Source organism: Lemur catta, chromosome 2, assembly GCF_020740605.2.
Source record: "Lemur catta isolate mLemCat1 chromosome 2, mLemCat1.pri, whole genome shotgun sequence".
Classification (NCBI taxonomy): domain Eukaryota; kingdom Metazoa; phylum Chordata; class Mammalia; order Primates; family Lemuridae; genus Lemur; species Lemur catta.
The window spans coordinates 15565664-15709842 of NC_059129.1; the positions used below are offsets into that span (position 1 = coordinate 15565664).

The window sequence follows — 144179 nt, forward strand, 5'->3', positions numbered from 1 at the left end:
TGACTGCGATCATTGCTATGAGGAAAGTAGTGATGAGATTCATGGTAACTAAGGGCTGTCTTCCATCCAGTCGTCGGCCACAGCCTCTCTGAGGAAATGGCCTTTGAGGGCTCATGACGTGAGATCCACACAATGACGTCCTGAAGAAAGCACATCCCAGGTAGCAGAAACACCGAGAAGAAAGCCAGGTTTCGGGGAAAGGCTTAGTATCTTCGAGGAGCAAAATGGCCAGCATAGAACTGAACAAGAAAAAACAGGGCCTTGGCCAAGGTACAAAATGTGGGTCTATGCTAAGAAAAATAGAAAATTTGGAAGTTTGCTGTTGTTGTTTAATAGGGTAGTGTCATTTCTGGCTGATCCATGGACCAAACCAAGGGTGAGAAGAGTGGGCTGAGGGACTCCACTCGGTGTCCCTTGAGGAATACTCAGCTGAGCTATATAACCCCTGAGTGCAACTGAGCACACACCCCCTGGGGTTCAGAATTTGAGCTCCTCTGCCTGACCAGGGCAATATCTATCCAGAAGTGACCCTCCTTCTACTCCAGCAGTGGTAGGTTGACAAGCCAGTACTCAGAAGACCCAGAATGACAAGGCTCTGAGTTCAGAAGAGAGAGTGGGGAAGAGGCATTAAAAAAAAAAAAAAAAAAAAGATGGCAGCCATTATAGTTTCCATGAATTAAAAGAAGAAAAGGAAACTAAAGAAAATAAGCTTCCCATTCAAGAAGTTAGAAAAGAAAGCGAAAGTACAATATGAAAAACCCTGTGCTAGCTGACTGGAAAATCTTGATGGAATTGTTGCTTTTCTGAAAAACAGTTACTAAAATCCCTTCGAGGTATAATATAATCTTAAATAAAGTAGCATAGGGATTAAGACTACAGGCCCTACCCTCAGATGGAGGTAGGTTCAAATCCACTCTCCACCACTTACTAGCTATGTGAACTTGGGCAACAGTTGATTTTTTCACTTCTAAAATAGGGATTAAAAGCAGTCCTTCATGGACAATGTATATGACCTGAACTTATGTACCCCCATGATGAGCTGAAATAAAAAAAAAAAAAAAAGCAGTCCTTACCTAGAAATAAATGTAACTAAAAGTGTGCAGAACATATTGAAACAAGATCAGATAAATGAAATTAAAGAATGATTACTTAGTGTCAATTCTTCCTAAATAAATGTATGAGTTTGGTGCAATTCTAATAAAATCCCCATATAATTAATTATATTTTTGTTATATTTGATTTCCTTTGATGGGAAGGGGAAGAATTTGACAAAGTGATTCTAAAACTCAACTAGAAGAATGAATGGGCAAAACAGCCAAGAACAATTTGAAAATGAAGAATAATTAGGGAACACTCTGAATATAGGTTATTAAAATGGACTATAACATCTCAAAGATTAAAATAGCATAGAACATAAATATTGTAACAGATCAATATGATAAATATTGTAACATAAATCCATATGATTTATGGATCTATGGGACTATGTTACAATAATGTCAACAGAGTCAGTGGAATCGAATAGATAGATCCAAGACAGTCTTTCATGTATCTGACTTTATTAGATAATAACAGTGGCCATACAAGTCTATGGAGAAAGACATAATATTTAATAAATGACACTGGGACAATTGATTAATATTTGGGGAGAATAAATAAAGCAAAATTAAATCCTCATCTCACACTGTACATATACCAGTGTAAATTCCAGATTGATTAAAGAGTATAAAGTAATAGAAAAGTTAATGAAAACTAATAAACAATCTAGACAAAGTTTTGGCATCTTGATTGCATCTCACATAGGCATCTAACATCTATCTAACTGTATCTGTGCTAAAAATTATAGAAGGCTGCCACCCATATATTTGAAACTTTAACATATTTATACTCAATATGGCATGGATGGGATGAGACAACATTCAAAAATGCATCTTTGGTGGGTGTTGGGGATCAATAAAAAAGAAATGAATGTTTACTTAATCCAATTGAGGAGAGGAACAGAGAAAAAAAGGCACCATAAGACAAAAGTCAAAATTAAAGTTAAGGAGAAGAAATCAAAAATATAAGAGAATATTATGCATAATTTCATGCTGGTACATTAAAAAGTTTTGATGAAATAGATTATTTTATTAAAAAATACATGTGGCCAAAAAATTGATTCCAAAAGAATAATTTAAAAATCTGAGTAAGGTGCAAAACCATTCAAAAATTATTCAAAGAATAGCAGTGGGCTCAGGTGGTTTCATGGATGAGATCATAAGTTTATCATCAGTTTATTTGGATAAACTGATGGGTGTTGCTGGGATCTATACTTCCACATCTCATTCATGAGCCATCCAGTGGTCCCATGGGAGCCAGGCAAATGACTTAGGAGTGTCACAGGCAGAATATCATAGGGAGGCCTTGGGACTTTGGTAAACTGAGGCAGACATGCTTCATCAAAGGGGACGGATGCTACTCTCCTCCAGCCAACTGCTGGCAGGAATGTGAGCCCACATTCAACTCGATTCTGTGCAAATTGTAAAACCAGGTGGGCAAAGCAAAACATCAGCTGACTGGAAAGAACCTGTGAGCTACCAGTTTGCAAATTCTCCTGGAGATGCTAAACATGCAGAAGGGTTTAGGAAAGGCAACCTCTATAACATTACCTGGAATCACTTTTGAAACTGTTTCTCAGAACAGACGATTACCCTAATCAGTCCTTCCAGGTGGGACATTTTGCTGAATAACTTAGAGTCAGCACTGAAGCAACCCAACTGGGTAACATTATATAAAGATTTTATCTTTTGCCTCCGTTGGAGCACCTCTCAGGTTATGGTAAAGGCCGCCCTATTTTGAACAAACAATTCATTCATTCACTTACTCAGCAAATATTTATTGAGCACCTACTATGCGTCATGTGCTATTACAAGTATGGGACTAGAGCAATGAATAAAATAGAAAAATTCTCCGCCCTTATGGAACTTTATGTTCTAGAGATTGTAAAAACGAATAATGGGCAGAACCCAGGGTCTTCTGGTCATTTTCAATTTCGAGAAAGTTACTTTTGTAATTAGGAATCACTTGCAGGCATTCAAAAGCCCAGTGTGGAAACAATCCAATGTCTGGGTCTTGCTTCAGAATAATACAGAGGGGAGAGCCAGTTAATAGGGCATAGAGATGAAACAAGATTGGCTACGAGTCAATAATGGTTGCAGCCATCGATGGGTACAAGGCCATTCATTCATTTTACTTTTCTGCCCACTTTTATACATGTTTGAAAGTTTTTCATAATGAAAAGATTTTTAAAGTCCAATTCAGTTGAAATCAAAGCTACAACGTCCCATTCAATTCATAGCCTTTTCCCTTGTCCGTTCCCAGCCTAACCATGTATGCGGGCCTTCAACAATGTGACGGGGAGGAGACTGGGGTGTCCTCTCCTTCCCCTTCTTCTCTGGTTCTGGGCTCTTCTGGGGCTGAGGTGGGGGTGGGGTGCCTGGGGGTGGTAGAGGCTGAAAGGTGAGAGTCTTGCTTAAATGGTGTCATCAGTGCTCCTATGTAGTCTGCTGCTGTCTGCATGGCTGGCATCCAAAAGCTGTTCTCTCATAGGCATAATCCCACGAGGAGAGCTCAGTTACTGTTTTCAGTACCCACGTGGTATTATATTAAGTGCGTCTTTGCCACACCAAAGCCTGGGAGTAGACGCTACCTCCCGGTGCCCTCTCTCCTAGCCCTGTAATGTTAGCACTGTTCTCCGGGTGGGACCCAGCCACCAGTCTCTAGGTTCAGGTGTTCACGTGTGCCCCAAATGCCAGACAACACTCCACCAGTTTCCCCCCACTCCTCCCACACGGTGCTCTACTCGACCCACTGCTTTGTTCTAGGTGCCAACCTAGAGTCTCCACAGCTCAGCAAGCACCGACCAGGGAGTGAGATGTCAGTCTCCCCCTTTGCAGGTCCCAAATCCCTCCAACAAGCTGACTCGGCTTCTTCTCACTTGGTTTGGTGGAGAAAAGCCACCCCCTCCTCCTCCACGGGGATGGGATAAGAAACTCTAAAGCACCTTCCTGGCGGGCGCGGTGGCTCACACCTGTAATCCTAGCACTCTGGGAGGCCGAGGCGGGTGGATCGCTCGAGGTCAGGAGTTCAAGACCAGCCTGAGCAAGAGTGAGACCCAATCTCTACTAAAAATAGAAAGAAATGATCTGGACAGCTAAAAATATATAGAAAAAATTAACCAGGCATGGTGGCGCATGACTGTAGTCCCAGCTACTCGGGAGGCTGAGGCAGGAGGATTGCTTGAGCCCAGGAGTTTGAGTTTGCCGTGAGCGAGGCTGATGCTACGGCACTCTAGCCCAGGCAACAGAGTGAGACTATGTCTCAAAAAAAAAAAAAAAAAAAAAAAGCACCTTCCTCCCCAAGACATTCCCATCTCATTGAACTCCAGTCTTGGGTCTGCGTAGTCTAGATGAGTGTCATCAAAATGACAAGGACAAGACCTGTTTGGTCATCTCTTCCTAAGCTCTGGGGAGTCGTTTGGCAGCTCTTTGGCTCTGGGTGTGGGAATATTTCATGCTTATTGTTTTCAACTTTGAGGCTTTGGCCAACATTCCAAGCTGACAGGAAAAGCCCCAAACTACATCCTATTTAACTGATTTTAGGAAGGTTTCCAAAGTGGTTTTAAGCCTCTTAGTTGTCTATTGTGTTTATCTCATCTCTCAATAAAGACACCTTTTGAATCTCTAACTGCCTCTTGGGTCATTTTGTTTTCCTAGCGCATAAGTCTCAAGGAAACTGATTAACAACGTAATAGTCAGCTGTTTGTTATTCCGAAGGTGGCGGATTAAAGCAAATCTCATTACGAGCCAGCTTCTTTGGCATCATAGTTTTATTTATAGCTGCAGCTGACATTTATTGAGCACTTAATACGTGCCAGGCACTGTGTTAAGCACTTATGTGTATTGTCATATGTAATCCTCATTATACGATACGGAGGTCCTACTGATCAAAGATATTACTATCCTTATTTTATCTATGAGGAATGACACCAAAAGATTAAATTTTTCAAGGTCACACAATAAGTGATGTAATTAGGACTTGAACCCAAGTTTCTGTAGCTCCAAACCCCATTCTCTCTACCGATACTGTCTGCCATGTGCCACATACAGTGATTGGTACTTCCATAGATTCAAGCTTTTCTCCCCAAACCTGTTCTGGAGTAGAGATGAACAAAGTTTCTTTCTCCTGGTTAAGTATGTCCAGGACACCATTTGGGGGCTGGTTTCCTGGGTCTGGTTTCCATAATCAGGTCTTGGAGAAAGGCCCATTCCATGCCCCACATCCATACCTCAACCTGGGGTATGAGAAGAAGAACAGATGTTCCAGGGAAGCGTGGAGCCAAAGGTATCTGCTATTTTCTTGCCATCTTCTGGGTCTCTGCTACAATTTCTTTTCTTTTCTTTTCTTTTTTTTTTTTTTTTTTGAGACAGAGTCTCACTCTGTTGCCTGGGCTAGAGTGAGTGCCATGGCATCAGCCTTGCTCATGGCAACCTCAAACTCCTGGGCTCAAGCGATCCTCCTGCCTCAGCCTCCCGAATAGCTGGGACTACAGGCATGCGCCACCATGTCTAGCTAATTTTTTCTATATATATTTTTAGTTGTCCAGATAATTTCTTTCTATTTTTAGTAGAGACAGGGTCTCGCTCTTGCTCAGGCTGGTCTTGAACTCCTGAGCTCAAACGATCCACCCGCCTCGGCCTCCCAGAGTGCTAGGATTACAGGCGTGAGCCACCGTGCCCGGCCACAGGTTATGGTCTGACAACCACTGGGGCGGGGAGTCAAATAAGGATGTGGGCTCAAGTAAAGTCTAGTCTTAGCCTTATCCACAGAGAACTTGGGAGCACAAACTGCATCTCAGAGCTGTCCCTGCCTCTGGCAAGAGGGCAGCCTTTTGCACTCTTGTATCTGCCACTCACTGACTGCAGGCTGCCTGTCGGGGAGAGGGGCTTATGTTTCCTTGGGCACTGCCGCTCCCATCAGCTGAGAGCAATTCTCCCAAGAAGGGGCAGCTGTGGGTCGGGGAAGCCAGAGTTGGAGGCGTGTAAATGCACCAACCTAGTAAAGAGAGTCTGGGGTGTGGGGTACCAACAACATCTGCTACAGTTGCTCTGATTTGTCCCATTATCTCTGTCCTCTCCATTAGACTGAGAGTTTCAGGTGATCAAGAAGGATGTCTTTTCTTGCTTGTTATTGATGTGCCAGTGCCTGTCACAGGTGCGAAACTTGGTAATTATTTTTGCAATTAATTGATTAAACAAATGCTAATTAAGTGCCTGCTCTATTCCGGGCACTATTCTTAGGTCTGGCAATTTAGATGTGAACGAGACAGAGCACCTGTCCTCATGGAATTATTTGGCTCTAGGTGGGGAGATGACAAGAAACACAAAAACATATGCACACATATACATAGTATAATATCAGATTTTGATAAATGCTATGAAGAAAAACAAAGCAGAGTGAGAGGTTAGAGAGAAGTGTGGGGTGCTGTTTTAGATACAGCAGTTAAATAAGGATTCTCTAAGAAGGTGACATTTGAGCCGAGATATGAACAAAGTAAGGTACTGAACCAGGAGAGTATCTGGTGGCAGCAATTTGGGTGTAAATTCAAAATTATGTCAAAATTTTTTATAAAAAGTATATCTCAGGGAAGAGCATTCTAGGCACAGGGAATCAATGGATGAATCACAGGAAACACCTGGCATTTCTGTATTGATAAAGCAGGAAGTGGCTGGAAGAGATGGACAGGTGGCATGAGGCTTACTGTTTTCATTTATTTGTTAATTAACTTCAAACAATTATCAAAACATACATGCACAGGATTTTTAAAAATCAGATAGGATAGGAGGGGCTGTAATGAAAAGCAGCCGTCCTGCTCCACCCTGGCCATTCTCATGGCTCTTTTTGTCTTAGTTTAGTGCACTTCACCCCAACCTCTCATCTTCTCTTCTCCAAATATAGTTGTAGAACATTTTTAGTTCTTCTATTGATACTTTTGTAATTTTCAATAGCATACTAGATACTCAGGATCTCCTTCCATCAGCTGTCTTTGTAGTAGGATGTTGCATCCTGCTATTCCTCCCCTCCTTCCACCATCCAACTTCCATCACTGTTCTAGACAGTAGAAACATAACTTGCAAGTAGTGGGTGCAAAAGAGAGCGTAGGGGGTTTCAGATACTGAAAGATGGCTAGTAAGACTGAAGTTTAAATAATGAAGTGCGAATGTTTTAAGCATATTTATTTTTCAGTGCTTTTTCTATAGGGTGCATCTAAAAGTGAAAAACTAATAACTAGACCATGTGGAAACATCAAGAGAGAATTTCAAGATAACAGGGACGACACTATTCAATCCACATCTGCCTGATTTTCAACATCTCCTTAACTTATATCCATGTGGGTGCCTTTACCTTGGAAAAAGGTTTCTTTTTAACTTATGCTCAATTTTCTCCCCTTGGAAGAACGGCACAGACAAAAGGCCAGGCCGATATGGCACCACTGGCATACAACCTAGTTCTTCTTCTAGCAGGGAGCCCTGTTGTCTTCTCATTCATGATCACGTTGTACTGCTGATCCCACAGGCATCACCAGAGTGGTGCCCAAAGTGGATGACATGGACTTATCATAGCAGAGTCTTTGGAGGTATCGTGAAAATTCTCCCTTCTCTAAGAACTGTCCTCCCTTCCTCAACTCACAGGGGCTGGTCATGATAGCAACGTGTGTACTACCTGGTCCTGTCTCCTCGTTTATAGCCGATTAGGCCAGGAAGTGACACAGGACACAAGCTAGGCTCACGAGATTGCCTTTCCTGGAAATTTTGAATCAGGACTTAGACTGTCCAGTTTAGTCTGGGGGGGGGTTCTTTAATAGAGATGACATAAAAATTCAAAATCCAGCTTCCATCTCGAGGATCAAGGAACAGAGAAAGCCAAATAATTTTTTCAACTAAAAAAATATGAAAAGAGGCAGAGATGGAAAAGGGAGTGACTAGTGAGGTCCTGATGGCTTCTACTCCAGCTCCTGGCCTAGGCCTGATTGTATCTTTGCCATATGGTTCCTTGAAACAGCATTATGTCTTGATATTAAATCCCCTCTTTTCTTAAGCTAGCTCCAGTGAGTTCGCGGTTTTCAGCCAAAATGTACTCACTAGGAAAATATCCCCTACTATATAATCTGCTCCTTAGGAGATGGGAACCATATCTTTGTATTCTCCAAAGTGCTGAGCAGAATGCCTTGCACATAGTAGGCACTCAAGAAGTGTTTGCTGAATTGAATCAGCTGTCAGTACTCCTTCTGAAATGACACAACCACTTACAGGAAGCACTGACCCCTCCAGAGGTGAAGGTAATGCTGATGTACAAAAGGGTAAACGGGACAAAGCACAAATAGATACACTGTGCCAGCTCCTCCACTAAGCTGACAGCCCAATGGAAGAAAAAGTCTTAGTAAGAGAATCAGACATCAGTTGCAAGATGTCTGAATGCTTCCAAGTCTGCCGCCAGATAAGTAGGATCAGAGACGGTTATCAGCAAACACAGAGGAAGAGCCTGGCTCCATCGCTGTAAGGAGAGAGAGTGCTTTCAATCTCTCGGGTCCCTGACGGATCTGTTGAAAGAGCCCTCTAGTGGTGAAAATGAGCAATTATTAATATGTCTAGCCTTAGAAGCCGATTCTACGCACCCATGTACACACACCTACACGTTCAAGTGAATGAAAGGCAAGGATGAGCTCACCCCCTAGTAAGTGAGGAGGCATTATCAGGAACTAACTGACGGCCTCCCTACCTTCACACTCCTACTGCAGTCAGGTGTTCTGACTTGCTCCACGTGCAGGTTCGGGACTTCTCACACTGTGATCAGTTCGGCTCTGGACAGAAATTACAAAGAATAATCCTGCGTCATCAAGCCAAAGGCTCAATATAAAACTCCATTCTTTTAATGTGTGTCCGCTTCTCTCCTTCAGAAAGATTGTCCATCTCCTGATTCATGATTGTTACCTTTATCTACCTGAGTTCCTGACCCTTGTCCTCACTATACTACCTGGATACCTGATCCCTTCTGCTGGGCCTCCTGGGCTCTATACTCTGTCTGTCTGGGCTTGTATTACAGAGCCAAGGAGGGTTGCTATTGTTTTACTGTGGGTAGGTGAATGGAGTGACTGGGACATACTCTGCCTCAGCCCAAAGCCCACTGACCTTCCATCAACACAGTCCTTCTTTGAGAGAAGACCTTTCTCACCCCTACTGGAGTAAAAGAAGAATCAAACAGATCCTGAATTGACTGTCCTAATTATTATTATTTCATATTATTTGAATTTCTGAGAATGAGGAAGGAAATTTTCACTAATTTAATAACCGCTCCCAGGAAAGATCAACTTCACCTCCATGTCACAGATACACATCTGTGTATTCAAACCTGTACTCCACCTACACACATGCATGCACACCCACACATGCACACCTATGCATTTGCAGTAAACACATTCGCATGACCCATAACACTGTATGCACATACAAACATATATTTGCATACCTGCTTTACTTCTACAACAAATTCACAGGCATTCAGAATTCATAACTAAATTGACCATATCACAGGTAAACATTCAAACACAACTACACCGTAACTATATATTCAGGCCTACACATGCATATGCAAGTATATCTAACAACAAGAACAAAGTCTTCAAATAACCTCAACACCAAAATAAAAGTAGCAAAGTCACCAAGAAGTTGTGAGCTGCATTTGAGAACTCTTCAATACATTGCTACTAGTCGGTCATTAGAATAGAAACTCTCAGACAGCCAGAGATGGCAGCAGGGGAGTATGTGTATCTGTGGCTCCCTCCCATCATATTTCTGTTCAGCTAAATAGCATTCAAACGTGACAGTTGTTTGTGGACATACCTCAGGGACTGCAGAAACAACCCAAGCAGCCTCAATTCCAAACACTCAACCTCTGGGTATCAGTCCCATTATGCTACAAGAAAAAAAATAATAAAGGCAATTTTGTGGGCTGTCCTTAGTCAACTCAGTGTGTACCCACGTATATGCTAAAATACATAGAAACAAAAAGCTGGTTAAATGTTGGTCTTTTGCAACACTGGCCATTTCCAAGGAAGAGAGGTTTCAGGTGTGCAATGTCATTTGCACTTTCGACTAACAAGGAAAGCAGACCTAACTTCCTCTGCCTTCTGGTCTGACTTAGACAAGAATGTTAACAAATGAACATCCTAGGGATCTTCGAAAATAATCTGATATTTTCAGTGACTCTTCCACCTTGAATCCATCGCCCATTCAAATGTAGAGGTGTTAAAATATAGAAGAGAGGTATTCAGAGGCTAAAATCTCACACTTCTTCGCCCAGAGTCCCTGATATATGCATGGCACAGTCTATATACATTTAGCTCCTCCCGTCTTTTAGGAATACATGATCATATGTATATGAACAGTTCCGGGTCTGATCTGAGCAGGTTGTCTCCGGTGTAAACCAGAGCTCCAGAGAAAGGAGGGTAGACATATTGGTTTGTTTTCTGGGGAGCCAAATTGAGACAGACTATGCACAGATGTGCCTGTGACACCACTTTTTGCCCGCCTAAGTGAGCCATAGAGCCGTCGCCGGAGCCGCTGGTGCCTTTAAGAAGACTCGGTCTCTCGGGTCTTCTCTCTCCCCAGTGGGCTCCAGCGGCGCCAGCAGCAAAAGGCAAACTTGCCCGGCTCGTGGAAGGAAGGGGACATTGAAGAATGCCGCGCGGGGTGGGTGCAGAGAGCGCGCCGGGGCGCGCCGCGGGCTTCTTGCCCCTGTCCCCTTTCCTTAACCCTTCCCGGAGCGGAGCAGCAGGGTCGTGCTGCAGCGCCAGGGAGCCGAAACTTTGCGAGGACAGTGGGCTTGCACGGGCAGAGCCGCGCAGGCTGGCTGACGTGGGAAGGGACGGGGATAGGGTGGGGTGGAGGAGAGACCCTTGAGCACCCCGGGTCTCTATCTAGCCCGGCTGCTAGGAAGGCGGGGGTGCAGCCGCAGGAGGGAGCTGTCCCTTCAGCACCAGGGACCTTAAGGCAGGGGCGGTAGGACGGCCGCGGCGGGGCGACAGCCGGGGAGCTGTCCCTCCGGCACCGCGGACCTGTGCCCCCCAGCGAAACCGCCCGGCCCCCGCCCGCAGGACTGTCTTTTCTCCAGTCTGCGCGGGGGTGTCGGGAGCAGGCGGAGCGCTTTCCCGGGAGGCTGGGGAAGCAGCGAGCACTCTTCCCGGCGACTCGCCTCCCAGCAGTGCTATTTTTTGCTATCCGCCCTCACCCCCAGCACACGCGCTCGCACACACACGCACACACACGCACGCACGCACACACACTCACACGCACACACAGACCTCTCCGGATTTCTTTGCCTTGAGTCTCCCGGGGCTGTGAGGAGCCAGGCGCATCTCAAACCGAGCCGGCGGCTCCAGGCTCCGGAGCCATGCCCTGCGCGGACTCTCGTCCTCACCAAGCTCCTGAGGAATGAAAGGAACCCAGGGACCCTCCGAAGGCAGCAGTGATGTGGACCAACCTCCTGGAGCCTGCACCCTTCCGAGGGCCATAGGCGACCCGGGGAACTGGAGAGAGCTCCAGACAGGAAATCCCAGCTTTCCCAAAGTCCCCGTGGATGCTGACAAAAGGAGACCTGAATTTTTGGAAGAGCTTGTCCTAGGTTACCCAGCTGCAGAGTGATTTTCCCCTCTGGCACTGAATCGCCCCCTCCAACCCCCAGCCGTCCAGAGTACCATGAAGAATTATGAGGATGTGTGACAGAGGTATCCAGATGTTGATCACCACTGTGGGAGCCTTCGCAGCTTTTAGTTTAATGACCATTGCAGTGGGCACGGACTACTGGTTATATTCCAGAGGTGTGTGCAGGACTAAATCTACAAGTGATAATGAAACCAGCAGGAAGAATGAAGAAGTAATGACCCATTCGGGGCTGTGGAGGACCTGCTGCCTAGAAGGTATTTGCAAATTCCTCTCAATGGCTCCGAATAATCCAGTTTCTGATATTCTGGTGGGTGTTTGGGGAGATGGAGGCGGTGATGAGGAAAGAAGAATAGTTCAAATTTTTGCTGAGAATGTGCAGGTGTCCTGACTCTGTTCCCAGCAAGACTGACACTGTGTGGGATAAAGGGGTTGGGTCGCGGTGATTGTTTTTTGTATAAGCTTCATGAGATGAGATTTTGTGCCACTCTAGGCAGCGTCTGCAGTTGAGAAAAGTCTTCAGATCCAAAATCCTTAGGCATGTTGTGAACTGCTTGGATCTTTGGCTTGAGATAGGGTCTTTAACTCTGCTTAAATTGCATTCTGGGGGGTTGAGGAGAGGAAGGAAAGGAAGAAGGGTAGACAGGAGGAAGGGAGTGAGGGAGAAAGAAACCCTGCTCTGGCCTGGCACATTCTGAGCTATTTTCTTATTTCTCAACACAGTCTTACCAGTTTCTTCTGAGTTTGCTCTAACTAGATATTGTCATGAACTTCCATTGCCAACCAGTACTAGGGTAACATATGTAAACCCCCATTCCCACCTGCACCTCCATGCACACAGTTTAAGAAAACTTCCTTATTAATACATGCCTCACTATTTTGGATCAAAACAAACCTGAAGTCTTGGTATTTGGTATCCACCTGTCTTCATTCCTGAATCATTCCCAAACCCAACAAATATATTTTCATGACATTTACATAAGATCGATTCTCCAAGAATTGTGGCTCATCACTTCTAATTCTAAAAATTAGAGCATTAGTTCTAAATTATAGTGAATAAGACAGAACATTTTAGAATACCAAGACTTTGGGTAGCCTATCTCATTATTAAACTTGCTTTCACCTCACCAGAAGTCACTCTCAGCATTATTGGGCAATTCTTGGGTGTCATTGGAAGTAAACAGAAAGACAAAGAGGAAAATCAAAGCTCTTTGTAGCCTATATGCCTGAGGGAAGTCATCGGATTAGAGGGGCAGTAGAGAGTTTTCTTAGGCTTCTGAGGAATCTGTGAAGCTTGTCACAGGGACAGGCAAGGAAATCTGGGTTTCCTATATGCTCCCCTCCCCTGTTTGCCATTGGTTCTCCACACCTGCATTCCCACTGGCTGGCATTTGTCAGGGCTTCTTGAGAACTTGCATTTATGTAAATCACTTAGGAAATCATGCTATGACATCACTTGCTAGTGTAATATTGCATCATCCCCTGGCCTTCTTCCCATGTCCTGACACTGTGAACAACTGCTCTCCTGACTGTGGCGCTACGACAATTGATTTTGTTTCTAACACAAATTTGCAACTGGTGGGAAGCCCAGGTGGGAAAGGGGTACTTTAAATGCAACAAGGATCATATGAAGTCAGAAGACCTGGGTAATGCTGCAAACTATCTGTGTGACCTTGGCTAAGACATTTACCCTCTCCAACTCTCAGTTTATTAATTTGGGAAATGATTGTTTTGGATTAGGCTGTCTTGAATTAGCACTATCCAAAGCATATACCGTATCCAGTGAATGGACAGAAATTCTAGAATAATTCTTTCCTAAACATTGGGAAAAGTCTAATATTTGTAATCATTTGTGATTGAGCGTGGTGAAGTCATTTACCTTAGGGAAATTTCATATTTCCCTTTCCTATATTGACAATAAGGAACTGAATTATCTTTTGTAAATATGATTTGGTGGATGTTGCAATACCTACATAGTTCTAGAGATGGCATAAAAAATCTGAGGCTCCTCCAAGCCAAAAATGGCACATATGTGTACTGTGCTTTAGTCATTTCCAATTCTTCAGCCTCTGGAAACTAAACCTGGGAATGCACAATTAAACACCAAGTTTGGCTTTTCCCATTATGATCTATGAAAAAATAAATCTATCAGAGCAGAAATAGGATCTAAAATTCCTGAACCCTCGCTCAGAATTTCTCAACTGATGGTTTCTCTTTTCTCCAATATTATCTCCTACACCTACAGTTTGTACCAGGAGTTGAAACCCCACCCAGGCATTCTGTAGGCTTAGTGGGAGAAGAGAGAAATTGAATTGAGAAGGAATTGGATGAATTGAAGATGTGTCCTTGGGCAGGTGAATGTAGTCTCCATACAATCTGGCCTGGCTAATTTTTCTTACTTTTTTTTGGGGGGGGGGTATTAAATTACATAAGATGCACAAACTGTAATGAATCATGATAAGTTTTTTTGCTATGTGTACACCCATATAAACAAGACCTAGATGGGCCTGGCTAGAATTTGAAGCCAAGGTTTTTCTTAACCTACTGAGTATATCAAGTGTTCAAGGAATTTGTAGGAGCCTCTGATTTCTGCATGGAAAGACACATGCAGTTGGTAGCATCTATCTTAGACATTTCCATCCTTGCTCAGAATGGAGACGTACAACCACCTCCCATTCAGTACCTCGTATATGTTCCAGAGCCTCAACATCTTCATTTTCTAGTCCGTTACATGTCAAAGTATAATGGGGGGGTCTTGTAGCTCAATTTTCTTAGAGATCAAATTAGAACAGTCAGTTCTTCCATACTGTTTTAAAAAGCCCTGAGACAATGTAGCTATTTTGTGAGAAGGTTCAGGAGAGACATGACAGCTGTCTGCAAATATCTGAAGGGCTGTCATATGGAAGAGAGATTTGAAATGTTCTGTGTGGCCTTAAGAAGGTAGAAGCAGGAGCTAGAGGGAAACAGGTATTACCTTAATGTAAATAACTGTCCAATGTGGAATGGGAAGCTTTAGGAAGTGATGGGTCCTCCAACACCAAAGATATTCAAGTATAAGAAAACTACATCAATTGTTTTCAAATTTGGCTAGTCATCAGAATCACAGGAAGAACTTAAAAAAAAAAAAAGATTATGGGGTTCCACAACTAGATCCCCTGCTTCCATAGGTCTGAAATCTGCATTTTCTAAAAGTGCCCCAAGCAATTCTGATGTTAAAGCCAACATGTACTGAGTATTTACACTGGGCCTAGGGATGACTATATATTTTAAGGAGGATCATGTGACTCAAGTAAGAGAACGATGTTTCCAGTTTTCAGAATGTCATTTATATTTAGAATTTACTATATGCTTGCATCATTCCAAGAATTTTGAAAGATTAATTCTTTCACCTTCAAAGGAACTCAGTGATGTAGGTGCTATTATTACTCTCATTTTACAGATGAGGAAACTGAGGCCTGGAGAGTTTATATGATTTGCCCAAGGTCACACACCTAAGCAGGCAATACTTAACCTAAGTCATATTGCTTCTCAGAGCATTTGCTAGAGAACATTAATTCATGTTTTGGTGGATAGTTTGCTACTGGTGCAAACATTAGCTTTGAGAATGCCCAGAAACATGGGGTTTTTCCATTCCAAGGTCCCAGATCTCCGAACACTCAGCGTGCCTGTGTAGCATCGGCAGGGGCGCAGGAGCCACCAGCCAGGCTCAAACTCAGAGGCAGCAAAGGACACGCTTTGAATGAAGAAACAATCAACCTATGTAGAGACACCCACAATAAGAAACCAAAAGAAATGCCTGGCTCATTGTCTGGAAAATATGCAAGGCATTCACAAAGTAGTGGCCCAACCTGTTGTATGTTTTCAATGGTAGTGTGTGAATTTGAATGAGAACGTGTTCAATATGTGACTCTCTCTCATTAAGAAAACCTCTTAAAGCAACGTATTTAGATAGTGGAAAGACCGCTGGCCTAGTAGTGAGGAATCCTGGGTGCTAATCACATTCCTGTCACTAACAGCTATGTGAATTGTGCATGATATTTTTCTCCTTTGAACCTCAGTTTACCCAATTCTAAAATGAAAACTTCAGATAAGATTAAGGAGTGACAAATCCAAATGTCCATGTGGACTAGGAAGGTGATGCAAAGTGTGAAACAAGCATTTTACAGTCCTCTTAACTCAATTCTATGGAGGGGGGTGTGTGATAATACATTTGAGAAGATATATGGTAACCGAAACTTGGTTGCAGTGTGGAGGCAATAGGGAGTGGTGTGGACTATGGCAAACTGGAGAGCACAAGTCCCATCTAAAGGACAACTACTACTTGGCTGGAGTTGATTTTTACCCTGGGGAAATGTGGCCCAGTACTCCAAGTATAGGAAGTCAAATGTAAAGTCTCCTGATTTTTAAAATGTGGGAAACAAATTCAACTTTTTTAAGAACATGATACTACCCAAGCCAAATTTACCTTGTAGCTGAATTTGGCCCATGGGCTGCCAGTTTTGAGCCCTAGAAATTATCTAAATGGCCCTTTTAATCCACACTTCTGATATTTTTAAATTTGAATCCTGAATTACTCTTTATTAGTCAATAATTATGTTTTCAATTCGTTAAAAAAATTGCCTACTAAGAAAAGAACACCCACTTAGGATTTTAGGGCAGAGAACTTAAAATTATGGAAAAGAGGTTCAACAAACTGCTATTTCTGCTACAGATGGGCCTGGATGACACCAAACATCTGGCTGAAAAAGTGAAGAAAAATTAGCCAGTCATTAGAAGTTCCCCCATATTTTCAAATCTCCAGATGGTTGACTTTTTCAGCCAGATGGGGTTCCAGCTTTATTTATGTGTTCACAAGCCTTCAGGGAAGCTGCAAAGATGTGGTTGAGGATGGAGGTGAGAGGAAGACACAGCATTTACTGAGCATTTTCTATGTGCCAAGCCCTGTGCTATGTGCTTTCACGTATGTTAACTCATACTTTTCACATCTCCTATCTCCCCCAGTAGAATATAAACACTGTAAGGACAGGGATTCTTGTCTGTTGGGGCACTGCTACATCCCTAAAACTCAGAAACAGTACCAAGTCGTCACTTTTTGTGCCTCTAGTCCTAGATTTAATGCTGCACCCTCCCTTAGATGTGAGTTCAGAATGAGCTGGAGCTCTCTCACTCTCTTCCCTACTCCTGATCTTCTCCCTGTTCCTTTTCCTGTATTCTTCCTCCTTGCCCCTAAAGTCCAAGAGACAGATGGAAGAGAGAAGTGGGCTGGAGTCTTAAGGCAGCATGGGAGTGAGCGACCGTGACTGTGGGTTGAGTCAGTATTAGACAGGTGGTAGAGGTCGGAAGTATGCTCATGACTAACATTCAGCCAGAACGTGTCCACATAGCCATACTGGTTGTTCAAATGTTAAAATATGCCCCTATCTGTTGATAAACAACACCTGGCCCAAGTCCCTCATCAACTCCCCACTGCACGTACACTAGCCTTTCCTGGGACCTCTCAAACTACCCTGAGATCCATCAAGTAAAGTGGAAAGAGCTGGCCCAGCAGGTGCTATGAAGACCCTGCTCCAGCCCTATGTAAAACCCTCCATTCTGATTGGCTGGTCTCATGCCCTACGAGTTGTTAAGTATTTTGAATATTACTCCTAGTTGTATCATCACTGGTGGAAAGGACCTACTGTCTTCTTCCTACCTCAAACCCAACCTTCTGCCTTCTGATTCCAGGATTCCTCCCATCCTAGAGAGCAAATTTCTTACAAATACTTTCGTTTGTTTCATCCTTTGAAATTTTATCTTCCAGATTAGAGTAAAGGCGAATGGCCTTCATTCCAAGGTTGGGTGACCAGTGTGGGTTATTCGTGTGGGTGACTAGTGTGTATCAAGAAAAAATAAAATAAGAAATTAGGTAAAAATATGACTGTGATCTTTTAATGTTCTTACAGAGTACAGTGCAACAAGCATACCTCAGGGGTCATCTGGTTCTCCAGGGGAACATAACTTTGATGGACTCAGCTTTTATTACAGAATCAGGCCTACTTACTGTACAGTTAGATATTTACTTGCAGAAAACGGGGATGATGCACATAAATTTTTTGTTCAGTAGAGATACACAAGATTTCTGTTCATTAAAGGAGATGAACCCAAATATTATAGATTTATTCCCCCTCCCCAGAATATTAATCAGTTTTATACTAACTTAGTGATCTCATTTGAAATTTTTTCACCCCAAAACAATATAACATTCTCTTTTGAATGAATTTTGTCATTCTGCTTGTTTCCTCATTGTTGAGTTGAATAAAAGCTGACATGAGCTCACTATGTATTTTAGGAGATTTGTGTTTTTAATAATTTGAAAATCATACTTTGACATATGGAAGTGCCCCCAATGAAAACAATGTTTCTGAGGTTAAAGAGAAGTCTAGAAAACCCAAACGTTGTTTTTTCGTTTCCCTTGTCCCCATGGCTCTTCCAGAACACACTTTTTCAATGTAGAAACAAATGGGCCTTTAATTATTTATGAGGGACCACAGAGAATATGGTACAGGGACTTGGGGGTCAGAAGACCTGGGATCTTATCTGGATCTTGCCATTTACTGACTGTGAGATCTTTAAAGTTGCTTAAACTGGAGCACTAGTTTCCTTATCTGCCAAATGAGGAAACCAAAGGAGCAAGTCCTTTCAAACTGTTTCTGTTTTAGTTCTTGTGGTTCCTTGATATGTCTAAATAATATGTTGACTGTTAGTCCTTGATTTATTCATTTTAGACAATATCCATTCACTAAGACAAACGATGAGTTAGCTTTTGTATACCAGTACTCACCTTCCTCCTAATATTTTTAGTTCCCCGATGAGCTGTCTGTGGCTCCAAAAAGAATCATTCATAAAGACTGAGGGTGTTTGCAGTAAAAGAAAGACTGGCAACTCATTCCTGGATTGGACACTTGCTTAGGCAGCGTGACTGCTCATGTGCTCGTGTGCCTACCTCAGCAAGGGCGTTGGAGGGGACAGCAGAGCTGGGAGAAGGCATGGCAGCGGGGTAGCCTGTTTGCAGTGGTGAGGACCTGTGAGTGGACTGGATCCGGTGGTGGGCAGCTGAGCTTGAACCATTGTGTCTGTATCCCACCTGAGAGAGTAGTCCTGTAGCCAAGAAGACCTTAGCTGGGGCTGTATGATGTTTGTGAAGATGTTGCCTTATACAGCACTGCCTGGCTTAGGGGTCAAGTAGGGGGCTCAAAATCAAACCATGCTCTGTTCACCAAACCATGCCCTTGGTCCAGAACTGAGTCTATCCAAAGGGATGGGGTCTTCAATAAATATTTCTGGGTACTGCATGCGCCAACTGCAGTCCGAGCAGCATGGAGCTATCAGTTGCCAATGGAGGGAACCAGGTGGGCTGGAAAAGACTAGATCAGTGTCAGATATTGTACATCAGGAAAGGAAATTGCAGTGGGAAGGTACCACAGCACCCTCCAATAACCAGTGCAGGTGCTGCCACGAGAGAGTCACCATGTAGATCCCTGCTCCACAGAGGGCCCTGGGCATTGGCGTTAGCCAGAGAAGCAGTAGCAGCAAGCCAGAAAGGTTTGCAGCCTTGCCCAGCTACGTGAAGTGACATGTTGACCTTTTCTTTCTTTCTGCCCCCTGCCACAACACACTGAAGGTGCTAGAATTTAAAGGAGGAAGGAGCAGAGATCGAGCTTTGAATTCAACATGCAATTTGAAATTTTAGACAGGGCAATTTGAAGTTTTAACAACTAAAAGTGCCTGGGAAGTTATGAAATCTGCCTAAAATATCATTAAGAAATTAAGGGATTTGATATAACACAGTTGAAAGCCAAAATAAAACTGTGGCATGTTTATGGCCCACTAAGTTGAGACTCATCAATAAATATAAATAACACCATCATGCTTTGTCTCAACAATTCTAAAAGTTGAGAACTCCGTGGTGTATATGCACTGTGATGCATGGCTATATCTCAAAGGTTGGCAAACTATGGCCAGGCCAAATTCAGCTCATTGCTTGTTTCTATACAGCCTACGGCTAAAAATGTTTTGTACGTTTTTAAATGGTTGGAAATTAAATAATACCCAATAATATTTCATGACATATAAAAATGATGTAAAATCCAAATCTCAGCATCCATAATTCTAAATATTGTCAGAGAAAAATTTATGGAAACTTGTTTTCTCTCTTGTCATTTGTGTATCTATATAGTATCATCAATTTTTGCTGTTTAGCCTGCAAAGCCTAAAATATTTACTATCTGGCCCATTCCAGAAAAAGCAGTTTGCCAACCCCTGCTATATCTCACTGTAGAGACACGTAGGAATCTATAATAATGTTTTATTTCTAGAAGGACTCTTTGTTTTCCCAAGAGTATTGAATTGCTTTTCTTTTTTCTTGCACCATTTGCCTTTATCCTAGAATCTTCACATGGTCGGGTATTCTTTCTTTCCGGAGAACTCTCACCTAATTCTTTGCCCAGTGGCCCTTGCCCTCTTCCTGAGACACAGAGAAGTTGAGGTTTTGTGAGATCCTCCCCTCTCTCCCCTTTCCTGGTCTCCAGGAAAAGGTAGCCCCTGACCAGGTACACAGGAAACAGTATCTGTTGGAGCTGGCAAAAGAAGCAAGTTTTGGGAGCCAGTGTTTCCACTGGCAATAAAAAGAAAGGAACACTATAGAAAAATGTGACAGTAAACTGAATAAGACACGGTGCCTGGGTGGATGACAGTGAAGAAATTAAGGTCCACAACAGGCAGCTGGTGTTGGCTGTCTAGATAGGGGTACTCTTCCAGATAGTTCCATGGATGGGGTTCAGTATGTTCATGAAACTTCATGAAAAAAAATATGTCAATGGGCACTTTTATAGAAAGAGTCTTATACACAAAAATGTTACAAATCATGAATACGGAGCTTAGAACAGAGGTGAAATCTACGATGACACTTGGGATCATCCTAACATAGATGGTAATCAAAGGCAGGAAAGTACACAAGAGGTGCCAGAGGAAACCCAATGGATACAAAGAGGGAAGATGATAAGCATGAGGGGCACTAACCATTATGGACAAAGAACAGAGGAGCCAGTGAAAACTGAGAAAAAGCAGAGATGAAAGAGAAGGAGAATTTGGAATTTAACTAAAATTTTGTCTATTGAGGCTTGCTTCCAAATGATGCAGGTGAATAGCAATGTCTACTACTAGAAGCTCTCCAGCCTAAGAGAGCGCTCTGCAAGGCACGAGACTTACCTGTGGGTTTGTATGAGGGGCCCACTTCTGGGGTAAGTCCACCCTTCTTGCTGGGATTGGTCAGCAGGTGAGATGCTGTTATGAATCCTGGGGGGCTGCTTCCAAGGAGGCTGTAGAAGGAGAAGATGGGCTATGAGAACTCCAGAAAGAGGTGCCAAGGAATTAGTAAAAATAATTAATAGCTAAACCTTAATGTGCCAAGCTATGATTATATGGCAGATTGAGCATTCATTTCTGGGCCAGTCCCTGAGCGTGCACTTATTTATTTAGCAGACACATGTTAGATGCCAGGCACTATTCTAAGGAAGCACTTTACAAATATTATTTAATCTTCCTGACTTCTTCAGGAGATAGATACTGCCATTACCCCCATTTTACCAAGAGAGGCACATGGTTAGTAAAGCAAAGCTGGGATTTAAACCAGACTTTCTGCTGTCTCTCATTAACCATATGCCAGGCACTTGAATAAATGCTTAGCATAAACAGGCTCAACTGAGTTTCAGAATAGCCCTTTCTGCTGCTAGTTGTCCTGTTCCACCAGCAAAGAGACTGAAGCTCAGAGACGTGAAGTAGCTTGCACAAGGTCATGCTGCTACGTGGTGGCAGAGCTGGGATATAAACCACAGCCTCACCCCACCCGCCACACTGCTCTGCCTTAATTTAAGGGCCCAGGCCTGGTGGGTAGGTCTCTGCCAACCTGCCCATTCCTATGTCAAGGAGAGCTTGGTGTCAGTTGCTAGCACTGAACCACTCGACAACTGGAAATATTGTGAAAAATAATTCACCCAACCTTTGCCAATTTTGATTCCAAATCCAGAAGGCAAGGTCAAGACCAAAAAAAATGGTAAAGCCAATAAGATTTAGACATCGTAACACTAGGCTGTGAAGAAACATCACCTCTGGAGATCAAATGTAAATTTTTCTTAAAAAAAAAAAAAGGTAACACTAATCATTTGGAAGTGAGAAGAACAAGGAGTCTAACTTGACACAGGTGAGCAAACTATTTGAGAGTCTCACATCTTCTACATTGGAGTTGGGGTGTTTGCAAACTTGAGGATGTCATCAAGTTCATGGCTGTTCCACTTCTTGAGGAGTAAACTTGGGCACGTTATTTATTTGACTGCTTTGTGCTTTAAACTCTGCATCAGGCAGGAGTCAAAGATTCCACCCACCTCTACCTCCTGGTTTCTGACTTGAACTCTGCTACATAGGTGGTCTATAGCTGGATTCTCACGCAGCACTTAGAGGGCCCAAACCGTCTTTGAAGGGCATCAGACATACAATAGACAAATGCACCCCCAGGCCTGGTTCTTACTGACCTTGGGCTTAACCTGACTGGACTTTCTCATTCCAAAAATGGGCAGCTGGTATGAGACTGGGTCAGGCAAGGCCTGCTACCATCTATCCACATTTCAACTTGCATGTTGTAAGAACTGTTATCAAATATCTTGCTGCCATCCAAAAACTCTATCCACCACATTTCCCTGAACCACTAGCCTAGAGCCAAAGCCTGATGTGTAGTAAATGCTCAATAGATAGACATCTTTTTTTTTTTTTTTTTTTGAGACAAGAGTCTCACTCTGTTGCCTGGGCTAGAGTGCTGTGGCGTCAGCCTAGCTCACAGCAACCTCAAACTCTTGGGCTCAAGGGATCCTCCTGCCTCAGCCTCCCAAGCAGCTGGGACTACAGGCATGCCCAGCTAATTTTTTCTATATATATTTTTAGTTGGCCAGATAATTTCTTTCTGTTTTTAGTAGAGATGGGGTCTCGCTCTTGCTCAGCTGGTCTCGAACTCCTGACCTCAAGCAATCCTCCCGTCTCGGCCTCCCAGAGTGCTAGGATTACAGGCATGAGCCACCACACCCGGCCTAGATAGACATTAAATCTGTTGCTGGGGAGGATTGGAGGGGCAAAAACCTACCCAACAGGTACAATGAACACTATTTGGGTGAGGGGCCCACCTATAGCCATAACTCAAGCATTAAAAAAGCGATCCAGGTAACCAGAACCATTTGTACCCGCTTAATGATTTGAAATAAAAAATATCTGTTGCTGGAAGGAAGGTAATTCAATTACCGTGAGCTTCTCCTAGTGAACCACCCATACTAATCCCTAACAATTGCTGTTCTGCTCGTAAGTGCTTACAGACCACCCTTTTAATAATATATCCTATAAAACCAGCCACAGTTGTTTGTAATTCAGCAGCCTGTAGTTTGAAGGAGGCTGGTTTTCCAGGCTTGAAAACCTCATTGTTAATTTGTCCATTCATTTTTTTTTCCATTCTGTCTTTGAAGATTATCAAGAATAGATCAACAGTCTCATCTTAAAATTCCCTCAATAGCCTGGGTGCAAACTCAGGGAAAGAAAATACATGCTGTGTGGACATACTATGCACAAATGCAGCAGACACTGCTTCTATTCCTTGTGCCTAAGAGTCCATGTATATTTGGCTACCTGCACATTTAGGAAATAGCATTTCTACCACTCTGTATTCTGTAGCATATGCAGCTCAGCATCGTGCATAGCTGCCCTGAAATACAATAATACCTCCACGTTAAATTAAAGTGATCCCCAAAATCATGCATAACTGTTGAGATGTCTTCCATCACCTCATCCATTACAAAATTCTGCTGTCACCTGTGGAAATTGGTTTTGGCATAGAGCAGTTAATATAGATGCATATTTACAGCAAATCATTTTGACTCTTTTGCAAATTACAGGACAGCAGAACCAATTAGCTGTTTATCAGCTTTAAAAATGCCTTAAAATGTGTATTACCGAGTAAGTCGTGATTTTTCAAAATATTACTTTTCACCAACGACGAATCTGGCATGCAATCAAAACGCTCTAGGTGTTTAGAGAAAAATAAAAAGATCAAATCAAGAGGTAATGATGTTAATCTGCGTCAAAGTTCTGCTGCGCAGCATAATAATCGCTCTTTTCTGCTTTTTCACTCTGTGGTGAGTGATGGCTTAGCTCCCGCGCTGTTGGGGTTGGGTCCCAGGAGATAACAAGGTCGGAACCAAGGAAATCAGGTCTGGGCCATCCTAAAGATGACTTTCCAGTTATAGTCCCTGGGGTTCAGCTGCAGTGACAGCTCCGTGGCTTCAGAAATAGAGACTCCTGGCCCCGCACCGTGGACTTCTTCCTAACTACCCTAAAGCAGAAAAGGCGTGTCGGGGCCGGGTGGGGGATGAAATTGTACACGGCGTGGTCAAGGTGGGCTTCCCTGAGAAGGTGACATTTAATTCAGAATGTGAAGGAGGTGAGGAACCAAGCCAAGTGGCCGTCTGGGGGAAGGGCATTCCAGGCAGAAGGAACAGCAAATGCAAAGGCCTGGAGGTGGGAGTGTGCTGGGGACGTTCAAGGCAGAACATCCTTCCTCCTGTGGCTGAAGAGAGGGAGCGAGGAGGAGAGAAGCAGCTCAGGTGAGGGTACTGCAGGCCAAGTTACACAGGGCCTTGAAGGGAGTTGTAAGGACCTTGAACTGATGTTGAGTGGACTGGAAGCCTGTGGAGGATTCTGAGCCCAGGAATGACATGTTCTTGAGTTTGCCACGTTTGAGTCTTCTCAACTTCGTTATTTGGGGCACTTTGTCCTGTGACCTCCCTTGCTTCCCTCGGGCAAGAACTTTAGCTCTAGACTTTAAAGCTTTTGTGTCACCCCACCCTCACCCTTCTCTGTGACTGGGGGTGGTAGAGTAGCATTTCAGCAGCGCTTCCTTCCTTCTCCCTCTGAGGACAAGCCCGTGGTCCCTTATTAGTTTCAGTGTTTGATTTCTCATTGCGGGGAAATGGGGTTTAAAAAAACGACATTGATTTAGAAGTTTCTAGTGCCTAGTGAGTCTTGCAAAGCTCTTGGAATCACTGTCCCTGCTAGGCAGCCCCTTCCTAATTCACAGATTCTTGCCCTTTTCCAGCTGAAGCCAGCATTTCCTTCCGTGCATGTCCGCCTTCTCAGACTGGAGATCCAATAAGAGATGTGAAGTGAGTGGTTTGCCTTTGAGGGGACGTCCCGCCTGCGTTCCTTTCTCTGTAGGGACTTACTGAACAGCTACTATGTGCTGGACACTGTGCTAGGTCCTGAGGATTCAGCAGAGAGTAAGATAGATGAGGTTCCTGTCTTTGGTAAGCTCACAATTGTGCAGGGAAGATGCTGACAAAGTCTACTCAAGTGAGCAGGGCGTGGGATGCCTGTAGCATAGAATACGAGGTCCTGGATTAATCACTGACGGGGGCTTGTCACAAAAATGTTGTCTTAAGGCTTGTGAGTCCACAAGGTGCCTGGCCCACAATAGGCACTCGAAACAAATTTGTCAAATGCACAAAAAAGCTTGTGTAGAGTACACAGAGGAGGACTGACTTCTCCTTGTGCTGGGACGGGAGTAGAAATGAATTCAGAGTCCTTGGTTTCTTATCCTCAAGCAAAGAGGAAAGAGAACAGGGATATAGCCCACCCACAGAAATCTATGAAGATACATTGAACGATTACACATTTTTCTTTTCCTTTTTTTTCATTTTTAAATTTTCTTTTGGAAAAAAATCCTGTCCTCCTTATCACAAATATTGTAAAAATAAATAGATAAAAATAAATCCTGGACATTTGATTGTTATCATGTTCTTTTGAGTGGCATATTTTTCCGATTGTATTTTTTTATTTATATTTATTTATCTATTTGTCTATTTATTTATTTATTTTTTTGAGACAGGTTCTCACTCTGTTGCCCAGGCTAGAGTACAGTGACATCATATAGCTCACTGCAACCTCAAACTCCTGGGCTCAATCAAATCCTCCTGCCTTAGCTTCCTGAGTTGCTGGGACTACAGGCACATGCCACCACACCAGGCTAGTTTTTCTATTTTTTGTAGAGATAGGGTCTCACTCTTGCTCAGGCTGGTCTTGAACTCATGACCTCAAGCGATCCTCCCACTTTGGCCTCCCAACATGCTAGGATTACAGGCGTGAGCCACCTTGCCCTACCTATTGTATTTTCTTAATTGAAATACCTTTTATAATGTAAAAGTAATGCAAAAACACGTTCTCAATATAAACTTTTAAAACAAAGTAGCTAAGACAAAGCTTCCACTGTGCCCTCACCATGATCTCATCCCTTTTCCTTCAAATGACTGTTACTTCCAGTGTGGCAAATGTCTAATAAATATTATATATCATTTCCCTATTTTTCTGCTCCACCAAGTCAAAGAGATTAGGGAGGGTATATTTTCCTCTTCCAGTTCAAATTCATAATTTACTTTAAAGCTTTTAAAAAATTATCTTACAATTTATTAAGACATTTAATCATGTGCACTATTTTAAAAAGCAGATCATATAGAAAGGCTTTTAATGACAACCATCCATGTCAGGGCTACTTTTCCCTCCCTACCTCAAGTCCTGTTCCCCAGAGCAAGCTTTTTTAACCATTTCTGATTCAGTTCTTCTGGTGATAATATCTACATCTGTAAATGATATGTTCGCCCCTCTATTTGTTGATTTATAATCTATCGACTTCCTGCCATGATAGGTGAGGATTTAGCTAACTCATTCCTCCCTCTGTATTGATTAGCTTTCTAATTTTTAAAAATAACATACATCTTCATTTCTTTTTCCATCCACCTTGGGCAAAATGTCTTAGCTTCCCACTTTATAGAATAAGGATGTCCACATTCCCCACTTCCTCCTACCCATGCCTGTCAGTTGTATTTTTTTGCCTTTTCATCATCAAAATTGATTCCATTTACATTTTATTCTGTGACTATACCAGTGTATTCCATGCTGAGGGTATATAGGTGGATTCTGAAGTTTGAAAGCCAATGAACCTTATTATGATTATGTAGATAAGGTTCAACACGAAGCTGAGTCATTTTCTGGGATTATATTTTTCTCTTTTGTGGTTTCAATGTCACAATCTCTGAGTCATTTAAAGAAAAATGTCCAAATGGAGTCTTCTAACACAACCGGTTGCTCAAAGTCATGTCATGTATTTGTTTGTGTCACAGGTGAGCTTTTTTGGTACAGTTTTCATTTACCCTGGAGTTTCTGATTGACTCAAAGCATTTTTTTTTTTTTGAACAGGTCATTTCAGAGCAAAATTAGGCATCTTTAAAACACAAGCCCTGTGTGGGAGAACAGACCTTTCTGGAAAAAATCACTCCTTTCCCTTTTTGCTGCTTCCTTAGTATAATGTCGTAGTTAAGAGCTCAATCTCTACATTCAGATTTCTTGGGCTCAAGTCTCAGCTCAACCACATGTGGCTGTGTGACTTTGGGCACATGACTTTTCCTCTCTGTGTCTCAGTTTCTTCATCTGTAAAATGCGGGTTATCATTGTACCTACTCATAGGGTTACTATGGTTACTTAGCATTCATACAACACTGAGAACACAAAAGTACTAATTGGCACACAAAAGTACTAATTGGTGTCGGTTATTACCATTTTCCTGGGATATACAGATTGGACAGAATCTACTCAACTGCATTTTTCCACCAACAGCAGGGAATCATCTGGGCCATGGTCACCACTGCTCTGTTAACCCCCAAGAATCTTCACATATCAGGGAAGACCGAAGCAAAACCAATGATACAGCTGATGGAGACGCGACCAGGGAACAAGATTTGCAGTCTTTGGTGACGAGTCTTGAACCTGATTCTTTTCATATTGTTTGATGAAAAGTGGTCAAAACCTGAGGGAATCTATGCTCTAGACTATCCCCCAGATGAGCCACAGTGGGTAACCCTTAGCACTTAATAAATAACAACTTCAAGTGCATATTAAGTGCTTACATGCATCATTTCACTTAGTCCTCTCAAAAGCCCTATGGAGTATTGTACCCGTTTTACTGATAAGCCAATGGAACCCAGAGAACGGTCCCAAATTCTCAAATTCGAACTCAGGGCTTTTAAATCTGAAAACCTTGATCCTGATGTTATAGCCCAGAGTTCTCAAAGTGTGGTCTGTTAACCTCTAGGCTTGGAGGGGGAGGGGTCCCCAAGATCCGTTAAGGGGACTGGCAAGGTCAAAACTATTTCAGAGCTATAATAGGATATGATTTGCCTTTTTCACTGTGATGACATTTTGCATTGATGATGCAAACACAATGGTAGGTACAACTGTTGGAGCCCAGCTGTGAAGCAAAGCAGCGGCACAGTAGTCATCATATTCATCACCACCACTCACTCACGGGCAAAGAAAATGCTAGTTTCACTTGAAAACATCTGTGATGGAGCAGTAAAAAAGCATTAATTTTATTAAGTCTCAAACCTTGAGAACTAGCTTTTAATATTCGGTGTAACAAAATGGGAAGTGCTCATTAAGCACTGCAGCTGCAAACCAGAGCGCACCGGTGGTCTCAAGCAAAGGCACTTGTGCCACCGAGTTGCTAGCTGAACTAGCTGCTTTTATCCATGAAACACCCTATTTACTTGAAAGAATGACTGACAGGTAAATTATGGTTATTCAGGGTTAGGTATTTGGCAGATATTTTCTCAAAAATGAGCTAATAGAGCCTGTCACTTCAAAGAAAGCAACTGACAGTATTTGTTGCCAAGGATAACATTCAAGGTTTCAAGTGAAAATTAAGATTTTTGGAAAACTTGTGTCTGGCCCCGTGAGCCAATGTGATTTGTTTTTATATCGTGTAATGAAATGTGCCAAAATTTAGAAGACCCACGTAACTCAGTGAACCAATATTTTCCAAATGACCAACGCAGGATGTTACAAAATTAGGCCTGGGTCAAAGTGCAGGATTAGAACGATGGATTTTAACGTAGTAGAGCATAAAAAGTTAATTAATATGGCTTCAGATTCCACACTGCACGTAAGCTTTAAGAGACTACCACTTGTTGAGTTTTGGTGTAGTATCAAAGAACATCCACAATTATCTGCAAAGACTATTCGAGTACTCCTCTCATGTCCAAGCACAAATTTGTGTGAGGCTAGATTTTCTTCATACACTTCAACTTTAATAACATTTGGCAGCAGATCAAATCCAGAAGGAGATATGAGAATCTGTCTTCTACTAAGCCAGACATTAAAGAGATTTTCAAAAATGTAAAAACAAATGCCATTCTTCTCACTATTTTTTTTTTTTTTTTTTTGTTCTGGAAAAGTGTAGTTATTTTTCATTTTGCTTATGTTACCATGCAATTGGGTCTATTATTTTCAGATGAATTCTAAAATAAATATTTTGAACTTTTTTGAGTTTTAACTTCTGATACAGGAAACATCAAATAGATAAACCTATATGCACAAAAGTTCAATAATTTGTGCAAGTGCAAAGGAATTCTGAAGCCCAAAAATTCGAGAGCCTCTGCTACAGCTATATTTTAATTCTGTTGACTACCTTCAGATAGTTGAGGAGAGAAATTAAAAGAGCTATTTTCATATTCCTGTTAGAAGATTTCCTTCTAGTTCTGCCTTCTCATCTTCAGTGGGGGATGAAACACGATCCCTGGGCGGGTTCTGGTATCTCTGTGTTTGAGTTCTCTTTAGTTGCAGCTAAGCCAAGCCATTGTTCCACCATCCCTGGAATGTAAGAGGCAACATGAGATTTCAGCAGGGCCTGAAAGTGGTGTCTTTGATTAAAACGCAACCCTGCTGGTATAAAGTTTGACAGGGCCTGGAGGGTTCATAGCATCTTGTGCCTTTGTTCACAAATACCGACAAAGCTCAGCTACCACTCCACAAAGGGTCGGGATCCGTGGTGATGTTCCTCACACGGGAGATGAAGCAGAATGCAGGAAAACCGAGCTGCGCGTCCTCAGGTTTTTGGTGGATGGGGGTTTAAATTTATCAACCGTCCACCTTCTAACCTCTAATTAAAGAGACCATGTGCGATGGTAGAAAATTTCACGAACAGAAGGAACTACCGGGCAGTCACTGAAAAAACGTTTCTCTTGGCCTGTCCCAGTGCTGGGCTCTGCGAAACACAGAAATAGGCAGTTGGAGGGAGAGTGGAGTATGTTGCTGTGAATGTTTTTGTTTGTTTGTTGTTTGCCCAGCCTCAAGTCCATTCCCCTTTTTTCTGGTAATAATGTTCTGATTTTCTTTCGGGGTTACTCTGTCACCCTACACTCAGTGCATGTGGTTTGGGTGGAACTGTCTCCCGCCTGGCTCTCAGGAGGAGCATGTGACCTAGAAAGGACCTTGAAGATTATCGTAAGGCGTCTGGAGTTTATACTAAGGCAGTGGTTCTCAACAGGGACATTTGGCAATGTCTGGAGACATTTTTGATTGAGAGATGGGGAGAATACTACTGGATCTAGTAGGTGAGACAAGGGATGCGGCTAAATATCCCGCAATGCACAGGACAGCCCCCCGCAACAAAGAAATATCCAGTCCTGAACGTCAAGGGTGCCGAGAGAAAGGTCATGGGAAGCCATTGAAAGGTGTTGAGCAGAGGAGCAGTATGATGTGAACTGATGTTTTAAAGTATAGTCAGGTGCCACATAAAAACAGATTTTTGAGAGGTATGGGGGGAGCAGGAGATAAGCCAGTGGGCTATTGCAATAACCGGAGTGAGAGAAGATTCCAGAAGTGCGGAAGGAAGGAGGCATGATTTGGAAATACACATTTAGAAATCATTAGTGGTAAAAGGCCAAGCCTTGAGTGTGAATAAGAACCTCCAATAAGGCTGTGAAACATAAGAGAATGGGATCAAAGACAGAGCCTTTGGGAGCATCTATGTATAACAAGTAAAATAATGATGACACCTAATGTCTGAGAGTTTAGTGCCAGCTACTATGCTAAGTAATTTACATGATCACATTTGACCCTTTTAACAATCCTTACTATAGAAAACTTAGGCACAGAGAGGTTAAGTAACTGGTCCAAGGTCACACACGCAGCAATTATCTGAAACAAAATTTAAAGTCAAATGCTTTAACTCCATGGCCTTCCCCCTTATCTACCAAGCTGCTTCCCTGGACTGAGAAGTATCTTCCAAAAGAAAAATTACAACTCTCAAGAGCTGAAAGATGCACAAGAGTTAGAGAGATGACTGGAGGGGGTGGTGTTCCAGGAAGAGGGAACAGCACGAACAAAGTTCTAGAGGCTGGAGGGAGTGTAGTGTAAGAGAGAAACCAACACTTCCAGCAACGGCTAGGGCAGGTGTAAACTCCTGGGTGGGGTGGGGATAGAGACTGGAGAAGTAGATGGGGCCGGGTCATGTGGATCCTTGGGAGGCACCTTAAGTTAGGCTTTATCCTGAGGGCAACAGAAATCCTTTGGAAACTTCAAAATGAGAGATTTAAAATCTGACATGATCAGCTTTTCATCTTTAAGGCTCATCCTGGCTGCAGTGTGGAGAGTAGACTAGAACGGAAGAGGAATATTTGAAGACTGGTTGAGGCCTTAACACAATAATCTACACATCAAGGAGGGGGCAGCAGTAATGGTCACATTGGTCACCACTTTGGGAGACACTTGGAAGCTGGAATCCATAAAATGTCCTGCTTGTTGTATGTAAAGGGTGAGGGAGAATGAGCTCAGGGGACTCCCAGGTTTCTACCTTTTAACCCTTTGATGGACAGTGACGCCATTTAGTGATGAAAAGTTTAGTGCTGGGGGAACAGTGAGTTTGGTTTTGAACGTGCTGAGTTTGCAGCTTCCTTTCTAACCACCCAAGAACTCACGACGGATGTTGTGTCTAATTGCTCCACATGTATGTAGCTATACTTTTTGATCAGGGAACAGTAGTCAAACAGGTACATTGCAACCACTGCTAATTCTAATAGAGGCAACTGGTGAAAAGCCGTGAGGTGAGGTGCTGTGTGACAGATGAACTGATGTTAAAAGTCTAAATGCAGCCTCAGGAGGTCACCGCCAGTCTAATTAGGTGTGGGTAGAGTTTACTGGGTCGTGGAAAGCAAGTTGGCCACGACGATCATTTCAGCCCTGTCCTTCCATTTCTGACCTATCATCTGGTTTTGAGTGAACATTAAAGAATCCTTTCAGAAACGGTGACCTTTTAGAATTTGAAATGACGGTTTCTGGCTAATTTCCATTCCAGCCCTGGGGCTGCTGCTTGAAGCTCTTGGCTAGTCTCAAGTCCCCTGCTCTCAACCACAATGTGGAAAAGGGCAGTGTTGTTTTCATCCTTAAAATGTCCGTCATTCGGATGAAGGATCATCATTCATAATTGTGTGACCACACACTGTTTGAGGATGAAAAATGTACTTAAGGTGCTGAGCTTATGTTAATAACAAGACCAGATCCAATTTGTTCAGGAGAATTTGGGAACATTTTGTTTAGGGTCATACTGGAACAATAATACTGTTGTATCACCTACAATTCATTCAAGTTGCAAGTGACAGGAAACTCAACTTAAGGATGGTGGGGATGGGGGAGAGACTGAGAGGACGAGAGTGCAAGCCCTATTGGCTCCCATACCTGGATAGTAGGGGTAAGGCTTGATACAAAGATGAAATTCACAAGTTCACTGTTTCTCTCATCATTGTGTCCTCTGCTCTCTCTCTCTGTTGATTATATTTCAGAGTAAAGGATGGGAGACTCAGGGATTCAGGATGGCTAACAGCAGCTCTCAGGGCTTTATCCCTCTATGCTTGAGTCCAGCATACAAGCATGAAATTCTTCCCCAGTAAGCAAAGGTTTCATTGCATTTCATTAGCTTTGACTAGGTCACATGTCCATTATTGAACCAATCACTGCACTCGAGGGGTCCCATGGAGCTGATTGGCTTAGGCTCAAGTCATGTGCTCCAGCTTTAGAGGAGGGGTCCAGATCCCCAGAGATGATTATAATGACAAACAACAACCATCATTGATCAGTGACTCTGTGTCAGGCATGGTTCTAAGCTGTATGCTTGCTTTCTTTCATTTGCTCCTCGTGACAATCCCTTGAGGTAGGTATTATTGTTTCACCCTTTTAGTGATGAGGAAAACCAAAACCAACAACTTTATAAATGAGACAGGATCTGGGAGCATGCTTCCCCATTGTCCAATGAGGAAATTGAGGTTCAGGTTGAGTGATTTGCTCTAAGCCAAATATCAAGTAAATAGTGAAACAGAGACTAGAATCCTATGCCCGCCCTCTCTGACCCCGCAGTAATGCAGCCTAAGAGGTCAGTAAATATTTAGAAAGCCACATGGGTCCGGAGACGCCTACTGGGCTTATTGCAGGCTAATCCTGAGCACTTAACCTCTTGGGCTGCGTTCTTGTTACTTTCCTTCTGTGCTTGTTACAGGCAGACATGAGATTCTCAAGAACTTGGTCACAAAGTTGCCCTCAGAAATTTACACCGTAAATTAAGCTATTTATGAAATAATTCATCCAAATTGAATTTTTCTTGTATTAAATTCACACACACGTATGTATGACTGTGTGTATGTCTATTTATTTATAGACATATAACCAGATCTATTTCTGAACTTTCTATTCTTTTTTTTTTTTTTTTTTTAAGACAGAGTCTTACTCTGTTGCCCAGGCTAGAGTGCTGTGGCGTCAGCCTAGCTCACAGCAACTTCAAACTCCTCAGTTCAAGCAATCCTCCTCCCTCAGCCTCCTGAGTAGCTGGGACTACAGGCATGTGCCACCATGCCCGGCTCATTTTTCTATTAATATTTTTAGTTGTCCATATAATTTCTTTCTATTTTTTTTTTTTTTTAGTAGAGATGGGGTCTTGCTCTTGCTCAGGCTGATCTCGAACTCCTGACCTTGAGTGATCCACCTGACTCGGCCTCCCAGAGTGCTAGGATTATAGGCGTGAGCCACCGCGCCCGGCCTGAACTTTCTATTCTTTTCTTTTAATCTATATATTTCCATTTCTGAGATCCTACCATACTGTCATTTGAATTAATATAGCTTCACAAGACTTTTAATACTAGAAAGGCATATTCTCCTATACTATTCTTCATCAACCTCTTACTTCTTGTAATTTGGTTTTCCCAGCAAATTTTCTGACCATTCTGTCCCTTTGCCAGGGTATTAACAAATATTTAATTAATAAACTTATTGGGACACAGTCAACATCTTTAGAACATTCAGACTTTACATTTAAAAACACATCTCCCATTTGGTGACACTTTCTTTTATGTCTTTTAAAGACATTTTAACATTTTCCTCATTCGAGCTTATGCATTTATTTGGTACATTATTTCTAGGTAGTATTTATATTTTTGATTACTCATGTTAAGGGGTCCAGGATGTTTTCTGAGTGGTTAGTATTACTAGTAAGTGAGGAAGCTATTGTTGATCTGAATTATCTATCTGTAGGCTGCTTGAACTTTCTAACTGGTGCCCATTGCATTTTAATTAATTTCATTTGGTTTTCCAGATAAACAATCCTATTATCTACAAATAATAGGTGGAACATTTTTGCTCCCATTCTTTTTCCTTTGACTGAAGCTTAGAGAACAGTGTTAAATAATGGTAGTGGTTGAAGATCACCTTGCCTTTGTCCTAACTATAATGGATGCCTTGTGAACAGTGTTTCTCCAAGTGTGGTTACCGGTCTGGGTATACGTCTCAGAATTTATGTAAGCCTGGTGATCTGCATTTTTACAAACACCTAAGGTGATTTCTGCCTCCCCTAAAGTGAATAACTCCTCCAGGTTTTCACCAAAAAGCATGGCATTTGCTATTGGTTTAGGTAGGTTTTCTTTGTCATGCTATCAAGGTTTCTGTCAATGTCCACTTAACTAAAAATTGTAATTAAGTATGGAGGTTTACATTTTTCGATATCTATTGAGATTACAAGTATTTTTCCTCTTTGGCTTATTAATAGAATAAAGTTATATTAATGGCTTTCATTTTAGCAAACTACCTTTCATTCTTATAATAATTCCTCTGGGGGCATATCTTATTTTTGATTGTATTATGCTGAAATAAGTTTGCTAGTATATAATTTAGTATTTTTCTATGTATTTGTCAATGAAATTTGCCTGTATTTTGTCTTTTGTGTGTTACTTTTGTTAGGTTTTAAAATCAGAGCTGTAGTAACTTGATCAAATGATTTTCTTTTCTTTCTTTTTTTTTTTTTTTGAGACAGAGTCTCACTTTGTTGCCCGGGCTAGAGTGAGTGCCATGGCATCAGCCTAGCTCACAGCAACCTCAGACTCCTGGGCTTAAGCCATCCTACTGCCTCAGCCTCCCGAGTAGCTGGGACTACAGGCATGAGCCACCATGCCCGGCTACTTTTTTTGTATATATATTTTTAGTTGGCCAGATAATTTCTTTCTATTTTTAGTAGAGACGGGGTCTCACTCTTGCTCAGGCTGGTCTCGAACTCCTGACCTCGAGCGATCCACCCGCCTCGGCCTCCCAGAGCTAGGATTACAGGCGTGAGCCACCGCGCCCGGCGATTAAATGATTTTCTATGCTCTGGAGCAGATTAAGTAGCATGGAAATTTTCATATAAAACCCTCTGGGTCTCGGACCTTTTTGAAAGTAGTTCTTTGACAACTTCTCTCATGTCTATATTTTTCTGGAGTCATTTTTGTTTCCTAGAAAATCATTCACTTCATAGAAATGTATCAATGTTTTAGTCTAGGGTTGAATGGTGTGATTGCTTATAGTTTATTTTCTTCCAAGTCTGCCTTTTTTCTTCTCTATTTTCTCATTTTGTCTCCAACTGCATTTATAATTGGTGTCATTTCTTCCAAGATTATGTCATTAAGTTGTCTTTCAGTCTTCAACTTTTAGGCTTTGAGTTTTCATCTCTTTCTTGGTTTTTTAATGTATTTTTTAAGAAGCTGGGAAGAGCAGTTTGAAGGCAGCCAACCAAATGCCATTTTGAGCAGTAAGTTTTTGCTCTTGGGAATTTTTTAACCTAGATTTAAAATTTTATCTTGTTGAAGTTGGCATGTTTTAATGTGAAGAGGTCCTTGTGGGATCCTAACTGCCATCCAGCAAAGTCACTCGACCTCTCAGATAAGTGTCATCTGCCAACGTGATTAACTAGCTTGCCATTTCGGTTCTCACCAAGTCATTGATAAAATCATTGAACAGGAAAAGTTCAAGGACATAGCAGTGCGGTAAAAAAATAACTGAGGATCTGTTAGCTTTGTATTACAAACACAGGAATTATAATAAGTTCTGTTTTGTGGGCTTCCCATCCAAAAAAAAAAAAGAAGAAGAATTAGTTGAGCTTCATCACCATCAGAAGATACAGCTGAGTATGAACTCACTTCAGGTTCCCTGAGCTCACTGAAAAGCCACATCCCCTAACACTGGCTGAACAAATGTTCACTCGTAAGTTTCATGCTCAACAGGACTTACTCTGGGTACAGCATCACACTGGTCTTAGACATACGAAGCTGAAAAGATGTGGTCCCTGCCCCCAGGGACTTAGAGTATGAGGAAAATCCTTTCTTTGTTATGCAGTCTCCTATATCCCAAGGTTACCTCACGTCATTTTTGAAAAAATTTACAAACACAGATTGTTTAAGGTTCTCCTTCATTGAGTATAAGAGTAACATGTTACTGCAACCAGTGAAAGTATTCAAAAAATAGAAAAAGAAAGTAGTAATATCTCCTGCTGTAACTCCATCCTGCTCCACCCCCACCTCACTCCAAAGTAACCACCGTTAACAGCTAGATCTGATTCTCCCAAACCCCTCTCTGCCCTCAAAACACACGTACATGCACAGGAGCAGGGGCATTGTATGCATTTTAGAATTAAATTATACTGCAGACATTCACCTGCCATTTGCTTTTCTCCCTTAATACATCGTGGATATCCTTCCAGGTCCATAGACACTGCAGATCTAACTTAATCGCTTTAATAGCTACATAACATTCCATAGAATGGGCATTCATCTTGTTTCCCATTTTTATTGTTGTCATTGTCATTCTTGTCACATGTTGAATGACAACAACCTGTGTCCTTATGTACTGAGGCTTTCATTTTTTGCCTAGATTACCAAATGTGAGATTGCCGGATCAGTAGTCATGATCTTAATTGGCATTGACAGATTATTATCCTTAAAGGGTTATAGCAAAGGGTGTGGTTATCAGGCACATGTCTTAATTATTAAAATATAGGACCCCCCACACACAGACACAAACATTCAAAGACTTTTGCTTTGAAAGGAGAACCCCTAGAATGGGTTGGGGGCACAAACAGCCTGGAGTTTCAGTTGTCCTTAGCATCCTCTGCTGCCACCACCATGCCAGCTCCCAGTGGGTACTGCTCTAGGAACAATAAAAAAACAACAGAGCCTTGTATCAAGTGCTGGCCAAGGTAATACACTAGTGCCTTAGGTGCATGTCTCTCATTCTACTCGCACTGCTACCTAAGAGACAGATACTATTACCATCCTCATTTTACAGAAGTGGAGACTGAGGCCTAGAGAGTTTAAGTCACACACCTAGTAGGTGGTATAGTGGGATTTGATTTCATTTCTGCCTGCCTCCAAGACCTGTGCTCTTAACCACTGTGTGGGATTTCTTCTAAGGATGCCATCACTGAGACCGTTTCATTAGAGCCCCAAGTGATGAGAACTCTGACGCTCACCTTGAACAACGGCAGGGGCCAAGCGTTGCCTCCAGCTGTGCAAGGTCCTTGCAGTGAGCCTGACCTCCAGGTAGGCCCTTCCCGATCCAGAGAGAACCAAGTGACTTCATGGGTTGCCTAGGACACCATGGTTGCATGTTTGCTTCTCCCTGCAGAAAATTCAGAAGTCAGCTTTCTTCTCTCTCCTCCCCCCCCCCTTTCTATTTCTTTCTCAAAACAGAACTGAAGCAATTAAGAGAAACTGGGAACCCTTGGTTTGACCTTTCCTCATTCTCTCATGATGGCCAACAGACACCCATGATTCAAAGTATAGACTCTGGAGTCAGAATGACCTGGGCTGGAAACCAACTAGTTAACCTTGAGCAATTTTCTGAGACTCTCCAAGCCTCATGATCTCTGTGACGGTACAACCGTCCTATTCAGTTGCTTATCTTACCTACCAGAGGATCGTCTCCTTGGTGACAAGCCAATGTCTATACCTCTTGGCTTTGGGGTCCTGAGGGAACTTTCATAACACTGGGAAAATGTTGATTCTCCACAATTAAATCCAATAGTGTTTTAAAGTAGGGTTGAGGGCTGATAAGGGGAGAAAGAAAATGAATTCACATTTATGGAAGACCTACTATATGTTAGGCACTGCCCTGGAACTTAACAAACATTAACTCAACTCTGAGAAGTAGGTATAATTATTCCCATGGTATAGAGGAGAAACATGAAACTTAACAGAGTCAGGGTAACTTTGCTAGGGTTGAGAGCTAGAAATGATGGTGGTGGTGATGAATGATGATGATGATAGCTTATTGTTTACTGTCAATAAACAAGTAGGCACTATGCTAAAAGCTTTGTTTGCACTATCTCATTTAATCTTCACAACAACCCAACAAGTAAGTCCTATTACTGTCCCCTAATAGATGAGAAAACTGAGGTCCCCAGTGGTTAAGTGACTTGTTGAGGGCACTCAAACAGTAAGTGTTAGAGCTGAGATTGAAACCCGGGTCTTTCTGATTCCTTGGAAGCATCTCTTCCTCTTGCTTTGGAAGGCCTTGGTGCCAGTTATTCAAATTGAAACCTTCAGCTTCCTAGACTATTTCTAAATGTGGTGTCATGCAGCTCTACAGAAGGCCATGCCTTTGAAAAAGAAGCCAGATTCCAAACCTACTGTCTTTCTCCCTTCATCTTCTCTGCTCTGTGGGCAATGCTTTCATGGCAAGACTCTGCATCCTGTCTCATGGCCACACATACTGTCTGTGCTTGGCACAGCCTGCTGTCTCCATGGAACATCTGTGGCTCACTACTAGTGTGAGTGATTCTATTTTCCACACATCTCCAGCTCGTTAGAAAGCAAGGCTCCTATTTGTTGGTGGATGTTTGCAATCTGAAGCTGAAACACTGCAAAATGATGATTGAGCTGATTCACAGTGAGAGAGAGTCTGTGACACATAAACACACACACACACACACACACACACACACACACACACACACACGCCCCAGACACTTAATTAGTGAGAATTGATCTCTGGCCTGATCCAAAGAGTACAGTGACTTTTTCCACTGAGGGGCCATCTGGCTTCTGATGACTGCTGCCCAGCTGGGAGCTTTGCACGCAGTGATGGTGGTCGTTCCTGGCCAGGGTTGCAGCCCCAATGTCCCCTGGACTATCCAACTGAAGTGTCATTGTCCTAAGGAAACATTCTGTCAACAAAGGTGACAAGAAAGCTGAAGTAAACACATCCCCATAACCAATCCCGAGCTCTGCAGAAAGGAAAGATCTTCCCCCCTCCTCTTCTGCAAATTCACCTTAGAACTTCCTCAACGTTCCTCTCAGATTTTCCACTTCTGGTCGTTGGCCAAAGGCAATCTTTAAAAATACTCATTTGGCAAGAATCTGCACAAAAAAAAAAAAAAAAATCCCTTCAGATTGTTATGTGATGGTGGGGAAAAGACACATTTTTTTAACTCTAAAAAAAGCACCTTAGCATTTTGTAGGCTTTTATAATTCTGAAACAGCTGAAATGCTAAAACTTTCAAGTTGGCAGGATTGAAACTGAAATCTGCAAAGCAGGTTCAATTTGACAGGAGTAGGAGCCTTGCATTTCAGAGGGTTTTGATGAGCTTGTGGGCCTGAGCCATCAACACCATGGACAGCTACCCACTCACAGGGAGCCCGTCATGGCTGGGTCTCCTGCCTCCCTTCTGGCTACCTGCAGTGCTCCCTGTGAGAGACACTCTGAGGTTAGTCTGTGCAGCATACCCCAGTTCTCTCCTAGCTGCTAGCAGCACAGCACAGTGTGTGTGGCAAGGGATTCAGGCTGTGCATCCAGACCACCTGGGTTTGCAGACTGCCTGATTCCACTACCTGTAAACTATAGGACCTTATTTACTTAATGCTTTGATGTCTCAGTTTCCTCATCTTTGAAATGGGATAATCCCTACCTGATGGGGTTGTTGTGAAGACCAGGTGAGCTAATTCTTATAAAATGCCTTAGAATAATATCAAGAATATAAGAAACATTCGGTAATATTGCCTGTTATTTACTAGCAGAGAAAGCTCGATTTTGAAGGAAGATTTGGGGCAGTGGCTAAGAAAGGCCGGAAGTGAGTCCTGGGGTATCAGAGAGGCTTGGGCCCTAGTAGGACAGGTGTAAGGTTAGCACAAAGACCACCGTAGAGATAGGAGACCTACTATGTGTTAGACACTGTATTGGAATAAAGAAGTCAACATGTGAAATTAACATTTTGAATCATCAAGCATTTCATAGATTTGTGGGAACCTATGAAAGGATTGAAGAAGGTTTCTAGTTATACAAAATAAGACAAGATAGGTTAATTTTTAAATGGGACTGAAAAAGAAAATATGGCAAAAGAATAGAGCCAAGCATCCAAAATGCATATCATAGTGAACTTCCTTTCTGCTAAGCGTGGTTCACAAGGTTGGCTGTAAACCAAGGTTCTTTGCAGCCCATTGACCGAAGCCTGGTCAAGTTCATGTCTGCAGTGCTCAGGATGCAGAGAAAACTGACTGCTGGGCAAACTTGCAGTCGGCAGGCTCCAAGGCTGTCCCTGGACAAGTCATTTAATGTCTCAGGGTTTGAGTGTCTTCCTCTGTAAGGAGGATAATAATGGTAGTCATGGGTTATTTTGAGAGTAAAGTGAAATAATATATGTAAAGTATTTATCACAGCCCCAGCCACTCGGCAAGTACTCAATAAATAGTAACTAAAATAAATAAACTTTAGAAATGATAGAGACACACAACTTTCTTTGCTACCAAGATGAGATGGGAATGCCTCCCTTCCTAACAGGATGGTGGTCACATAATAAAATACGTTGCCTTCAGTGGGGACAGGGGGAGAAATCCCCCAAAGCAGTGGTGCACAGTGTTTAGGAGCATGACAGAGCATGGGTTGGGTCTTAGGTCTGCCACGTACTAGCAATGTAACCTTGGGCATGTCACTTCACTTTCCTGGGATTTGGTTCTTTATTTATAAATGGGCAAAATAATAGAACCTCCCTCACAGGCTGGTTAAGGAAGTCAAATGAAGTTATAATTGGGAAAGCATTTAGCACAGTTTTGGCATGCAGTTAACAGTCAGCGGCCATGGGATTGTTTGTTGTTTGTTGTTGTTGATGACAACACCGCGATGCATCCCCGCTGGTCTGGCTTGACCCAGATGCTCAGAACACGTGAAAGAGTGGGCAGCCTGCACGTCCTACAACCCTCACCAGAGATCGCCCCTCTCAACCACCCTCTGGCAACTGCTGTATGACAATGCACTTTAGACTGTGCGCTCCAGCAGAGTATAGCTCAAGTATAGCTATTTTATCTCATCAGTTGAGCACAAACCATACAGACTTAAATAATCGAGTGACGGTGGAAACAGTATTCTTTAGGGGAGGAAGGCAAGGGGCCTGACAAGGACCTGGGCCTGGATGAAAGTCCACTTTGGGATCCTCAGAAAAAGAGTGTTGGCAAAAGGCAGGTATTATGGGTTCAGTTATTATGATGGATCGGTTAGGAGAATGGAATAGGGAGTCAGACTGTTCTGGGTTCAAGATCTGCTTCCACTGCTTACTGGCTGTGTGACGTAGGATGAGTTACTTAACCCCTCTGTGCCTCAACTTCCTCATCTGCTAAAAAAAAGGTGGGGGGAGAGAAACAATAATAGTGCCAACCTCAGATGGCCGTGATAAGGATCGAGTGAATTGATACACGAGAGAGGCACTCAACAGGGGGACATGGTAGAGCTGCCCCAAGTGTTAGCTGATAATGTCAAAGAGTGAACCCGGAAGGCGAGAGACTGAAGACAGTATGGGGATGAAGGAAGGGTTAAAAAGGGTAGGTTTTGGAGGAAGGAAGAAGGGAGTGAGTTGTTTTAAGATGAGCCAGTGTGGGGAGAGAGACTGGGGTACATGGGGGGTTATTGACGAGGGAAGGAAGTTGGGGTAACAGATGAGACCGGCTTCTGGGCACAGGTGGAGCAGATAGCCGGGCATGTGGGGGAGGAAGGCATTCAGGATGAGCAAGGTGGCAGCTAAGTTTAGCACTGGAAGGAGGGATTTGAATATGCATGTACCATCCCGCTGTGCCAAACAGCTCGATTTTTTCAATCATTCCTGGGCTGGGGGGGTGGGGGGAGTCATGAATGGAGAAACAGAGTCAACAGGAATCCCTGTGTTGAGTGCAGTCTGCGCCTGTTCCTTCTGCGTTCAGGCCACCGGCTTCCCCAGGCCCTTGTTAGGCTGCCCCAGAGGGGCCTTCCTTCCCTTTGTTAAGTGAAACTAGTAAGTGTTTAGGAAGGTTGACTCAGCATTCATTCCTTTTTGACATAAACACAGTCTGGTCTTCAGTCATAGCTTGTGGACAACCAGCAATGGATAAGGTTCCAGGTGTCACCCCTGGAGCTCAAATTCCTTCCAGCCCCGACTTTCACTTCTCTCCTCTTCCTCCTGCTTTCGCGGCCCTCCCCTCTCCCCAGCCTCTCTCTCCTCTCCCCTTCTTCCTTTCTACTCCTCTTCTCCGGTTCCCTCTTTATCTCTCTCCCACAAATCTATATTCAGTTTCTGTCTTCCAAAAAGAAAAAGTGAGTAGGAGGACAAATTGTTTAAAAGCAATGCAGTTATTTTAACAAAATGCTTTTTCCTTTGAGTCAGTCCTGAGAAATTTGGGTAAAATCTGAGCCAGAATGAACCAAAAAGTAATCCTGAAAAATTGAGATAGATTAGGAGAAAAGGCTGAACCTCCCCCAGATGTAAGAGGGAACAGAAAAGAACAGAAGGGACGTGAAGACCAGGGTGTTGGGAAGGAGCCCAACGGCAGGCGTTTGATGAGGCCTGGGACCCAGCAGGGAGAGAGCAAGACATATTTCTTCAGTCATTCGGATGTCAAGTCCATTCCGTGCCAAGCACCTGGCTCTTGGAAACATCTGGATGATGGCTTGTGTAGACGTCATTCAGATCTTGGCCACTGCGGACGTGGGTCCCCTCCTAAGCCAAGTAGTCCTTGTTCCTTGGATTTTAAGGTCCTGGAGCTGTCAAGAAATTATTTGAATCTCTGTTGGAAAAGCCAAGATCTTAGCTCTAGTCTCAGCTCTGCCACTAACTTTATTCTGTGCCCTGAGATAAATCATGCCCTTCGGGCAGCTTGGTTTTCTTCTTTACAGAATGAGAGGACAGGACTAGATGACCTCAAGGGTCCCCCAACTCTGATGTTCATTCTCTGGTTCTCTAAAGAGAATCTTATCACTCTACTTGACAGCCAGTTAAGAGGGTGGACTTTGGAGCCTTACTGCCTGCATCTGAGTCTTGCCTCTATACCTGGCAGCTGTGAATCTTTGAACAAGTTCCCTTGAACTCTCAGGGCCCTGGGTTTCCTTATCCATGAAACGGTTAACATTAGTGTCGATCACTCTACTTTTTCCCCTACCATTCAAGAAAGTATATCTGAATGCAACGGAATGAGAATAGAGCCTGTTCTCATTTATACAAATAAAAAGTACATCATGGCAGGGAATAGTGGCTCACGTTTGTAATCCTAGCACTTTGAGAAGCCAAGGCAGGAGTTCAAGGCCAGCCTGGGCAACATAACAAGACCCCTATCTCTACAAAAAATTAGCTGGGCTTGGTGGCACACACCTGTAGTCCCAGCTACTCAGGAGGCTGAGGCAGGAGGATCACCTGAGCCCAGGAGTTTGAGGTTGCAGTGAGCTATGATGCACTCTAGCTCTGGTGACAGAGCAAGACCTTGTCTCAAAAAAAAAAAAAAAAAAGTACATTACTGGTACACTCCAAAACCTCCACTATTATTAGTAATGATATTCTTGCAATACTCTCTACAACTGACAGTGAAATAGTATGAAACTGAGATTTGGTTGTTCATCTGATCTGGTTCCATTTCAGTTTCAGCTTGAGAAAGCTGAGAACCAGAGAGGTAAAACTATCTGCCCAGCATCAGTCAGCAGATGTTGTTGAGTGCCTGCAGAAAGAGCCAAGAGAGAGCTAGAAAGGGGAAGTCCTCTCTCACCCCAACATCCCGCATCTGATTTTGGGATCCATACTGAAAACACCATGGGGGAAAAACAAAAACAAACAAAAGAACCTTGAATCTTTCCCTTTGCAATCCCCTTGCATCCTCTTCCTCTAGCTTCTTTCTTGGCTTCAGGAATGTGTTTTCATAGGAAATTGCTCTTCCCTTATCTCCCTTCTGAGAAAATTTGCTGCATCTGAAAAGACGTATTCTCCCCACAAACCTGGTGTTGTGCACCTGATCGTAGGTGCAGGAGCAGGAAGGAAAATCTATGCAGGAGTAAAATTGCTTCCTTTTGCTTATCTGCAAGCCCTTAGAGAAGGCACTGGAAGAAAGTCCCAGAAAGTCTCCCCTCCAGGCAGCGAGGGCAGCATCCCCTTGGCTTGGGAGGGAGAAATCCCCTGAATCGGCCGACGGGAAGGGACACAACACCCTCTCTGCTGGCAGCAGAACCTCCTGTGCCAAAGCCTTGGGGTTCCCAGCCGCTGTTCATTAATGCTGCCCACGGGCCATGGGAGAAATCTGTCTGCTCTGATGGGCAGAAGGTCCGGGTTCCAGGGCACTGGAGGAGATAATTATCTTTATAGCCAGGAGACACTTGGCAAGGAGGTCAAGTGACTTACACATTCCAAAAAGTCTAGGTGGATGACGATGATAAAACCATATTGTCTTTAACTCCCGGCGAAACAAACAAACAAAAGATATTTTAGAGAGAACATATCGTAGAAAGAGCCGTGATGGATGCGAGGGGAATGAGACCTGGAATCTCACCAGTCACAGGAGTCTTGTGATGGTTTATCTGGCAAAATTAGGAAAATGATTGCTGCCCCGCGTGTTTCATAGGGCCATTATGAGAATTAAATGAGATACTAGTTGTAAAAGGACCTTGAGAACCATCTTGCACTTGATTCGTTCGTGCAATCTAATGGTAGATAGCAAACGTTCGCTGGGTGCCAGGCACTGGGGATAAGGTGGCGTTAGGTAGGCATGGTAACTGCCCTCACGTGTATGCGGGGGAGGCCGGCTGTGCTATTGCAGTCTGCACCGAGGCATGGCTTCTCGGGAGCGCCCCCCCCCCACCCGTGGCCACGTCCTAGACTTCCACCTGCCCGTGTAGCAGGCAGCCAATCTCTCTTACCTTGGGTCTCCTCCTAAGTCCCCAGGTGCTCTGAGGTCTACGTGGTCAGTCCAGATTTCTCCAGACTTGCAGCCTGAACTGGAGCCCAGATGTGCTCCATGGAGGCCACGATATGTCACAACTGCCACCAAGATGCTAACTTCAGAATGGGCTTTCACTCTGCCAGATCCCCTGGTGCTTCTGTGATGGGGAAACCCCAAACAGATCGTCACCTCGCTACTCCTGGCGCTGATGGCAGCTAGATCTCAGTCTCTACAGACAGTACGATTGCTACCTAGGCTGCCATTATTCTTTAAAATGTGAGTAATAAAAACAACTGACATTTATTGAATGATTTCACTATTTACGGACTAGGTATTATTCTGAGCATGTTTCATATATTAACTCATTTAATCTTTAAAACATCTCTGAGAGGTATTATCTCCATTTTACAGATGAAAAAACTGAGGCTTGGAGAGGTTAAGTAGAGGCAGGATTGGAACCAGAGCCATCATCTGTAACTAATCATGCTCTACTGCCTCTAAGGAGGAGGACAATTTTGCATGAGGTGCATCAGAACAAAATAAGACATATGGATCTTTAGATTCAAGTCCAAGTCTGTTCCCAGGATGGCAAGGTCAGAAGCCCCTGGGTGTCCACCACCTCGCAGTTGTCATTCCCTCTCAAGGACCTTCCTCCTGGCCCTGCCTCCTTCCACCCTCAGGGTGATGTTCACCTAAGGATCTGCACTGCCCTTCCACACCACTAGCCAAGCAAATGTCCTCTGGGTTCCACGACTTTACATCTCCATCTCTTTCTGTAAATTTGTCCTCTGAACTTGCAGCTCTTCCAGACCTGCATATCAACTGTCTCTCCTGCAGAAAACAAAATTAAACCTCTTCCTCGCCAGACACCCAGCTGTGCACAAAAAATTAATCAATTACAGTTGAGATAAGAGCTGCAAAGAAGCAGCTCATGGGGCTGTGGCGACACTACTGTTATCTCTGAAGACACTCCTGAACCATTCTCCGGAGAGGAAGGTCTGGGCTTGCTGGGATGAATGCTTATCCTGTGGATAGTTCAAGATATACAGGCTCCCCTGTAATGCTTTTTTTTTTTTTTTTTTTTACCCCTTGTCTCTTCTCTTCTTTTAAGGTATTAAAGAATTAACTCTCTTCATTCCTTGGTGCACATGACAACTATTACTGTGTCTGAATAATTAAACTACTTTCTCATATAAAACAAGGATTCTTAAAATACTATCAAAGAGAGGAGACAGGGGCTGCTTGGTGCCTATTGAGTCACAAAAGTTCCAAGGAGGTGATGTCCTGGACCAGAAAGTGCTTCATCGTCCATTCAATCTGCCAGTTACTAAGGGTCTGCAAATGACACCGTGCACCCAGGGGTGATGGTCCTCAGTCCTGGCCACACGGGAGATTACCTGGGGAGTGCTTAAAAATACTAACGCCTGCTCCTTCCTCTGGTCCTACTTAAAATCCTGGGCAACAGCTTGCTTTAAAGCTGCTCAGGGGATTCTGATGGACAACTGGGGTAAGAACCGGTGTGCTACAGCGAACACGGCTTCCAAAAAACAAAACCAAACTCCTCTCCACTTAGAACTACAAATACGAGAGGGCTTAGAGCAAGCTGAACAGCCCATCCAGTCACTCACTCCCTTAACAAGTGTTTATTGAGAACCTACTATCTGCAAGTGTCCTCCAGACTTGACAGCCTGAGCAAAGAGAAACTTCTTTTAGGCTAGCGCTTAGGCAGCTTAGCTCTCACATCCTGCAAGCCTCTGAGAGTCACTGTAGAAAGGAAGCGTAGAGTTATGGGCAGAGGGGCTGTGGGGAGATCTCTGCAAGGTGCTAGAATCTCTCCACCCCATGTGAGAGATTCTCCACTTTGTTCTCTCCTTCCCAGACGTAGTCAGCAAGAAAACCCTTGCACTGAAAAGAGTCTCCTTGCATTTGTCTAGTGGCCTCAAGAAAGGGGAAAGACTGGCTCCTACCCCAAAGCTGCCACCACAGCTGAGAGGGGGTCCACAGCTTGGGCCCGTGCTGCATCATCTTCTTTTCTTTTAAAAAAAGATCTATATCTATGTCTATATTTGCTTTTCTTTTTTGCTATAGAAGCAATGCATTATTCACTATAGAAAAATTAGAAAATAAAAATTGGTTTGAAAGGAACAAGCAAAAATTATCTTCATATTCTCTCACCCCAAAGATAATCCCCATCAAGGATCTATATCTACATTTTCTACTCTATGTAGCTAACCCTCATTTTTAACCAAAATGGAATTATACTTATACTGTTCATTTTTTTGTAATGTACTTTTTCATTTACTAAACCATTATGATCATCCTTCCGACATCAATAAATATTTTACTGCATCATTTAATGACTAGATAATATTTCATTGTAGGATATGCCATAATTTATTTAGTTAATCTTCGGTTTTTGGCTTTTATTTATTTATTTTTTTTTTGAGAGACAGAGTCTCGCTCTGTTGCCCAGGCTGGAGTGCAGTGGTACGATCATAGCTCACTGCAGCCTCTAATTCCTGGGCTCAAGTGATCCTCCCACTTCAGCCTCTTGAGTAACTGAGACTACAGGCACACATCAGGAGGCCTGCCTAATTTTTCTTATTTTTTTATAGAAATGGGGTCTCACAATGTTGCCCAGGCTGGTTTCAAACTCCTGGCCTCAAGTGATCCTCCCAGTTTAGCCTCTCAATGTGCTGAGCCACTGGGCCTGGCCAGTTATTGGTTACTTAGTTTGCTTCTAATTAAAAACAATAGACACACACACACACACATATACATCATTGTAAAAAAATCCTTGCACACATTCATAATAATTTCCTTATGATGGCATTTCTAAAACTGAAATTTCTGAATCAAAAGATTAGCATATTTTTAAATAAGCTTTTCATTTTAGAATAGTTTTAGATTTACAGAAAAGCTGCAAAGCTAGCATAGAGAGTTCCTGTCCACATCCAATTCGCCCTGTTGTTCAGATCTTAAATTAACATGATACATTTGTTCCAACTAATGGACCAACATTGACACATTATTATTAACTAAATTGCATACTTTATTTTGATTTCCTTAGTTTTTACCTAACTCCCGTTTTCTGTTCTAGGATCTCATATTTAGTCATCGTGTCTCCTTATGTTCCTCTAGACTGTGACACTTTCTCCAACTTTCTTTGTTTTGGATGACCTGGACAGTTTTGAGACGTACCAGCTGGGTATTCTGTAGAATGTCCCTCAGTTTGTCTGTGGCTAATAATGTTCCCTTCATGATTACATGAGGAGTTATAGGTCTGGGGGGAAGAAGACCACAGAAGTAAAATGTCCTCGTCACCTCATCTCAAGGGTGCATGCTATCAACATGACGTACCACTAACGATGTTAACCTTGATCACCTGGCTGAAGTGGTGCCCACCAGGTTTCTCCACTGTGGACTTGCTCTTTTTTTTTTTTTTTCTCCCCTCCCCTAGTGTGCTCTTTGGAAGGTAGTCATTATGCACAGCCCACACTAACAGAGTAAGGAATTGCCTCCACTTCCTTGAGGGGGCTGTTATCTACATAAATTATTTAGAATCCTTCTGTCCAGAAGATGTGTCTATTTGCCCCCATTTACTTATTTATTTATTCACGTATTTTTATCCGTAAGGACTCATAGGTGTTTATTTTATACTTTGGGCTATAATTCATTACTACATTGTTTATTTTGTTGCTCAAATGTTTCCCCCTTTGGCAGGGGGAGCTCTTTCACCTGACTCCTATGTCCCCCCCCCCAAAACGAGTTTGCGTTTTGAACATGTCCTTGATCTCTGGCACTACAAGATGCTCCAGGCTCATCTTGTATATTCCCTGCCTCAACCTTAGAAGAAGTCTTTTTTTCCCGAGGATCCTCAATTCCTTTGATTGGAGAATGGTGTTAGAAACCAAGATCTGGATACCAGATGTGCTCATTGCTACTGGGATAGTGTTGCAGCTGGGTCCTCTCCATGGACAGAGTTTGGAATTATACATGTGTATACTGATCCATGTATATAGACATATTTATAATTAGTTCTATATTTGTCCATCTGTATCTACCTTAACCTAAACATGACTCATACTGATGTCTCCAATTTGAATCCAGTATCACGTGGTTCATTCTAGCCTTCTCCTTCCTTGAAGATAGCCCCATTTTAAAAGCTTTTGAATTATATTTCCATATTGCCTTCCATGAAATTGGGGTTGGGGGGGGGGACTTAGGGAAAGAGAAGTGTGCCCTGAACCTATTTGCTGCTCATCAAGTTTGAATCAAGTAGGCTGCACACACACAGGATAGAATGATGTATCCTAGGATAACATTTCTTATGTTCTATGAGGGACTTACAGTCCCTTTTGCTCGAAGAGATCAAAACCTGAAAGTACTGTCTGTACAACTCACCCACTTTGAGAATCAGAGACCACTAACATCAAAGAAGAGCTCCAGATGGAAAGCTGTGGTTATTTCTATGTTTATTTTTCACTTTGTAGAGTCTTCTTTTGAGCGATGACTAAGGCCTTTGATCTGAACTGCTTCCAAACTGCTTTTACATCCCACATGAAGAGCTGGTCTTTTGCTCCCAATTTGTGGGCCATGGACCCCATGGGGCCAACAATGGGCTCTTGAATCTGTGCACAGGGGTCCTAATCAGCTTCCTGGAGAGGCCAGGGAGGTCACATATGAGAGAGGGGGCTGAGTGAGGACTCAAGCAGACTGGAAATCGCATGGCCTGTTTCAGGAACGTGGGCTCATTTTTTTTTTGAAAAACCAGAAATCTAGATTTTTGCGTTAACTCCTACAGTTTTTAAGTGTTGGCTATGATTGTCAATCTTTCCAAAACACTGCAAGAGCCAACCAAAATACGTCCTCCGGCAGGACCACCAGTTTGGGATCTTGGTATCTGTACTCTCTTTTTGATAGAAAAAGCCTAACAACTCAATGACATGGGGATCCATGAACAACTTTTTACGTTAAAAAGGTGTCCCACATACTAGAAAATTTGGGTGACATTGGGTCATTTTGTCTTACAAAAACATTCCCTTTGATTTCTTTCCTGGGCCAATGAGTTTCCAGGCAAGCTGGAATCTAGTTTTTCTGGAGGCTGAGGAACGAATGCTGGAACTTAGCAAACACTCGGAGGCAAAGCAACCCAACTCAACTTCTCTATGTGGGGCCGGGACAAGTGCATTGTCCCAGAGATCAAAACGATCACAGAGAATGTGCAGGCAGAGCAGGGCCTTGTACTGCCCAGTGACGGTCGTCCCTCATCCCCTGAGGTCTTCATGGCTTCCTTTGCTCTTCTGACTCATGTCTCTCTCTCTCTCTCTCTCTCTCTCTCTCTCTCTCTCTCTCTCTCTCTCTGGGATATGGGATTGGTTTGCAGGCATCACCCAAGGCAGGGAAGGCAGCTGGGGGAATTATTCTCTCTCCAGCAGTATCAAGCCTCCAAATGGATATCATACTTTCTCCATTCATCTTGGCATGCAGCCCGGACACTCTCGCCCAAGAGAGCACCATTAGTTGGCAACAAAGGAGTTGAGACATTAATGATCATTTTCTTGCAATTTAAAACAACTGCATATTCTTCTGGTCCTCTGTATTTCTCCGTAGCTGCACCTCCTTTCTGCCCTCTGAGATCTCTGCGGTTGGGGATAGATCAGGGCTTGAAAGTCATTACCCGGGTGAGTTATTCTTCATAGGATAGTTCTGAGTATCTGATGGGGTCACACAGGGGAGGGTTCTGGATTTAGGCCTTAGACACTGTGAGTTTCTAATCTCGCTCCTGCTTTCCCAATGCCCAGAATCCCTAGGGCCTCGGGCAACGTGGAAAGCAGGAGATGTAACTCAGCCTCTTCTAGTTCCTCACCGCTGGGCACCTGGCTCCCACTCTCTTCTCCCTCCAATCCCTTTTCCACATCATAGCCTGAGTAATCTTTTGAAAATATTCGTCAGGTCGTGCTACCGTCCTGCTTCTCCAACGGCTTCTCATGGGTCTATAAAAATAAGCCTCCTTATCACAGCCGAAAACCTTGCTACTCAAAGTGTGCTCCTTGGACCGGGAGCATCAGCATCCCCGGGAGCTTGTAAGAAACGCAGCTACTGACTCCGACCTACTGAGCTTCCAGGCCCTGGTATTTGTTCAAAGCTCCCCACGTGGCTGTAAGATGCAGCAGGGGTTAAAAACGACTGCTTTGCCTTATCTGTCCCATATCTGTCCCTCACCTGTCCCTCATCTCTCCAGCTTCGTTTCTACCACGTCCCCCTCCTCTCCCCTCTACTCCAGCCACACCTGCCTTCGTGTCATACTCTAGGAGACTCTTAGGCCCAGCTCTGGCAATCCCGCTCCCCAGAAAGCTCTTCTCAAGTTTGGCCTCTTCTCATCATTTAGGAGTCTGTTTAAATGTCACCTGCTCAGGGAAGCTTCCCTTACTGTCCCCGCCCCTCACCTGCTCTGTATCCCCTTGCCCTGTGTATTCCCTTTACGGCCTGCATTGCTATCTGCAGGCAACTGGTTTTCTGTATTTGTTTGTTTGTGCAACAGCTGTTTCCTTCACTGGAATTTCAGTTCCTGCCGGGCGTGGTGGTGCCCTCGCTCCGGTAGCCCCAGCTACTTTGGAGGCTGAGGAGGGAGGATCGTATGAACCCAGGAGTTTGAGTCCAGCCTGGGCAACACAGCAAAACCCGGTCTCTAAAAAAAAAAAGAAGAAGAAAGAAAGAAAATAAAAAGATTTTCAGTTCCAGGAAGATGCTGACCTTGTGGATTTTATTTACCAGGAGGGCTGGATTAATAGCAAACTAAGCATGTGCTTTGGACAAGAACACGGGGTAGGAAAGAAGGGGTAGAGAGAGAAAATGATTTAAAAATGAGATTTGACATTTCAAAATCTTATTAAAGTAGCCATCATGGAAAAAACTAGAATTTTTCAGGCTTCCTTATACATATTTTAAGGACAGTGGTTTTCTATTAATTACACATGGGAAAGAATATCATCATCTTCTTAGTACTTAGAGCTTTTAAATTTTTTAGCTTTTAAAAAATTAAAGTGTAACATGCAGACAGAGCAATGCACATGTCGTAGGCATGTAGCTCAATGAAATTGCATAAACTGAACACACCCACGTACAAGGAACGGCAGCTGATAATCCCCTGGAAGCTTCTCGCATGCTCCTGCCTGCCCTGGGAGTGCACTAACCTGACTTCCTACGGCACAGACTGAGGTTTTTGGTTTTTTCTTTTTTCTTTTTTTTTAGTTTTAATCCAACGACAGCAGTGCCTAGCAAATACAAGATGCTCAATCAGTGTTTGTTGAATAAACTAATTGGTTAATTAATTAGTTACTCTGGGTGGTAATGAAGCGTCAGTGTAGGTGCAGCATTTGTGACAAATGTCCCACTCTGGTGGGGGATGTTGGTAACGGGGGAGGCTGTGCGTCTGTGGGGACAGGGGACATGGTAAATCCCTGTCCCTGCCTCTCACTTGTGCTATGAATCTAGAACTGCTTTTAAAAATAAGGTGCAGGCCGGGCACTGTGGCTCATGCCTGTAATCCTAGCACTCTGGGAGACCAAGGCGGGTGGATGGTTTGAGCTCAGGAGTTCGAGACCAGCCTGAGCAAGAGTGAGAGCCCGTCTTTACTAAAAAAAAAAATAATAATAGAAAGAAATTAGCTGGAAAACTAAAAGTATATAGAAAAAATTAGCAGGGCATGGTGGCACATGCCTGTAGTCTCAGCTACTCCAGAGGCTGAGGCAGAAGGATTGCTTGAACCCAGGAGTTTGAGGTTGCTGTGAGCCAGGCTGACACCATGGTACTCTAGCCTGGGCAACAGAGTGAGACTCTGTCTCAAATAAATAAATAAGGTACATATACATATATGTATTTTTTTTTAAGTGATGGGCTCAGAGCTGACCTAACTTCCTTTCTACCCGAGGCAATTGACTGGTGCATTTACAGGGTCTGGTTAGTAGGAACTTTCTGATAGAAGCCACCAGCCGAGCTTGCTTTGGCCCCCACCCCTGGTGCCATTTACCCAGCTGTGCCACATCTCTCCATGCGTTAGTGGGACTTGTCACCCTGGCGGGCTTTTCTTGGAGCCACTGTGTGGTCACTGCCCTTGGGTCTCTTTGTGTTTAAGGGGGCTTATACTTCGCCCCTGGGAAGCTCGGTTCCTGTCCTTCCTGCTGGGCTTTTCGTCTTTCCCTCTCGGCTGCGGTGGTGGCCGTGCTGGACAAGGCACAGAGGCTGAATGGTGGCTTCAGAAGCAGAAAGCGACTAAGCTGCAGTTTCCTGTGCAGGAGTGTGGGGTGAAGGAAGGAGGGAGCTCTGGCACTGGCCCCCCCCAAAACGGGGACCACCTGGCAGTCGTGGGCTCTTTCCTGCCACCGGACTCGTTCCGATTCCTCTCACCCGTGGGGCACCTCCCTCCCCCCATTTCTTTGCCTCGATGGCCAGGAACTACAGTTTCTTCAAAGGACAACTGTCCCCAGCTGTGAGAAGCTTTCCTGGACACTTACCCCCCCTCCCCAAATTCCTGCCCACTCTCGCACCCAGCACGCACACACACTCCAAAAGTTTGCATTAGGTGTGACAGTCTGCACCATCACAGGACAATAATAACCACCTCTCACAGCAGTGCCAAGCCCTGTGCTACAGCTTCACCCACAGCCCCTCACTCAGCCCTCACCCCAGCCCTATAAGCCCCTCCTGGCCTCGCCCCCATTTTACAAATGGGAAAAGTGAGGCTACTTGACCCAGGGTGGGGGCACCCCCATGGTCACCTGACACAGCCAGGTCACGGCTGAGCCCCTCTTGGGAATCACCCTGAGCAAAGGGAGCTGCCTCGGCCAAAGTCACAGCCCCTCCCCAGAGATCTCCCATATCCAAAGGCCGGGCCATGTCAGGGTACAAAGGCTCAACCCATTTGGCTTCATTCAGGACATGTCTAATTGCCATCTTGGCTCCAGAGTCCCCGTGGGACTGGCTGAACCCACAGTCATGACCACAGTCCCACTTGTCCCTCTGTAGAGTCCTGCTCCCTTCACCCCACCCACAGGGGGGTTGTTCCCAGGAGCCCATCCCAATAAACCTCAGGCAAGCAAAGCTCCGTCTCAGAGCGTGATCCCGGAAGCGTGACTAAGACAGCACCCAGCCCCACACTGAAGCGTGCTCCACTGCAGGCTGCACCCCCGCCCTCTCCATCACGGGACCCAGCAAGCAGATGAGGGACACAAGCCCCTCCATCTCTCCACGCACTCCTTGGAACTGGAGGTCCCCCCACATATAACAAAAGATGGCGGAGAACGTGGGACCAGGGAAGAAATCCTGCCTGGTGGGCAACTTCATCGCAGCCTTGCATCCTTTGCATTTCTGACCCCTGACTCTACTTCTTGGGGTTGGTGGCATCTCCCAAGACAAGGTAGGCTGAGCTGGGCCATTGTCCCCCCAGCAGCCCTGGGCTTGTGATAGAAGACTCTCCCTTTGTTGGTCCAATGGTGCAAGACCCGTGTTCTCTCATCTGCACCCAGGGGAGCAATGGGGCTGCTGATGCGTCTGACTCCGCACCGCACTCTGAGCTGCTGCTGCGTGGAGGCCAGCACTTACTTGCATCTGGGCACAGGACAGGGGCTTTGACTTTGTGGACACTCACAAAATGTTGCTTGAATGAAGAGAGGACGCAGGGACCTGGGAAGAAGTGCAGTAAAGGTGGAATGACCACAATTGGCGGGTGTGGGTGGGTCACCCCAGCTCACTCCCATACCAAGGATGAGCTGGGGAAGGAGCCCATTCCCTCTTCATTGCGCCATGGCCTAGGGGTGGCTATTCCTGAAGCCAACTGCTCTTCTAGTGCCTGCAGCAACCCGGGGTGCAGGCAGGCACCCCCGTTTCCCTCCTCTGTACTTGAGAATCTGTTGGGCCTGTGCAACTTCACTGGCTTTGGCCTTGAACTGCTCAATTCCATCTGCCGTCTCTGCAATCGTCCTTGTAGCTGGGCAGTATCTTTCTTGCTTTGGTATTCCCTAATCTTCCTGTCCCGGACTGAGCCCACTGTAACCATTTCATTAATTAATATACTCACTGGTAAAAGCTAACAGTTTTTAAACACTTACTGTGTGCCACTGGCCTAACTACATTTCTTGAATTAGCTCATTTAACCTTCACAACAGCCCTATAGATTATTATTCTCCTTTTGCAGATGTGGAAACTAAGGCACAGACATGTCAAGCAACCTGCCTGAAGTCACACAGCTAATAAAGCAGTGCATGCACTTAACCACTGCTCTGTATATCTCCCTGTGCACAAAGTTAAGGCATTTGAATAAAGAGAGAAGGACAAATGAGTTGCACGGTAGAAAAAGAAGGCAGGAAATAAGTGGTATTTATTGCCTAAGGTGTACTAAGTGCTTTCCCAATGCTTTATGTTTTTTTACTCTCAACAGCTGTGCTATGAGATAGGGAGGCCCAGAGAGGTTAAGTAACTTGCCCAAGGTCATCACAGCAAGCATCAGAGCCAGAATTGAAACCCAGGCTTCCCGACACCCGTTAGAGCCACTTCACTCTTCACAGAAAGCTGTGGGCTACGAACCGTTTTCAGCGTGAGAAAAGCATCACATAAGCTTCTAGCTCAGGTTGTGCCCTCCCGGCGGGCTGCCCCATTACTCGTTTGTCTTGGTTTTACACACAGTTCCCAGCACAATGCCTGTCGAGTGAGCCGATGAATTGCAATTCACGTACTTTCACGCAGGGGCGCCTGGTGCCTGGCGGGACTCAGTAGAAACAATGCGACAAACATGCTGTGTCCGTGATGATTTCTCCACAAAGCAGCGAGAATGGTCTTCTTAAAGAGTAAATCAGATCATGTCTTGCCGTGGGATGGCATAGAAGGCCTCTCTGAGGAGGTGACATTTGAGTGGACACTTGAGTGGGAAGACAAAGCCAGCCATGTAAGCATACGGAGGAGATGCGTTTCAGGCAGAGGGAGTGGCACATGCTAAGGCCCTGGGGCAGCGAAGAGCTTGCAAGGGATCAAGGGGTTAGAGTAGGAGAAGATGAGGGCTGGAAGGTAGACTGGGGCCAAATCGCAGAAGCCATCATAGTACCTGGTGGTGACTTCTGATTTCCTTCTAAATAGGACAAAAAACCACTGGAGGGCTTGAAAGTCCTGTGAAGTGGCTTTCTCTGTGAAATAGCGCTCTGGGAAAGAAATGAGCAAGACTGAATGCTGGGAGACACAAAGGAGATTACTGGAGCCATCTAGGAGGTGGTGGTGGCTTGGACAGGTGTGAGGAAGAAAAATGTTCCAAAGAGACATGCTTTGCAGATTGAGTAGAACAGAATCTGCTGACAAGTTGAATGTTTGCGGGGGAGAGAAAAGATGTCAGGAAGACAGCCGGGCGTGGTGGCACATGCCTGTTGTCCCAGCTACTTGGGAGGCTGAGGCAGGAGGATTGCTTGAGTGCAGGCGTTGGAGGCTGCAGTGAACTATGATCATGCCACTGTGCTCCAGCCTGGGCAACAGAGCAAGACCCTCTCTCTAAAAAAAAAAAAAAAAAATTTAAGTAAATAAATAAAAAAGAAGTCAACTTTTCTGAGCTAGTCAGCAAGAAGACAGCTCTTATTTAAACAGTGTTTATGATGTGCCTGGCACCATTCTAATCACTTAACATATATCACCTCATTTAATCCTCACAAAACCCCATGAGATAAGCATTGTTATGATCCCCATTTTACAGATGCGGACAACTGAGGCACAGAGCAGTTAGGTGACTTACCTCAGGTCATGTAATTCGTAGGTGGTGCTCTAAGATTTGAGTCTGCGCAGTCTCACTCCAGAGTCTCTGTGCCAAAATTTCACCGTTTTCTCCTCCCCAAAGAAGAGCTTTCCTGGGTCCCCATATCCTGCCCTGAGCTGCTTGGTCAGTAAGCACAGCTCAGCTCAGTGGAGTTACACTCCTGAGGACGTTTGAGGTCACGTGGAGACAGACAATGTCCCTGCAGGGAACAAATACCAGGAATGTCACAGAATCCTGCTTCCTGGCCAGAGGGGCCTGGGTCCTTAGGGCTTCTCAAGGTGTTTCCCTCTTCTTTGCCAGGAAGCGGGAAGCCAGCCACAGGGCATTCTGGTTGCCTCTTTCAGACACGGACACGGTGTGGGGCTAGAGTTAAGAGCAAAAGCTCTACAGATAGATCCAAGGTCATTTACTTTACCTCTGTGAGTCTCAATCTTCCCATCTGTAAAATGGGGACAATGTTAGCATCCTATGGGGTTACTATGAGCTAGTATATGTAAGGTGCCATTAAAAGGTGCCAGGTGCATTCTTAGTGCTTTTTAATTTGTAATAAAGAAATAAAATTGGTGGGGGGTGAGGGCACAGAGGAGAGGCGGCTCTTCCCTGAGCCAGGGGTATCATCCACAGACCGCTGACCAGTTTCTGGTCATGATCGGCATTCACATCTGTCCCTGGACGTGACCCGTCGGGAGGTTGATTTGGGAAAGTGTTAAAGTCAGCCTGCCCCGATCTCCTGTCAATGTGAAATCAAAGCCAACAGGAAAGAATGACGGAGCCCGATGTTTGCGGCTGGGGCTGGGCTGCACCAGGCAGTGAAGAAATGTGGTTTATATGAGGTTCACGGTATGCTGGGGGTGGGGGGGAGCTACAAGTCTAATGTGGATCTGAGTGAGAGCCTAGCCTATTGCACGTCTCCACTGGGATGTTCCACAGGCCTCTCCGACTCTTCCTGTCCATAATTGAGCTCAGCATCTCCTCCTTCCCCACGAACGCTGCCTATGTTCCTTTCCCTGATGTGGTGAGTTGCATAACAAAGAAAAGTACAGTGCAAAGAACACAAAGTCCACACCCAGATCACTGGGGTTCTAAGTGCAGCTCTGTCACTCATTAGCTGTGCTTCCTTGAGCAAGTTACTTACCCTCTCTGTGCCTGTTTTCTCATTTGTAAAAACTTGGGTGATAATAGTAAGTATCTTATGGTGCTGTTGTGAGAATTAAATGGAAGTATGTTCTGTTATCCAGTAAGCACTAAATAACTAATAATCATAGTGTGCATGGTTATTTGTCTTTAAAAAAAATAACAGTAGCTAAAACATACTCACTAAAACATTCGCTATTCTACGTGTAGATAAACTCCTTTATTTCTCACAACCACTGCCTGAGATAAATTCTATTATTACTCCAATTTACAAAAGAGGAAAATGAGACTCAGAAAGGTCAAGCCACTTGCCCAAGATCACACAGCTTGAAGTGGCAGGGTTGGGATTTGAACTCTGCCACTTCGGTTCCAGAGTTGAAGCTCATAACCCCAAAGCTAAATTGTCTCAAGAGCATCTTCTTGCACTTTTATATTTTTGAGACCTTTGTTCTTCTACACCTTTCAGGATCAATGAAAAGATAAAACTGGCCAAAAAGATATATCTAGCAAGTTTTCAATGCCCTAAAACAGAGTTTCCCTCAAGGCGTGCTTGGCGTGGGATATTGGCATGCTAAGCAGAACCAGCACATGATGGACGGGGTCCAGTGCAAAATGAAAATGGGGGGCCCCTTGTTCAAAAAATAGTAAGAATTTCAGGATGGGGAGAGCAGAACATTAAATGAAGCATGGGATCCTTCTAACCATGGGGCCCTGTGCCACTGCTCAGGCCCTGTGTCCCTGCAGCTGGTCCTGTGTCCCTGCAGCTGGTCCTGAGAGGTATGGAGTCCTCGGCCCTCGGGACAGCACAGCAGCCGTGGGTGATCCGAGCTCTGCTAGGGGCTGTGAGCCCCAGTGCAGCTCCGTGTGAAAAAGGGTAGGAAACCCTGTCCTAATGGGTCAATCTAGACGGCAGGCTCCTCCTCAGTCTCCAGCACATCTGAGCCAAAGCCCAGTTCTTCTCCCTAAGATTTATTAACCATCAAAATGTTCTGCATGTGTGGGCTGCCACAGCCCTCACGGTATAGATATATATGTCCCTGTGTTCCCACCGACTCCCCAGCAGACATGTGGCAGCTTCATTCTGAAACTCGGCAAACTCTGCAAGGACTCTCGCCCCCTCCTCCCCCGCCTCCCCCGCCCCCCTCCCACTCTCCCTCATTTCCGTGCCTTGCAGGGGACCCACAAGATCAGGAAACCCAGGTAGGTGACAGGAGGGGTGGGGGGGACACAGGATCTTTGGGCTCTGAGCATTACGGTGATTGAAAAGTCTGCAAGGCTGTGAGTCCCTTGGGCCACTGCACAAGGAAGCTGCGGGCTCGTGCAGGGTATTTTTATTCTCCACTTGGGCTTCTCAGGAAGCTCCTGGATACGGGAGTGGCCTTGCCCACCTAACTGTCCAAGGGAGTTGGCCCCAGCAGGGAGCTGCCATCCCACTGCCCGGCCACCACTTCCCTAATATCAGCATTCCAGCCTCTTCTCAGCGCATCTCAGAACGATTTTTGGAAATCTATTAATTCAACGCGTATTCGCCAATTACCCGGGGCCAGGCCACATTGTCATACTGCTGCCTGGCTTTGTCCCTTTCATCAAGATTTACCCATTTCTGTATATCACCCAGACATTCTAGGGGAAAGGTCGCCTTCAAATCCTAGCAAGGGATGTTTGGGTTTCTCAGATTTACTTCTTCACTGCCAAAACATGTCTGTCGCCTCACATCTTCCTGTTGCACCGTCATGGTTACCATCTTCATAACGTTTGTTAAGCATGTACTATGTGCTTCCCAGATATTGTCACATTTAATCCCACAGCAAACCTAGGGGGCTTGTACTATTATTTCTACATTACAGACGAGGAAGCTAAGGTTCAGAGAGTGTAAGTAACCTGCCCAAGGACACACAGCCTGGCAGCCAGGCTGTAGCAAAAAAAAAATTGAAGTCTTAAAAAACAAAAACAAAAACAAACAAACAAAAATTGGAGTCTTCCCCACTTGGAGGAGCTCAGGAGCTGCCTGGACATTATCCAGACACAGGCTTCCTTCCTCATCTCCTCTTGCAGTCCCTGGCGAAAGCCCTCCCCTGACACACGCCCCGTGCCTTCCCGGGGCAGTGCACTTGCTGGGGACCTAGATGCCCAGAGCTCTGGGAGCATTCGCTGTCTGCTCTGAAGGGGGCCTCCTCTTCGAGAGTCTGTGCTCTCTCTCCCCAGTGAGGCCAATCTCCCACGGGAAGGTCACGGCCTGCTTTTGCACGTCCCCCACAGAGCCAGTGTGGCATGGGCACCATGTTGCTCACTGGGGCAACAACGGCTGATCCATCTGTGGCTCGCTTGTGCTCTGGACAGCTTCCCAGTCCTCCTCACAGCAGCCGCAGCTGAGACACCCCGAGACTCCACCCCACCCGCCGAAAACCCCGAGCCCGCCCACCTTTAGGCTGTGCCTTATCAGCCCTTGGTTCCCGGGAGCAGGTGACACAGTTCTGCTCAGTTTGTCTGGCATCCTCCCAGGTCCCGAGAGGACGGCCCCACGTGCAGCAGAAACACACAGACCTGGTTCAAATTCCAAACAAAGAGCATGGTTTAAACAGTCCTTGGTTCAAATGTCAGCTCGGCTACTGGGCCGGGTCACCATTCGATAACTGCACGTCCACGAGCTGTCATGTCCTCACTAGTGAAATACAGATAAAAATGCACAGGGACTAACACAACAGGGGCAATGTCTAGGAAAGTACCCGGGACAGAGATCTCACGACACCAGCTTCTTAGACCAGATCTAGAGCAGTTCTGTGAACGAAGGGGTCCCTGGAGTGACCCCACCCCCACCCCGGGCTGCACAACTACCACCATCATCCTACGTCTCAGGGACATGCTGAGTGCTTTGTTTATATTATCTGATATAAGTGGCCATTCCAATTTTTCAGTGGAAGAAACTGAAGCTTAGAGATGTTGAGAAATGCAAACAAGTTTACACGGTTAAGAAGGAGCAGAGGCAGGTTTGAACTCGGAGTTGGCTGAGTCCTGAGCCTGAGCTCTTGGCCGAGTTGTCCTGGGAGGCTGCTCTCGCTAAGGCCACGGGACAGCATCGATGCGCTTAGAGGAAGTGGCCAATGGGAGGAGGGGTAGGCAGAGAGGACGGGGTAAATGTGCCTGGCCTGCTCCGAGGACACAGGCAGAAAGTGGGGAGCCTCTTTCCACAAGAGATGGGTGGGAGGGGACCCAGCCAGGCCTACTGTGGAGCCCAGAGCCACCGCACTGGGGACAGCCAGTCTCTCCTTCCTGCTCTCTTTGCCAGAGCGAGGTGCAGAGAACACAGCCTTGTGCTGGCATCTTGGGCGTTTGCAGGTTTGGAAGCCTGGAGGGACCAACCACACCCCCCTGCCGCCCTGAGTGGCAGAATCTGTGTTAGCAGTTAGATGGCACCAATGGCGGTAGGAAAGTGGGGGCTCCCGGGGTGGCCAGCATTCTAAGTGGGGTGGGGTGGGGGTTGCTGAATAGAAAGACCCTGGACCGGCAGCCCCAGCCTTTTGGGGAGCTTGTTACAAATGCAGAACCTTCTGGACACGGTGGTGGGCGCCTGTCGTCCCAGCTACTAGGGAGGCTGAGGTGGGAGGATTTCTGAGGCCAGCAGACTGGCCTAGGCAACACAGTGAGACCCCATCTCAAAAAAAAAATTAAAAAAAAGAAAGAAAAAGAAATGCAAAACCTCAGGCCGCATCCCAGACCTGCTGAGTCAGATGCTCTGGAGATACAGCCCAGGAATCTGTGCCTTAACAAGCCCTCCGGAGGATTCCACATGGCTGGAGAGAGGTGGGGATTCCAGCCTCTGGGATGTAGCACTTGTTGGCCGCCCTTCCTGGACGCTTTCCCTCCTATTCTTAGCGTAGCTGCTGTCTTCAGCGTCTGGCCTCAGCCCACGTGCCCCTTCTCTGAGAGGCTTCCCTAGCCCCCACCGGGCCTGGCTATCTTGGCATTTATTTCCTTCCTAGCACGTCTCCCACGCAGTAATAACCTTGTTCCTTCTCTCTCTCTCCCATAGCCACAAAGGCAGAGACTTCGTCCCTCTGCATCAGGAATGGTGCTTAGCATGTACGAGGCACTCAATATACCCTTTTTGGAATGAATGAATCAATGAATGAATGAATGAACAAACACCAGCTTCCTGCCTCTTGCCCAGACCCTGAGGCCCTGCCTCTAGCCAGAACCAGCAACTAGGCTCACTGCCCCCTGGTCATACTATGGCTGGTGTCTTCTAGGCTGTGTCCCTGTAGCCCTGGTCCCAGGGTCTTACAGCTCAGGAGGAAATGCCCTGTGACAGGTGGGGGCATCTATTACAGGGTGACTTTGGGCATGTTCCGGTTGCTCTAATCCCATGAAGTGTGGCTGTTAATGCTGCCCCTTGGGGCAAAGGAAAATCTGTGCTGCCCACCCCAGGTTGAAGGGGCGTAGGAGCTAACTAGCCCCTTCCTTCTACCAACGACCGACAGCGCCCCCAATAGGAGGCCCCCAGAGTACAGGTAGCACCTATCATGGCCGATCCGTGGTATCAGACATGGCGTTAAATAACATCTCACCGCATGGCGAGAAAGCTATTTCCCTTTCAATTCACGGTATCTAGCTGGAATTTAATAACATCATTTTGTTTTCATTGTGTTTATTTTTACAGTGGCCTATTTACAGCCAGAGATACTAGCTTTCCATTTACAGTTGGGTTATAAAGTTTCCTTTGCAAATAAATTTAAGTTAAAAAGGAAAATGAGTTGATTTAAAGAGCGTCAACCTAAATAACAGAGAGGGAGACTCTCCACACGAGAAAACGATGTTTGTTCCAAGAACAGGCACTGCGACAGGAATGCATGAGCCGTAGGGAACGATGTGCGTATTCAGGGAGGTAAAGGAAGATGATGACGGTTTTTAAAGGAAAAATGAAGAGGATGACATAACTGTCTTGAGATAATTATTTTTGGCTACCTGCCCTTGCGGAAGTATTGTGTGTGTGTGTGTGTGTGTGTGTGTGTGTATGTGTGTGTGTGTGTGTGTGTGTGTGTGTGTGTGTGTGTGTGTGAGGTTGTGACGGCTTTTGTGCAAGGTTGTGGGTTTTGCAGAGTGTTTTGTTGCAGTTCTTGTTATCAGGCATTTATGCATGAGAACCCTCTCTCTGCAGCCTTCCCTGGCTCTTTTGTCAAGGGTTTTTTTTTTTTAATGTATGTAAAATACTATATAAAATACAGGCTATAACATCAAAATAAAAGTCTTGAGGTCTGTTTCTCCTGATAGAAATGAAGATAATGACTCACATCAGCTCTCTCTTGCATGTGGCCCATATTTGCTCCTCGAGAAACACACATTTCTTGCCCCAGAAAAATCTGGAAGTGCTGTGTGGTCCCCAAGCAGTTACTTCTCTTTTACACATTGTCAAAGCAGCCGAAGGACTTTCCCGGTGTGACTCAGACCCCGTCCACTGTGGCCTTTGCATTGCAAGAGACACATCACGAGCTTCCCAAAACCCCTTTTCTTGGGCTTCGGAGAACAAGGTCCTTCAGCCCACTTCCTTCAGACTCACTATGTAGCTTTCTCCAAAGAAACTTCCCCATTCTCATTTCTAACTTTTATACCATCGATGTGAACGAAGGGGTAAGAGACACCTAACGGTTTCTTGACATCTTATTTATAAATTTTGCATTTAGTCCAGCGCCTCCTTTGAAATGTGCTCCCTTTAGTCTCGCAGTGTCTCCGCAAAATTTGTTTCCAGCTAAATAAGTTAGTTCTTACTGTTGCCCAAGCAAAAATGTCACCGGTGCTAGCACTGGGGGTACTTGGTCGAAGGAAATTTTAACTTTATACGTTACATTTGCTGTTGAAATTTTTTAAACTGAGGTAAAACATACATACATAATTTGCCATCTTTACCATTTTTAAGTGTTATTTGGCAGGACTTTTGACACAAGTGACTCCATTTTGATGCTGACAACTTTCATCAGAGAAACGTAAGATAAATACTAAAGCATGTCGTATAAATACAAGGAGAAAGGCACAAATACTGGGGAACGTGTGGTCTGCTGTACTCGTCGTGGTATAAGTTCACATTCTTGTATTTAGATGCATTTCAGGAATTAGAATGTTTAGGATTTTACAAAGGCAGGAGGGTTCGTTTACCAAAGGTGACTTAGCACCTCTGGGAAGCACCCTGCAATGAAATGCATTAATCACCCTGCAGCAAAACTTAGAAATAGTCACAGTAAGTGACAAAAATAGTAACGGCGAAGTTTCCCAAGTCAGCTCAGGTCAGATTTGGCCCTAAAATCAGTTCCTGGGATGACCTCACAGTTTTGCTGCCAAATAAACTTCAAGGAACTTTTATTTTTTCAGGGCTTTTAGGATTTCAGGAGTTTGGATAAGGGATTGTGGACCTTAGAAATAATCCTAATACTAATCCTAGCTGAGAGTTAATGAGTATTCCACTGTGCTACATGCTTTACCTATTTGATCTCGTATAATCCTCCCAGCAACCCCACGAGTTAGGTACTATGATTACAGTAGTTCCCCTTATCTGTGGTTTTGCTTTTCAAGGTTTTGGTTACCCAAGGACAACCAGAGTCTGAAAATATCAGATGGAAATTTTCAGAAATAAACAATTCATAAGTTTTAAACTGCGTGTGGTTCTGAGCAGCATGATGGAATCTTGTGCCATCCTGCTCTGTCCCACCCAGGACATGAATCAGCCCTTTGTCCGGCGTCTCCACGCTCTATATGCCACATGCCTGTTAGTCACTTAGGAGCCATTTGTTCGATCTGCTGTCACAGTCTCTCAGTGCTTGTGTTCAAGTCACCCTTGTTTTACTTCATAATGGCCCCAGAGCACAAGAGTAGTGACGCTGGCAATGGAGATATGCCAAAGAGAAGCAGTATAGCACTTTCTTTAAGTGAAAAGGTGAAAGTTCTTGGCTTAAAAAGGAAAGAAAAAAAATCTTAGGCTGAGGTTGCTAAGCTCTACGGTATTCATGAAATTGTGAATAAGGAAAAAGAAATCCATGCTAGTTTTGCTGTTGCACCTCAAACTACAAAAGTTACAGCCACAGTGTGGGATAAATTTTATTACAGTATATTGCTATAATTGTTCTATATTATTAGTTATTGTTGTTGATCTCTTATTGTGACGAATTTATAAATTAAACATTATTATATTAATAGGTAGGTATGTATAGGAAAAAAACATAGTATATATAGGGTTTGGTAATATTTGTGGTTTCAGGCATCCACTGGGGGTCTTGGAACATGTCCCTCATGAATAAGGGAGGATTGCTGTATACCCATTTTCCAGATGAGGAAACTGAGGCCTCAAGTGGTTGAGTCATTTGCCAAGGTCACAAGGCTAAGGGCAACCTGGATGGGAAGCAAGATGGGCAGAGGAGGAGAACAGAGAATGGCCTGGAACTCAGACCAAATGTAGCCACCGTCACCCCCACCCCACCCCGTGCCCTACTGATGACTCCTACTCTCCTACTTGGATAGGAACTCTCACATCAGCATCCTTCCTCAGTTGGGTAGAAGGAGGGAACACCACAGCCCAGCCAGCTCCTGTGAACAGCTCTATGAGGTCATTAGCACCTCCAAGGAACCCTCGCCACCCTTGGGTACACCCCAGAGACTGCCAAGACAAGCTGTGAGCTTCATGGCCACAGTTTCTTTTAGCCTCCTACTCTGCCCCCTCCCTACTAAACACACTCTTTTTTTTTCCCCTTTGGTTGTCATTTTTATTGAACACACAAACCCTGTGCCAGGCAGTGCTTAGCTAAACATTTTCTTATACATTAGCTCTGTTTTTAGAAGACTTTTAAATTTGAAAAACACAGGAAAACGGAGCCAAAAAAAAAAGTAAAACTCACTCATAATGCACTTTTAAGAATACAGTATAAGAAGCAAAAGTTGTCCCCCCATTCTGCTTCTCAAAGTCTACTCCCCCTAACCCACAGAGGTAACCAGTGCTTAAAGTCACCTTCTCAATCATTTCCTATGCAAATTGAGACATATGTATGTCCATATCTATATCCATGACTATGTCCACATCTAAATCAATATCTACCTATTTAGCTATCAATCTACAAAATAACTCATGTACCATTGCTCAGGTAGTGTACTGCTCAACTCTCAGGGCCACCATCACATAAACTGCCTTATAATCTACTCACACATATTTTTTGCCTTACAAAAATGAGATGAGGCCTTCCATATTGACCTGTCACTTTTAAGAAACACATCCATTAGGGACATCTTTCCTGGTCACCTGTATGGTCAGAGCTTCCTCACTCTCTGTGATAGCTGCCTGATAGTCCATAGCTTGGCCGTACTTCAGTGAATCCAACCCTTCCCCTAATAAAGATTATCTAAGATGTTTCCAAGCTTTTTGGTTTTTATAAATACACTCTCTCTTTAATATTCATAGCTGTCTTCTGAGGATAGCATCATTATACACATTTTAAGCTAAGGAAACTGATGCTCAGCGGTATATCTAGGTAGTAAGTGGTAGGGCCAGGACGGTCTGGCTTCATGTTTATGTAAAGCATTTGATACTGAGGCTAGATCACAGCAACTCTGAGTAGGTCAAGATCATCATCTTGACAGTGATACCCATAAATATCAATACACAAATGGAGACGTTACCTTTGCCTTGAGCAGCAGAGGCAAAAAGAATAAAACTAAACTTATTCAGCACCAAGTATGTGTACCTTACTAGAGGCTTCGTATACATTATTTTATTGAATTCTCAAAGAGACTATTAGAAAGATACTGGCATCCTGTCTACAAAAAGCGCAAGTTCAGGAGCCAAATGGCCCGAAATCACACAGGAGGAGTGGAGCTGGGATTTGAACCCACATCTTCCTTGCTCGTATTTCTAATGGATCCAGATCTCAGCCCACAAACTCCAGTGTGTGTGAATATAACTTTATTTTTCTGCAGGTGAACTTAGTCTCTTAATTTCCTTCCTCAACCTGTCCCTTGCCCGGTTTTTCCATCTCAGTTCCTGGTGCTACTACTTACCCCAGTCGCACAGCCTGAAAATGGAGACATCCTTGGTGCCTCTGTTTCCGTCACACCCCACGCACGACACACCAAGGCTTGTCGGCTCTGCCTTCAAAACACAGTCTTAGCTGAAGGCAATGGCTTCTCCCCACTCCTGAGCTGCCTGTTTAGCCCAAGCTGCCACTGCGCACCCCTGAGACCATTCCCCACCTGGGAGCCCGAGGGGCAGTTTAGAAAATGTACATCAATCATTCCACTCTCCTGCTTAACCTCCTGCCGTCTTCGTACTTGGAATAAGTGTCCTCAGCGGACCACAAGCTCTCCTTCTCAGCCTTCTCCCAGAGGTTCCCTACTGGGTCCTCTCTGTCCCTCGACACACTAGTTCATTGCCACCCAAGGGCCAGCCCTTCCTCTTCCCTCTGCCCGAGCACTTGCTCTGATCTGAAAGGGGGCTTGTCCTTTCTCCCTGTGGCTCCTGGGCCACACAGCCCCCTCTGAGACATCCTACCCCCTCCCCACTCTCGGCCCACCCAGAGCCCCTTATCCTGCTTCAGGTTCTTCCCAGCTGTGATCACTGTTTACAGTCATTTCTTTCGTTGTCCTCTCTGTCCCCCCCAGGAGGATCCGAGGGAGCCCTCTGTGCTATGCCAGGGGAGCCCCAGTGCCCACAGGGGTGCCAGGCACGTCAGAGCTATTTACTGAGGGAAGCAGATGAATGAGTTTCTGTTATGAGTGCCGTGTCCACTGGGGAAGGAGGGCAGGAATTTAATCTCAGCCAGTTCCTTCCCCTGAGGGGGATCCAAATTCTGAGGGGCAAGAGGGAGGGTACATCTGGTCTGGGTCATCTATCCGTGCTGGCATCTGCTGATGTTCTCAAGTCCTGGGACAAAAGAAGGACATGAGGCACATGGGAATAAGGGCTGGGGGTGGGGGACGTTAGTTAATATTCAGAAGAATCACCCACCACCAATCTTTGTCCCACTCTATTCTTCCCCACACCTGAGACCCGGCACACCCAGTAGCCTGGGGCCTCAACTGCTCCAGGAGCCAGACCCTAGAGACAGGGGTGGGGCAGGCTGGGACGGGTCGCCAAGCACAAGCCTTGCCGACACCAGCCAGCTCTGCTCCTGGGGGAAGGTGCTCAGTACTGCTCTGCGCCACCGGCCAGCGATGCACAGTTGACAAGCCACCTCGCACCCATCGCCTTGTCCTGTGCTCACAGCAGCCCTGGAGGTGGGAAAGGTAGAGTTTATGAGCTTCATTTCACAAACATAGAAATCAAGACCAGGCATGGTTATGTGAGTTGCCCCGGTTTGCAGAGCAGGCTTGGGGCAAAGCTGGGACTGCGAGACTGTCACCTGGTTAGAGCATAATATATGGTGCTGCTGTTCCAAGAAGCTGATCCTATAGTTGTAAGAACTCTCAGTTGCAAATGACAGAAACCCATTTCAAATAAGCATAAGCAGCCACATAAGCTATTGGCTTATGGAACTGAAATGCCTATGGTTCACCTCATTCAGGCAGGGCTGGATCCAGGGGCGCAAATGAAATTATCAAGATTCAGACCATCAGCACCTCTGAGCTCTATGTTCTCTGTCTTGATTTCACCCTGAGGCTTGCCCTCTCCAAGAGGTGGCCCTTGGCAGCTGCAACCCCAGCCCACTAACTTAGCAACCCAATAGTAAAGAATATTATTCTTTCTCAATAGTTCTAACCAAGTTCCAGGATTATCCTTAATGCACCAACTCAGTCACATGGCCATCCCTGAGCCAATCACTCATGTTAGGGTGGCGGGATGTGTTGATTGGCCAGATCTAGGTCATGTGCTCACCCTATAGCCAGGTGAATTCTGATCGGCCATGACCAAATCACATGCCATCCCAAGAAGCTGAAAATGGAGTCACCCCTGACCCTACACACACAGGCTGAAGTGGGGGAGAAGTCATTCCCTATGGTGGAATCAGGGTGTTGTTCCCAGCAGAGGGAGAATGGATGCTCCTCAGGCAGCTAGAACAGAGGTCCCCTCCAGACTCCTGGTACAGACCAGCGATGCCAACTCTCCCACCCATCACAGAGAAGCACGCCATGATCACTCTCCCCACCACCTGATCCTGAACCAGTCTCGCTAACTGTAGGCTCCAGGCGTGAGGCTCAGGCCAGAGACCCAGGCTGGCCACTCCCTGCGGACTCAAGCCTGCACTACCAGCTGAAGGGGGTAGTGGTGCATGTTCCAGGAGCCTGGGCCTCCTCCTCATGGGGAGAGATGAAGTCTCTAAGTCTCTAAGGAGTGGGCAAGGCAGGGACCCCAAATCAAAAAGCCACAGCCGTGAGACAGGGAAGAGGAAAAGAAGCAATCCAGGCTCTCAGGCCCAGACAGACTCTGGAATGAAAAGAAAATCTCAGGCAGTGAAGAGAAAGAAGCCAACCAGCAAAGCTTAAAGAGCACCCCAGACTTGGAGGAAACACACAATACTCATCCCATTCATTCACTCATTTGTCCACTTGTTTATTTAACAGCCTACTGTGGATTAGGCACTGGAAGGGCAGCAGTGAACAAGGCAGAGATGCTGTCTTGGAATTTACAGTAGAGTGGAATTAACAGACATATAATTAAACTTGTAATGAATTATTTATAATATGTCCCAGAAAGAGAGGCTCAGGATGCTTGTGGGGGCAAATAATTAGATGGCATCAGCCTGGGGACATATTTATGGTAAGATCTGAAGCACAAGTAGAAATTGATCAAATGGAGGACGAATGGGGAGGGATGTTCCAGGCAGAGTGCACATGCAAAGGCCCTGGGGCAGGGAAGATAAAACAAAGCCTGTGCAGGGGGAGTTGGTGAGCAACAATCTGGAGATGGGCCCGGCCTGATCACACCTCATATAGCCCAGGTAAAGGATTCTTGTCATTATTCAACCGGAAGCCACCTTGCCTAAGAGTCCCTCAGACACATACACACAACAGACAGACATTCAGCAAATATTTATGAAGCACCTACTATGTACCTAGCTGGGTGCATGATGTTTGAGATTCAGTGGTGCTTACATTCTAGCGAAGAAGTCGGGGAAGAAATGAGGCAATAAATATAAACAGGACAATTAGCACACTCACAGGTAATCGGAATCTCCATAAAGGAAGCCACTGGAGGTGTTCAAGTGAGGCGGGGACCTGAGTGCTCCTTGAAGGAAGGGCCAGCAGAGAGAGAGTGGTCCAGAAAGCGAGAGCCGCTAGAAGACGTGCCCCAGTGCACTCACACAGAGTCGCATCCACACACGGGCGCCACATGCCCATTGACATTCTCTGCTCTTCCAAAATGCATTTGCACCCACCTCTGACAACCCAGGTCTCCTCTCCGAATCTTACCCCTCCTCACTCATCACACACACACCCGCCCTGGACACACCCCATTCAGAGACAGTCCCTGCCACACCCCCATCCTAGGGCAGCTCGCAAAGATGCTGGGAGCTGCGTGGGCAGAAAGAACGGGGATGTGGAGGAGGGACGTCCAGCCAGGAGGCCTGGGGGGAGCTCAGATTCTGGGGGAAGCACCAGGACGTCCACGCGGGTTGCAGGGAGGCGGCCAGGCTCTTTACCTTGCAGAACTAAATCCCAGTGTGGTGTTTGCTCAAAAAACACCAGAACTATTCCTGGATGTCAGGTGCACTTAATGGTTGCCGTGGCAACCACCCTTGCTTAATGAATAGAAGAGAGTAAAAGACGCCCCGGATAAATGTCAGGGCGCGGGATGGATTTGCTTGGGAGCAAATCTGTTAGTGCCGGGCAGAGCTGACCAGTGGAGGTTGAAATGAACAGTCCAGGGTAGCTGGCAACGGATCCAGGAGCCGTTCTTCCCTTTCTCAGTTTAGCATAGTCAGAACGCTAACATTTAACAAAATGTCAAAAAGTGTGGCTCTTTATACAGACAGTTAAACATAGGCTCCGGTTTTCTGGGTTTGATTCTGCACATGTTTACGGAGTTTGCGGGGGTGCAGAAATCTAAGCCCAGGTCTCTCAGGAGTTGAGATGCCACTTTTTTTTTTTTAAAACCCTTCTGCATTATTTTTTTAAATGAAGAAAGTACAAAGTGCCAAAGTGGGTTTAAAAATAAGCTTTTGAACTCCAAACCTCCACACATTATATTGTCATTGTTGCCATTTCTATGCTGCTTACAGGATAGGAAGGCAAATGGTAGGATCTGGGGACAAGGTATGGGTTAGCAGCCGCACGATGAGTGGCCCTGGAGTCTGTTGGTGCGTCTCAGTGACTGTGCACAGCCGCGTTGGGGAATCACAGCAAAGTCTTTCAGAATCTGTGAAAGTGGAGCCCAAGTTCAAGGCACGGCCGGCTCTACACTTACAGCTACAGTCGGGAACCTGGGACTCAGCCTGCCTGTGATGCTCAATTGTTGGAAGACCTCAAACAAGTCTTAAAAGGCCTCAACCCCAAACCTTGTAAGAGGGAATAATACCCCCCACAAACCTTCCTTACCCCCAAACCCACCTTTCCTGTCCTCCAGCAGAGGTCTCAAACATTCACAGAAGCCAAGTCCTTCATGGACATGATGATGCTACGCTGCGTCCATCTGGCTACAGAGGCTGAAGCACCTTCCTGCTGTCAGGGCTGCACTCTCGGGCCCTGATGTGTGTCAGAATCCTGCAGGAGCCTGTTGCAAAACACAAGTTCCAGAACCTCCAATTAAGCGTGTTGTGCAGGGGCCCAGGAATGCAGGCTTTTGTTTGTTTGCTTGTTTTAACAAACGCCTGAGTGATTCTTGCACAGGCGGATCCTACTTTTTCAGGCACCTCAGGAGGAGAGATGTCACCCCATAAAAGCAGCTGAGATGAGAGGGCCACAGCCAGGACCCTTGCTGTCTTCCAATCCTTCTCCCCAGAGACCCCGCCGCTGCCACAGCAGCCTCCGTGGTCTGGAAGCAGAACGAGTTCTCAACTCATTTTAATGTCTACCAAGGCAGGGTTCGGAAGCTGTTTAGACCCTCCAAGCAATCAAATAATCACAGTGACCACCCAACTCGCATAGATATCCAACATTCAAATAATAAAACTAAGCTATTCAATAAGGAAGATCAACCCACTTCTGATTTTTTTCCCATGGCATTTTAATGCTTTTTGGTAAATGTCAAATATCAAATAGTTTCCAGTTCTCATTCTCTCTCTGTCTCTCTCTGTACCCCTGCTTTGCTGGTACCCCAAATACATAACTATTCTGCCTAATTAGTTAATCCTGCAGCAGTGCCTATGAAGTTGCAGGTACTGTGTTGGTGAACTGGAACATGCCCTGACAGCTAGATTAGGGTGCACTGGGGTCTTGGCTCTGTGCCCCGGGACTGACCAGAATCTGAGCTCCGAACCCTCAATTAGCCAAATAATTAAGGACCGAGGAAAACACTTCACCGCAAATCTCCCAAATCCACACAATCAGTCTATCGAGCAAAGCTCTCAACACCAGGCTCTTCAGAAATAAAGCAGGCCTAGGCTGGGCGCAGAGGCTCACGCCTGTAATCCCAGCACTTTAGGAGGCTGAGGCGGGAGGATCTCTTGAGGCCAGGAGTTTGAGACCAGCCTGAGCAATATATCGAGACCCCATCTCTACAAAAAGTAGAAAAATTAGCAGGTGTGGTGGCGCAGGCACCTGTAGTTCCAGGAGGAGCACTTGAGCCCAGCAGTTGGAGGTTGCAGTGAGCTATGATGATGACACTGCACTCTACCCGGGGTGACAGAGAGACTTTGTCTCAAAAAAAAAAAAAAAACGAAAAGAAAAGAAAGAACGAAAGAAAAGAAACAAATAAACAAAACAAGAAAGAATGCAGGCCTATTAATTGTGGGTGGAGAAGCACAGGTACTTACCACTATCTGAAATCATTTTTTCCTTTTTACTGATGCCTCTGTTTCATTTATTTCTTTGCTTACTCTAGGTCTTTCCCCACTAGAATACAACAGCCTTGAGATCTGGAACCTAGTCTGTTTTGTTCACTGATAAATTCCAAGTACTCAGGACAGTGCTTAACACAGGGTAGGCACCCCAGTAGACATCTGTTGAACAAGAGAATGAATCAGGGTTTGCACCAACGGCAGTTCTGTTACATCAGAAGAAAATATTTATTTCTCAGTAATTCATCTTATGAGTCTCCTATTAGAAGGAGTAACTCAGAATCTCCATATTCCTAGTGCTTCATCTTGCTCAGAGAAACCAAGTTAAGTTCAGGGTCCTTATTGCCATGAATTCATTATCCCAATCTCGACATGTGCAAGGCTGCAGGGGCAGGCAAGTGAACTCTGGCTTAACATGAATATGTGCGTTAATAAAATTGCTTATAAAATCGGTCTCTGCACAAACGTCCTCCCCACCCCACCTGCTCCACACCTCTGCCCTGTTTAACACTCTGCGATTCACTCTTTTTCTCTGGCAGCCTCTCTCTGATTGCCAGCTCTTGTCAACATGTGACAATACAATGCAAATAGGAAGCAAAACGTGATGTGCCAACCCCAGGCAAATGAGAGCCTGCCGCAGGGGCTGGAGCTAACAAAGGAAGAAGAGAAAATTGACAAGAATGATGATGCGATAGACACGTCCAATGATTTGAATATCAAAGGATTAACAGAAGCCCTTGGGAAAGCGGATGACATGCTCAAATTTTTTTCTTTTGCAAAAATGACCCACTTTACACTACCACTGTGAAAGTCAAACTTCATGATCCTGTCAGGGAAGCGAAGGATTTCATATTGGACCATCATGAGATCTTTTCAGAAAAATGATGCGTCTCCACCCCCTGCCCCAAAAAATCAACACGGGTACCTTTTTTTCCCCCTAATGCATAGTTAGAAAAGATCAGACAAAATAAATGTTTCCACAAATTATAATTTCATTTTCAAGATAAAGTTGGAAGCATAACTTTGGACTTCATATGAAATAGGAATCCCATTTTTAAGTGAACTCGCTTGAAGGCTGTGGTTCTCCACCTTAGCCGAATAGTTGGAATCACCTGGAGAGTTCTGGAAAATCCAGATGCCCAGACTGAGTAAGTAAGAATCTCTGGTAGAGCCCAAGCCTCAGCAATTTTCAAACCTCCCTCCCTTCCCAAGGTAATTCTAACATGAGCCAACATTGAGAATCACTGGTTTAAGGTATCCTTTTCTTAATTATTATTTTTATTTATTTATGTTTTTAAGACAAGGTCTCACTCTGTTGCCCAGGCTAGAGTACAGTGGTGTCATCATAGCTCACTGCCACCTCCAACTCCTGGACTCAAGTGATCCTATGTGTACACCATCACGCCCAGCTAATTTTTAAAAATTTTTTATAGAGACACAGTCTCGCTATGTTGCTCAGGCTGGTCTCGAACTCCTGGGCTCAAGCAATCCTCCTGCCTCAGCCTCCCAAAGTGCTAGGATTACAGGCGTGAGCCACTGCACCCAGCCATAAGGTATTCTTATCCTCAGATAACAAAGATCTGCTGTAACGCCAGGAACCCAAACATTCTTACAGTCGGGGTGTTGCTCTTGCTTTCTTAACCCAAGTACCCAGGGAGCATAAACAAACATATATGGGCTCTTTTTTCCCCGACCTCTCAAGGCAAATTCATCACAGTGGGGATCTACCAGAAGACCTACATTGCAGGACCCAGAGGGCTTCCTTTTGAGCTCTGAGTGGGGCTTTGGGGCCTGGAATGTGATTGCATTGGCTGGGTTCATGGCTGAGATGGATGCCAAGCTCTGGGCACTGGGTTGGCCCCATTTCTGGGCTAGACCAGTTGTTCTGGGTACTGTAGCTGGTCTGGGTGGGCTGGTCAGGAGTGTCAACTCTCACTCTGAGCACCTGGTGACTGTCCAGAGCCTGTTCCAAAGGAATGTCCTTTTGCTAGATTGTTGGACCCACAGCCACCAAAGTTTGCCCCCAGACCACCAATGTGAGCTGCTCACAGTCCAGAGGAGACAGATGTGAAGAATTCCTTCTGGAAGACCACGAAGAGGCTCCGCTGATGTTCTCTTCTTCCACTGGAGGAGGGACATCCTGGGGAAGTCTGCCCCTTCTCCATTCAGGACCTCCCTTCAGGACTGCAAACTTGGAAGGGTTGGGCCGTGTGTGACAGTCTCACTTCCCAGGCTTCTCTGCTCTGGATTCAGTATTTCTTGACTTGAAGCCAAAAACACTTAATGCACAGCTGTCTTTGAACAACCAAAAAAAGCTCTGTCTAGCCTTTGGCCAAGTTTGGCATAGCAGGTGGTCTAGGTCTGCTCCCAGTGAATGGTGATGGCCCCCCAGGCTCCCTGCATGGCTATACACACGTGCATGTAGCGACATCACAGGTCTGCACAGGTGTACGTGTGTCTGAGGGCGGGAGAAGGGAAACCACACTCTCCAGCTTCGCACTGGTTTCCTCTAACCCCTATCCCCAGAAGACAGATAACAATGACATTAATAGCTGTCCCTCATGAGCCCTCTTCTTGATGCCCCACACTACATTAGATTTTGCTAAGTACTAAGATTTTGCTAAGAGCTCAGGGTTTAGGGTTAGACAGACCTTGGTTTTATGTCTGTTTCCCCATCTATAAATTTATTTATTGGATTAACATACACTTAAGTAATACCATGTGCTAAGCATTGCTCTAAAGTACTTGACAAACATTGACTCTTCTACTCCTCATAAAAACCCTAAGAGGTAGATGCCATTGTTATCTTGGCTTACAGAGGAGGAAACTGAGGCACACATAAGTTAACCAACTTGCAGAGCTGGCATCCAAACTCAGGCATTCTAGCTCCAAAACCCATGCTCCTCAACCCACCCTATAACCAATAGCAGTGCCTGCTTTGCGGGGCTGTGAGGAATACCTGAATAGCCCTTAACCCGATGCCTGGCAGACTACATCTAAATGAACAGTGGATGATATAATGATTTCTTTTGAAACTCCCAACAATCTGGAGATTATTAACATTTTAAAAATGAGGAGATCAATGCTTGGGCAAATAAATAACTTGCCCAAGGTTAGTGAGTCCATTCGGGACTCTGCTATAATACAGTACCATAGACTGAGTGGCTTATAAACAATGCAAGTTTATTTCTCATGGTCTGGAGGCTGGAAGTCTGAGGTCGGGGTGCCGGCACGGTGGGGTTCTGGGGAGGCCTTCTTCCACATTGCTGATTACCTTCTCGTTGTTATCTTCACATGGTAGAAAGAGGATGAGAGAGCTCTCTGGAGTCCCTTTTATAAGGGTACTAATCCCTTAGTTTGATGACCTAATCACCTCCCAAAGGCCCTACTCCTAATGTCATCATACTGGGTGTTTCAACATATGAATTTGGGGGGACACATTCAATCCAGTGCACAAGGTCATCCAACCCGCAAGTTAGTAGTGGGGCAGGGATTCAAATTCAAGCCTGAGGGCTCCAAAGCCTGTGTTCCCACCAGTACACCACACTACCCTTCTAGAAGTCACACAGGTACCTGCTGAAGAAGAGGCAGCCCACGTGTCCCCCAGACCACAACCATTGACTTGTGTGTAAAAATTCATGGCGAGCAGCCATGTACGTCTTCGTGATTGCTGGTGACCACATCCCGGGCTCAGGTTTGGATCTGAAAGGAAATGTTCACAACGGGGACTCTGAGCCCCATGTTCAGCTCAAGTCACTCGGAGGTGGCACTTTGCCTTGAGATAGAGGATAAAGGGCTTAAGAGGGACAAGCACAAGCATCCCATTTCCAGGCTCCCTCCCTACCCCTGCATGTTTAGAAGCCACCCAGGCCCAGGGAGGGCCTTTAGGTCGCCCCAAAACTGGCTGCCCTGAGGTCACTCTCAACCCTGAGGAAGAGCTGGGGCTGACCTTGGTCCATGTGCAAGTCAACCCCCTTGATTTTCCAGAGGTCCCAGGGCTTAAGGGACAGCTGGAAGGGGAGTTGGTGGACCCAGTGAAACCACCACCACAGTTGGCCCCCTCTCTCCCCGTGGGCCTCTCTTCTGTTCCTCAAACCCACCAGGCTCATCCCAGCTCAGACCCCTGGCACTTGCGGTTCCCACTGCCTGGAAAGCCCTTTCCTGATTCTTCTGCTAACTAGTTCCTTCTCTTTTGTCAGATCTGAGCTTAAACATCCCCCTCACTCCTGACTACCCAATCCAAGGTCCCCACCCAATGCAGAGTCACCCTCGCATCACCCTGTTTTCTATCCTTCAAAACACAGTCATCGTGTTCATTTATTTACCAATCTGTAGTCTCTTCTCAGTGAGAATGGAAGTTCTGAGGACGAGGACCTTCTCTGTCTTGGGCACTGGTGAATCTCCTAGGCCCTAAAACCAATCTGCACAGCCCAGTCCTCCACTCTATCCTGGATTCCCTGTACCCCAACCCACCCCCGCAACCTCTCACCTGCACCCTCCGGATCTGCCCTTCAGCCCAAGCACTATCAATCCTCTCCTGGCCCCAAGCCACTCTGAGTTCTCAAATGCATTTTCTCCTGTGCATTCTCTCTCCTCATCACACATGCTATTCCCTCTGCTTCCAGAAACACGCCTCCTTTCCGCTGATTAACTTCTAATTAACCTTCAGGTCTCAGCTTAGACATGATTTCATTCAACATTCAGGTAAAAAAAATTATTCTACCGAGTCAGCAGGTGAGAGAATTTTGGGTGGTGGGGGAAGTGCTTTTACTTTTAATCCTTTCCATCGTGTTTGGATTTTCCAACTGTGTACATATATTCTTTTAATTTAAAAGGGATTATCGGAATAAAGGATAATGGACTGCTTCTTTTTTTCTTTGTAACGTTTCTCTGCATTGAAAAAATACCCTAATAAATGTTACTTTTAAATGCCGGTAACCACAATGACTTAATTATCACCACTTTGTTGCATGGTTTAATATCATATAAGAAACTGCCGCACTGAGTTTTTCCATTCATTCTAATGTTTTTTTTTTGTTTTTTTAGCAAATTGCTTTCCCCAAGAATGAGCCCCAAGTAGACTAATTCTATCACCTGGAAAACAAAAACAAAAAACGGTAGTTTTATCCTATTATTTCTATTGCTTACAACTCTTAATTCTGTTTTATTCCTTCTCATGCTAGCTAGACCTTGCAGAACCCTGGTAAATAATAGATTCAATGGTGGGCATTCTTGTCTCATTCTTGATTTTAATAAAAATATTTCTAGAGTTTGACCTTGAAGAAGGATTATCAGAAGTTATAGCTAGATAGGAAGAATAAGGTCCCGCATTCTGTAGCACTATAGGGTGAATATAGTGAACAATAATTTAGTGTATATTTTCCAAAAAGCTAGAAGAAAGGATTTTGAATGTTTACAATACAAAGAAATGATAAATGTTCTAGGTGATGGATATGCTATTACCCTGATTTGATCATTACACATTGTATGCATGTATCAAAATATCACTCTGCATCCATAAATATGTGCAATTATTACAAGTCAACTAAAAATAAAAGGCGGAAAAGGGAATGTTGGTTTAAGGGTGGCACCCTTTCTCATGTTTTTCCATTGTCTGAACCAGAGATTTTCTGAACCAGAACATTATTGGCACAATCATCTCTGCCAAGGATGAGGCTGTGGTCACCACAAAGCCAGTCTCAGCAACTATATTAATACTTCCACACTTCAGGAAATCTCTCTTGGCTCTACCGTCCATTCCAAACCTCTTCCTGGGGTCCTGGGGTCTGTGCAATCTCACAGCCCAGTTCTTACATCTGCCCTATGCTGGTTCCCCATCACCTCTCACCTGTAACCACTGGATCTGTCCCCCAGACCAACCACCCTCAATCCTCTTCCTGGTTTGCTTCATTCCTGATTTCTACTTCTTTCTGCTCCAATGTCTTAGCTTAAAGCTGTGCTAAGACAGTATTTGTCTCTACATCCTGACTTCATCCTTGCAGTTGGAATGTTTCCAACATCTCTGTTGGTTCCATCCCCTGCAGGTGGTGGCGAGTCCAACCCCATTCTATTTTTCTTCGATTTACTGTTATGGGGAAATACTCCTAAGAGAATGGGAGCGAGAAGAAAGAACAGCATGATCTCAATTTTGTAAAACCATTTGTGTGTGAAAGCACAGGGAAAAAAGCCTGGAAGGAAATATGCAAAAATGCTAAGTAGTGGTTATTTCTGGGGAGCAAGCAATATGCTACTTATATGAATGGCCAAGTTCACTTTGTGATGAGTGTAGGCCTTGGGATGCCAGCAGCTTCATTTTCAGTATGGAGTCTTTCTTGGGGAAATTCTTGATGCTATTTCCTTATATATTGCCTTTTAAAATCTCACCATGGTGCCAATGTGTCTCTTATGGTCTAAAATACCTACCCAAACCAATGGTAATAATAGCTATAATTTATTGAGTTCTTACTATGTGCCAAGGTCTGTACTAAACGCTTTACATCATTGCCTGATTAAAAGATTTATGTGTAAAGTGCTGAGAACAGCAAGTGGTGCTGTAACTATGATTACTGCCTCAATTAATTCTTAACGGCAACTCCATGAAGTTACTATTATTATCTTCACTCTGTAGAAGAAGAAACTGAGGTTTGGAGGTAATTCACTGTAGGTACCACAGCTAGTAAGCGGCTGAGTCAGGATTCATATCCAAGTGTGTCACCAAAGACTGGGCTCTTACTGAATACATTTTGGTTCAGGGGTTGCAAACTCAAATATCTACAGGGCCAGGCAAGTAACATGGGGCCAGGTGGGGACTTTGGCCAACTGGGGGGTTTGTCCAGCTAAAAGAATACGATTCCTAGAGTGGTTAGAAACTTTGGCTTTGGAGTCAGCCAGACCTACACTTAAGTGCACCATTTACTAGCTGTGTCCTTGGGCTGACTTTGCTAAGCCTCAGTTTCCTCATTCATAAAATAGAGATCATAATACCAGGCACCTTATGAGGCTGGTTTGAGAGCTCAAGAGGATAAAGGGTGTAAAATACTTAGGATGGCACCTGGTATGCAACAAGTGCACAATGTGTGTTACTCATGATTTAGTGCCCAGTCAACTGAAAGGGGATAGGGCTTAAAAACAAACAGGCATATATAAATGAAACTCTAAAATCTGAACAAGAATAAGGAAGGCCTTTTTTCAGTATCAGGGAAGAAATTATGGGTCTGTATTTCTTCCAAGAATTTCCTTGAGTCTTCTCTCCTGAACCCCATTCTTGGTCCTGAGTCTATTCCTTGCCTGGTAACCAAGGAGATGTTCTACATATTTCATCACATTTATAATGAAATGCCGCTGGCTTGGAGTCTACTTGTAGTGGGAATTAAATAATATGGCACTTTTATTATTATTAGATAATAATCAACACAATGATAGTAGACATCATGATAATGGCACCATTCATAGTGCAATGATGAAACCACAGGCTTTGGAATGTGGATTCGTCACTCACCAGCTGTGACACCTTCATCTCCTCTGTGATCCATCATTGTATTGTCCACAGAAAAGAACCCAAACCCTGTAAAAATAATTTAAAGAGGTTAATTCTGAGCTGAGTATGTGGGACCCTGGGCCAGAGAGCCATGCCCAAGAAGCCTTGAGCAAGTGGTCTCATGCAGGAGTGGGGAACTCATGGCCTTCTGATTTCAAGATTGTTCTTTTTAAAGTACCACACAAAGCAAGAAAAGTTTCTTCTATCTCTACTGCACCCCTTGTAATAAAAGAATTTGTTCTGTAAAATTTGGATTCAGTCAAAAGGCTGCACTTAAGGACCTAGAAGGCCACATGTAGCCTTAAGGCCGCAGCTTCCCTAATACATGGAAGACGTGTGTTGGTTTGGCCTGAAAAGTCAGGACATTTCAAAGCAGGGAATTACAGGTTATAGGTGGGTTTAAAAATTCTTTGATTTGTAATTGGTTAAAAAAAAAAATGAAGCTTTTGTCTAAAGGCTTGGAATGTTTTAAGTTAAGGAAGTCTGTTCATCAGAGACAAGCCACCAGACGTATACCCAGACTCAAGTGATCCGTTATGTAAATTGATGACCTACAGGTGTGGTTTAAGCTTTGTCTTGCATAGCCTTAGGCCGGTTAATGAGTTACAAAGGATGTCTCCAAGAAGGGAAGGGGGCATGACAAGCATGTCTGACCTCCCTTCTCCTGGCCAGCAACTCAGTAAACAAGAGTAAACAGGATACGGAATGTGAGGTTTCAGCTATGTGCCTAGCCCACTAGAAGCAGTTATTAAGTGTCAGCCACTATTGTGACATGCCTAGAGCTTCGCAAAAATTATCTCACATTCATGTATGGCCTTATTTCACTTACAATAGCTGCTCTGAAATACAAGCCCAGCTCTGTCTGATTCTTAGCCTTGTCCACTTTCCACGACACCACACAGCCCCTCCCTCCTCTCCATGCTGCCCCCCCTAGGCAGGGACTGGGACAAGAGTGCATCATTTCATGCTGTGCTGTGGTGAGAAGTTTGGAAAATTGTTTGTCATTGATAGGAACTGGCAGAGCCATTAACTGCCCCCAGAGATTGGTTAATTGGCTAGTTAACCAACACCCACAAGGATTACCAAACACCCACAACTGAGTTATGTCAAGTTTCTAATGAAGAAAGGAAAGGAAGTCAGTGCAGACAGTTGCTCCAAGACGCATCCATCGCAAATCCGTGGCTCCCAGGGGGTGAGCGACACAGCCAGAGACAGTGTGAGGTGTGATCTTTGGGGAGGGCAGAGGGGGAAGGGGATGGCCCTGCGGTCAGATGTGAGCACTGCTGGGGAGAGCGGACTATGCTGGAATGCCTGGGTTCAGATTGTTTTTTTTTTTCTTTTTTGAGACAGAATCTCACTCTGTTGTCCAGGCTAGAGTGCCGTGGAGTCAGCCTAGCTCACAGCAACCTCAAACTCCTGGGTTCAAGGAATCCTCCTGCCTCAGCCTCCCGATTAGCTGGGACTACAGGCATGTGCCACCATGCCTGGCTAATTTTTCTATATATTTTTAGTTGTCCAGCCAATTTCTTTCAATTTTCAGTAGAGACGGGGTCTCGCTCTTGCTCAGGCTGGTCTTGAACTCCTGAGCTCAAACGATCCACCCGCCTTGGCCTCCCAGAGTGCTAGGATTATATGCATGAGCCACCGCACCTGGCCTGGGCTCAGATCTTGATTGGAATTCTGGCTCCAGTGCGTGCCTGAGGGATTTCAAGCAGAATTCTGAAGGCTAATGTCCTTACCTGTAAAATGGGAGGATCTAATAAGCTGATGTACTTAAATTCCACCTGCTTTTTCCTTCTGATCAGGGGAGAGGAGGCAGATAAGAAGATAGTCCTTATAATTGGTGCTTATGCTTCATGCTGTTTCACCCTTCTACATGGGTCCCAGCATCACCCAAAATCTAAGCAGCAGCAACTATTAGTCTTCTGCTTTTTATTGTTTATTGTTTGCCTCTACTGGTCTCCTTTTTGTGCCCTCAAGAAAGATGCTGTTGGGCCTACCTTAGGCACAGCCCCCAGCAACCAGCAAAAGGATCTGCACTGTGCAGGTGAGGACTCAGGCTGGGCCCCAGAGGCCCCATCGCGGCCCGCTGGCTCAAGACTGTGTTTGTTTCCGCAGGGGCTTTCCGAGGTGTGTGCAAGAAAATCGATCACTTCCCTGAAGATGCTGACTACGAACAGGACACGGCTGAGTATCTCCTGCGTAAGTTCCCGTGCTTCTTGGGTCTCCTCTGGCGGCAAGGGAAGGGTCCCTGCCATCACTCAGCTCCCTCCGAGTTTGAGGTTTCTCAGGATCCATCCCTAGAAATGGGTAAATGCAAAGGAGCTTCAGATGCCACTAGACAAAGACATTCAAGTGGTTCTGATATCTGTGTCTCTCTTCCTTTCAATGAACCAGAAATAGAAAGGAGAGAAAAAAGTAGGTGAGTCAAAACCAAAAGGTTCTTTTTAGTCTGCTTAGGAGAAAAGCGTAAGGAATTTTCTTGAACTTGAATACAAGTTTTCACCTTCCCCAGAGGGTTGACTTAAGGTGCTAATGGGCACAGTGCTAATGGGTGAGGTGAGGTGCTAAGGGCGAGGTCCCAAGGGGCAAGGCCTGGGAGAAGAAATACAAACCAAACATCACCTCTCCTTTGACTTCCCTTCAGTTTCAATCCTACTGGGACAGGACCAGTGTCTCCATAGGATTTTTCCAAGGTCAGTCACCTGGATATGACACAAACTGTCACAACTATATAGCATGTGGGAGCTAGTAGAGTGTGGTGGCTTCGAGCAAGCCTCCTGGACTTGGCTTTGACCCTGGTTTGACTCCCTACTAGCTGGATTGGCCCCTGGGCAAGCTGCTTCACCTCTCTATCTCTTAAATTTCTTCATCTATTCTGAAATGGAGATTATAATATCATCTATCTGACAGGGTCATGAAAATGAAATAAGCTAATGCATATTACACTTAGCTCCGGGCCCAACACGTAGTCACGAGGCAATATGTGTTAGCTCTTGCTGGTTGCATGGGATTAACAATAGCAAAGTTCAACTGAAGACATGGCCTGACATTGGTCCGGGCACGGAGAGAAACTTGGTTTGGGATTTAAATGTGACTTCTTCAGCAAAAATGTACATCCAGTTCACGCAAAAGGAAAATGCTAAGGCATTGACTCATTTGCTATTCAGGAGTGTTAAATTTAAGGTGTTTTTTTTTTTCCTAACTGCCATTTTAAATTAAAACTCCAAGTAATTGTCCTACTCAGATTATGTTTGTAGCTCATAGCTTAAGAAGTGTGTTTTTAAAATTAAAATCATTTTGAGCTTTAATCATGCCTGCTAGTGTGCAGATGGCTGTGGATCTTAATCACGGAACGATATGAGCAGTGTGGTCAATGTGAAAGGAACAGTTGTTTTCAGGCTAACTTTTTTAACATAAACATATCATTTATCCCTCTTTGGTCCTTATCCATCCACTAGAATTTATTCAAACCCCCTCACACCAGCAGCTCAAAAGATTTGGTGTGGGGAGGAACAGCCACACGTAGAGACGTAGCCTGACCAAAGTTTGGGGGATGACACAGTTACTTGGACATCCTCAAAAGAGAACAGCTTTATAGTCCTCACAAATGGAGTTTTCCTGGAATGCCCATCATTTTTCTTTGTTTTTCTTTCCTACTTTGATAAAATATTTTCGCGTTTGCCCTGTTGAAGGCTAAACAGAACTGTGACTTCTATTTCATAACTTGCAAAGCTGGTTTTTAGAGTTCTTCTGAGAGATCAATTGCTTTTCCGACAAGGCATTTCTGCCCCCCACCCCTGGGAAAATGGGATCCTCTGTTCCTTTCTCTCCCCTCACCCCCACCAGATGGTCCACCTAAGCTTCACCAATAGCCACAGAATCCAGCTAAGGTTAAGGAGGGGCCTTAACAAGCACACGGATTTCATGCTGGGAATTCTGGAATCAATCCCTGACCCAGCCACATAGGGCCAGGGGCATGTCCCAAAGGGGTCTCCCTGCCCATCCAGTGTTTACACTGCCAGTTCCTACTGTGACCCCTGTTAATGGAAAAAACTCAACTCTGTAAAATAATTTAAAAGAGGTTTATTCTGAGTCAATATGAGTGACCACAGCCCTTGGGGAGACACAATTTCAAGAATTCCTGAGAAAGTGGTCCCAAGGTGGTCAGGTTAGTTTAGTTTTATACATTTTGGGGAGATAAGAATTGCAGGTAAAATCATAAATCAATATATGAAAGGCATACATTGGTCTGGCCCGAAAAGCTGGGATATCTTGAAGCAGGGGCTTACAAGTCATAGGTGGACTTAGAAATTCTTTGACTGGCAATTGGTTGAGAGAGTTAAGCTTTGTCAAAAAATTTGGAGTCAATAGGAAGAATGCCTAAGTTAGATAAGGTGGTCTGTTATCTGTCATGTGATACCATGCCAGCAAAAAAGACCTGTTTAACTAGATTTTATGCATTGATAAGGCATGACTTAACCCTTGCCTTGCATGGCCTTACATCTTGTTTATAATTTGGTATCTTATTCCCTCAAAGAGTCTGTTTTGTCAGTCTCATGATCCCTATTTTATCATTAATGTTGGTCATTGTGTCTAGACTCCAAAAGGGAGGGGGTATAATGAGGCATGTCCAACCTCCCTTCCCTTCATGGTCAAGAACTCAGTTTTAAGGTTTTTCTAGGGTCCCCTTGGCCAAGAGAGCATCTATGCAGTCAGTGGGGGACTTAGGACCTTATTTTTAGTTTACACCCCCAACCCTGGTAGGACTGAGATTCTGCATATTGATTTTTCTGCTGTTTTCCCTTTCTCATGTGCTCTTTGGGGTAGATGACAGCTTAAACCCAAAACAGAAGGCTTAACAGCCCACGGGTTCAGTTGACTAAAAACTCCCATAACACAGCATTAGATTCAGCAAAGTCCTGCTCAGACCCTGATGGTGGAAATTCACTCGAACAAGCTCACTTCCCCATCCTTAGGACCCTAACTTAGCCCCAGATAGTTTGGGGAGAAGAAACGGAGAAAGAAGACAGGAAAACCTCTCAGTTCTGAAGCCACCATGTGTTCAGTGGGCTAAAAACAAATGCAGAATGGACTCCGACTGACTTGGGAGAAAATAGCAGCCAACAATGTCCTGTCTGAGGCAGACAACCATAGCCAGAGTTATAGAATCTGCTCACGTTTCATTTGTGGGGCAGAGAGTGGAGTCTGGCCACCAGTGGGTTGCCGAACGGTCACTGCACCATTTGGGAAACAGTCACATTTACACATCTCATATCCACACATTTCACATATATACTTTTATAACCAATTTCACATATATACTTTTATAACAATTCAATAGCTTTGGGAATTCAGATCATTTCTTAGGGCACACCCCAAAGGTTAATCATTCTTTGAAATTTTTTTTTAAAAGATATTCTCTTTTTTATCAAGTACACTCATTACGTTGAATATTTGAGCAATTCCTGTCAATGCACAATGAAAATGATCCCTTTAAAAGTTAATTCAGGCTGGGCACGGTGGCTCACGCCTGTAATCCTAGCACTCTGGGAGGCCGAGGTGGGTGGATCGCTCAAGGTCAGGAGTTCAAGACCAGCCTGAGCAAGAGTGAGACCCCGTCTCTACTAAAAATAGAAAGAAATTATCTGGCCAACTAAAAATATATATAGAAAAAATTAGCCAGGCGTGGTGGCACATGCCTGTAGTCCCGGCTACTTGGGAGGCTGAGGCAGGAGGATCGCTTAACCCAGGAGTTTGAGGTTGCTGTGAGTTAGGCTGATGCCACAGCACTCACTGTAGCCCGGGCAATGGAGTGAGACTCTGTCTCAAAAAAAAAAAAAAAAAAAAGTTAATTCACAAGATCCAAATAGGTGCTTAAAACCAATTGAGGCAGACCCCCCCCCCGCCTGCTAATATCTGTGGGGGTCCAGGGCAAGGGGTCCAGATGGAAACCCACAGGTCATACGTGTAAATTTTTAGAAATTGTAAGTACGCTGCACCCACAGCTGGGCCTATTACAAATAAGCTACACCCACACCCGGGACACCAGAGCCCCCTCCCAGGCATTGCCCCTCAACCTGGAGGCTAAAGGAGCCACGGGGACCAGCCCTGCCTCCTGCAAGCTGCATGGTAGCAAAGAAAAGTTTTCAGAACCTGGCAATGACACTGATCTAATCAAGCCCCAGGGAGTCAAGGCCATCAGGATCCCCTCCCCCATGCTTGGCTTCTCCCATCCACATTTCTAGACAGTCTGAAACCCTTCCCCAAACCCCACCATCGCAGCAGAGGGGTGAAACGAACGCAGTTATCTGGGACCCTAGACTGCCTGGACCCCACGTTGGGTAATTTGAGGCAGCTGCCTTGAAACCGAAGCAAGGACCCTTCCATCTTCTTGTTAAGAGAACCTCACCCCTGTGTGCCCCCATCCCCACACCCCAGGTCTCCCCCGTCACCCCTCCCAGGCAAACCCCGTGGACTAAATCAGTTACCAAACTTTTAGAAAACTTAAAAAACAAAACAAGCAGACAAAAATGCAAAGAGCTTGGCAGTTGGAGCCTGAGCCATGGACATGCAGTAGCAAACAGAAAGGGTGGGGGCTAAAGCGTCAGGGAAACACACAGTGCATGTAGAGGGTGGAGCCTTGAATGCCGAGTAATGCAAACTAAGCTTGGAACACCCCCCAGGGCCAAAACGAACTCATGGCCCTCCCTGTCCTCTATGCTGCTCCTCGTGCAAATGCCACTTTGGTCTGGAAGGGCTCCAGCATTTCGTCAGCATCTGAGACCCACAGGCCACAGCCCACAGCCAGTCCACACACAAATTCCTTTGGCTTTACTTGCAAAACATAAAATACTGAATCCAACCATGTCTCCCCACCTCCAGTCTACCACCCCATTCCAAGGCACAGTGGGCTCTTGTCTGGGTTCAAACAGGGCCCCGTTCTCAGAAGGGCCCCACCCTTGGGTCAATGGTCTGTGGTCACCATCTTGAAATTCTTAACAAATCTGGAACAAGAGACCTCACATTTTTAGTTTGCAAAAGGCTCTGCAAGTTACATAGCTGGTCCTGTCTGTTGTCTCCACTAGAACCTGAGCCCCATGAGGACAGGGTCCCTGGAGTTTTTGTACACCAGTAAGCCCAGAATTTATCCACCTGGTACATTCTGGCCAGGACTTACCAGGAAATAGTCTTATCCTTGTTGGGCAAATACTGGTATCCCCACCCAAGTCCTCCGCAGGACATTAGGGTCTATCCATGATCCGGAAACTAAGGCATGGACACAGGGGCTTCCGGGACTGCATCAATTCCTCACCTGTGTCCATTCTGAAGGCAGTGCCTACGCCTTGCAGTTTTTAAACGTTGCAGCTAGTAACCCAGCACCTGGCACAGCACCTGGCATCTAGTAGGTGCTCAAGAAATATTTGTTGAATGAATAAATAAATACATTTGTTCATTCAGTGACTCAAAGGGTATTAAATGGGTATTGCCAGACTCTGTATGCAAATGTAGGTATGTGCTGGGAAAGATTTTGCATTTGGATGAGTGGTGTGAGGTCTGAGAGAAGTCCCCGTGTACAGATCTGGCTATATAATTTGCAAACGAAAATCCCAGGCCCCTGGTTCAAAATGCAAGCAAAAAAGGCCTTTTCCTTTCTTTTGTGATCCCTCTTGTGACCTGCCCTGGTGTTTTTAATTTGCTGTTTAATATCACACTCCCTTGGGGGTAGGGGCACTCTCCAGGTGAGTGCAAATCTTCCCAGGGACCGGGAGCTTGTACCCAAACCTGATTTTCCTGTGTTCACGCCTAGACCCCCACCAGGGGCACAGGGTGGCAGTGGTCACTGGGCTGAGGCTGAGGGAGTCCCAGGGAGGTCTGGAGGTGGGAAGGTGTTGGTGGTGGGTGGCAGGTGGGGAGGTGGGGAGGGCAGTCCCATATGCATCAAGGTTCCAAGCCTCCAGCACATGCACCATCGTCCCCTCAGATTCACAAAACACACATTCAAGGGTAAAATCATTAAGACTCTCAGGATTGTGATTGCAGAGCACTGACCCCAAGCCCGGAGCCTCCTTCCAAACACAGGGCCCTGAGCGACTGCACGGGTCTCACGCCCACGTACCTCTGTGCTGACTCTCCCTCCCTCGGGCAGCCCCTGCCCACGGTGGTGGATCCGGGGGCTGGCTGGGTGCAGGCAGAAGCGTCTTCCTTCTCTCTGCAGGGGCTGTGAGGGCTTCCAGTGTCTTTCCCATCCTCAGCGTCACGCTGCTGTTCTTCGGCGGGCTCTGCGTGGCAGCCAGCGAGTTCCACCGCAGCAGACACAATGTCATTCTCAGCGCGGGCATCTTTTTTGTCTCTGCAGGTGAGTGTCTGGCCCCCAGCCCTGATCTTGTCACAGACACCAAAGCAAAGCCAGGGCTGTGCGGAGAAGCAATGCTATTCGGGGCTCCCTCCAGGGAAAGAGCAAGAAAATGTGCAAGTTGTCACGCTAAGGATAAGAATGCAAAGAATTGCATCAGAGCCAAAGATGCTGAAACTCCAGCTAAGGGTGGCATGAAGCAAAGGCAGGGAGAGAACAGGGCGTCAGAGTCAGGAGAGAGAGAGAGACTGATTAACAGGAGAGTGTGTGTGTATGTTTGCACATGTGCTAGGTGTGAATTGAGAGACCGAGTCAGTGTGTTTTAAAGGGCTCCACCTTTCCGTTCACTTGGACATGTTTACACACTATCTCTGGCCCTGTGCGATATGCATTTGCCAGTTAACTGTTGTTCACAGTTTTGCAAGCACTCACATCCTCGTATCACTCAAAGTGTCTCTGAGAACACGGTAAAGACCAATAGCCCAAGATGCTCTCAGGGAGGCCCTTGCGATCAATAGCAGACCCAACCAGAAGGCGGCCCAGGGTGGCAAGGCAGACCAGAGACAATCTTCAGAAGAGGGTCCTGTTCTCTGCCTTCTCTCTCCTCCCTTCTCCACCCCTCCTCTGGCGTCCTCATCTTCCTCGATTTCCTCTGGGTTTTCATTTCTCCTCTCATCTCTTTACCGTCACTTTCCACCCCACCCCTGTCAAAGGTAGAGCAATGCCGTCTGGATGAAATGCTTTAGAGAAGCAAAGAACAAGGCAGAAATGGGGGAAGATGGGGCTTGACTCTTTGGTGATGACCTTCCAACTTTGCACGGTAATGGCAGAATATTTATTGAGACGGGAACAATGCAGGTGAGAAGGGGAGGCTTGCCCTCCCGGATCTGAATCCCGGCTCCACCAAGGGGGCCTTGGGAAACGTGACCAACTCCTTGTAACTTGGCTTCCTTGACTATAACATGAGAAACAATAACAGTATCAACTTCATGGTGGGTTGTTGGAAGCAGACTGAACATAAAAAGCACAACATCATTTTCTAGTATTGGAAAAGCAGCGACAATATGGTTCCCAAGTCTAAAGCTCAGCATCCTGGTGCCCTACAAGACCTTGCTTAGGTTCCTGCCCCATTGTTTTCCCTTCTGTGAAACGAGAAAGTGGGACCATCCAGCTCTGACTCTCTAGAACTGACTCCAGCAGAGACTAGGGAGAAAGCTGCCATCTTGCCCTGGGGAATGTGGTCAGCCCGAAGGTGGTGGTGGCCTCTGACCACTCTCTGTGTGGACAGATGTTAACAGCTGGCAACCCCAGGGACTTGTGTGGCTTTGAGGCATGGTGATGTCACTGATGGCCCCGTGCAAACCTTATAGGCTCTGCTGGAACCAGAGGATCAGGACCAATGTTGTGCTGATGTGAGAGTTTCCTAAGAACAAGAGAAGATCATTATTTTGTCCCCCAAGGGGATTGTTAGGCAAGAGTGTGTCACCAGCAACTTTCTTCTTACAAGAGGTGTTGTGTGGGATGGCAGGTAGATTAGACACGTAAGAACTAGAAAGCACATGGGTTCATGGAGAAAGCCCTGACAGGAAGCAGGAAGCTTGGGGTGTGATACTCAGCCCCTCCAGTATTCTCCCTGAGCACCCCTAAGATCCTCTAAAATGAAAGGAGCGGAGAATTCAACCCTCTCTAAGTCTCTGTTTTGCTCAGCTACTCTAAGTTTTGTGATTTCAGGCAAGCAATCAAGAACTATCATTGAGCACCTACTGTGTGCCAGGTTCTGTGCACAGTGCTCAAGAGCATGAGCTCTAAAGCCAGGCTGCATGGTGCAAGGCTTGGCTCTACTACTTCCCTGCTGCGTAGCCTTAGGCCAGTCACTCAACCTCTCTGTGCCTCAATTTCCCCATCTGAAAAATGAGGATAATAAGAGCCCCGCTTCTTGAGGTTGTTGAGAGGATTAATGAGTTGGTATGCCCAAAGTGCCCAGAAAGGTGCCTAGCATCAAGTATGTGCTAAATACATAGCAGCTGTTGTTATATACATTGTACCATTTAATTCTCACTGTTAACTCAAATCGTTCACTCGTTCAACAAATATGCACTGTGCTCTCCCTGTGGGTCAGGCTCTGGGCTGAGTTATGGCCATAGGAATGAACAAGATAACCCTAGTTGCTGCCCTCAGGGAGCTTGCAGTCTAATGGGTGGAACAAAATGACTATTCAGGTTGTGTTTTTCCCGAGCCTTGCTACTGAAATCTAAATCCACCATGGCTAAGAGTTCTGGGTTCAAATCTCACTTCAACCATTTCCTAGCTATGTTCGACATGAAAAGTTACTTGATCTTCTCCATGTCTCAGCTTCCTCATCTGGAAAAGGGGGATAATTTTTTTAAAGGCAGGTCTATTGCAATGATTAATTGCAATGATGTATATAAAGGCTATGCACAGTGCCTGGCATGTAGTAAGTGCCCTATAAATGATTGACAGCTCACTTGGCTTCTTGCCTCCTTTTACCTAGTCTGACATCTGAGCCTCTCTTTAAACTTCTCTTTCTTTCTTTCCTCCCCCGCCCCCACCCAGCAAGACCTCCTTTTGGGGCTTCCCAAACTTTGCCACCAAAATTTCCCAGCTAGCAGAGGAGAGAGAAAACATGGCCCTGGGGAATCAGGGAGCATCGCTAGAAGCCACCTTCACTGAGCCAATATGTCTCTGAAGTCTGCCTCTCATTTAACTTAAAAATTCATGTGAATTCTGCTTTCTCCTTCTTATTATATCCATGTTCATTTTAATATAAAAGAATGTGTCTTCCCTACTAATCTTCAAGCCGAATTGACACTCCAGGAAGAGGAGCCGTTTTTCATCCTGTGGTTTCTTGCAGCCTGACACACAGAGCTCGATGTGTCAACCCCCAATATTGAGAAACAGCTCAGTAATGAGAACTTGCAGCCTACCTGCTGAATGCTCGTGTGGGTAGAGCCAAGAGGAGACAGGGAGGAAGCAGATGCTGGCCCTTCCCTCTGGGGGCAAGTTCTAGATGGATTATGATCAGAAGTTGTGTTCAAAATATTAATAACCCTAATGCATGTGCACCAGCCAATCAGAATGGTAGCACTGGAGCAAAGTCCTATGGGTCTTGTTACGCCGAGCTTTAATCCTTTGGTTGCTCAACTGTAAGGAGATTGAGGGGATACCCAGGAGGAGTATGGAACATTCCACAAATGCAGAGAGGACTCAGGAGGCTCCCGGAAATGGTTGCTCATCAACTGGTGTTGGGAACTTGAATGAGGGACAACCCCCATTTAGCACCACCCTGTACAGGTAGCCTAAATTTGGAGACAAGCAGATGCCAGCTGGTGTACCAGCCTCCATGAGTCATTGCTGGCACCAAGCCCTGGATGAGGCCCTTGAAGCAAAGGGACAAAAAGAGACATTTCTTCCCCTTTGGAGCAATAATGTGAGAAAGGTAGCCAGACATGGACATAGCCCTCCAAATCTACTGTTTCTTCTTACCACTCCCTAGGGAGTCGATTCCTCTCCAGTGGGCTGAGCAGCTATTTCCAATGCTATTCCGTTGGCACTTGGGGAAGCTAAGCCTGCAAGCCTTGTTTATTGGAGATAACAGCTTTGTGTTCCCCAATTCCTGACATTCAAACAACAGCTGAGCTAAAGCATTGTCTTATCCTGTGCAGATAAAAAGACTTGGTAAGCTAGTGTCCCTTCCCCATGGGTTTATTCATTCCCCAAATTGTAGCTCTAGATCCATATGCATTGGACAGCTCCATTTGGACTCTCCATAAGCACTTCCAACTCAGTGTATCCAAGTCTCCCCTTTTCTCTAAGCCTGGTCTCTTTGCTGCCTCTTATTTTAGCTCAAAATGCCACCAGCCTCCTAATCATGCAAACTGAGACCCCAGTCAGTCATTCTCACTTCCTTCTCTCACACTCCCTTGTCAACAGCTTTCATCTCCTAGCTCACCCCTATTCAATTTTCAGGATCCAGCTCAAATGTCAACTCACCTTCACTGCACAGAGCTTAGTCTTTCTCTCTCCCTTTGCTCCTGAACCATTTGATATGTCTCTGGTAGAGCTCTTAGTGCATGTTGCTGTAATTGCGTTTATATGTCAGTCTCTCCTGCTAATGGTAAGGAATTCAAGGGCAGGGACGTGTATCTTGTTTGTCTTCCTCATGACTTAGTGCCAAAGATTAAGTGTTGATGGAACAAATTGCTTCTAAGGGGAAATAAATGCATTCTGAGTTCTACCGCACTTGCTGTAGGAGGAGGGTGTATTCCTTAGCTGAGTGCACACTGCCTGGGACAGAACAGCAGAATTTTGCATTTCCCAAGAGACAGACCATGCAAGAAGAGCTCAGCGGTTGGATTTCCCAGCTCTAATCCATTCTCCTCCCTCCCTGTTACCTCCATATTTTCTGTAAATATTTCAGGACTCAAAGGGAGGGTCACCTCTGAGGTTTATAAAAGATGTGTTTTTTTTTTTTCCCTTCTCTTAGGGTTAAGCAACATCATCGGCATCATCGTTTATATATCAGCCAACGCTGGAGACCCTGGGCAGCGTGATTCCAAAAAAAGTTACTCCTATGGCTGGTCCTTTTATTTCGGAGCCTTCTCTTTCATCATCGCGGAAATTGTAGGAGTGGTCGCCGTGCACATCTATATTGAAAAACATCAGCAGTTACGTGCCAAATCCCACTCGGAGTTCCTGAAGAAATCCACTTTTGCCCGCCTCCCGCCCTACAGGTATAGATTCCGGAGGCGGTCAAGTTCTCGTTCCACAGAGCCCAGATCCCGAGACCTGTCCCCCATCAGCAAAGGCTTCCACACCATCCCTTCCACCGACATCTCGATGTTCACCCTCTCCCGGGACCCCTCAAAGATCACCATGGGGACCCTCCTCAACTCTGACCGGGACCACGCGTTTCTACAGTTCCACAATTCCACGCCCAAAGAGTACAAAGAATCGCTGCATAATAATCCGGCCAACAGGCGCACCACGCCCGTCTGAACTGACCTCTGGCCTCTGCCCCACACCCAGCACAGCCTTGGGGGAAGTGTACAGAGATGTCTCTGAGGTTGCATGGCATGGTCCTCGTGATGGTATTACTTTTTACAAAGAATGAAACCAAATGGACTCAGCCCTCTCCCACATTTGCCTGTCCACCTCCAAGTCCCAGCCCTCCGTCCCTCTCTCACTTTTCAAGCCAATCTTTAATGTCATTCCTCTCTCCGTATCTGTGCCAGATGTTTTCCTTTCTTCCTTCTTTACTGGAAGGACCTTCACATTCTTCCCTCCTTGGAAGAGGACTTTACTAAAAGTCACGGGTGGTGGCCAGGGGGGATTTCCGAATCCCCGTCAGGCGCGTTCATAGCTGTCCCCACTGTCTACCCACACAAATCCTCAGGAAACCAACCGCCCGGGCGGCCCTGAGGGAGCCATTCACCTTTCTGTGTTAGAAAAACATGACCAGAAATCAAAGATGTCAGAGCCCCGAAGCAGCTAATGTAATAAGCACTCATGTTATTAAAGGTTTTGCCTTGTCGTAACCCACTGAGCTGCGGGAGTTTTGTTGCTTCTGGGTATTTCCTACACAAACTCACTCCCCTGCCACTGAACTGGCTCCCCTCTGTCTTCAAAGCCTACACGCCAGCCACTAGGAGCGATCCCTCTTCACCTGTTGAAGCCAGTAAGGTGTTCCCCACAAATGCCAGAGTCAGTGTGTTTCTCCCCTTGAATCCCTGGAGACTACTTGGGGGTGGGCGTGTGAACACTGGTGTTCCAGATCTAACTCTGGCAGGGCAAGTCACTCAAGCTGCAGGCCTCAGTCTCCTCCTCCGTAAAATGGAACACGATCATAATGCTCTGCTTCGTAGAGTTGTGAGGTTTAAATAAAATATCATATGTAAAAGGATTAGCACATTGTAAATAGTATATTTTTAAAATTTTTTGGATGGATTCTAGGCTGTTAGCATTGTATTAATCTGCCTGTGATGCTATAACAAAATATCATAGACTGGTGGGTTAGACAACAGACATTTATTTCTCATAGTGCTGGAGGCTGGGGAGTCCAGGATTAAGGTGTCAGCAGATTCAGTTCCTGGGGAGGGCTCTCTTTCTGACTTGCAGACAGCAGCCTTCTTGCTGTGTCCTCCCATGATGAAAACAGGCAAATTCTTTCTCTTCCTCCTTTTGTAAAACCACAATCCCATTACGAGGGCTCCACCTTCATGAGCTCATCTAACCCTAATTACTCCCCAAAGGCCCCATCTCCAGATACCATCCCACTGGAGGTTAGGGCTTCAACATAGAAATTTTGGTTGGAGGAGGGGGTGTGGCCACAATCCATTCTACAGCGAGCATCACTGCAGGAAGATAAAAGGCAAAGGAAAATTGTTTCTTATGGGGGGAGGGAGAGAGTATACTTTGCATAGGCTCTGAGGGCTCTGGGAAGAGAGAGTGGAAGGACATTTGAATATTTTGAATATTTGATTTAGAAAGCATGAGAAATACGTCACTTCTGCCAACAGTGACTTCCTTGAGCATTTCTGGCATACACCCAGGACTTCACACTTCCAGGGAGCCTTCCTGCTTAGGACTCCAGCGTTCCAGGAGGCAGGATGACGGTTCTAAGAACTCACACTTACCTAACGCCGCAGGATGCCAGGCTGTGTTCTAGTGCCACACACGTGGGAAATCATTTCCGCCTCCCAGTAACCGCACGAGTGAGATACTATTGATCTCCCCATCTTATCAATGAAGAAACTGAGGAAAGAGAGGTTACATGACTTACCCAGATTTTATCCCTACTATGGTGCAGAAGTCTTGGAAAACTAGTAACTTGTTCCCACTCACGCGGTGAATTTTATTATCAAACGTGCACTAGGAACGATTCATTTCATTCAACACGTAAGAGTCACTGCATGCAAATGACACTCACATACATCAGATTATATCATTTAATCCTCAAAACAACCACGTGTAGTAGGAATTGTCATCTCCATTTTGGCAGGTGAGGGAACAGCGGCTCAAAGAGAGTAAGCGGCTTGGGTGCTAATGAGCAAAGCCTGCATTCAGATCCAAGCCTCTGCTTCCTACATCGGGCTTCCCCGGTGTTCCAGCATTTTCCAAATCTCAGTCATCTGAGTACCACTCTTAGGAAGTTTTTCATATCCACATACCACACAAACAATTATTTACCTAATGTTCTTCTTTGAACTTTTTCCTTCAATAAGTAGATTGTGAACGGGAGATTTATATCACTACTGGAAAAGGAAAACTGCAATTCCTTGCCATGAGCAAAAGATAACTGAGAAAATAAATACAATAAAAACAATCACTCTACATTCTAGCTGCTGCTTGTCCTAAGCAGAAGGCTAGCTGCCAGCTCTTTGACAAAAGGATATAACCGAAGTGTTAGAGAAGTGTTAAAAGATATTCTAGCACCAAAAGAAGATGCTTCCCTTGGCTTTATCAGAAGGACCCAAGGAGAACCCCAAAGGGAACACCTTTCTCACTGTGTCATTCGATGCTTTGTGACACTGTGGCTGTGCATCCTAGCACATCATCTCCTCCCACTCTTGAGGAAAAGTGGCTCCTGTCACGCTTGGAGAGGGACAGATCTGAGAGCTGGAACAAATAGGTGATGAACCCTGTGAACAGGAAGAGGCAGCATCCAGACACCCTGGGAACTGGGAGTTTGTCAAAACAGGGCATCTGGGGAGTTGATCCGGGGTGGAGAGAAAGGTCCCAGGGTCTTAACTAGCTGGGCGCCTGCCCTGGAGGCTAAGTATGAAGCCCCTCTGCAAAGACCAGGGAGCTGGAGGAGAGAAATGGGCGTTTGAGCCCTGGAAGGACCCCCTGCACCATCACTGCAAAGCTTTGACACAGCGAGCCTCAGGGTGCTTTTGCTCAACGACTGCTCAGTGGGACCCAGCTGGCTGATATCAAATAAATATTAATATTATCACTTCCGGGTAGCAGCCAGGATTCTGGCCAATCCTTGCTGTCCAAATCCCTGTGGAGAGCATTCCCATTCACTCAGCCACCACCCTGTGTGTCAAGCACTGTGCCATGAACTTCACTTACTTTGTCTTGTTGAATCCTAATTTTGTGGTGAGTATTGTTGTTAAGCCCACGGGCTAGATGTTGAAACTTGCAAGTAGACAGCAAAGCAAGTACACAAACCCATGCCTGCCTGACTCCAAAGCCTACGCACAGCCATTCGCTAAGCTCTCCTGGTCACGCTTCTCAAATCTCTCGCTCCATCACCGAGTTCTCCATCTCCTTCTTCCCCAAATGCAGTTTCCTTTTTTCAGCTCACTCATTTCTAGACCAGTGGGTCCTTCCACCAATCTCAAGACCAGAATGCTTAGGTTTTAATGTGCAGCTCCTGAAACTGATCTTTTGTCAAGTTATGTCTCTACCTTTCGAGAGGAGAGAGGCAGCTTGGCGTAACAGTCAAGCACATGAACTCTGCAGCCGTATCTGTCCAGATTTAGAATCCCAGCTCTGCATTTACCAACCACAGACCTTCAACAAGATAGTCTCCCCGTACCTCAGCTTCCCCATCTGTAAAATGGGCGCAAAAGTAGTACTTACTCCATAGGTTTGTTGTGAGGATTAAATGAGCTTATATTCATGAAGCACCTGGAAAAAAACTTGAAACATTATAAGCAGCATATAAATGTTAGCTATTATTATTTAATGTAATTCTCAGATTTACATTTTTTTCTATTTGGGCCCTTTTCTCCCTAGACAATCTCATTTTCCAGATCTTGTCAGCACACACCTCTGCTCTAATCAGGTCAGTATCCACACTGTACCCTGGCTATATCCACTCGCATTCCCGATTCCCTGCCTTTGCTGATAAATGTTCTCCCTGTCTGAAATGTTTTCTCTCATCCTCTTCAAATCCTACTCGTCCTTTAAGGCCAAGACCAACCCTCATGTTTTCCATGAACTCTTCAGTGACTGCTCAGGCCATACAAACCCTCACTTCTTGGCATTCAATCATTCAACACCTATTATCAAGCACTTACTATGTGCCAGTGCTATCGATTGGGTGTTCGTCCCCTCCAAATCTCATGTTGAAATCTGATCCTCAATGTCGTAGGTGGGGCCTAATGGGAGGTGTTTAGGTTGTCAGGGCAGATCCTTCATGAATAGATTCATGCCCTCCCTGGTGGGGTAGGGGGAGTGAGTGAGTTCTATTAGTTCTATTAGTTTCTAGGACAGCTAGTTGTTAAACAGAGCCTGGCGCCTGCCCTCTCTCTTGCCTCCTCTCTCCCCATGTGATCTCTGCACACATTGGTCCCCTTTGCCTTCTGCCCCGAGTGGAAGCAGCCTGAGGCTGTCACCAGATGCCCAGTCTTCCAGCCAGCAGAATCGTGAGCCAAATAAACCTCTTTTCTTTATAATCACCCAGCCTCAGGTATTCCTTTACGGCAACACAAAACAGATTAAGACAGCCAGAAGCAGCTATAATCCCGACCAATATGACTATTGTCCTCATGGAACTCTCGGTCTACTGGAGGAGACAAACATTAAACAAGTGAGCACACAAATCAACATCATTTAAAGATGCGATCTACGCCATGAAGGGAAAATATAATGCAAAAAGTACAGAGGAACATAAACAGGGATCTCTAATTTTGCTGGGGGGTAGAGGAAGTGACATTTGGGATCAGACCTAAAGGCTAAGAAGAGTAGCATCAGATGAGGGCAGAAGACAGAGCTGGGTCCAGAGGATGCAGCATTACAGGCACATTAAGGATTTTGGATTTTGACCCTAAGTGCATTTAGAAGCCACTTACCAGTTTTTAATCAGGGATATATTGGACACAGTCTAATATGTATTTTCAGAAGTTTAGTAAGTTAGGCACCCAGTGAAATATTCATTTCCTAAATCTCACTTCTGGAAATAGTTCTTTAAGGGCTTGTATCATTGCCTGTTTTGTCCACGGACCCTAGTAGATAAATATGACCGTGTTCTGGACATGATTCTGCCTCAGTCACAGCTGATTAAATCACAAGATCACACCTGATATAAGGCCAGCCAATCCATTCACAGGGTGGCCACTGGCTAGGATTTGTGCCAGGGCTCCAAAAGGTCAGTTGGCCCAATTAGATGATCTCTACAGGGAATTTTTTTTTTTTTTTTTTTTTTTTTTTTTGAGACAGAGTCTCACTCTGTCACCCTGAGTAGAGTGCAGTGGCATCATCGTAGCTCACTGTAATCTCAAACCCCTGGGCTTAAGCAATCCTCCTGCCTCAGTCCCCTGAGTAGCTGGGACCACAGGCGCGTGCCACAATGCCTGGCTAATTTTTCTGTTTTTAGTAGAGACAGGACCTTGCTCTTGCTCATGCTGGTCTCAAACTCCTGAGCTCAAGTGATCCTCCCACCTCAGCCTCCCAGAGTGCTAGGATTACAGGCGTGAGCCACCATGCCTGGCCTCTACTGGGATTTTTAAGAAACACAGAAGGCAGTCACTAGCTGGCTACAGGGAGCAGAGCAGAAAGGATATGAAGGAGCCAGCCATGGGGGCTAGGGCAGCAGCAGTGAGCCAAATGCAAGCTGATATTATTAAAAAATGGTTTGGTAAAGAGAGGAACACCCTGCAAAAGCTTCCCATTGTACTTAAATAAAATTCAAATTTTTCCTAGCATCTCCAAGGTCTTCCATTATCGAAAGCACGCTGACCTATTCAACATGATTCCATGCTACCTTTATCTCGCTACCTGCACTCCAGTCAGGCTGTCCTTCCTTTTCAGTTCCTTGGTCAATCCAAACATTTCTGCCCCAGGGCCTTTGTACCTGCCATTCCCACTGCTTGAAATGTCTTCACTCTCTTTATATGGCTGGCCCGTTATCATCCTTCATGTCTGAGCTGACGTGTCACCTCCTCAAAGAGGACTTCCTTCACCAGCTCTGTGAAACAGATAAATCACCTGCTATTCTTTATTAGAGTCCATACTTATTACCCTGAGTGTACAAAAGTTTGTAATATTTTATTTTTGTGGATTTCTTTTTTTTTTATTTCAGTGTATTATGGGGGTACAAAAGTTTAGGTTACATATATTGCCCTTGTCCCCTCTCCCCCCACCCCGAGTCAGAGCTTCAAGCATGTCCATCCCCCACATGGTGCACATTGCACTCGTTATGTATGTATACACCCATCCCCTCCCACCCCATCTGCCCGACACCCAATTAATGTTATTCCTAAATGTGCTTTATAAGTTTCCCCCCAATAGCATAAGTCCTTGTATCCTCCATGCCTGATAGGGAGCTATTCACCGGGTTGGTGCTCAAATACAGGAAGGAAGGGAGGGAGGGAGGGAGGAGAATGCATTAGGAGCTGTGCAGAGGAAAGCAAAAACATCACAAGGGAGAGGAAGAGAGTGGTGTCCCTGTTTTCTAATAGCTTCCCTGTCCCATTTCCTCAAGGCCCCGGCGTATTTAAATTGCCGTTCTCAGATCCCCGGGACACTTTTTCCGCATTCTTGCAACAATCTTCCCTTTCCTTGAGCAAGCCTGCGTGAATTTCTGTTCCCGGTTACCAAATAAACACTCACTAGAAACTGTGCCTCAAGAAGCTTCTAGAACTGGGGAACACCCAGCCATAGAGGGGCAGCCGAGAGTCCCTCTTAGAGATAGTAGGAGTAAGACAGCTGTGTCAGAATGGTACTTAGTCAGGATGTTTATTGAAGAGAGATCAGAACCACAATGCAAGTTCAGTTCAGAAACACCTAAGACAGAGAGAGAACTGGGAACCAGAAACCAAGTGGAAGGGTCCGAGGGTTTGATAAATCATCAGTCTAAAAGCAAAGCCACCCTAAGGCAATGGCAAGGCAATGGCAAGGCCTAAGTCATCAGGTTGAAAGCAAGCAACTCCTGGATGTTAGATTAAATTACTGTCATGCTAGTTGCATTTTTGTAAATAAAAAAAAACAAACAAGTTTTGAGATGGTGATCTGGACTTAATGGATCCTTCTCTGATGCTTTAGGCAAGATGCTTTTGGCTGCAAGTAACACCTAACTCCAACTTAACTAGCTCATACTAGTCAGGTAGCCTAGGCAATCTGTCATAAATAGATCCCCAAATAGGCGCTTAACACAATAAACCTTTATTTCTTGCTCAGTGCAAGTACCCCTGGTTGAGTGGCCCTCCTGGGTAGCTCTACTCCAAGCAGTGACTCAGGGACCCAAGCTGTTTCTGTCTTGCAGTTCTGCCATCTTGTGGCTTCAGGGTTGTCCTCATGTCATCCAACTGGCAGATGGGAGGAAGAGGGAAGGAACAGTGGTGAGAAGGTGAAGGATCATGCACCTAAACTTAATCACCCTAGCCCAGAAGTACCCTGCTGTATGTTACATCGGGTTGGTGAGGATGAATCACATAGTATTGTCTAGATTCCAGGGGAAGGGATGCCAAAAATGCCATCCATGACTGAAGAGTTGCTTCCAAGTCATAACTCTATATTATATAAGGTGTGCACAGGTCTTTGGCAGGTAACTAGTCATCTCTGCCATACAACTTAAAGAAGAAAAACATACCTTCCATAAAAAGAAATCTCAAGGTAAAGTGGCCATGGGGTTAGGTACTTCAGCAGCTCAAAGATAAATTCAGGGAACCAAAGTCTTTGCATTTTTCCACACTCCATTCTTTGGCCAGTGTCCCATCACATCCAGATACAACATCCAGCAGAAGGCGGCTACCTCTTTCCCATGTGTCTTTAAAAGTGAAGGAGTGTTCTCAGAAGCACACCAGTAGACTCTGTTCTTATTCTTGCTACACAGTATTGGGTCGTGTGTCCACTCCTAAGCCAGTCACCGACAAGGGGAATAAATCACCCTGGGGGACCAAGACCAGTGGTTCTCAGTCTTAGCTGCACATTAGACTCACCCGGAGGCAAAATTTTTAAAAATACTTATGTCCAGTCTCTATTCCAGAGATTTCTATTTAACTGGTCTGGGTTTCAGAAGTTACCAACTAATAGTTTAAGGACTAAATACCATTCACCTTCTCATTTAGCTTGATCCATAGGGTGTTTATAAAATTCAGGAACTTAAAATGACACAGCAAATGGGGCAAACCATTGACAATTGGTGAATCTGGGTGAAGGGTATACAGAAGCTGTTTATAAACCTTCATACAATTTTTCTTATAGATTGAAATTATACCAAAATTTACGGTTACCGAAAAAGGGGGAAAAGAATGGGAACTTTACACATAAAAGCCAGGATTTCCGTCTTCTCTTGAAAAATCAGGAAATCTGGAAAAACTAACTCTGTATTCCTGCAGAAAATTAAAAGCAGGCCTGAGTAGCAGTGCCCAGACTTCTGACCAAGCACCTCCAGGGCAAAGGCCTGGGCACCTGTACTGTTAGCTAACGCTCAGGTGAGTCTTATAATCAGGTAAGCTTGGGAATCACTCTCTGGAGTCCTTTAAATTTTTATTCATTTTCTTCTATCCTGTTCCATCCTCTTCCAACCTCTATGTATAGCTTGGATTATTTTTTGCCAAGCGCGGCACCTTGCACTTGCCCACACTGAAGCTCATCCTTGGCAACTCCTCTGCCCACTCACACAGCCTGGTGAGATCTTCCTGCGGCTTGTCACCAGCGGCTTGGCATTTCACTACCTGGCACAGCCAAGAGTCATCAGCAAATGTGGAGCTATCACCACTTACACCTCCAGATCAGTTAGGCAAATGTCAAATAAGACCAGTCCCAGCACTGACACCCTGCTGTTCTCAATTAATCAATTAACTAACTCATAATAACCCAACTCAGTGTCTGGATGCAAACAAAAGAAAGTAACTGTGGCTAACTTCAGCAACAGAGGGATCGAGTGTTAAGTCGGAGCTTCTCAACAGCTCCAGCGTTTGGAGCTGGATAATTCTTTGTTGTGGAGGTCTGTCCCGTGCACGGAAGGATGTTTAGCAGCGTTTCTAGCTTCTACCTACCAGATGCCAGTAGCACAACGCCCCTCCCCCACCAAGTTGTGACAACCAAAAATGTCTCCCAACATTGCCAACTGTCTCCCGGAGGCGGGGGAGGCAAGATTCACTCCCAACTGAGAACCACTGGTACAGGAATGGGGATGTTGAAGAACTAGGCCTTAGAAAAGATGGCAACCTGAGTCATTCTAAGATCCTAGACAGCAAGGACTAATATAACAAAGAGTTTGAATCCTGGCTCCACCATTTACTAGTATAACTTGACAAGTTACTTAACCCCTCTGTGCCTCAGTTTCCTCATCCATAAAATGGGATAATCAGGATGGATTTGGTTATACAGTGGGAAAAAACAACCCCCAAATATCACTAGCTTAAAACATATGCTGTGTATTCAATGTATTCAACGTGGTCAGCTAGAGCTCAGCTCACAGTGCCCACTCCAAGAGATCAAAGCTGATAAGAGGTTCTACCATCTGAACATTGCTGGTCAAAGTGAAAAGGAGAAAAGGAAGATAAACTGGCTTTTAAATGTTTCTACCTATAAGAGATACACATCACTCCTGCTCACAATTCATTGATCAAACCAAGTTAAGTGGCTATACCAAATGTGAAGTGTACAGCAAAGCAAAAATCTACCATATGTCTGCAAAAAAGAGAAGAAATGCTGATTGATAAGCAGCACTAATGCCTAACAGAAGTAATAGTAATGACTTCATATGTCTGTTGGAAAGGGTAAACAAATTAATGCAAACAAAGTTCTTAGAACAGTGTCTGGCATATATTAACTGCTTATTATCATTTATTAATTCAACAAATGTCTATTGAGCATTGTGACGGTCACTTTTATGGGTCAACTTGGCTAGCCTATAGTATGCAGCTATTCAATCAACACTGACGCAGGTGTTGCTGTGAAGACATTTTGAAGGTGTGATTACAATCTGCAATCAGTTGGTTTTAAGTAAAAAAGATTATCCTCAATAATCTGGGTGGGTCTGATGCGGTCAGTTGAAGGGCATTAGAAGCAGAACTGAGGTTCCCCTAAGAAGGAATAAATTCCACCTGTGGACAACAGGTGCAGTCTCGGCCAAGAGTGTCCAGCCTGCCCTTCCTCACAACCTGCCCTATGGATTTTGGGTTTGCCCAGCCAGCCCCCACAATCACATAAGCCAATTCCTTGCAACAAATCTCTTTACACTCTTAGCCCTCAGTTTCCTCTTCCTCCCTGCCTTCTCCCCTCTACCCACCACCTTGTTAAAAGGCTTAAAACCTGGGTCTTATTCTCAACTTTTAATGTTGACTCCTTTGTGATCTCTGACCCGTCTGGTACTGACTCCCAGGCCACTGATGGAAGTTTCCCGGTTTGTCTCATGGATCGTCATCCTCCTGGTTCTTTCTCACTTCTGCTAGTGTCACCTCCTCGAGATCAAGCAGCTTCTTACCCTGTGTGGGGCAGCCCCAAGGGCTAAAGGACTTGGGAGAGCAGAAACTTTGAGCTACGTGACCCTGGCTGCCTTGCCTGCTGCCCCAGCCCCATCCTCTTGGTCTCTGAAACAGATCCAGTTCCTGTCCCTGCTCTGTGACAAGTTGCTTTCTGTGCTTCAGTTTCCTCAGCTTCTGAGGGGGCCAGAGCATGCCACCCCAAAATATCCGACTTTGGCATAAGGATTATTTTGAGTTGAAGGCAACCAAGAAGTAGTAGATGCAGGAAAAGCTCTCTACCCTCCCTTTTCTGCCTAAAGGCAGGGCATAAATTTCCCTTTGTGAAGGTGTCTTTCCTCCCCTTTCTCATACCAGGTGTCAATGGAAAAGAAGACAAACTCTATAAAATAACTTAAGGAGGTTTATTCTGAGCCAAATTTGAGGACCATGGCCCAGAGCCACACCCAAGAAGCCTTGAGCAAGTGGACTCACCATGGCTGGGTTACAGTTTGGTTTTATACATTTCAGGGAGCCAGGAATTAAAGGTAAGGTCATAAGTCAATACATGGAAGACATACATTGGTTTGACCCAAAAAGGTGGGACATCTCAAAGCAGGGGCTTACAAGTCATAGGTGGATTTAAGGATTCTTTAGTTGACAATTGGCTGAAAGAGTTAGGTTTTGTCCAAAAAAACTAAGAATCACCCAAAAGGAATGCTTGAGTTAAGATAAGGGTCTTCTATCTTTTATGTGGATAAAAGGATACAGGAATCAGGTTGGGAAGTAAAGCATATCATAAAAACCTGTTTACTGAGATTTTATCACTTGTAGGTGGGACTCACCAGGCCCCTTTAAGAAAGGAATTTTTTGGGCAAAGAAAAAGATCAGAGTTCAGTCCTCACAGGAAAAAGAGATGACTCATCACTGGAGATGATGCCAGTTGAAATCCGCATAAACAAACCTTACTGAAATAATCGTTATCTTTCATAAACAAACCTTACTGAAATAATCGTTATCTTTCTATTAGTCCCCTTCATATATTTACCTTCCCACAATTTACACCCATAGAAGCCTAACCCCTTTTCCTTTGTCTTATCACTTCTCCACAAATTTACGGCTCTTTGTTAAAATGGTATATAAACTCTTAAGCCTAACCCGCCCTTTGGGTTTTCACTTCCTTGTCTGTGAGACTTGTGTGTATATGCACAAAATTAAGTTATTAACATCAAGTAAAATATATATGTCTGTTATCCTTTTGATCCTTTGTCCATTTAATTTGCAGGGCCCTAGTTACTTAACCCAAGAGGGTAGAGAGAACAAAAATTTCCTTCCTCTACACTGCAAAATAGAGATAACAACAGAATCCTACTCATTTGGTGTAGTGAGCATTAAACAAGACTATGACTCTGTGACACTTAACACATGACCAGCTCACAGTAAATGCTTAATAAATGAGAACATCTTAGATAGTTTCAAATACTAGTCCTATCTACCCTCATCACCCCAGCCTCAGTATCTTTGCCCTTTAAGGTTTCAGGACAATTTAGAAAAGGCAGAACAGTTCAGTCACAGAAACTTAGCTGATTTTCTTATTCACAATGAAGCACACAATCTCCACACCAAGCCTATCTCAGGAAGGGGAACATCCATGAATATTTTAAAAACCCAAATCCTAGAATCTTTTCTTCCAACTCACGCCTTCCCAACATGTAAGGAGATACTTTGATTAAGCAGGGAGCCACAGGGAGCTGGCTTCTCTCTCCTCTACCCAGATCCACTCTCTGGAACCCCACAGGTCAGTACTGCCATCCCCTAGGTGTGGGGGGAGTCACACAAAGTCTTGTGCCTTTGAAGTCTCTGAACTTACATTTTACATATCAAGAGGGAAGAGGGCCACAAATCATTATTGGTAAGAAAGATAGGAGAAACAGGGGAGGTCAGCATTCCAAAGCAATTAGTTGAGATGACAGAAGGAACAAAAGGAAAGACATTATGCAAATGGAAGGCCATTCCACCTTGAGAAGATAATGTCCATTCTGAGCACAGAGGAAGGAGTTTGAAGCAGCCGAGTTCATTCCAACTGTTTGAATATTAAGCTTCCTCGTGAGTAATATTGGGACTGGGTAGCATCAAGCCTCTGAAATGTTAATACTTTCATATTCCTCCATAATTATGTTAGTAGCATTAACTGTATTAGATTTTAATATTTCACAACACTGAACAGGGAGTACAGTAATAAATCTTTGATTTCTCCAAAATAACTTAAATTTCACTGGAGCCTGCACCTGTCTCCTTTTGTGCAGGTCCTCTGTATGGCTTTTTTAGGTCTATCTACTTAATGGTCAGTGGTCTTCCATAATGAGTCAGTCCTCAGGGAAGCGAACAGAGTCTGATTTCTGTTACAGTTGGAAGAAGCCAGCCACAGCCGAATGGGAGAGATCACCCCTCTCCTTCTACCCTTTATCCATGGAACCAAGACTCTTCCTCCTCTCCACCTCTTTCTTCTCCACCAGAAGAAAAGGAGATTAGAATTTGTCCCTCTTTTACCAGCAGAAAAGAACAGAAAACAATAGATACCCAAGGTGGCAAATTTGGGGCAGCTTGAGTGGCTGAGGATTTATTTTCTGTTGGAGAGGGACAGCAGATTTTGAGGAAAGGACATTTGGGGACATTGGCAGGTTTCAAAGTTGGAAGAAAAATAAGAAGAGTATTAGAGGACAAACGGCTTCCATGTGCTGGTGGTTCATCCACCCATCGTCAACACCCCCTGTTGATGCCACACATCGCTTCTGTTTAGTGTGTCAGCGCTCAGAACATCCTTCAACTGACCCCAGTCGCCCTTGGAGGGAGGCTCGTGCTCCACTGGAGTTGCTCAGCTTTTCCATTCAGAGCCTTCACCATCCACTCCAAGGTATTAGCCACCCAGAAAGTTCTGTCTTTTTATCCATCCCAGAGGTTCATCCAAGAGCTATTTATCTCCTTTAAGCTCTTAAAAGCTCCTATTTCACTCTTTCAAGACTACAGGGCTACTCACCCCTTAAAGGTAGTTCTTGGATTGTTCCTAGGAGGCCCCACAGTTACCCGGGAGCTGCTGCTATTTGTTCCTTAAAGACTGACTATTATTACTTCCCTCTTCCCAGAGAATAGAGCATGATTTCCTCCAGAGGGGCCCGGAGCATCATAATACAAAGGCCTTTTGTGGCTCTAGAGAAATTCATCTTCCCAAGAATGATAACATGACCTTCTATAACCTCTCCCGCTAGGGCAGAGAAAATAACTTTAATTCTGACATGGCCTCTGCTACATAAACCAAAGCCGGGTTATCTTCAAAGACAGCCTTAGGTGTGTGTTAGGATTTCAGCTGCCTGGCAGAAACTTTGCTCCATAGATTCTACCTCTTCTGCCCGCTAATAATAGGGTAGATACTAAATCTTTCACTTGCCAATGGGAAATGGACAGCTAGTGTTTAAACTGGACTGGAACAGGGAAACAAATGGATTTTTTTTCAGTCCAAGAACAAATGCGTAAGTTTTAAGAAAGTGTTCCTCTCCTTTGATCACAAACACCCCACTTATTTTTATATTATGAATTATTGAATACTAATTACGTTTGTGTTGTTAACCAAAAAAAAATTAACATGGACACTTTGGAAAAAGAACAGCTTTATTTCTCATAAAGAATGGCAACCTGTTGGGTGGCCATTCCAACAGGTTGGGAAGCAGAGCCCCGGCCAGGAGCCAGGCACACAGGCTTCAAAGAAGAGATAAAAGGGAATGAGCTGGGTGGTCAAATATAATTCAACAGGCTATGGGAGGAGTCATGAATATTTATGAAGGGAAATCATACGCATGTAATTGTGCTTTCTCTCTCCCATCCCATCATGTCTGGGAATTCATGTCTGGGGTTCCCTTGGCTGAGAGGGGTCCATTCAGTTAACAGAAGGTTTAGGATTTTATTTTTAGTTCACAATGTTAATTATATAATTATATTATTTATTAAGCCCCAATTCCCCAGGCTGGTCTCATGTGTTGCGATACCTGCCATCTCTACTGTCTACTGAACATGAAGAGATTTCTCCTCTGCTCTTTGTGCTGGTGGGGAGGGCAAGCTTTGATATTTCTGTTTTTTCCAAAGGGTGACAAGGAAGAGTCCTAGTTCCACGAATGAGGGGTGCAGGCTAAGATGGAGGTCAGTAGATATTTCCACTCTGGGCTATGGCTTGTTTTCTCATCAGTAATTGAAATCAAATATGATGTTCATTTCCCTTCAAAAACCACTCCCATTTATAGGCTACCTGAGAAATGTGTTTGTTTCTTCTAAGTTGACCTTGACTTTATTCCTTGAGAAATAAGAAATCTGGCCTTATTATGCTCAAGACACTAAGGGGACCCTCTTGCTCCCTGGTGGTCCAAATCTTGTCACCAGCTGGGCATTGAGTCAAAAGCACTGAGTGCTAAGGAAAGAAGAAGTGGTCAGACCTACCCCAAGGCTATCCAGCTTCAGTACCATTTAACCTTCCCACTGCAGAGGGAAAGAAGAAAGGCCCTAAAGGAGGAGAAACAGCCCGCCAAGCTGTGAGTCTTGCCCCTCCAGAAGTTCCCAGCCTTGGCTGCCCATTAGAATCATCTGGGGAGATTTTAAAAACCGCAATGCCCAGGCCGTACTCCAGACCAATTACATCAGGATCCCTGGGGTGGGGCCCAGGCATCAGCATTTTGTAAAGCTCCCCAGACGACTCCATGTGCAGCCAAGGTTGAGAAGCACGGCTCTTACCTCTACAGCCAAAGACAGCCGCACCCAAAAGTGAGTACCATGTGAATGCACAGTGACTTGGCCACTGGTAGACGTGGCCCATTGTTCTGCAATCTGACCCAGTTCTGTTTGTGTTCCTTGATCTTGAAGAGAGATGGGGACAGGACCTCCTCCCCTCACCAACTCTGGTGCTAATGTCATATGGCAGCACTTCCTTCCCCACTTGCGTAAGGTCAAATTCTTATAACCCCTGATTCCCCAACACTCATTATGGTCCTGCTTTCCGACCAACACACCCCAGAAGGGCACGAGGGAGCCTCCCAGAATGTCAGAAATGTACTATACCCTGATCAATGGTCACATGGCATCTATATATATTTTTTAATTCATCAAATATTACACTGGAGATTTGTACACTTTACCATTCATATGCCACATTTCAATAGCTTTTTAAAAAGAATGACTTAAGAGACTTTATCGGACAAATAAAACACAACAGTGGGTCGAATGAGAGCCCCCTCTGTCGCTTGCATGGGCCACAGACTCCCAGCCACTGAGCATCTCCCCTGGCTGTTGCTGCTGCCGCAGTTGCTGGCTCTGCTGAATATGTAACAGTCCTTCAAAGGACTCCTCTGCCTGCTGGCTTTGACAATAAGAGATCATGATTACAAATGGCTTTAGACGAGAGAAAGATCTTTGGTCTTCATTAAGGTTTATTTGTGACTGTTCCAATGGTGGTTTCTGAGAGAACAGAAAGCTTGCCGATGGTAATTAGGCCCTCCTAATTGCAGTAGTCACTGATTGCTTGTATTAAAAACATTTGAGGAAGTGTAGCAATTAGAGCTTCGGGAAATATTTAAAAAACAAAGTGAAAAGAGGCCTCATAGTGCAAGGACACAGAGAGGCAGCCAGGAGCCCCCTGCCCTGCTGGTGCGAACCCTTAGCAACCCTAGACATCTGGGCAGTGAACCCCTGGGACAGTGGCCATGACAGTCTGAGGAAGAAGAGGTGAGTTTCCCCCATCATTCTGCAGACACGGCTGTGAATCTGCCCGTGAAGAGGTAATTTGGAAGGGAGACATATTGCAAACAATGCATAAAGATAATAATAATGCCAGGTATATATTAGTTATATATATATATATATATATATATATATATATATATATATATACACACACATTAACATGTTAAATCCATACAAGCTACCAGCAGTGCTCCCATTTTAAAGATGAAGAAACAGAGGTCTTCATTTGAGGAGAAAGTTGAACACTTTCTCAAGGTCACACACACAGCAGGTGGCAGACTCCAACTCAAACCCAAGTCTGTTGGATTTCGAAGCACATGCCTGGAACTGATCTATTATTCTGTGTCTTCCTCAGTCCCAGAGCCCTGGACCCCTCTGGCCACCAGCACCTCAGCAAATCGAGCTTGCTTGCAAGCTCACACCCTCCCTCCCACCAACCCTTCAGTATGTCTCTCTCTGGGACCTACTTGCAGTCACCAAACCAGGTAACAACTCCTCTTGCTCATCTTTGTCCCTGTCCCCAAGCTCCCTGAGAATGAGCTCAAGGAATTTTTCCACTCCCCTTCCCAGACAAGCTCAGGGATCCAAGCTCTTTCATTTGTCCCTATAATTCTACCTTGAAGAATTCTAATCCTATTCATTGCTCATCGACAAATTTCTTCAACCACCATCCAAATTTACTTTTTCCTCTGGCCCCTTGGTCCCCCCACTACCCTTACACTGGAATGTAAGCTCCATGGGGGAAGAGATTTAGTTCTGTTTTATTTGCTGCTGTAACCCTGGCACTTACAAGAATGACTGGCACATAGTAGGTACTCTCTAAATGTTTGCCCAATAAATAAGAGCTTTCTGTTACCCAAATGGAAATATATCCTCTCCATTTCTAGGCATCTCTTGGGACATGACGTTTTCTCAATTGCCACAAATACATCCTCTATCATTCCTTTTATCACTCAATTTCTCTGGAATCATACCTCCATGGTTTTCTAGCCCACATAGGTCCATTTTCCCCCTTTTAAAGCACAAGAAGCGTATATCCTTCTAAAGCCTGACTTGTGATCACTTCCGTGTCACTGTGCGGTGCCACCCCAGATAAAGGTGTTCCCAGACTCACCTGTGTGGTGCCTTGGAGTGAGGGTGTTTCAACCACACACATACTACGTCCAGGAGGAAGCAAGATTCAAACTTTATTTCTGTCTCCTAATTGATACTGACACCGCAAGAGAAATACTGGTCGATTAAGTAAGGAATGCTAATTGCTTACTCACCTCCTACTGACAGTGATGACAGGCTTGGTTAAGGGTTCTTATTAAGGCCCACTAAAGGGAAGACTGTGTGGCAAGTTTCTGGATCGCTTGGAAGGGAGAGACTTTGCACGTAAGATGCTGAGTGGGTGCAAAGTGTAGGAAGACACAGGTGAATGAGGAAACAGATTCCGGGGGAGGGAGGACAGCTGGGAAGAGCGCAAAGCACATAGATCACGTGCCTCAAAATGTGTTTGGATCTGAAATATTTTGTTGTTCAAAACAAATTTAATCCGTACTGACTGTCTTGATCCGTTCTGCGTTGCTATATAGGACTCCCTGAGGCTGGGTAATTTATAAAGAAAAGAGGTTTATCTGACTCACAATTCTGATGTCTGGAAAAGTTCGTGAGTGGGCATCTGTATCCGGTTGAGGGCATCAGGCTGCTTCCATTCATGGAAGAAGGACAAGAGGAGCTGGGGAGAGAGGAAGGTGAGCGAGGAAGCACGAGAGAGACAGCAAGGGGAGGTGCCAGGCTCTTTTGAACAGGCTCTCACTGGAACTAACAGAGGGAGAACTCACTTACCCCACCCAAGAGAGGATTTACATATTCGTAAGTGATCCGCCCCATGATGCAAACATCTCCCATTAGGCTTCACCTCCTGACACCACCACACCGGAGGTCAAATTTCAACATGAGATTTAGTGAAGATAAATATCCAACCCATAGTGCTGATATAGGCACCAGGTGCCATTCTAAGCACTTTATGTGCATCATTGCATGTGTTCTCATAGCCACCCTACAAGGTGGGAATTATTATCATCTCCATTGTAGGAATGAGGAAAGGGAAGCCTAGGGAGGTAAAGTAACTTGCTCAGAGTTACCTAGTTAGTAAGTGGCTGAGCTGGGTTCAAACCACACCCATCTATTCAACAGCCCATGTTTCTGAACATTATATTACAGCGATCAGTAGTGGGAAGCTAGTGGGCTTTACAGTGTCTGGAAGCTTCCCTACCACCCACCACTCTCTTGATTCATTCTGCAAATAACTTGCTGAGTGCCTATAACAAACCAAATGCCACGCTCTGTATGCAATACATAAGTAACATGTTATAAAGTTCTTTTGGAGATTGGCTGAGATGACAAATAAAGCATAAGTGCCCGTATCTTTATTACTCCACATCCCATGAAACAAATCCATGCCAGCATGTGAAAATGAGAAAGTGCCATCAGATGGCCAGAAATTTTAAGTCAAAGCTGAAAGCAGAGAAGCAGACAGCATACAAACTACAGATAAACAAAACTGGAGGGAAGCTTCTCCTCAAAACCAGCAGGAGAACGTACAGAAAAGGTAGGAATGTAGGAAGAGAGATTCCAAGCTCAGAGTCGAGGAGGACAGGGAGGAAGTGTGACCCCAGGAGAACTTGTCGAGGTGATTAACTGGGAAGGTGCAATAAGCCAGTCCTTGTGTTAAGCATTGAGAAGCTGACTAGGTAAAAGCATTGGCAAGTAGGATAAATTTCAGATGCACATTCAGGTGCATTATGATGAAAATTGCTAACATCAAGAATAAAGAGAAAATCCTTAAAAATTTCCAGGCAGAAGGAAAAAGTCACTTCTAACTACTTTCCCTTATCTTATTTCCAGCTGTTTTTATTTTATTTTATTTTTTTAAGAGATGGGGTCTCATGATATTGCCCATGCTCGAGTCAAACTCCTGGGCTCAAGCAATCGTCCCAGTTCAGCCTCCTAAGTAGCTGAAACTACAGGCACATACCACCCCGCCCAATTTATGTTTTTCCTTTTAATAGAAGAAATTTTAGATTTTGAATATGTATGAACAGAGGATTAAAAAAAGAGGTTTAAAATATAGGAGACTATCATTCACATAGCAAGATCTCTGCTGAGGTGGATTAGGTTGAGAAACTCTCCTCCTCCTCTAACACAGGGGAGAAAACCCTAAGAATGGGAGGAAAAGCAGCTGAGTTTTGGGGTGGCTGGGCAGGGAATGGATGGATGTCATCTCCTGCTAGCCTCTGTTCTTTGTATTTTGAAAATTACTATGTGCCAGGCACATAGTCCTTAACATATAATTCCTCACTTGAATTTCAAAACAACCCTATACACACAGACTGAGGGAAAAAAAAGACAGTGCCTATATCAAAAGAATAGTATCCAAAATATATAAAGAACTCCTATAAATCAACAATAAAAATCTAACAACTCAATTTCTGAAATGAGCAAAAGACATGAACAAATAATTCACAAAGGAAGGTACACAAATGACCAATAAGCATGTGAAATGGTGCTCATCATTATTAGACATCAGGGCAATGCCAATTAAAACTACAATGATATTATTTCAAACCTATTAGGATGGCTAATATCAAAAAGACTAACAACCCTAGATGTCAACAAAGATATGGAGGAACTGGAACTCTCATACATTGCTGAGAATACAGAGTGGTACAACAATTTTGAACTATTTGGAAGTCTCTTGTAAAGTTAAATGTACATCTACTATATAGCTTAGCAATTCCATGCCTAGGTATTTGCCCATGACAAATGAAAATATATACCTACAAAAAGACTTGCATGCAAATGTTCATAGCAATCTTATTCATAATGGTCCCAAACTAGAAACAACCCAAATGTCCATCAAGACAAAGAAGAATAAAAAAATTGTACTATGTCCACATAATGAAATACAGGTTGAATATCCCTTAACCAAAGTGCTTGGGACCAGAAGTGTTTTCAATTTTGGATTTTTTCCAGATTTTGAAATATTTGCATTATATTTACTGGTTCAGCATCCCTAATTTGAAAACCCCAAATCCAAAATGCTCCAATGGGCATTTCCTTTGATCATCATAGCAGCACTCAAAAAGTTTCAGATTTGGGAGCAATTCAGATTTTGGATTTTCAGATTAGGGATGCTCAATCTGTACTACTCAGCAATACAAAGTAAAAAAAACCACCAATACCTATAACAGCATGAATGAATTTCAAAAACATTATGTTTAACAAAAGAAGTTAATCACAAAAGAGAACATATTGTATGACTACACTTACACAGTCTAGACTCAGTCTAGGCTAAATGAATCTATGGTGATAGGAGACCTAGACTGACTAGAAAGGAGTACAGATGAATTTCATGGGATGATGGAAATGCTTTATATCTTATTTTGAGATGGGGTTGTCACATAGACATATATGGCAGTCAAAACTCATCAAGCTGAACCTTAAGACTCATACATTTTATTCTACATAAATTACACTTTAATTTTTAAAATATGTTTTTTATAAACCTACAGGTTGGGTTTTCCATTTTTACAGGTGAAATATCAAAGTTCAGAGGAGTCAAGATACCAGCTTACCATCACACAGCAAGTAAGTGGGGTGGTAGAACCAGAATTTATGACCAGATCTGACTAATTCTGAAGCCCATTCCATACCTCCTGAGCACCATATTAAACCATTCAAAAGCTCCTCTGCTAGGGCAACTAGGCAAGAAAAAGAAATAAAAGGCATACATATTGGGAAGGAAGAAATGAAACTATCTCTGTTTGCAGATGGCATAATCTTGTATGTAGAAAATTCTTAGGAATACACATAAAAAACTACTAGAACTAATAAATTCAGTAAGGTTGCAGAATATATGAGCAATATATGAAAATTTTCTATACATTAGCAATGACCAATCTTAAAAGGAAATTAAGAAGACAATTCTACTTAAAATAGCATCAAAAAGAATCAAGTACTTAGAAATAAAATTAACAATAGAAGTGCAAGACTTGTACACTGCCTGCAAAAAAATTGTTGAAAGAGTTAAAGAAGACCTAAATATACTAAATGGAAAGATATCCTATGTTCATGGACCAGATGACTTAATATTGTTAAGATGGCAGTAATCCCCAAACTGATCTATACATTCAGCACAATCTTTATCAAAATCCCAACTGCCTTTTGTTTTTTTTACAGAAATTGACAAGCTGATCCTAAAATTCCTATAGAAATCCAAGAAACCCAGAATAGCCAAAACAATCTTGAAAAAGAACAAAGTTGGAGAACTCACACTTCCCCGTTTCAAACCTAGCACAGAGTTACAGTGTGAATGAAGACAGTGTGGTACTGGCATAAAGCTAAACATATAGATAGATCAGTGGAATAGAATTGAGAGGCCAGACAGAAGCACCTACATTTACAGTGAATTGATTTGCTACAAAGATGCCAAGATAATTCAATTAGGAAAAAAGTCCAGAAATGGAAACAACCCGATGTCATCCACCAGCTGATGAATGGAAAAATCAAATCTATAGCTAGACAATAGAGTATTATTCTTCCACAAAAAGGAATAAAGTATTGATAAATGGTGCAACGTAAATGAACCTTGAAAACAATGCTGAGTGAAAGAAACCAAACCCAAAGACCCACATATTGTATGATTTCATTTATACGAAATGTCCAGAATAGGCAAATCCTATTTTAAGACAGTAGATAGAGAAACTAGTGGTTGCCAGGGGAGGGGAATATGGGGAGTGATTGTTAACGGAGATGGGGTTTTTTTTGGAGTGATAAAAATGTTCCGAAATTAGATAGCAGTGATGGTTGTACAACTCTGTGAATATCCCAAAAATCATTTAATCATTTAATTGTACACTTTAAAAGAGTAGATTTTACATTACAGTATATGAATTATATCTCAATAAAGCTGTTATTTAAAAATTCACCTTCTGGAGAGGAGAGAGAGTGGGGATGGGATAATGAGTATTAAGACCATGAAGTGAGTAATGAGGTTTGAAATTGATGGCAGTGGGTGTGTAATAGGATTGCTGAGCAGTGATGAGGCCCTTTCTACGATACAATGCCACTAAATGGTAATGGCACCCACATGTGATTGGGCACCTTTTACACCTGCACGTTCTAATTTATAGGTCACAAGCTCAGAGGTCCCAGGTGTTAGAGTAGGACCCCCAAGGTGGGTACCACGCCTGGCAGCTTTCAATATAAGGGATACCTGCTGCTCCTTCCCGCCCACATCCAAAGCACTCTGGCCTTCACACCCGACAAGAAGAAAGCCGAGGATTTGGCTCACTATTTCTCAAGTAGAATTTCTGGAACAAAAATATCTACTAAACCTGCTGCCTAAGCGTCAGGCCGGGGAAAGAATAAAAAGTAAAAAGAAAAGGAAGGCATGCTCCTAGTAATTAAATCTGAATTATTCACAACCTGTTAGACACTTTTTCCCCCTCTGATGTAGAAGCACACATTTTCATTTCTCCCCTAAGTCCTTTGCAATCAAAGTTGAATTTTTGGCTAAAATCCCTCACTTTTCTATGGGGACCCAGAGTCCCAGGCCACACCTTCACCTGTGTCACCAACAGACCCACCCCCAACTCAACCCCTGAGCTGCTCAAGGGGCTGGTTTTACCTAATGCCTTAATCCTCCCCCCTCGATTAATTCCCCCAAGGCTTATATATTTCGAAGGCTCTTTAAATTGTTGCAAGTGGCCTAGTTTTAATTAAATGAGGCAAAGCAGGGAATTTATTGAGCAAGGTAACGAAACCAACTAAACCTGGAGAAGATGAGGATGCAGCTGCCTTTGGGGACAATATAACAAAAAAACTCAGATGTTCCTGCTTCATACATGACAACTCCCTTCCTCCCCGCTCCCCCAATCCCATGCCCCAACACACACCACTCCCTGCTGGTTGGTACTTTCTTTTCCTCAGATCTGTTTTCTCCATGGAGCTGGGAGCATGGCAGTCAATGGCGGCCAACCGCACATCTCCTCCCATAGTTCTAATTCAGAAAGTCTTAAGGAAAGCTCTGAATTTCTTGGCTCAGGTCATATGCCCTGCAGCCAAAGGAACAGGACATGTTGTGTTTGACAATCGTCATTAAAATCATAACGTTAGAATGGGAGCAGGAGTTCCTCTGAAGGAGGGAGGTGACGTCCCCCAGGGAGAAAGGAGTCCAAGGCAAGCCAGGCTGCAAATGGGCACATCAGTGGGAGCCAGATTCTCACAGCCTGGTGGGAAGAGCTTAGGATCTGAAGTCAGAGCTGCTGGGTTTGAATGCTGCTCTGTCACTTACAACCTATGAGATCTTGGGGTCAGTTTCCTTGTCTATAAAATGGGCATAATCCTTCAAGGGAGCAGAGAAAAACTCCATCTCTTGATGGGAAGAGCTGCGAAGTATTGTGGCTGATTTTGAAACCTACCATAGTTGGAAATAGCTAGAAGGAGTTGGACTGATAGGCAAAGAAGCAGGGTCATGGCCGTAAGTCAAAGATTTTCAGTCTCATTACATCACTGACACTTCATAAGTGCTCAATAAATGCTTGTTGAAAGAAACAGAGGAACTTCAGGAGTCTGGACCCACAGTGTGCAGAAGATGGCAGACTTGACATGAAAAAGCCAGTGACATTTGCCCACCTAGGGGGGTTCTCAGTTTTCACATTCAGAAGAATCTTCTGAGACTTCTTCAGCCATCTTGGCCTCCTCCTCTTCCCAGGTCACGCCGGGAGAACTCCTACCTCAGGGCTGTTGTATTTGCTGTTCCCTCTGCCTGGGGTGCTTTTCCCCACAAATGTTCCTGCCGCAGGAAAGGGACTTTGCAAAGCGGGAATTTGAGCTTAAGAGGGAGTTGAGATGGCACCACCCAGCAACATTCCTTTTGGCTAAAGCCCGGCTTGGACAGCCAGGTTCAGGGATGCTGGTACGTGTTTAACAACCAGCTCTGAGGAGGGGTAAAAAAGCATGCATGCAGCTATGGACAAATGTTTATTATAAATCGTACTGATATCAAGAACATGTATCACACACTTTACAAATAATAATAAAGTATAAAATAGTCTTTGTTTTAAATTACACATAGCCAGTGAATTCTTACAGGATGCTTTTGTTGAATTTTGCTGAACTCTTGTATCTGTAGCTAATCTATAGGTACAATTCAATCAGGATTTAACAATGTTTTATGCTATTAGCAATGTAGCCACTATGCACACGACACCCACTGACATTTAATCTGCATTATTAAGGTTTTCTCTATCACTTTCTAAAGTCTAGACATCTAACCAAAACAAAAATAAACACTAAATCAGTCCCCAGTTTGAAGCATTGGCTGATTACCATGGTATAAATACTCAATCATGACTGATTTCAAACAACCAATATAAAGTTGCTGAATGCAGAGTTACAAGTTCAGAAAAGGTGCTCAAAAGTACCCCATCATACGATATTTCCGTAATATTTATGTGGATATAAACTGAATAATATATAGCATATATCTTATAGAGAAAGCTATATATACACATATATGTATTTATATACTTCAAGAGCATAGATAATAGCAAAATGATAGGGCTGCTTCTAAACCTAGGTAATGGCCATGAAGTTAGGGACCCCAAGAGTGGGTTCAAATATCAACCAACAGATAAGAAGGGAGGTTTTACTCTATAATAGATGTGTCATTTTCCCAGCCTGAGGAAGAGCGAGACCCCATCTCTACTAAAAAAATAGAAAGAAATTATCTGGACAACCAAAAATATATAGAAAAAATTAGCTGGGCATGGTGGCGCATGCCTGTAGTCCCAGCTACTTGGGAAACTGAGGCAGGAGGATTGCTTGAGCCCAGGAGTTTGAGGTTGCTGTGAGCTAGGCTGACGCCACAGCACTCTAGCCTGGGCAACAGAGCGAGACTCTGTTTCGAGAAAAAAGAAAAAAAGAAAAAGAAAAAGAGATGTGTCATTTTCTTCGGGTTAAGTGGGAAGAATACTCAGTAAAATTATTGCATACCCAAGAGTTTTTTTTAGGAACCAAAAAGTCCATTTTGCTCTAAAATTCAGGTTTTCTCAGGAGCACATAAGTGGTAAGATGGTTTCAGACACTGGTATCTGGAGAACAAAAAAATTGTCCAGAATTTGAAAGCGTAACAGAAATTTAAGGATGAACAGCAGCAGCTTGACAAACAGATTTTAATCTTGCAGTCAAGACAGGAATGGTGGGAGCAAGAAAGAAGAGGGGGAAGGCACTTGGATCTACAAAGAGTGTCAGCTCGACCCTGGTAAGGGAGAAAGGAGACAATGTACCCAACCGATTCCACTTGAAATAAGCATAAGGATGCAAATTGACCAAGGGGTCAACAAAACAATAGGTAAATAAAAATGTAAAAACTTTTTTAAATTAAAAAAAAAAGAAAGAACCATAATGACACACCAGAGGGGATAGACCTAGAACTCCAGAGAAAGTAGCCTTGGGTTCTGCCGAGGGAATGATGGTGGCCAAAAAAGAATGCTTTTAGAACTACCAGAATAGATAAGGTTTACTGAAGAGTTAAAAAGCTGAAGGATATGCCAACAGCCCTAGGTAGAGGTCTATGTGGCAAGGAACTGAGACTTCCTGCCAACAGCCAGCACCAACTGGCCAGATGTATGAGTGAGGTGCGCCATCTTGGAAGTGCATCCTCCAGCCCTGGTCAAGCTTTCAGATGACTACACCTTGGCTGACATCTCAGCTGCAACCTCTGCAGGGCAGTTCTCCAGGTGGCCTTGGACCAACCCAGTTCTCTCCCTTTTCTTGCTTGTACTCAAGAATATTGTAGCATATGCTAGGAATGCAACAGACTGAAACAGGGAGGGACTGGCAGAAATAGCCTGGGCTCTGTTCCAGTCCCCCACCACCCCTGGATTAGGGTGTCCTTCTATGCTTTAGCCTGGCAATTCCAGTGACCCCTTGGTATAAAACCCAGGGTGAGCTGCTTTTGGAGGTCCCTCTGCTGTGGTGTAAGCAGGGCATGCTCAGATAAGACTCTTTCCACTGCAGGCAGCTTTCCTGAACGCTAAGGGGACCAGCTTGCAACGAGTCCCAGGCATCTGTTGTCCCTTGCTGCCTGTCTGTAAGTAATAAACCAGTTTCATGTAACTTGTTGCATATGAGTTCTGTTCTGTCTCATCAGACTCAAGACAAGTTGGTAACCAGGACACAGTAAACCTGCTTCACGACCCCATGAGAGACCCCATGCCAGGACCATGCAGCTAGTCTGATCCTGAATCCCTGACTCACAGACACTATGAGATAATAAATGCTTAGTGTTTTGTTTTGGTTTTTTTAAGCTATGGAAAAGCAGGATTGGTGAGTATATTCTTCTTCCCTGGCTCCTCAGGTCACAGCAGCTTCAGGCTAGAGAATGGTTTGGGGGCAGCAGGGTCTCCGATTTGGACAACTGTAGAAACAGGTTAATTTATTAACATCCTTCTTGACCTTTCAGCAGCTTCTGGGGCCAGTGCCAAAGAGATATTTTTAAAGGCTCCTTGTTAAATCTAGTGGTCATTTCCCATTGGTCCCAGATGAATAGTGCAATGAAATTGCAATGACTAAAGGGATGGGCAGAATTTTATCTCCTCAGTTGGTGGCTGTAGCAACAGCACCGTTAGTTGGCCGCAGCCTGGTTGTGAAACCAACTCCAGTTTAAAGGAGGGCAAACCATGGAGGGGCTGTTTGGATTCTAAGTGGCACCAACCATCACCCTCACCCCAGTCCCATCCCCAAGACACAGGCATACACAGCTTAAGCAGAACAGTTCTGAGCGCTAAGATCAGGATAGCCCAGTTCCTGGGTGCTATCGGTGGTATTTTTGCATGAAGAAGAAAGAAGCAAGGAAGCAAAAAACCCTGGCCTGGCAGCATTCTCTTGGTATTTGTCTTTTCTCCGAGGATTCTTATTTCTGGGTCCCAGTCTTGGTGTATTTCTCTCTCATCCCAGTGGCTGGTGGGGTAGGAAAGAGTCCAAGCCTTCTCCTAAGCAGAAGACCAAGGCAGGATCCAGAGTAGGATATGGGGAAAGGAGGCATGAAGTGGGTTATGTAGGTTTTACCGACTGGAGGCAAGTGCTGTGCTCTGGTTGACATGAACGTCAGCTAACTCAGCAGGGGATGACACTGGAGTCTGTGGCCAAAGCACTCACTGTATCAATAAGTAATTCCTCTGGCCTTTTCCTCTGTACCTGAGGCTAATCAAGCAGGACAGTCAAGGATTTTAGTTAAGGTTCATTTCTCAGCTTCCTCTTAATCTCCCCAGATGCAAGACCAACAGGTACCAGTGGCCTTGTCAGCCTTAGGCATGGAGGGGGTTGCTAAAAGCTAAGAGTCTCACCCTTAGCTCCTACAAAATCTCTTTTTCCTTCTGTGGTCTCTAATTAAATGAGAATTCCACCCAGGCACCTAAGCTCGCAAACTTAAAGTCCTCCTAGTCTCTTCTTTTAAATCAGATCCTTGAAAATCTCTTGGTTTCTACCTCCTAAATGCCTGTGAAATAAAATAAAATCCTGAGTCCCCCTGCCAACTGAACAGACCCCCTCTTGGCCAAGAGGTCCTCAGAAAAACCTTAAAACTAAGTTCCCAGCCATGAAAGGAAATGAGGTTGGACGTGTCTTCCTTATACCCCTTCCCTTTTGGAGTTTAGATACAAGAACTGTCCAGCATTAATGTTAAAACAGAGACCACAAGACTGACAAAACAGACTCTCTGTGACAATAAGATACTGAGCTATTAACAAGACCTAAGGCCATATAGGGCAAAGGTTAAATCACCTGCAAACCAGCAGTTTGCTTAACAGATCGCTTGAGTGGTATACTGTGGCTTATCTCTGATTAACAGACTTCCTTATACTAACTAAAACATTCCAAGCAGCTGGGAGTGGTGGCTTAGCCTATGATTCCAGCACTTTGGGAGGTTGAGGAGGGAGGATCACTTGAAGCCAGGAGTTTGAATCCAGCCTGGGCAATATAGTGAGACCCTCGCCAAATGTAGTAGGGTGTGTCTGTAGTCCCAGCTACACAGGAGGCAGGAGTTTGAAGCTGCAGTGAGCTATGATCTTGCTGCTGCACTCCAGCCTGGGTAACAGAGCAAGACTTGGTCTCTAAAAAACTACTTTAAAGAAAACATTCCAAGCCTTTAGACAAAGTTCTATTTCTTTAACCAATTATAACTCAAAGAATCTTTGAACCCACCTCTAACGTATAAGCCTCTCACTTTGAAATGTCCTGCCTTTCGGGCCAAATCAATGTATACCTTTCATGTATTGATTTAGGACTTTACCTGCAATTCCTGTCTCCCTAAAATGTATAAGACCAAACTAAACCCAACTGCCTCAGGACAACTTGCTCAAGACTTCTTAGTCGTAGCTGCCTGGGCCATGGTCACACCTATTTGGCTCAGAATAAACCTCTTTACATTATTTTACAGTTTGGGTTTTTTCCATTAACATACTCCTTCCTTATATCCTATTTTTCTCACTTCCATGCTGCCATATTATTTATAGCTGTCATCTCTCTTCTGCACTCACAATAGTCTGTTTTATTTAGTCTTTGAAAATTATTTTCAAAGAATTATTATGACTATATTATCTTTTTTAAAAAAATCAAAGAAAACAGAATAATAAAAAAATTCAAGATTTAACCATGGTAATCAGTTGGGAATATTCCAGCTATTTTCTATACATATCATCAGGAAAAAAAAATTTATTTTATGGATGAGGTTTTTTTTTTAAAAAAAAAATGTAGATGATACCATAAATGGTTTTGCCTCTTTCTTTTTTTTTTTTCTCTCTTAACAATGTATCTTGGAGATTTTTCCTTGTCATTATATACAGAGCCACTTTATTTGGGCTGCTACATAGTATTCCATGGTGTGACAAGCACTGTCTAAAATGAGTCCTGATTCCTATTTTCTGGTATTCACAGCCTTGTGTAATCCCCCTCTGGGTGCGTGTGTGAGGGTGTTTCCGGAGAAATTAGCATTTGAATCAGTAGACTGCCCAAAAAAGATCCACCCTCAGCAATGTGAATGGACATCATCCAATCTGTTCAGGGCCCAAATAGAACAAAAAGGCAGAGGAAGGGTAATTCTCTCTCTTCTTGAGCTGAGACCATCCAAGGCTCTTAAATTTCAAATGGAGGCCGGCAGGGTGGCTCATGCCTGTAATCCTAGCACTCTGGGAGGCTGAGGCAGGAGGATGGCTTGAGCCCAGGAGTCTGAGGTTGCTGTGAGCTAGGCTGACAACACTGCACTGCACTCTAGCAGGGCAACAGAGTGAGATTTGAAAAAAAAAAATTCAAATGGAAAAAATAAGTATCTGAGGATAGTCAAGAAAATAATAAAAAGTATGGAGTGGTGAGACTTCCCTTACCAGATATTAAAATTTACAATAACATTATTGAAATCAAAACAATACCATATAAACTATAATACATCAAAAGATAAATGAATGCTGGGTATAGTGGCAGGAGCCTGTAGTCCCAGCTACCTGGAAGGCTAAGACACGAGGATGACTTGAGCCCTGCAGTTCAAGGTTGCAGTGCACTATGATCACACCTGTAAACAGCCACTGCTCTCCAGCATGGACAACTGGGCAACATAGCAAGACCCCATTTCTAAAAATAAAAAATAAAAAAATGACAATCGTGGTTCTGATATTGTACTAGAGCTATGTCAGATGCTACCCTTGAGGAAAGCTGTGTTAAGGATACATGGGCCTCTTTGTATCATTTGCACAATTTCCTATTAGTCTCTAATTATTTCTAAGCAAAAAGGTTTTTTTAAAAAAAAAAAAAACCAAAAGACAAATGATAATCTAGTGAGGGAAGTGAACTTTTGCAAAACATATGCATAAAGATTAATGATTAATAATTACTCATATTCAAAGAGATTTTACCAATTGAAAAGAAAAAGACACCCAAACAAGGAAAGGAACAGGCAGTTCACATAAGGGAATGTGCAATTGTCAATGAATGTACAGTAAGACGCTCAAAATCTGCAGGAGACAAGGAAAGGCAAATTAAACCAGCCTTTTTTTCACCCATTATTTTTGCCAAAATTTACAAGTGAAAGAATGATAACATCTAGTTCTGGCTGACAGCGTTGAGAAATAGGAATTGCTACAACCTTCAAAAGTAATCTGGAGACACCTATTAAAACTAAAAGTACAAACATTCATTGAGCCAGAAATCTTACCTTTGGAAATCTACTTTACTGAAATGAAAGTCCCAATATACCCAGAATCATCCTAACGGAGTCATACAGCAGTAATTTTGTCATTGCTAAAAACAAAAAGCAACCTGAATGTCCACCAATAAGAGAATGGTTGAATAAACAAATGAGTTCAATCCAATTCATCTAGAGGAATGTCCATATATTGTTAAGGGAAAAGGGCAAGCTGCAGAGTAATGGGAATATTATGCCATTTTTGCAATCCACACCAGATCAAATAAGCAAACTAATGAACCCTGCATATGAGAAAGGTGTGTTAGATACCCTTCTGATTACTCACCCTGGCTACATCCAGGGTAGGAGAGGACAGAAATTATAACCTTTTTTAGCCTTTTACATCATTTTTTAACTCTTTAAAATGAACATGTATAATGTTAATTTAATTCTTTAAAATCTAATAAAATAGGCTGGGCATAGTGGCTAATGCTTGTAGTCCCAGCATTTTGGGAGGCCAAGGCAGGAGGATCACTTGAGGCCAGGTGTCTGAGATCAGACTGGGCAACACAGAGAGATGCTGTCTCTATAAAAAAAAAAAAAAAAAGAAGAAGGAAACAAAACAGAAAACCTAATAAAATAAAAAATGTCAGTGTCTTCCAATTGCTCATAAAGGGCAAACTCCTTATGTGAACTGCCTGTTCTTTTTCCTATTCGGGTATCTTTTTCTTTTCAATTGGTAAAATCTCTTTGAATGTTAGTAATTGTTAATCATTAATCTTTATGTATATGTTTTGCAAAGCTTCCCTTCCCTCACCAGATTATCATTTGTCTTTTGCTTTTTAAAACAACAACAACAACAACAACTTCTTGTTTAGAAATAATTAGAGACTAATAGGCAGTTGTGAAAATGGTACGAGAGGCCCATGTGCCCTTAACACAGCTTCCCTCAAGGGCAACATCTTACATAGCTCTAGTATAACACAGATCAGAACCTCGTTTGCCTTTTTTTTTCTTTTTAACAGATAGGACATATGAGGCCTCTATGGTAGCCCCTGCCACTTCTATGGCCTCCTCTCTCTCCATTTCCCTCCTGTACTCAGTGTTTCAGCCACAGCAAACTATAGTATTTATGGTTTCTTAAATATGACATCTTACATCTTACCTCTAAACCTTTGCACCCACCTTCTGATCTTACCTCTAAACCTTTGCACCCACCTTCTGAAAGCTATATTCTTTCTCTTTTCCACCTGGTAAACTCCTACTCGCTCTTCAAGACCCGGCTTAAATAACCCCACCCCACTCTCTTCATACCTCAGTGACATTTGTACTATATCACAATTATCTGTGTGTATGTGTATATGCATATCTGTGTTGTTCATCATGCTTGGTTGGCATTCAGAAAGATTTTAATGCTTACTGAATTAATTAGATTTAATCAAATTGATGTTGTATGACTTCTGTGTTGTTTGACTTAACAATAGCATCATTCAGGCTATATTTTGATTATTTATTTGTGTTTTTAATGGGTCAAGGTGAGTACAACATTTTGTAAATAGGCTAACATAATTTGATTGAATATGTTCTCAAAAGTCAAGATGCTTGCGATCACAGTTTTCCAATAGCTACAATTCATTTTTGGTTCGGTCTAAATTCCTGAGTAGGGAATAAAATATGCATAAGAGAATGCAATTTGTTGTTTTGAAAATTCAGTCAGTAACTTCCCCCCCCCCTTTTCTTTCTCCCAGTGGATGTACAGTACTGGTCCTAGGCCTCTTTGCACTTGGATCCATTCCTAGCCCTTCATTTACTCTGCCGTGTGTTGCAGAGAGGCCAACTCCTGGAGGCTGCATCTCCAGGCTCTTGTCCCAACTGGCTGCCTTCTGAGCTCAACTGATGGCCTGCCCTGGTGGGAGACCGGAAGGCAGATAGAAGGGAGAAGTCAAGGAATTTTTTCTGGTTTCTGATTCAATCAACTGCCTCTCCCCTGCCTCCTCTGGGCCTCTAAGTCCCCATGGGACACCCCTCCCTTACTCCTTTTTCTAGCTCTCACTACACTGGACCCCAGTTTCATTGCCTCCTCCCTTTGTCTCTACAGCCTAAAGCAGTAATGGCTCCAAGGTGTTGCTGATCTCTGGGTTATTTCATATACAGCTGTCTTTTGCTGGGAAACAAACCACCCCAAAACTTAATAGCTTAAAGCAGCAACCATTTATTTGGAGCTCACAATTCATGAGGTAGCAATTTAGGCTGGGATCAGCTGGGCAGTTCTTCTGCTGGTCTCAACGAGGCACACGCATGCTGCCAAGTCAGCAAGGGCTCTGCTTTGCAAGGTGGCCGGCTGCCATCTGGGCAATGGTGGGTCCATGAGTCTCTCATCATCCAACTGGCCAGTCTAGGCATATTCGGTTGGCAGCTGGTTCTAAGAAAGAGAAGGAAAAAAAAAAAAAAAGATAGAGAAAAAAAATGGGAAAAAAGGAAAGAAAAGGAAAACAGGAAAACCTTCTTGAAACCCAAGCTTGGAATTCATACAACATTGTTTCCTCCTAAAGGAAGTCTTAAGACCTACCCAGATTCAAAAGGTGAAGAAATATACATCATTTCTTGATGGGAGAGGAAAAACTCTGTGGCCCTTTTTGCAATCAATCTCCCACATCTTACCATCATCTCCTCCAACACTTGTATAACCAAGTCCCTGCCTAAATTTCTTCTGTAGTGAATACTTGAAGTCATCATTGTTTTCCTAGTTAGACCCTGTGTGTATGTTTGACTGTGCTTGGGAGATACGGGTTAGGGAAAACAGGAAAAATCTCCCCTTGAATTCAAATGTTTCTGTCACAAGTGTCACCAAGCCAGGCTGTTCAGAATTAGTCAATATGACAACACATGCATTCAACAAAGAAGAATTGAGTATCTACCATGTGGTAGGCATGACGCTGGGTATTATGGGCCATGAGGGGTGGGGCGGTACACAGAGTTGAATAAGGAGTGGCGCCTGCCTTAAATGAGTTAATCCGCAGCATGCCTGAGGAGCCAGGCACGCAGTAAGTGCTGTGTAGGGGTTTGCTAAGATAAGGAGCTGGTGGAGGATGACAGTGACAACTATGATGACAATGCAGCTTATAACTTAGTACAGTATTAATAGTACCCCCTTATTCTCAGGGATACCTTCCAAGACCCCTAGGGGATACATGAAACTGCAGATAGTACCAAACCCTAAGTATACTATGTTTTTTCCCTATAAATGAATACCTATGATAAAGTTTAACGTATAAATTAGCACAGTAAGAAATGAACAATTATAACTAATAATAAAATAGGGCAATTATAACAATTTACTATAATAAAAATTACGTGAATATGGTCTCCTTCTCTCTCTCTCTCTCTCTCTCTCTCTCTCTCTCTCTCTCTCACACACACACACACACACACACACACACACACATTTTATCGTACTGTATTCACCCTTCTTGTGGTGATGAGAGATGACAAAATGCCAGTGTGATGAGATGAAGGGAGGTGAATGACGTAGGCCTTGTGACACAGTGTTAGGCTACTGTTGACCTTCTGAAGACACGTCAGAAGGACGATCACTCGCTTTGGGTGACCCTAAATCCTCGAGCCATGACGACATCTATAGTTGGATGTCAGGAGCCGACAACGTCAATGACTAACAGGCGGGTGACATGCACAGCGTGGATGCGCTGGACAGAGGGGTGATTCATGATCCAACTGGGACGGAGCAGGATGGCGAGAGATTCCCTCACGCTACTCAGAAGGGCATGCAATTTAAAACTTATGAATTGTTGATTTCTGGAATTTTTCGTTTAAAATTTTTGGACCACAGACAGTGAAATCTTAGCTAAGGGGGAACTGCTTAAGGGAGATAAATACTGTGATGAGAGTTCTGTTGGTTTGTCTATGCAAACTAAAAAGTAATCTCCATGAAAGTTAAAGCTGTTAGATAAAATGTATGGGAGACCATTGTTTTGGACTGAGTTCCTCTATTAGACCCAACAGACCAGACCAAACCACAATGGAGTCACTTGTGCCAGGTGCCACATAACAGACTGAACCCAGAAAGAGCCAATTTTCAAAAAAAACCCAGGAGATTCACAACAACCAATCCAACGGGGTCCAGTCAACCTGAGCCCACATTATAAGGACGTCCCCTCTGCTTTAACCCATACAAGGAAAGTAACTTCAAATAACCTGGCATTAACCAATCTACTACCCTACACTATACTGTTTTCTTGTTCCTGCTCAAGCTACCTTACAAAAACCAACTGTTCTTCCACGCCCGGCAGTGTGCCTTTCTGTCCCATAGATGGAATGCTGCCCAAATCATGAGTCACTGATAAAAGCCAATTAGATCTTTAAACTCGATTTGTTGAAATTTTGTTCTTTGACAAAGCCTCACTGCTATATCTCCATTGTCAGACAAAATACCAGCACCCAGTAACTGGAAAATAAATATTTATTGAATGTATGAATGGAAGATGTGTACACAATGCTGACAGACATGCAGATGAGAAGGGATTCTGAGAACAGGATAAAGCTTTATGAAAACAGGTGATTTCTAAAGTTTAGACTGAGAAAGAGTTGTCAAATGCTGGCAGGCAGAGTAGGGGCCTGAAAGGAAGGCCCAAGGACCAGCATTAGCAGTACTGAGGCATGTTGAAGTGTGGGTTGCCTTCCCTGGGAGCTGGAGCTGCTCGTCTGGGGTCATATCGGCATAATCATCACCTGTCCCCACACCCTCAGGGGTTGTTGGGGTTGTTTCTCTGAGTTCATCTCACTGAGTAGTAAGAAAGTGATTTGAGGCCTGAATGGCTCATAATTGGCAAAGGACAATTGCACTGACCTTCAGGCTGCTGTGAAAAGTGCTCCCCAAGAAATCTGGGTGCAGTGTGAGTTTGGACAATTTTCTCCTCGTGGTTTGGGTGTTTTTGAACATGTGCCCAGAGGCTGCTGCAATAAATCACGTTTTAGAATTTAAACGAACACATGGGGAGGGGGGAAAAAAGCCAGAGGCAATGAAAATGCGTCCCTGGGGAGCTCAGCTGATGGGGAAGACATCTGGATCAGGGGAGGAGAGCGATGCTGCTGGCAAGAGTCCGGCACTTAGCTGGAAGTCCTTCACGGAGCTACCCCACCTGCTTCTCCAGCAGGGAAATAAGCCAAACCCCCCCCCTTTTTTTTCTGTCTAGGACCCCATAGAAGGCCAAAGAAAATTCCACACAGAACAGCATGATTCAAATGGGAGAACCTGTAGCCCCCTCCCCCTGCAGGAGTAAACCAGGTAGGATGAGAGATCGTTTGGAGAAAGGGAAACTTTAGTGGTCCTTGATGTTATACTGGTGCTTCAAGTTCAAGGTGATTCAGAGCCTTAAATTCTCCACCCTGAGGCTTAAATCTTAGCATGATGCTCAGCATCTCTTCTACCCCTGTGCTGCCAAACCCTATTGACTCTTTTTTAAAAGAAAATTTTATTATAATAAAATATTCATATATGCGACAGAAAATTTACATCCTAACAATTTTAAGTGTACAGTTCAGTGGTATTAAATACATTCATAATGTGTAATCATTACTACCATCCATCTCTATAACTCTTTTCATAGAGCTATAGAGTTCTATAGATTAAACAGTAACTCTCCATTCCTGCCCTTCCCCTAGCCCCTGGCAACCACCATTCTACTTTCTGTCTCTATGATTTTGGCTATTCCAAGTACCTCGTATAAGTGGAGTCATACAGTATTTGTCTTTTTGTGACTGCCCTGTTGCACTTAGCATAATGTCCTCAAGTTTCATCCATATTGTATCATATTGCAGAATTTTCTTCCTGCTTAAGGCTGAGTAATATGCCACCGTATGGATATACCACATTTTGCTTATCCATGCAGCCATCAGTGTACACTTGGCTGCTTCCATGTTTTAGCTATTGTGAATGAGGCTGCCATGAACACGGTGTACAAATATCTCTTCAAGACCCTGCTTTCAGTTCTTATGGGTATATCCAGAAATCAAACCCTATTGATTTTTACTAGTGTTCCTAACCCCATTGTCCCACAGATTAGGGGAAATTCACACTTTGGGCAGGGAGATGGGAGGTGTTCTGGTCTTAGGCCAGGAGATTGAAAATAAGAGGTTGGAAAAAATGAGAGGGCCTATGAATAGTACAGAGAACATGGTGAAGTAAGCACGGCTTCATTGGCCAACACTTCCTTGCCCTGAACATTGAGTAGAGTTCCGTTGGACATGCAGGTAACTAGCAGGATTTTTTTTGGTTTTGTTTGTTTATTTATTCATTTATTTTTGAGATGGGGTATTACTCTATTGCCCGGGCTAGAGTGCACTGGAGTCATGATAGCTCACTGCAACCTCAAACCCCTGGGCTCAAGTGATCCTCCTGCCTCAGTCTCTCACGTAACTGGGTCTACAGGCGTACACCACTATGCCTGGCTAATTTTTTTATATTTTGTAGAGGTAGGGTCTTGCTATGTTTCCCAGGCTGGTCTTAAACTCCCAGGCTCAAGCAGTTCTCCCACTTTGGCCTTCCAAAGTACTAGGATTACAGATGTGAGCCACTGGGCCCAGCCATGTTATTTTTCTTTAATAATAGACGATTTCCAGAGAAGATTGTCATACCTTCCTCTGAGGAGGCATGGCTACACGATTTTTTCATTTATTTCATATGATGCTCAGCTGAGGCCCACTTCCTTCTTGCTCAAAGTCTGGCAAAAGCAAGAAGGAGCAACCGTGGGGAAGGAACATAATAAATAGGAAAATGATCTTAAAGAGAGGAGACCTCATTCATTAATTTTTAATGCAAGGAGAAGCAGGAAAGAGCAGATTGGTTATGGCAGAAAAATTAAACAAGTTACTTAAAGGACAAGCTCAAGAAATCTCTTTATATTTTTGGAATAAAGAGATAAAAGTTATGAGAAAAAAGATGAGACATAAAAAATAGATACGTGACATCCAAAAATAAACATATATAGCTATTTTAGAAGGAGAGAAAAGAAAAGCCGGAATTCTAGCATTCAGCAATTTAGAGAACAGACTCTAAAATCAGAGGTACCCAGGCTTGAATCTGAGCTCTGGCACTTTTAGCTCTGTAAACTTGGGCAACTACTTTACCTATTTCACTTTCTTGGTTTTATAAAATGGGTTATAATAATCATACTGAACTCTTAGGGCAGTTGGGAAATCATGTGAGGTGATGTTTGTAAAATAATTTGCATGAGGCTAACACATAATAAACACTCAATAAATATCATAGGTTGTCATGGGTGGAATTGTGTTCCCTTGAAATTCATCTGTTGAAGGCCTAATCCCCAGTGCCGCAGAATGTGACTGTATTTGAAGATAGGGCCTTCAAAGACGTGATTAAGTTCAAACAAGGCAATTAATGTGGGCCCTAATCCAATGTGATGGGTGACTTTATAAGAAGAGAAGATTTGGACACGCAGGGAGACATCAGGTACACCTGGGCACAGAGACACGACCCTGTGAGGACACGGCGAGGAGGCAGACAACTACAAACCAAGGAGAGAGGACTCAGAAGAAACCAAACCTGTGAACACCCTGATATTAGCCTTCCAGCCTCCAGAACTGTGAGAAAATAAATTGCTGTTGTTTAAAGCACCCAGTCTGGTGTTTTGTTAACGGCAGCCGTAGCGAACGAGTACGTCACCTATTGTTGTTATTTTAAAATCCAGATGCAAAGCTGAAAACCAAGGTGCTGTCGGTTTTCCCTACTCATAAAGGTTCCCAGACCTATCGTGCAGAGGAAGCCAAAATCCACACTCCTTTCCAGTCCTGCACATTGGCTGACTCACTGCAGGGACCATCCGTGTATGACTCATGCCGTTTCTGGTTTCAGCGTAGGGTGCAGAGCTCGGTAGAGACCATCTGACAATTGCTATGAGTCAACAGCAGGGAAGTCCCTGAGATTCTAAGACCTGTTCCATTCCCCAGCCCCCAGTTCCTTTGCGTATGCCAAGATCATGTCACCCTCAAAATAATGAGGTTCTCCCCTGGTTTCCAAATCATTGAGATTGCCCTCCCATCACCCTACTGAAGGTCAGAGGGTCAGATTCCATCAAAGGCAACCACAGATGTGGTTTTAAAATAGTCCCTTCAGAAGACCACAATTAAAACCTAATTACATATTCTTGCCAATTAGGGAAGGAGGTGCCCTCTCTCATAATGGCAGAGTCCCCAAAAATCCATGGTCTGAAAAACGATGTCTGCTCTCCCTTAACAAAACATTCTTCTTTCAGTGGCGGATAGCTTACAACCCTCTGCCATTATTTGCAACCTTGAAAAGTTATTTAGCCTCTGACCCTGATGAATTACCTGTAAAAACACGTGTTATTTGAAGGATCAAATGAGATCACTCATTCATTCATTCAGCCAGTATCTGTTGAGTGACCTCCTATGCACTCATTCTTTCTTTCGACAAATGCACATCTGCACATACCAACCCCCTGGGGATACAGCTGTGAATCATATCTAGGGGGTCTCAGCTCACATGGAGCTTGTCTCCTAGGAGAGAGACAAAGCACAAGTAGACAAATCAACAAGATGACTTCAGACAATGATATGCTACACAGGAAACAAAGCACAGTAACGAGATAGAAGGTAGTAAGGGGGTGAATTAGGGACTACACGGTCATGAGAGGTTTCTCAGTGATAAATTGGCCATGGGAAGACCTGGGGAAAGAACATGTTACCAGAAGGCAGCAAAGGAAACTGCAGGCACAGAGATTCCAGAAGGAGAGATGTCTTCAAGGAACAGAAAGGAGGGCAGTCAGGCAGAGGGTGAGGAGGCCAAGGGTAGATTAGAGAGGTGGGCAGAGGCCAGATCACCAGAAGCATCTCCCTGGGTCAGAGGTCTTATAAGACATGCAGCGCATTCCACACAGACCAAAGAACTAAAAGACCAGAAACTTAACCTCAGTTAAGACAGAGGATAAATGTTTAGAGATGAGGTCTGAGAGAAAGGTAGGGGCCGAATAGGACAGGGCCTCCCTCGCTGTGGTCAGAATTTTGGATGTAATTCAAAATGCAAGGCAGTGGTTCTTAACATTGACTACACATTGGAACTACCCAGGAAACTTTAACAAATGCTAACATCTGGGCTGCAGCCCCACCGATTCTGATAGAGTTGAACTGGGACGCATCCTGGGCATTTGGGGTTTTTTAATTTTTAATTTTTAATATTTTTAGAGACAGGGGTCTCACTATGTTGCCCAGGCTGGACCCAAACTCCTGGGTTCAAGCAATTCTCCCACCTCAGCCTCGTGAGGAGCTGGGACTACAAGCGTGCACCACCATGCTGGGCTATTTGGGGTTTTAGAAAGCTGTCCAGTGGTTCCAATGAGCAGCCGAAGTTGAGACCGCTGGAATAAGGGCAGTAAGCAGGAGAGGGACATGATCTGAATTCTCGGTCAGATCACTCCAGCTGCCATATAGGCACAAGATGCTCCCATATCAGTGCCCAGTGTTTTCTTCCTTCCCTTTCTCAATCCTGGCAACTCTCAGAAATTGGGAATTGCTGAATGCTGCAGAGAGAAAGCCCAACCAGACACTGAAATGCATCTCACTGCATCTGCCTCCAGCTGGTGACGGGTTTTCTCCCTTCTCTGTTCCTGGAATTGCTCATCTGTCCCCCTCTAGGACTTGGAGCCTCATCTTCTATGTTTTTCAGATGCAAACTTTGTACCTTCTTTGACAGCCCTGAGGACCCCCCAGCCCCCAGAAGAGCAGCTCCAAAGAATATTCAGAAGCAACTTGGTGAGTTTATTTTGATGAAATACAATAATTATCGTGCTTAGCAGCTGTTGCTATTTAAAATAAGAAAAACCTGGGCTTGAATTTAAACTGTTTGGTAAAGCATGTGCCCCACCAATCTGGTTCAACAAAATCAGACATTATGAAATCCGCAGAAGAACTGGAGCTTGTTACAGGAAGTTAAGATGCAAATCATATTTTGTTTCAAATGAGCCCGATGAATGCATAATTTTCCACAAAGAAATACTTTTGTGTCAGGATCCTTTTGCCAAGAACTGAAGTTCTTGGGCTGCAGCTGTTAGCAGAGTCTGATTGTCCATTTCAAACTGCAGGGAGTTCTGCTTTTCTAAGGAAGATTTGGAGCAAAGGCAGGAAGAGGACAGAGCTGCTCTCCTCAATTGTCTTCCAGAATATTCTCTATGAGATCTGCCTGTGCTTCCCAGACCGCCATGCTTGTCCTCAGAATTTGCAGAGACTAAACACCAAATTGAATCAACATCCAATCCCACACTATTCAGCTCGGAAGGTGCTTTGTCCTTCTTCCCCTAGCAATTTCTCTGGGCTTGGGGTCATTAATTCTATATGTCAGAAGTCTTCTGATTTCAAGTGGAAGAAACCAAATTCCAATTAAATAAACCAGCAAAAAAGGCAGGAGAGGAATTCTTTGTTTTTGCAACTGGAAAGTCCAGATGGGATTTGGCTTTAGGCGCACTGGCCCTGCACTGAAGGAGCGGGAGAAGGAACTGGTCACACATGAGTAGGAGGATTTCTGAGCACCCCGCTGGGCCCGGCATTTGCCGCCTTGGATTTGCAATGTCCCAGTTTCCAAGTTGGGCCATTTTCTCCAGGTAGAGATGCAGAAATAGCTGATTGAGGAATCTGAATTGAATTTGGCTCAACAGGTATGGTAAAAAAAAAAAAATAGAAATCAAGAAGTACAAGGGAGGCCGAGCGCAGTGGCTCATGCCTGTAATCCTAGCATTCTGGGAGGCCGAGGAGGGTGGATCGTTTGAGCTCAGGAGTTCGAGACCAGCCTGAGCAAGAGCAAGACCCTGTCTCTACTAAAAATAGAAAGAAATTAGCTGGACAACTAAAAATGTATAGAAAAAATTAGCCAGGCATGGTGGCACATGCCTGTAGTCCCAGCTACTCGGGAGGCTGAGGCAGAAGGATCGCTTGAGCCCAGGAGTTTGAGGCTGCTGTGAGCTAGGCTGACGCCACTGCACTCTAGCCCAGGCAACAGAGCAAGACTCTGTCTCAAAAAAAAGAAAAAAGAAGTACAAAGGAAATGATCATACCCATGAGCTCCCCTGAGATGGAGCTAAGCTCAGAAGGGGGAAGAGACATCTGACAGAGGCAGGTGGACTGGGGCTACTGCAGGGCTCCACAAGGTGGGAGCAATGGGAACGAAAGATCTGGAAGGACAAGAGACGGTGGGCACTAAGAGGTACGATAAGGACAAATCATATGACAAATATTCAATCTCTCCCCAACCCCCAGCCCATACCCAACCCTGTTTTCCAGGGAGGATGGGATTCTAGGAGTCTTTGATTGTTTGATCTGCTGATAGGGTGATGGTTTAAGATGCAGAACTCATGGAGAGTCCTCCACCAGGGTGTTTTAAAAAACACGCAGACCCTACTTGAGAAAGAGAAGAAAGGGAAGTTGGGAAGAGGAAGCAAAGAAGGGGAAGGATGAGTGAGACGGGAGAATTAGGAGGGCTGGAAGTTTTGAGTGGGATGGAAGGAATAGAGAAAAGGAACTTCCATAAGGTGTGGGACTCTGGGGAGAGAGATGAGGACACGGCATTTTTAGGACGACGCCCTGTATATTGTGTGGTGTGCAGCAGTCCCCCGCTCATCAGCAGGGACACATTCCAAGATTCCCAGTGGATGCCTGAAATCGCAAATAGTACTGAGCCCTATAAATATATGTATATTTTTCTATACATACATACAATAGTTTATAAGGTAGGCACAGTAAGAGATTAATAACAACTAATAATGAAATGAAATAATTATAACAACATATTGTAAAAAAAAGTCATGTGAATGTGGTCTCTCTCTCCCTCTCAAAATATCTTATTGTATTGTACTCGTCTGTTTTTGGACAGTGTTTGACCGTGGGTAACTGAAACTGCGGAAGGGGAACTGCTATATACCTTCCTTTTGCCGCTGTCTCAAGACCCTTTCAGTTCAGGAAGGACTCGTAGTACTTCTCATGGTTCTTGGGGGACAGAATAGTAATTTCTTTTACTTGTGATACTATGCTGAGAAATCGGCGTGAGAAAGCCAGGTTTTACTGTGTTTAGAGTGAGATATAAAACATTAAGTTTTTCTTTTAGGGGTTGGGAGTTTTGCTATGTTGCCCAACCTGGACTCGAACTCCTAGGCTCAAGCAATCCTCCTGCCTCAGCCTCCTGAGTATTGGGGACTACAGAAGCGCACCACCATGCTTGGTTTAAGATTTTTACAACAGAGCCCCTGTGGGCCCAAGCTGTAGCTGGGGACGAGCACGGCTGTGGAGTGGAGGTGAAAGTCAAAAGAACCAAGAAGGTCAAGGAAATACTAGACTACCGTACTCTGTGAATGACTCAGGTGAGTGTCAATATTGGGCTGGAAAATGAAAACAGTGGACCAGGTCCCGAAGTTCTCAGTGAATGAAGCGGCGGGTCTAGGAGGTAGGAGCGCGACAGTGATGAGACCGAGGGTGTGGCATCTCGACATCTCGAAGGAGTGGGGACGTTTACACACCGGTGGAAAGAGTGCTGGGAAGAAGAGCTCCAACACCTCCTGCTCTGACCCAGGCAAGAGGAAGAAATAGCCTTCAAGGAGGGTCCAGTCTCAGTCATAGCAGGTTCACGGAGGGGTTGAAGATGCTTACCTGGGAACTGGGCACGGGGGGAATGGTAGGAGGGAGGGCACTTTGGGGACCTTGGGTGAGCAGAGCAGAAGCAAAGAGCTTGCCCCTTCAGACGGCTGGCTCCTCCTCAGTCCACATATTACCTCCTTTATCTTGTCATCCCTAGTAGCCCTGCCCCCCTCCAGGTCCTATGTAGCTTTACTCTGTGTTTGTTTTCATCATAGGACTCACTGTGTCTTTAATTTATTGTCTAGTCCCCCAGTCGGCCACCACAACCACCACTAGAATGGAAACTCCATGAAAGCAGAGACTATGTCCACTTAATCACCACCTTACCCCAGTGCCTGGCATATAGTAAGCACTCAATAAACACACGTTGAATGACTTCATTAAGGAATGAATGGATGAATGAATGAATGACTGTGTAGCCCTATGAAGGTGGGAGGACAGACAAGCACAGATATCCACAAAGCTTCCACGTTTGTTGAGGTGCCCTGGGAGTACAGGATGTGCACCCTGGTGTGCTTAGCTTCCCACAAGGATCGAGACGTGGCTCCTGGAGGCTCCCAATTTGATTCCAGTGGACAGAGCCCTCCTGGCCTTGTTGCTGTGTCCTGGGAAACAGGCCCTAAGGAGCGATATTTGCTTAAATCCACATTCCTGCAATGGGATTGTTAGCTCCAAGTTCTAGCCTAAAAATACTCCTCTCTGATATCAAGGACAAAATTTATAAACATGAAAGTGGTTATTATGGTTTAATCACAGGCTCGGTGGCAGTGACTCTTGGCAATCTCTCTGGGGTATTAACAAGAGCAGAGTAAATATGTCATGGAGGTGGTATTTTTAGTCTCACCCACCCTTCCAACCCAAATGGGAACATCCCTGCAGAAGGTCCTTGTGACTCCCGGGTCCCACCCCAGCCCTTGCTGCTCAGAAGCCATCGTCATGGGAGCTATCGTGGCAGCCAGTAGGCGAAGAAGCGTGAGGGGGCAGGTGGGTGCTGCCGGGGACCCATCTCATTCCTTGTCAGATGGGCACCTAAGTCCTGGCCCTAGAGTCAATAGGCCAATGTATGCTTCCCGCTTCCTGCAGCGAGTCACATCCCCTCCTGGGGGCAGGCTTGGCTGAAAGTGAAATGTACCTCATAGGATTGACAAGACCCATCCCCTGAACATCCCCCTTCTGCCAACCCTCCTCCTCCCCAGGATCATCAGCTTTAGGGGGAAAAAAAGGAAGGAAAAATAATCCCTGACTGAGCCCTAGAGCCATGAGCCTAACCAAAAGAATTCCCCAAATGATACGGTTTCTGTTCTGTGCCAGAAGGTTTTTAACATGAAGTTTGCACTGCGTTCTGAAGGGTGGGCTCTATGGTAGATGTTAAGCTGTCAGGGATGGGGTCAGGGACTAGAGTGCCTCCTCCCAGCCCCTCTGGATGAAGAGGGCATGTTTTGTTGACACTTGCAATGTACCAGGCCCCTAGCTAAGCATTTTATATGTATCCTCTCATTCAGTCCTCATCATCGCCCTGTAGTTACTGATATTCTCCTCATTTGATAGCTGCAGTTATATAACTTTCAGAAGGTCACATGGCAAGTGGGATTTTGAACGTGGACCAATCCCTCAGAGCCTATGCTCATAGGTATGATATGGTATGGATTTATTGAGTAGCCCATTAGATTCTTCCCCATTAGTTTAGGGTCTTTAGAATGTGTTGTCTCCAGCAGCCGGTGCAACTGTTGAACATTTTTGGCCTGACGACTTGTTTGCAAAGGCCCTGGCCAATGTCAACATCAGGAGCCTCATCTGTAATTGTTACCTCCCCAGTGAAGGGGTTTGTTCACTTGGTGGGTATCAAGTGAATAGACACAGCCACACTGGTTATGGCAAGGAGTTACTTGGCACAAGTAAAGAGCACACAGGGAACAGTTCCCAAAGCAGCATGTCTCTGAATAAGGAAGTTGGGCCGGTTTTATAGTCAGAGGGTAATGAGGTATGATCTGATAGGGGGTGACTCCAGGACTCAATCTGATTGGATCCTGGATCCTGCCATGTGGTGTCCACTTACTAATTTAGTCCCTGCTCCACTCCTCAGCCTGAGCACATAGGTTCCACTGATGGTTGCACACTTGTTTCATCTGGGCATGCTCAGGTTACATGACCTTCAACCTTAGGGCCCATGGCAACAGAAAGACAACTCAAAAGTTTGTTACACTAAAGTTGAGCCATGGCTGGGTGTGGAGGCTCACCCCTGCAATCCTAGCACTTTGGGAGGCCAAGGCAGGAGGATCACTTGAGGCCACAGCCTGAGCAACATAGCGAGACCCTATCTCTACAAAAAAATTTTTTAAATTAGCCAGGCACAGTGGCGTATGCCTGTAGTCCTAGCTACTCAGGAAGCCAAGGCAGGGGAACTCTTGAGCCCAGGAGTTTGAGGTTGCAGTAAGCTATGATCACACCACTGCACTTCAGCTGGGCAACAGAGTGAGACTCTGTTTCTAAAAAATATATAAATAAGTAAAAAGTTGAGCCAGATTGGTCTGAGGCTGCACCAGCAGGAGGTCCTACCCCGCCACCAAACTGGTGTCCCAGCTGAAGAGAAGAAAGTAGGAGCAAAGAAAGAAGAATCAGAGGAGTCTGATGATGACATGGGCTTTGGTCTTTTTGACTAAACCTCTTTTATAACATGTTCAATAAAAAGCTGAACTGTTAAAAAAAAAAAAAAAAAGAAAAGAAAACAGAATGTGTTGTTTCCGGCCCTACAGCAACCATTTGCCTCACTTCCGCTTGTTTTCACTTGGGGAACTGTGACTTAGTGATATAATAAGAAATATACATTTGGTCTTTGTCCCGGGGTCCTGGCACCAGAGCTTCTAAAACCCTTGGCATTTCCTGAGTGATGGAAATGATAGGTGCATCTTGGTATCCTCAATAAGGTCCTTTCAACCACACCTGAGTTCACGCTCACGAGGTGACTCTTGTGGGCCCCTGCACAGCTTCAGGCTGGCGGCTGGTTGCCAGAGGAACCAACCATGTGATTAGAGGGTTGAAACTTTCAGCCCCACCTCTGACCTCCAGGGAGGGAAGAGAGGCTAGAGATTGAGTCAATCACCAATAGCCAATGATTTAATCAAGCATGTCCATGTAATGAAACCTCCATAAAAGCTCCTAAACAATGGGATTCAGCCTCAGTGGCTCATCCCTGTAGTTCCAGCTACTTGGGAGGCTGAGGCAAGAGGATCGCTTGAGCCCAGGAGTTCAAGGCTGCAGTGAGCTATGACTGTGCCACTGCACTCCAGCCTGAGCGACACAGTGAGGTCCTGTCTCAGAATAAAACAATGGGGTTTGTAGAGATCCCAGTGTGACCAAACCAAACTGGGGTCCGTTCGCCCAGTAAAGCCAGACACTGACAATGAGATTTTATTGCAGCATGCAAGGAGAATGGGCAGCTAATGCCTAACACCCAAACTCCCCAGTGACTTACAAGCAGTGGTTTTTAAAGGCCGGGGTATATCTCAAGAAAGGAGAATTTGGAGGCAAAATAGTAAACCAACACAAGGAGGTTATACACTGGTTTGGCCCATGGGTGTGGCTCCCTCCCTGACCCTCAGGAACAAATTTAGAACAAAGAACAGACTCGGGCCTGAAGGGAGTTCAGTCTTCAGTTCCCCCTTATCTAAGGTTTCCATCTGGTGGGGCTTTCTGAAAAACAATTCAAGGACATATGTCGAGATATTATTTTTTAGTTTCTATAGGGAACCAAAACACCTTGTGACTCTGGCTTGCTCGGAGACTATTGTTATTATCTTTTTATTTATCAGGTTGCTCATTTACTTTCTAGTGCTAGCTAGGTGCCTGGAATTTCTCTTGAATGGACTCAAGATTTTTCCTTCCTTTCCATGCTGCAGGGAGCTGGGACATGGAGGGGTGGGGCAGCAGGTCCTACGAGGGGTCCCTGCTCCATCTAACCAGGTTGGTGACCACATCCAGCTGATTTACCGCTGGTTGGTCGGTAGTACGAGAGACCCAGGACTTAACGACTGGCATCTCAAGTGGGGGCAGTCGTGTGAGACAGAGCCCTGAACTAGCAGGCTCTGATGTTAACTCCTGGCACGTAGTGTCAGAATTGAATTAAATTGTCAGACATCCAGCTGGTGTAAGCGAATTGGTAATGATGGAAAAAAGCCCTGACACATTTGGTGTCAGAAGTGGTCTGTGGGTAAAACACAACACAGTTCAGAGTTTGTAGTAGGAACAAATTTCTTTTACTTTAAGAACATGTGGTTCTGATGGCCTGTGACTCAGGCCTGGCCAATCAGAGCCTTGCATTGCCCGACCCCAACAGGATGGGTGAGATTAGCCCGGGGATGGGTGTATGGTCCTGTAGAAGCCAAAACAAATCCTGTACTGACTTGCTGTGTGACCCTGGGCGAGTCATTTACGTCTGTGGGTGTCTGTTTAAAGAATTACAACGGATCAGAGCTATGTACACTGTGAACTCTGCAGCATCCATCGGAAACACCTCGGGGTTTGATAGAGATACAGACTCTTGGGCCCTTCCCCAACCCACTCTATCAGAGCTTCTCAGGGAGGAGCCCAGCAATTTTACACTTTCACAGCCCTCTAGGAGATTCAGATGCATGCTGAAGTTTGAGCAACACTGGATTAGCCAGCTTCTGAGTATCTGAGTCCGACAACCAATGTGTGAAAGAAATCAGGGAAGTCAGACAGGGGATGGTCCAGCACTGACAACCTTGCTTTTTCCCTCTTTCTTTTCTCTTGCATTTTCTCTCACTACCACCTCCTACTCTGATCTCATCTCATGCCACTCTGGGCAGCAGGAAATGTGAAGAGAGTCTCGTGTCCTACGACGAAGCCACCATTGCTAGGCTATATTGCTGTCACACATTGCCAGTGCCTGGCAGACTTGAGGACGCAAGCACGGGCCGAGTCTGTTGGCTCACGGCTATATCCGGTGCCTGGCATATGGCCGGTCCTCATTAAGTACTTGCTGAATGAACAAGTGAAGCCTGCCTCCTGCCTGGGGTCCCTTGGAGATGACAGAGAAATCCCCAAACCTGTCTTGGAGTCAGCTTGGGCTGCCATAACAAAAGCCCACAGACCGCATGGCTTAACAGAAATTTATTTTCTCGCATTTCTGGAGGGTGGAAAGTCCAAGATCAAGGTCTGGCATAGTCGGGTTTCTTGTGAGGGCTGTCTCCCGGACGTCCAGATGACCACCTTCTCCCTGTGTCCGCACACAGTCTGTCCTCTGTGCGTGCAGGGAGAAAGCAGAAAGCAAGCTCTCTGGTGTCTCTTTTCTGTTTTAACTTTTCTTTGTTTTATTAGGATTCATTTAGGCTAGAGTAAAAGCACAAAGTCATTGTAAATATTACATTCATATCATTCCAGAGTCATTACTAAAGGAAAGACTAAAAGGAATCAAGACAATTCTATCTGAAAAAAAATAACATTCAATGCCCCGAAATAAGAAATACGTAAGATGGTCACTATTCTATCTGCTGTCTCTTTTTATAAGGATACTAATCCTATCAGATCAGGTTCCTACCCTTATTGCGAAGCAGTTTCACTGTGCACTGGTTACCACGTCAGCCTGTTGCATCTTGGGCTGCAATTTCTATTATTTGTATTATACAAGTCCAGGGAGACAGTGGACTCATGCAAGTTAAGCAAAGCAACGTCATCACTTACAGGCGGACAACAAGAGACTACAGAAGCCTAGGATTTAGGACAAGACAGTCCTCCAAGGCTCAGGAAAGCCGCCCAGGGCAGATGCAGTCTTGTCTGCATGTGCCCCATTTGCATCACAGCTGAGGGACCCTGAAAAGCAGCCCACTCTGGGTTTTATACCTTGGGGCCACGGGATCACTAGGTTAAAGCATTGAAAGACATCCTGTTCCCAGTGGGGACAGGAACAGAGCCCAGGCTGCTACAGCCAGTCCTTCCTTAACTTAGGATGTTGCATTCCCAGCACATGCTACAGTTACTCTTGAAAACCACAAGTAGGAAAAGGGTGGGGGGTAGGGGGTGGGGACCAGGTGGATCAAAGGCCACCCAGAGAACTGTCCTGCTCTTAGGATCTCAATTACCTTTAATTACTTCCTTGCTCCAAATGCAGCTACACTGGCTAGCACTTCAACTATGAATGTGGGGGTACATACGCTCAGTCCATGACATAGTCCTATTAATTTCCCTTTCCCCTCTCAAAGGCCCACACCTCTGTCTTGTTCTCATGCTCTCTCTGCTACCCTTTGCCTCTGCTAGAGCCCAGGAAATTTTTTATCTCCTCCTCTAAGGTGAGAAAAGTCAGCTAAGCAAGTGGCCTTACTCTCTGGTATGGACCATGATCTAAGCTTTGGAAGCTCAAAATCCCTTCTGCTGTGCCGCTCTCCCTTAAGGCAACAGATGCTTCGTTTCTGATTGCCCAAAAGGGAGAGGATCGTTCTGTAAGGGAAGAATAGGAGAGACTACAAGAAGGAAAAAAATCACTTGACATAACAGAATATTACCCCTCTCTATAGATAATCAAAATATAAAACAGAGTAAATTACGAGAATGATGACTTTCTCCTAAGTTACAGAAGGGTAAAAGTAAAGGAAACAAATAAGCTTTAAAATGAGAACAATCATAATATGTAAGAAAAAGCAAACTGCAGAGCAGTGAGGATAGTGTGATTGCATTTTTATAAAAAACAAATAGGCTTAGCTGATTTATCAGTTTATGAAAAAACAAAAACAAAAAGACCCTGGATACCCAGCTGTTCACAATAGTTACCTCTAGGGAATGGAATGAGGGAGGGAGCATGTTTTACTTTTTACTTTCATACATATCTGCATTTAAATAAATCTATGATAAGTTTAATATGCATAATGAAATGTGAAAATGTGATGGGGAGGTGGGAGAGAATGAAAAGAAAAGGCTAGATACTTAAGAAAGTGTTTCTTTTGTTAAAATTCCAATCAAAGAAGGCTGAGATAAAAAGACAAAAATAGATGTGGTTTGAAATAAAAGAATGAAAACCAGGGAGAAGTTATAACAGTCATACATTCAAAGTTAAAAAGAAAAAATAAAAACCACCCAGTGAGGTGAAACATTAAAGATGTAGCAATGAGGAAAGGGATATAATCTATAGGGAAAAGAATGTGTAAGAGAAAATAAAAAAACAAAGACCAAAGTTTAGAGACACAGAAGAAAACAGAAGCCAACTCTTAGAAACTGCTGAGATTGACGCT

At 44.5% G+C, this 144179-nt stretch overlaps 1 protein-coding gene across 1 annotated transcript; it reads left to right on the forward strand.

The window, feature by feature from the left end:
* The first annotated feature begins 10613 nt into the window (after positions 1-10613).
* Positions 10614-94433, forward strand: CACNG3 (calcium voltage-gated channel auxiliary subunit gamma 3). The gene is made up of 4 exons (XM_045542807.1): positions 10614-12013; positions 82641-82724; positions 88741-88881; positions 93383-94433. Exons 1-4 carry the CDS (start codon positions 11803-11805, stop codon positions 93892-93894), a joined length of 948 nt encoding a protein of 315 aa, XP_045398763.1. The 5' UTR covers positions 10614-11802; the 3' UTR covers positions 93895-94433.
* The last annotated feature ends 49746 nt before the right edge of the window (positions 94434-144179 follow it).

What these genes read in the sequence shown, in the direction of transcription:
- CACNG3 (XM_045542807.1), top strand. Translation starts at nt 11,803, where the DNA reads ATGAGGATGTGTGACAGAGGTATCCAGATGTTGATCACCACTGTGGGA. An exon ending in GAGGACCTGCTGCCTAGAAG is followed by an intron (nt 12,014 to 82,640) that starts GTATTTGCAAAT and finishes TTGTTTCCGCAG; the next exon opens with GGGCTTTCCGAGGTGTGTGC. An exon ending in CACGGCTGAGTATCTCCTGC is followed by an intron (nt 82,725 to 88,740) that starts GTAAGTTCCCGT and finishes TTCTCTCTGCAG; the next exon opens with GGGCTGTGAGGGCTTCCAGT.